This window comes from Cheilinus undulatus, linkage group 4 (assembly GCF_018320785.1).
Source record: "Cheilinus undulatus linkage group 4, ASM1832078v1, whole genome shotgun sequence".
Lineage (NCBI taxonomy): Eukaryota > Metazoa > Chordata > Actinopteri > Labriformes > Labridae > Cheilinus > Cheilinus undulatus.
The window spans coordinates 22,051,078-22,195,256 of NC_054868.1; the positions used below are offsets into that span (position 1 = coordinate 22,051,078).

The following is a 144,179-nucleotide window of genomic DNA, read 5'->3' on the forward strand; positions in this document are numbered from 1 at the left end:
TGTTTAACATTTGCCTCAGGTCCCTCAGTATTGAAATTAGTAACAAATACGAGGGTTTTGTTGAAGTGTGTGGAAAAATGTCAGGTTTGACCATGAATGACCTAACGCACCTGCACAAAGGAAGGACTCACCTGTCTGATCCTCTGTTTAAAGAGTTTAAGTTGTTTCCATCCAGCTGTAGATTCAGCCTGCAAGAATTTCGGTGGAGAAAAAAGGCTCTTACTTTATCAGTGTTTCTGAGATGGAAGAATGGTGTGCTTATGATTTTAAAAAAATGTGGATTATATCTGAATTTATATCTGATTGGTCCCCAACGTCACTTGACCCAGACAAGCAGTGAAAGTCACACAGTCTGGAGGAGAGAGACAGGGAAGCACTTGGGAAGAAATGATGGCAAGACATATTTCATGTTCTCATTCGGTATCAATACTTTGTTATAGTAATCAATGCTAAAAGAGTACTTTGTAAGTCTTGATATATCGATATTTTATTATCAATACTCCCACCATCAGCTTTTGCAATCCTAAGAGAGGGGATTTAGAAGTGGGTATATATACTCTTTGGAGACAGAAAAATAAGTGGTCATAAACCATAAACCAATATACAGCTTTTTTTTGGGGGGGGAATTTATTACAAATTTAAAGCTGAAGTGTCACATGTAAATACATATTCTGACAGCATCATGCTGTGGGGGTGTTTTTCAGCAGCAGGGACTGGGAGACAGGTCAGGGTTGAAAAAAAGCAAGGACAGAAATACCCACAATGAAAACCTGCTTCCCAGCGCTCAGGACCTCAGACTGGGCCGAAGCTTGACAAACACAGGAGTGGCTTTTGGACAACTCCAAATGTCCACAAGTGGCCAAGCAGAGCCGTGACATGAACCCTATTGAATGGCTGTCCACGGTCGCTCCTCATGGAGGATTTTCAAATGAGGGCAGAAAATCCTACAATCTAGGTGTGCAAAGTTTGTTGCATTATGACTTGAGGCTTTAATTGCTGCCAAAGGTGCTTAAACTAAGAACTGACTGACTTGTCATAATGGGGTATTCAATGGGAATGGGACTCATTTTCAGTGTGTCATTGTTTAGACCAGTCCACCTTAGTTTACAACATTTTAGTGGTTATTCAATGGTCGATTTAGTATATTCATCATAATCATCATCATTTCTTTTACATTAATCTCTCAACTTTGTTAAAGCGGGGGAATTAACTGTTTGTAAGGAACCAATGTTAAAAAAAATCATGTTTCCATTTAGACAGACACAGAATGACCTCACAGTCAAGTAAAGCAATTGGCTGTTGTTCAGAGAGGTAGGCAGAGATGTCATGAGATGCAGAATAGTGATGGGAATTCTGGCTCGGCTCACCGAGAAGAGGTGGCCCTTTCAGGTCTCAAACGCTCTTCATTCATAACCGCTTTGGCTTCATTTGACCCAGCAGTTTTAGTAATGTCATGATGTATGATTGATATTTGTGCTGACATTTTACTTCAATTATGTTTAATTTTTTGAATTTCTGAAAATATCATGTAAATATTTTTCAAAACTTAATTGTGTCCTGAAAATACATTGTGGTTCAGATTACGTCTGTTCACTGGTTGGGCTGTACGACACACCTGGTATAGAACAATGTTAAGCTCATGTCCCTAATGTGCGGTGTATCTGTCATGGAGCAGTGTGGGAAAAATATCATCCATACTAATCAGTCAAATTTTCTCCCAGTTCTACTGAGTGTAGATTAGTGAGAGAAAAAATGAATTCAATCAGTAGTAGCAACAGGCTGCAACATAACAAACTTGAAAAAGTGGAGAGGGTCTGAATACTTTATGAATGCACTGTGAACCCTGCACTGCACCACTGGTGTTGGGTGTTTAAAGGAAAACATAAACAAATATCTAATACATTTTTCAGGCTCTAATGGTGGTTTTCATCTTAACTGCCTCTAAATAAACTCAGTGTGCACTGCTATGATAGCCCAATATTGTCCCTGTGATGTGTAGGAAAACTATTTTCTCCCCTCATCCACTGATGGTGTTTTATAGAAATCAGCAGGAGACTAACCTGACTCTTTTTCAGGCTTGTTTTTGGTGTCAACATAACTGTATTTTTAGAGGTTTTCCCTAAAAATACTAAAATACTGATTACAATTTTGTCCACTTGTGTAACTAGGATCCTAATGACCTAATGTAAAGCATTCTGTGCCCAGAACATCAATAATCGGGTTATAGTGATCGTTCTAAAACTTTCTCCCAGAACACATGCTATGATAATTCTCCTTTGATGCATCTACTATCTCTGGTTAAACACAAAAGTACTGTTGCAAAGGCATGGAAACCAAAAATGAGGATTTTAACAATCTTTTATTTAGATGTTTCTTCTTAGTACACCTGACACTTCACAGAATCCCTTGGTGATCCCAAATGACAAAGTTCATAAATGTGTTTCATTCTCCTTCCCCAAAACACAATTTAAAGACACTGTGAGTCACTGTAAACAGACGGATCAATCATCTGGTTTATGATCAAAAAAGCTAAATAAGTCTAAGAGTGCACATCAGGAATGATCCCAATTTCAAAAATACAATGCATGTAGAAAACTTAAAAAAACATTTGTAAATAAGTCTGTGAATATTTCCTCTCAGGGTTTAATCAAGCAAAAGCTTTACAGTACAAAACAAACCCTTAATGGCTTGAGTCTCTCTTGCACCACTTGACCATCTAACAACTGTTTGGTAAACAGGCTTTAAGATCTCACCACTGTGTGATAACATGGATGATACTTACTGAATCACCTCAGTGCACGTCAAAAACTATAGAGCAAATTATGTTCAACAACAGTACAGGACTACCACTGTACCTCATGTAGTAGGATAATAAGGGCAATGAGGGATTAAGGCATCTTAAATTTTAAAATCCACTGGCAAAGGAGAACTAAGGGGCAAATCAGATATTTGAGAAGCTTTGAAAAAAACAAAGAACACCAGCTGCCATTCAGTTAAGCTGTAAAAGATATAAAAGCTCTAATTATTTCATTAAATATCCTATTAAATTAAACACCATTTTACCCGTTACACAACTCTCTGCCTTCTTCAGCATTTAACTTTTTTGCCGTATTCATCTACGGCATCTGGCAGGATGGTCTGGTCCTCCTCCAAGTCCTTCGTCACCGTCTTTCCAACCAGCTCATAGATGTCCTTCCCACTGATACCCATGGGCTCGGCCACCTTCACCGTCAGCATCTCCAGAGTCAGGGTGGTTCCTTTGGGAATACTGACCTTGGCCACCACTGACTTACCCAGCTGGAAGAAGAAAAGACAAACTGTGAAATTGTTGAAAAGTAGAAAAGAATATCCCATACGTCACTTTAAACCCTCTCAACGATAGGTCACTTAAATACACTAACACAGTATTTAAGCTGCATTTTTGTGTATTTTCTTATGTGGAGACGGTACTACACCTTATCATGGCACGACTTCTCACAGGGTAACATCTGCTTCAGGCTGCTCCCCATGGCCCTCTCTATCAGTCGTATGCTACGGATTAACTCTTTAAGCTCAGTGGGCTCCAGAGAGGCTCCGTGATCGCTTCCTTTCCATGTCTTATCCAAGGTTACGTGTCGTTCAAGGACCTTTGCCCCCAGAGCCACTGCTGCAATGGATATACTGATCCCAGTCTCATGGCCAGAATATCCAATGGGAATATCTGGAAATTCCTTCTGGTATTCCTGCAAGTGACAAAAGGCCAGAGTGAGTGTCACTGTTGCAGAAATGTTTGAAGAAATATACCACTTTGCTGTCCTGCTGAAATTTCAGTGGAAAGATGTATGCCTTTGTTATACTACTTTAATTTACAGTTACAGCAGTGTTAGCTTAGTATAAAGACTAAAACACATGGGGATACAGCTGGCTTTACTATATCCAAATGTAACAAAACCATTCAACAAGCACTCTCCTAAATGTCAAGCTATGCTACAAAAACTGCTGTGAAATGTAAAAATTAAAGCTCACAATTTTTTTTCCCAAAATAAAGGATTTTTTGTCTGAATAAAGTTAACATGGTACATTATAATTTCATCTCACTGTTATCACTCTGAGGTTGACGTCTTCAGGATCCAGAGGGTAGGCACTGGTACACTGCAGGAAGGTAAAGTTCGCGTTGTGTTGCTTTAATGTTTTGTAGACCTGACGCATCGTATCCATCGACTGCATCCCACTGGACACCACCATGGGACGTCCTGAAACACACAAGAGGCCAAGAGAATCACTGTCACTGAGAGCACCTAAAAGCACAACTTCGAGATCTCTCTCATTTTCTGATAATGCTACAGGAAAGCTATACATTTGTGAATTTTCACAGTTTTTCACAGTAACTGTCAAAAATATCCAGGCAAACCCAAAATAAACCGAAGCAGTGTTTGTACTATTTGAAGTACAAGGTGTCTTTAACACTTTATGGGACAAGGAACAGTATGGGGTCACTTCAGTCCACCTCCTTCATGGCTCATCCCTCTGAGACACAGTCAAACCAGGGGGATTTTTCTCAGTCAATCAGTGGAGATCAGTCAACATCATGGAAAGTGAATCTTAGATAAAACTTTTCAAAATACAAATGTACCAAAAGATAGAAAAGCCATTCATTTATTGATAAAGGATTGGGTCTGGTTGATGTTTGGAGGCTAGTAAATGCCAGAGAAAAAGTCTATACTTTTTATTCGGATAACCACAAATCACATTCCAGAACTGACTATTTTCTGTTATCAAATGATCTGATAGATGGGGTAATGGACCGCTCAATGGGGCCTATCGCACTAACAGACCATGCTACAGTACACCTAACCATTAAAATTGGGACAGAAGGTGTGAGGACGGGCAGGTGGAGGATGAATGTGTCTTAATTAAAGGACCAAGCATTTACAAAATTATTAGAGGATGATCTTAAATACTTCTTTGAAACTAATATAGGTTCAACTGAGAAACTAGGCATAGTGTGGGAGGCCTCAAAGGCATATGTAAGAGGCAAAATAATAGCCTGCTCTTGTAAAAAGAAAAAAGAAGATAAAGAAAAAATGGTAAGATTAGAGTCCCAAATTAAAGAAGCAGAAAAGGCACTTGCAAAGAACCATACTGACTGTCTTCTGAAGGAAGTCTGTGAACTAAAATTTCAGCTAAATAAAAAATACAAAATAAAAAGGTAGAATATGCAATGTTCAGGCTGAAAAGTAACTTTTATGAAAGTGGGGATAAGGCAAGTAAATTATTGGCTAGACAAGTGAAACAGGAGGATGCTAATTTTATGATACCAGCAATAAAAAAACAGAAATGGGGATATTGTGACGAGCTCTAAGGAGATAAACAAAGTATTTAAAGAATTTTATTCAGAGCTTTACAAATCTGAATACAGCCCATCATCAGAAAAGAGGCCTTCTTCTCACAAACATACCTTCCAAAACTGACAGAGGAACATACAATGCAATTAGATGAAACTATTACAGAACAGGAAGTTAGAAATGCAATTTTATTCCTGAAAGCTGGAAAGTCGCCAGGACTGGATGGGCTTCCTGCGGAATATTATAAAAAATATATTGACATACTAGCACCTTTACTAACTGATGTATACAGAGAAGCATTCAAATTAGGGCAACTGCCAGATTCGTTTGATGAGCACTGATAACACTGATTTTGAAGAGAGACAAGGACCCCACAGACCCCAGTTGCTTCAGAACTGTGAGTTTGGTAGATGTGGATAGAAAAATACTTACTAAAGTACTGGAAACTAGGACAGAAAGGGTTTTACCACATATTATACACACTGATCAGGTGGGCTTTGTTAAAGGGCGCTCGTCATCAGATAATATTCAACGCTTGTTACATCTTCCAATTTAAGCAGATTCCAGTTGGCATGAAATACCTGGGTTTAAAATTGTGTGCAGATTTAGATAAAATCATTGAGCTTAATATGTTACCATTACTACAAGATATGAAAAACAATTTGGAAAGGTGGAAAATATTGAATCTCACCCTCTGGGGCAAAATAAATACTGTTTAAATGGTGATAACACCACAGTTTAGTTATATATCAATGATGTTACCTTTCAATATACCCAATAAGATATTTAAATAGTATAACAAAATTGTCAAAAACTATTTATGGAATGGGAAACGGCAAAGGATTAGCTTTAAAAAACTATGTACTCCCAGGGAAAGTGGCGGCTTGGCACCTCCGAATGTGGAAATCTATCATTTGTCTTTTGAATTGACCAAATTGACCAGACACTGGGTGGAACATGATTCTCACCTTGACTGGATTAAAATTGAGAAGTCTATAACTGCCCCTTTTAAACCCTTACAGGTCCTTTCACAGGTAAATCTTAAAGACAGAGTTGATAACCCCATACTAAAGCACTCAAAGTGGGTATGGTCAGAGGTGCATAAAATGATGGGAAAATCTCAGTATAAACAAGTTTATTCTTCCATATGGAATAATCCTCAAGTCCAAATTGGGAAACATACATTTAACTTGGATAGTTGGCAGAAGAGGGGCATTTGTGTGATTAAAGATTTATATAGAGATGGAAACTTTAGGGCATACCAGGAGCTCATGGACCATTTTAAACTGAGTGGGAAAGGAGAATTTTGGAAGCACCTCCAACTGAGGAGCAGTATAGGGAGTGTTCTCAAAGTAATAGTTTAGAGGAACCTAATTTGATGAAGACGGTTTTTGGTATGCCAGACGTAACATACAGGGGCTCATTGTTTTATAAAAATATCATACATCTAAAGGGGGAAAACTGCGAGAGCCTGAGATTAATTTGGCAAAAAGATGTAGGAAAGGCTATTAGTGAGAATGCGTGGCAAGCAATAATATCCAATATTGGCTGGGCTTCAAGAGATATAAGGAGTAAATTTATTCACTATAAAATTATACATAGGTACTATTATACTCCTTCAAATTTATTTAGGATGGGTCTGATACAAGAGAGAAATGTTGGAAATGTAAGGAGGAACTCGGCACATTCATACACACTATTTGGGAGTGCCCTGTAGTTCTTCCCTTTTGGACGGAGGTGCTGGGAAAACTTGAAAAGATCATGGAAAGCCCCTACCAGTAAACCCTGAACTGTGTCTTCTGGGAGAAGAATCAGTTCTACCACTAGGGGTCACAAAAGCACAGTGTGGGTTACTGTTAAATGGCTTCATGGTTGCAGCAGAATAGTGTTAAAAAACTGGAAAATTTCAAAAACCCCAGAACTTGCAAAATGGATCAACATAATGACAGAAATTGCCTCCTTTGAAAAGCTATTGGCTAGAATTAATGATAAAAAAGGGAAGTTTGATGAAGTTTGGAACAAATTTTTTTTTTCTTCAGGGTCTCAGCCTGTGGGACAGTTACAGTTGAATAGGTAACTGTGATGGGGACGTTAACTGACTGTCTATACATATATTTTTTTCTTTTTTTTCCCCTTTTTTGTGGGTTTCTGTTTTGTTTTATATTTATGTATTTATTTTTGCCTTACTTGATTTCTTATTATTTTAAGCATGTATCAGAAAATTGGAAAAATGTGAGCACTCTGTGTATGTAAATTGAATGGTGGAAAAATTAATAAAAAAATTAAATTAAAAAAAAAAAAAACATAATGGAAAGTGACATCACACGTTTTGACCAATCAGCAGTGGCCTTGGCTGTCTCAAACTTCCTGTTTCCTCTAGAATTTGGAAAGTGCAGTTTTACATCTCTTTTAGAAACTGCAAGCTGTTGCACCTGGAAAATGTTTTCTCATAATGCTACCTTAGCGTGAAAAGCTGATGAAACTCACGCTTATAAAGGTGAATAGTAGTGCTAAATGTCATGGAATTACTACAATTTCAACATGAAAAAAGGAGGGACGCCCAGTGGGTGTAAAGTGGTGTCTATACTAAGGCATATGGCCATTTCTTCTAGCAAGCCATACTAAGAGTACTTTCTTGACAAATAACTTTTTGTAATGTAGGACAACAGTACTTTACAGTGCAGTTGGATGTTGCCATGTGTTTGTAAAAAAATAAAGAGTGATCCAGTGATAAATTTGACTAATCTCTAGAAATTGTTCAAAGGTTTGATTTTTGGTCAGTTTTATAACCTTATAACAATTTCATTATATTTATGTGGTTAATGTCTGTTTTAATTTTTTGCAAAGCCTTATTTCTGCTCAAATTAAATTTAGACACACAACATTTATTATATTTTGTTGTATATTTGTATTGTTGTATTCAAACAAATGTGTACATCGTGGCTGCTGTGGTAGTTTTATCATGGAATGGTTAGCATGGCCAGAATCCTAAGAATTTTTTATGGTGCATGGCCTGTCTTATAGTAGTAGTAGATTACACATTTCTGTGCAATGCATCAGCTTTCCAAAGCTTTATGTAGTCTAGTAGGGAACTAAAATTGATTGGCATTTCTTTGATGCTAGTTTACATAAAATACATCTCGATCACACAGTGCTTCCCAGACTCTGAAGTCCTCACCTTTCTTGGCTGTATTCACCAGATAAGGGAAGTTCCCGGCGTCTGCAGAGGCCACTTTAAAGAAAGGCACATCAAGCTCATGCAGGAAGTCCACTGCCATCTGAAACAGAATAACCGGACTGTGAATCAATACAATAATAATCTGTCTCAAAACGTTTAGTCAAAGTCTTGCTCTTACCCCATCCATCCCTGAGGCCGTCAAGAAGATCCCTAACTCATCTGCATACTTCTTCAGCTCCCTGTACTGATCATGGCTGAACTCTAGGTACTGCTTATGTTCACCATAAGTTTTCCCCCAGGAGTTTTTGGAGGTGTACGGGCGACACAAGGCTTCCTTGTTAAATCGATTCCCTAGTTCACTTTTCTGGAATTTGGCACAATCTGCACCACAGCACTGTGAAGATGAACAGAGAGAGAGATCAAAAATCAAGGCTGGTACAAAATATGAATGGAAATCTAAACAAATGTGTATATGGGCTCCTTTAGACTCCTCCTTCACGAAAAGCAATTATAGCACAACAAACAGCTTTTTTGTAAGTTAATAACAAAACTTGATTCTTGCAGAACAGTTGCTGGAGGGCAGTGTGCAGATTTCCCTAACAAAGTCATAATTGTGAGAAAAAAGATTGAATTATGAGACAAAAAGTCATAATTATGTGTTTAAAAAGTCAATATTATGAAATATAAAGAGAAAGTTGTGAAATAAAAAGTCAAAATTATGAGACTAAAAATAATATTATAACCAACCAAAATAATCAGACAAAAAGTAATAATAGTGAGATAAACATTGAAATTGTGTGAAGAAAACTAAAAACTGTGACAAACAAGACAGAATTAGGGGAAAAAGAGTCAAATTATTTGAGAAAAGCCAAAAAAAATAATAATAAAAAGTGATGATAGTGAGAAAAAAGTTGAAATTATGGGACAAAAACCATAAAAATATGAAATAAAAAGTTCATATTATGAGACAAAAAGTCTAATTAATCTAGAAAAGCCAAAATAATGAGACAAAAAGTCAAATATAGTGAGATAAAAGTTGAATTTATTAGATAAAAACTTGAAATTAGGAAATAAGTCATACTTAGGAGGAAAACAATTCAAATTATTGAAAAAAAAACAGAAAAAAGCCATAATTGCATGATAAAAGCCAATTTTATGGACAAAACTTTTAAATAATTAAGAAAAGCCAAAATTATAAAGAAAATTATGTGATTAAAAATCATAACTAGAAGACAAAAATTAAATAGTGGGAAATAGCCAAAGTAATTAGACAAAAAGTCATAATAGCGCGGTAAAAATTGAAATTATGAGATTAAACAATAACTTGTAATTATTAAATAGACCTTTGAGTCACAATTATGAGATAAAAATATGAAGACATGAAATAAAAAGTCAAAATTATGAACAAAAGTCATTATTACTGGGTGAAAAGTCAAATTATGAGATAAAAAGTCTAAACTATGGCCATGGATGGAGGAAAAAACAATAAAGATGAGAATAGAGGGGAAATAAAATTTGTCGAATAAAGTGGAAATGTTAAGAGTGGTATCATTTCCTGAACAGCCAACTGACAGCAGTGGGATCTGCCAGAGCATTAACAACATAACACTGACAAAACTTCAGACTGATAACACTACACTCTGAGTTAAAAGAGAAAGGACCTCTTTGATGTTAAATCCATCTCTGGGTTTCTAGTCTGTAGAACAGGATTATAATTTATGCATTGGCCTATTGGATTTGCATCCTCACATAAATCACAGCACACAGTGATCTATAAGGCTAACCCTGTCAGCTGCATGGGTATAAAAAAGTTTCCTTATCATGAAAACTGAAAACTAAACTTAGATCATTTTTAAACGAAATATCATCCATTCATTTCAGAGTTGTAACACGCATCTCCCACGAAAGATGACAGGATGAACATGGCGAGTTCTGTTGGGTCGTTTCTGACACATCACTGAGCATGACTGTGTGATATAAAGCACAAGTACAACCTGTTTTGTTGCAAAATATACAAAGCCAAGCCCCATTCAGTAATCTGACACTCGTCTCTGATACTGGTTAGCTTACTGGTTAAAAAAAAAAAAAAGAAAAAAGAAAAAAACGGAGCAACTTCCACAGGCTATAAAACCCTGAAGCATCAGATGAAAGCCATTCTTAGTCATTAAAGAGATGACGTCGACAAACTCTTCTCATTCAGAGTGAGGATTCAAACGAGGATGAAGCCTAACATATAAAACTGCCTTTTTCAAAGAGAGTCCCCTGCCGTTCGATTTAGCTTATAGAAAAATGTGAAAGTCACAAACAGAGATCATTTTGTTTTCTTTTTTTTTTACCTTTGCCATTTTGATCATTTCCTTAGCAATCTCAATGTCTCCCTGGTGGTTTTGTCCGATTTCTGCGATGATGAAGCATGGGTTGTCTCCTCCAACCTTTCTGCCGGGGCACAGCTCTATCTCCAGAGGCATTTTGATCACAACAGTTGGAAAATAACAACCTGAGAAAGTTACTGTTTGGCAGAGAAGATGGCCGTTGGGGGGGGCGGTGAGTTGTGCCTTGGAGAGCCGACCTGAACACCTGGGTGAAGTCAGACAAAATGGGCCAGGCAGACTGTGAGCATCACAGGTCTTAAAATTGGACCCCCAATCATGATGACTGGGCTTAAATTGTTGCGCAACTGTACGATAGTTTTGATTGGTCTAGCTTGCTGAGGTAGGCGGGGCGGAGTTTGCATGAGGTGAAGGAGGGAAGGTGTCAGACAGTGCAAGGCTGCAAAAAAAAGAACGACTGTAATTAAAGTCACCGACCAAGCAAAATGTTTATGGTTGATTAATTAAAAAAAAAAAAAAAACTTTTGTAATTAAAAAGATTAAAATCCGACAGTTAGCTCTGTTTATTCATATATTTCATTTATAATAAATTCATTTTAGACATCTGCCAGTTTTAGCTTCACCAACCAGATAAAGTTGGCCACAGTTATCAGTTAAAATGAGCCTACTCTCTCAAACATACACTTAAACCACACTTCAATCAATCAATTAATCAATCAGTCAATCTTTGTTTGTAAAGCGCCAACTCAAAACCAAAGTTACTCAAGACTCTTAACAAAGAGGGCAGGTCCATACCCACTGTCTGGTGTGGCCTTTTATGATAGACCAGTGTTAAAATTATAATAAAGACTACACTCAATTATAATAATGATCAGTGTTAGTTAATTATTAAGTATAGAAATAAAGTAGTGTTGCTCGTGGATTCAATGAAACGGTTAGTAATGATAACATCTTAATGTGATAATAGCAATGCTATTTGAGTTGTTTTAAAATTTACTTTGAAATATGAGATAATTATAGTAGTACTAACAATCTTTATGATAATAGTGATAACAGTGGTACTAAATTAATCATAGTGATGATGACAATATAATAATAATAATAATAAACAATAATGATAATAATAACAATAATAACAATAATAATCATACAATAATCGACATAGTGGATAATTTGGGGCCCCAGAAAGAATATTACACGGGGCCCCCCTTTCCGAATGTATGAGCAATATTGTACTATGGTTAGATTAAATTTACTTGCAATATTTTGTGGTGCTGGACTACACCATTTGGACATTTTTAAGGGCGGAGCAGGGGCCCCCCAGTATTTTATTTCTCTCTATAAATTTCAGTCTGTTGGTGGATTAATTTAGAGGCTTTCGATTCAATAATGACACTAATTATTGAGAAAAAATAAATAAAAACACATTTTTCATTGATAGGGCCCTTCCCTACTGTGGGCCCAGGTAATCCCTTCTTGCTGCCCTGTGGAAGCAGAAGTCCAGTTGCAGCCTGGCTTCCCCCTTCACTTTTTTTCAATTTTCTTATGTTGCATCCTAAAGATACATTAAAAAAACATTTCTATTCTCATAAATCTACACTCAGTACACCATCAAGTCAAAGTGACAATTGAATTTAAGATGTTTTTGCAAATTAATTAGAAATAAAAAACACTGCAATATCATAGACATAAAATAAAAAACTGAAATATTATAAAGACATAAGTAGACCCTTAAGCTCAGGTTCCTTCCATTTCTCTTGATCATTGCTGAGATGTTTCTGCACTGTGATTGGAGTCAACCTGTGGTAGATTAAGTTGATTACACATGATTTAGAAAGGCACACACCTCTCTTTTGACCTGACATAAACCAAGCCATGAGGCCAAAGGAACTGCCCGCAGAGCTCAGAGATAGGGTTGTTGCAAGGAACAGGGAAGGCTACAAAAAAATCCACTGCACTGAAGGTTCCCTAGAGCATAGTGGCCTCCGTAATTCTCAACTGGAGAATGGCCGGAACAAACTTCCAGAAGGACAAACATCACTGCAGCTTTCCACTGATCCGGGCTTAATGGGACAGTGGCTAGACAGAAGCCTCTCCCTCCTCAGTGAGCCAAGTGGGCTTTCATGCACTGAGGTTATGTTATGCTCTGTTTTTTTTTTTTTTTTTTTGTAACTTCCACCAACCTAAGCCAGGGAAATGACATAGACGCGACAGAGCTTGATTTATTGATTGTTTGTTGATATGGATAAACTTTAAGGCAAGGAAGTACGTAATTTATAGTTAAAGCCAAGGTTTTAAAGCTTTGATTTTTTAAAAATTCAATTCTTTTCAATATGTATTTCAATTGTCATTCATAAGAAATAAAGATTTTAGTATATGCTGTTTTTTTATAAGGTTGTTTTCAATAGACTTCAGAGGCTCTTTTTGTCAGCAGCATTAGGGCTAAATGCCTTGAAGATGTCCCACTGAGGGAAGATGCTGAGGTGGGCCAATGTTTAAAGTTATGCTGTATCAGCACATATTCATGGTTTAAATCTTTGTGTCTGAGAATAGCTTAAAATAGAGTTCTCCTGACTACATTTATGCTGACAATATTATAATCTTTATTTTTCTCATATGGAAATGACATATATGGATGGTTGGGTTCTTTAAGGATGTGACATGTTTTTCTCGGCAGAGGCAGACAGAGCTATGATAGAGACAGTGTGACACTTGTGAAAAATATACAAATCTTTTTTAAAAATGAAAGGGAATAACAGGCAATGAGAGAACAAGAAAAAAAAGTTATATAAGGAGGAGGTCAAACATGTTTTTTAAAGGATAATTATACTCAGAATGATCAGGTCTGACTGGATTATTGGACGTCTTGAATGACGTTGGTTTCAGTCCCCTTGTTCTTTCAGGGTGTGGATATACCTCATGTGGAGACAAACCTGTCGGTTACACCTATGATATAAAAACCATTCTCTGACTTAATATACTCACCTGAGAAGTTGTTTGGACTGGAAATGCCTCTTTCCATTGCTGTCAAACAGGTTTTCAGAATGAAAATGCAAAACGGCCCTGCCATAAAAAGGTTTCCTCTGCTTAGAGCAGTTGTGTCTAATCAGCATCATCTTTCAGATTTCAGAGGACATATGCTGCAAACTCACAGACCTGACAAGAGTGAGTCTAAACCAAACTCTTCAGGGAGACTCTATGCCATCTGAGCTTCAGTGTGAGGAGTGAAGCTCACTCACAAGTCCCTACAGCCCTCTTGAAAAACAGTTATTGTTAGTAACTAGGGACCAGAGACAGACAGGTGGGCCCACTGTCTGCAAAGCAAAATGAACCCCACAGCTGTTTGTCTCCTGTCCTTACACTGCACTCTGTCTTTCTCTTCTGTATGTATCCACTTTGGTAACATAGTGCATGCCCCCACTGGAGGTTTCCCTGCCTTTACACATTATTACACAACATCATGACATACCTGCAACCAGCAACCTGCAATGTATTATTTACACGGTAAGACGACCTCTGACAAAACATTTAAACTTGGCAGCCTAGTTCTTAACAAGTCTGAGGCCTCTGTAAGGATGTAGAGCATGATAAATTACACCATGAAATCCCACCAGTCACATGATCAGCACCATGGACAACACTGCACATTAATCAGCAATAACAACAGTGACAGCACGGAGGGTGCCATGTTAGCCCCCTTATCTCCAGTAAAGGCAATTTTAATGCTTCAGCTCCAGCATGGAACTCTTATTCAATATTCACTGTACACTTACGATTCATATTCACCATGCCATGATTGTTGCATATATAATGTTGGATTATATTATGTTATATTATACTATATTGTAGTATTTTATTATTTTTATATTTTACATTATATTATACTATGCTATATTGTACTATTTTATAATATACTATTTTTTTTCACTATAACTTGATATTAATATTCATACTACAATACCAACTATCCTGTTATCTGTACATCTTGTATTACCTATAATCTTGCTCCTCCATACTGCACATGTGACATACCATTCTACTTGACCTCTTTGCACTACCTCATGTTTATGGCACAACACTTCTCTGTTTATAATTTGCTGCCAACAAGTGTACCATGTCACTTTACACAAAAAACGTCACTTTGATTACTATTGCTTGCAACAAATGGGAATTGTATATATACATTTTGGCCCCTGTTTAATATTTTATTTAGCTTTTATTAAGCTATTTTATTTGTTCAATTCTATTGTATTCTTACTACCTGTGTGTTTCTGCAATGCCATAAAGTCTTATCTTATCTTATCTTATCTTAACTTATTTTACCTTACCAAGACCTTGTGGACAATGCTATGCTACCAGCTTTGAGACAACAAAGCCCTCTTCTATTAGAACATGACTGTTCCCCAGTGCACAAAGCAAGGACTGTAAAGACATGCTTTGATGAGTTTGGTGTCTGCACAGAGCCCTGACCTCAACCCCATCGAACACCTTTGGGATGAACTGGAACAGAGATGGTGAGCCAGGCCTTCTCATCCATCATCAGTGCTTGACCTCATAAATGCTCTACAGAATGAATGGACACAAATTCCCAGAAACACTCAAAATCTTGTGGGTGCCTTCCAAGAGGGTGTTATGGCTGTTAAAGGAATAGCTTTATGATCCAAATGAGGTGCAGTATAATTTCCCCTGGCTGTGGTATAGAGCCTGATTGCATTTATAATAATAATAATAATAATAATAATAATAATAATATCTTGAATTTATATAGCGCCTTTCAAGAAACCCAAGGACGCTTTACAAGATGAATGATCTGCAATAGCACTCCTTCTTGCAGGATGTGTGTAACAGTCTGCTGCTGGAGAAGCTACTCAGGGCCCTCACAGTGTCACACAGAGGGTGAGAGGTGTTGTCCATGATAGGCACAAGCTTGGCTAACATCCTCCTCTCACCAACTTCCTTTGAAAGAGTCTTAGGGACAGTCCAGGACAGAAACTGTTTGCTTGCTATTTGCTTTGATTTGAATGATACGCAGAGTGGATCAAGTCTGAGTGCCACTCCTCTTGAGTTTCAACTTGACATCTGCATTAGAGAACGGCATAAATGATTTTGTGAGAAGTGGTTCAGAAATTACAAGTTAACATACATGGTAAATTTCTTAAAATACTATTTTCCAAACATGAAGCGGGTTTGGTGATAAAAAGGGCCTCTCCATCTCAAAGTCCAAGACCTAATTTCTTAGGACTTGATACCAATCTCAGTACCAATTAAAATAACAAGATGTTTCTCATTTAAGCAGTATCACATAACAACGATAATTAGAGTGCTATGATTATCTTTTTGCGCTTGGCCTGCAGCTTCCCTCTTGTGACAAAACCAAAGCAGTGATATTATTCAGGGCAACATCTCAAGCAGGGGTGCCATTGCTTTTTTTGAATCACACAAGCAGCAAACAGTAGGAAGAAATAAACAACAGTTGATTTTTAACTCCGCCAACTCAAGGTTCAAAACGTAACTGAAATTCAATCATTGCCACCTCCAACCTTCCACTGCTCTCTTTGTACTCTGTGTCTTTGGCATAGTGATGGGTGTGTCTGGGTGTGCTGACATTACCCAAACTGGCAGCTGAGATGAAGCTGTGCTTTTTAAGAGACCTCGTGCTTTTTTATAGTGCTTAAATGATCTGAGAGCAACCCCAACCTTCAACTTTTCTCTTTGTGCTGTCTTTGGCACAGTGACAGGTGTTCTTGGGTGTGCCAATGCCAGCAGAAGTGGATGCCCAGGAATTCACATTTCTTTTGTGCCTGTTCCCCAAACAACAGGATCAACAGGTTTTTGTTTTCCAGTTCTTAACTGTTAAGAGAGTTCAAGTTTGATCTGCAGTTGAACTGAAGTCTGATCCACAACCTGAGAGCCTGTTGAGACCAAAACAAGTCTCGGCCTTCTCATTCTGTGGCATCTGGTAGAATGTATGGAGAAAAATATTTGGCAATATTTGTAATTCCCAGAAACACTCAAAATCTTGTGGGTGCCTTACAAGAAGAATGAAGAGTGTTATGGCTGTTAAAAGAATAGCTTTATGATCCAAATGAGGTGCAGTATAATTTCCCCTGGCTGTGGTATAGAGCCTGATTGCATTAAGATGAATGATCTGCGATAGCACTCCTTGCAGGGTGTGTGTAACAGTCTGCTGCTGGAGAAGCTACTCAGGGCCCTCACAGTGTCACACAGAGGGTGAGAGGTGTTGTCCATGATAGGCACAAGCTTGGCTAACATCCTCCTCTCACCCACTTCCTTTGAAAGAGTCTTAGGGACAGTCCAGGACAGGTTAACAGCTATCCTGGTAACCTGTTTGTCTGCAACGGTAAGAGGGATTTCCAGTCTAATCAACTTCTCAGGTGAATATCTTTTGAATACATATCATGGGGGTCACTATCAGGTTTTTCTCCACACTCCTCTTACTCAGTGTTTTGACAGCACCCAGGATGAGTTTCTGAATTGAGGCGCATCCACACCCTGAAAGAACAATCTGTTATCACATTTCAACCCCCCAGGACAGAAACCAAAGTCTTTAACAATCCAGTCAGACCTGATCACCCTCAACATGTAATCATCCTCTGTAAAGAGGAACTAAACCCCTCTGCTTCAGCTGAGGTGTATCTACCCTGGAATAAAAAAAAATGTCTTTAGAACGTCATGGAGAGGCCTGGGAGGATTGGGGGGGAGGGGGGTTGAGACAGGCCCATTCCCCCCTTCCTGTCTTCTCTTATCAGCTGAAACATCATTCAGTCAATGCTGCTTTTCAGGTTTAAGCATTACACATGCTGTCATTACCATTCAAGGTATACTTATCACAAACTACCTCAGTGTGAAACGATGTTGTATGGTCTTGTAGAGGACATAAGTATATTTATCATCCACTTCATTTTACAACCCCAATTCGAAAAAGTTGGGACACTGTGAACTGTAAATAAAAACAGAATGCAATGATTTGCAAATCTCAATAATCCATGTGTTATCCACACTAGAGCATATCAATAATTGTGATGTTGAAACTGAGAGATTTTACCATTTCATGAAAAATATTAGCTCATTGTGAATTTGATGGCAGAGACACAGCTCAAAAAAGTAAGGACAGGGCAACAAAAGGCTGCAAAGTAAATAAAAAATTTGAATTTATTTTTCACATGATCTTTTTAAAACTGAATAGTTAGTGAGAGCTTTGTTTACTGCAGTAATACCTGGAAAATAAAGCTAGCCTGACATTCAGCTAAACATAAAATAGCATTAAATAGGCTATAGATTTCACCTAAATCAGAGGATTGGCTCGTTAATGCTGCACAGAAAACTTCAAATACCCTACAAGTTGTTTTAATTGATAGGCCTATACTTCTGACAAGAGTAGACCGGGGGGGGGGTATTTGTCTTGTTTTTGCCTGCCAATTGAAGATATGCTGTGTTCATTGACTGGTCTATAATCTGTACAGTGATGCTTCTGGCAAAAGTGCACAATGTCACATGCTGCCACTGTTTTTCTGCTGTTTTCTGTCACAGTATCTTCTTCTTTTCTTAGAGTCCCTGTAAAGTGAAATCTAAAATGCATGTCTTAGCACACTAGGTATGTTGGAATGAGGTTGAATAATTTTGGATTTAAGCCATTGGAAAGTTTTTCACCTCTTTCCTGGCTTGGTTAAATTGGGCAGGCTAAAAGTTAGCACCCCATAATGTCATGGGGTGCTGTGGGAATCACCCACTTTTACTACTTCAAACATTATGCAGCAGGAACAAACATCTTACCTGATGAAGCTGTGTTTTAATCTATATTTCACTTGACTTAAGTGAGTGACTGTCTCTCTCCAAGCAGAGACAGTCCCTCATGTCTGTAAGTGTTGTGATGCTAAAGTTTTGTATCTCATAATAGACATGGTCTGTTCCTGCCAAGTTTGTGGCAATACAGGACTCCAGTGAAAATCATCATGGAAGACTTTTATTTTGAAGAGCAACATTAGATAATATAATGTTTTTAGCAGCAGCTTAACAAAACAAACATCTCAGAAACAAGGGAGGGACACAACTCAGAAAATTAGATGTAAGGAATATCTGAAAAGTTAAATACAGGATGAGAAATACAGATGTGTATTGTTGCACATCTGCTACTGGTAACTTACCTGAGCCATCTCCACTTGACATGTTTTCATTGAGCTGTGAGGTTCTTCTAATTAAAAAAGAAAATATTAAGTTTGGTGCCTTTGGCCACATCAGCCTCTTGAAATTGAAACTGGAATAACTGCCAATCTCTACTTCAGATTTACACTTTGATTTTAGTTATGGTACCTTTGACAACATGCCCTTAAGATAACTATGGTTTCTCCAGTTCTTATTTAAGTTTCATTCTTTCAACTAAAATTTAGTGGAAGCGAGTTTTAAAGCTAGCATAAACCAGTCACAGCACACTTGCTGTGATGTGAACGCACCAGTCACTGTGTTTGAGGAAACCTGATTGGTAGAGAAGACATCTGAGGAGCCTTACGCCTTGTTTCCACGTACATATGGTTATGGAGGTAGGTCAACAGGAGGTCCATTGTGAAAGATATCAGAGAGCTCTTATGGCAGTGTGCTAGCTGACCAAGCAGCTAACTACATAACAGTCTGTAACGACAGTGCCAGTGACAGTGTCAAATATATTCAGACAGTCAAGAGAACAGTTAGAAGGCATGATTAGACATAAAATTATTATTTAATATATAAATGGGCATTTATATCTTGCCCTGCATGGGGCTCTTTTCTTTATAACCTGCCGACTCCCACTGGATTTCTGACCCTCACTGTCCACTCACATAGCATGTGCAATCCACTCCTGCTCCCACCTGCAATAGGTGTGTCAAATTCAACCCTAATCCCACACAGACTCTGATAGTCCATATTAAATATTCAGCATGACAGACAGTGCATTTAATTATAGGCATTATTGATGTGTTCACTTAAGCGCCACCCGCGTGCTTAAGTTTCTTCCCTGATGAAGGATTCCCCAAAGAAAACAACCACATCATTGTCATGCTCAGCACTGCCACACATGGACAAAAAAAGCAGCTGGGGGTCTCAAACAGATTTAACTCCTGCTTATGGCTTAGTAAAAACAATGTCAAACTAATATTTACCAACCTTATTTAAAGCAGTCGTCCTGCTTGAAATTACACTAAGCTTTACAAAAATGGCTGGTAGTTTGACTTTCAAAGCATATAGCATTCAGTAGCATATAGTGAGAGAATGATCCTATATTTCATTCCCAAACAGCTGCTGAATTTGACTTAGGATAACCCTCTGAGACTAACGTTGCCATATGTGACAAGAAGACACACATGTTACACAAAGTGAAATTACTTTTGACTATAATTTGTGGCCAGTAACTTTTCTCCCCTCCGGAAGCCCTCCGTGTGCCTTTCTAATGATGCTATCTATGCCTTTGTAGCCCTAGCAGAAACTTTTCTAGCATGCCTGGAATATGGTTGACTTTCCTGTGCATTTAAGATTAGATCAACTCCAGTAAATCCAATATTGAAAGTCATTTTATCAATTTTTAAATCAATTTTTGTCTTTTCTGTCACTGGCTTAGCATTAGCCACTATATTGTTTCGTGACATGGGCTATGACAATGTTCCATTATTGCATCACACTTTGCCAAACTCTTTATGTCTTAACAGTGGAGCAGCCTGAATAGCATGTAAGGGAGAGGAAGAAATATAGAGAGCCTGTGATGTGGCCCTCTGTGTCTCTGAAGACAGGAGTTGCATCAAATAATGGTCAAAATAGATTCATAGAGGCGCGAGGATGTGGGGGGGGGGGGGGGGGGGGTGTAAATCTGTGAATATTTTAAGGCTTTTTGTCAATATTTTCTCCCTTTCCCAAGAGACGGGGGAACCACAGGGTTAATGCAATACAAGCTCTTGAAGACAATAAGTCCATGCAAGACAAAATGACTGGAAATAGCTCAGGCCTCAATAAGATACTCTTTACCTTACATACTCAGCACTTTAAGTTAATTTTAAATAATTGACTTTGGACTTTTACTTGAGTTGATTTACAGATTAAGATTTTTTTTTTTCTCGCGTTCAGTAGTCTGGTATTTTTCCACCTGTGCATTCACCAATGCAGTCAGACCGGATCATCCTCACAGTAATTATCTCTTTAAAAACACGTTTCACCTCCTCTTTATATAACCAACTTTCTTTCAGGTACAAAATCCTCCCAATATTCCATTTCATTTCATCATTTTTTAGTACTTTTGACAAGAGTGCCACTGCCTCTCTGCCAAGGAAAACTTTTAATGTCCCTTATGTTTTTGGCACATCTTTATTCTAAAGTGTTTTTCAAATAATTGATTGAGTTGATTGCTTTGTTGGTGAACTTACGTGCAGTTGTTGTACACACACATTTTGCCGCTATGCTCACTGTCTGTACACCTTCCCTTTTTTACTTAATGCAAACTCTGCCCTGCAAACTTCAGCAAGAAGACCATTAAAAACTGTTTCGGGATTATGCAACAAAAAGGCTAGGCCTGCCTGCACGCAGCACTGAACGGGCCCTCGCACCTTTGTGCAAGTCAGGGTTTGGTGCACAAAGGGCTCGTGGCATAGCTGCTAAATGCATTGTTTTAGACACATCTTTCAAACACAGAATTCAAAATTCTCTGACCTGTCATATCTGTTACAACCAGCATGAAATTAAGTACGCAGTAGAGCTAACTTAAGCTTGTCATAAAAATATTTCTTTGTCTCCATAAAGGTGACCCATTGAAATATGCTGTATTTCCAGTAATGACAGCACTGAAGTCTGTCACTAAAAAATTCAAAATGCCAGATTTCCTGTTGATTTGGTGACATGGAGCCAGGAGGCTTTGTTGTAGGTCCTGTCATGCTGAATATGTGTACCAAATTTCAAATTTCCAGGTTGTAAGTGGCGTGGGGGCTGATTTTTTGAAATTTTATTAGGGGCGCCACTGAGCCATCAAGCTGCACCCACCACCTTAACGAATATCATCTCCTTCCTAAAATAATGGCCTAAGTCATTTTTTGACAAAACTGATTTGGTTTTGCAAGGACTAGCAAATTTTATGACATGGGTAAACATGCGATTTTGATGAGCTGCCATGGCCCCGCCCGTTAAACTAATACAACATTTTGATGCTTCTTGTTTTACACCAAGGATGAAGTTGATTTAAATAATTCTTTAGAGGAGATAATGCTAAATTTCACGAGCTGCCATTGATGAAGTTGATTGGATCAACACAGTTTGCTATAGGAGCTGCTTTTTTTTAAATAGGTGGGGGGGGGGGGGGGGCACTGAGTCATTTAGCCATTCCCACCATCAAATTTCATATCATTCATGTCAGGCACCAATGGCCATTTAATCTATCAGATTTCATGTCTTTAGTAATATGTTACACCCACGAAAAATCTTCTTCCTGTTTTCTGTTGAACAAAATGTCATCATGGTGTCACAGTTAGACATACACTTTGATACGCTACCACACAGGTGTCAAACTCAAGGTCCATGGTACAGTTGTATCCAGTCCGCACAATCTTTCTATTATAACTGGCCCACTAGTATAAGGGTCTGCAGGTTTCTTCCAGTAAACGTGTAAACTTAACCTTGATGATTTAAAATATCCTTGTTAAATTATAAAAATCTGAAAAGTAAAGAGTTAAAGAAGTTAGATAAAAACTCAGGAAGGTGTTATTGATGTTGTGATTGCATATTTTCAATTTTGCATCACACAATTCTGACTTAAACTTATGATTTTGACTTTTTTCATGTCTTGACCTTCAAGATTCACAGTTCAAAATTCTAAGTCATATTTTACCTCCACCAAGGAGGTTATATGATCGGTTGGGTTTGTTTGTTTGTTTGTTCATTTGTTTGTTTGTTAGCAACATAACTCAAAAAGTCATGGAAGGATTTTCATGAAATTTTCAGGAAATGCCAGAAATGGCATAAGGAAGAACTAGGGCTAATGGCAAAGGTCTGGTTGAACACAGCCATGCATATTTGAGAATAGTCATGTGCAGACAAGACAGTCCATGTGGGGGGTAAAGGGGAGAATTTTCTGGGATCCAGCCAAACCTAAGTTCAGCAAAATCATGGTCAATTGTGAAGTCAATATGTTATAACCATATTTTATATATAACCTGAATAATAACCAATCCTATCAAAGAAACAGATATCTTTTTTATTCATTTGTGCTGTAGTAAATAGCCTACTGTACACTTCTTACAATTGCAACCCCCTTTTCTTAAAAAAGCATATTCTTTGGGGGGAAATGTATTGCTGTTCACTATTATGATGTCCACCCTGTTACATCTTGTCCCCCCTGTTTCTCCTTTGTGTGTTTATGACATTAAATGTAAACAAGTATTATGCTTGTCTTTGTAAATACTGACAGTGAATGAACTAAATTAATCAATCAATTAAAAATGGGGCCAAGTTTCATTGAAATTCCTTTTTATTCTTAAAGAAAGCGTTGAAATCACATTATGTCTTAATACAGAGCATGCAAATCATGTCCAATCAATTTAATTTATCACATGTTGACTCCAATCAAGGAGTAGAAACCTCGCAGCAAAGATCAAGAGAAATGGGAGGAACCTGAGCTAACTTTCAAGTGTTTTGCAAAGGGTCTAAATACTTATGTCAGAGGGATATTTCAGTCTTTTTATTCTTAATAAATTTGTGAAAACTTGTTTTCACTTTGTTGTGAGTGTATCTGACTACACTTTACATAAAAACGCAGCAGCAATACTAGACATTTTTACTCTGAGCATTTTTTTTAATTTCCCCATCATATATTTAACAACATTAAATTATGATACCAATCTTTCACAAGGCACTCTGGGAGGTTTTCCACAGTGCCTGATTTTGAGTGTGCCATTAAAAGTGCTAGGGTTTCATAACTCTACCACTTAACCCCATCCTTAGACTGAATGTGCAAAATGTAAGAATAGGGCCACATGGAGGGGCAGGGGATAATAGAGCTGTGGTACCTGAACAACAAACTACTAGCCAGTTTCATGTTGCTGATGAAAAGCTTGGACCTCCTGTTTTTTTTTTTTATAACACTTCCTTGAAAGTATATTTAAGTCGAACTGCAATTACTGGTTTTAAAAACTAATCAAAAACTACACATATAAAAATAAGAAACATAATTACAGTAACTTGAGTAAATGTGTTCATAATATATCAGAATTAACCAGTAAGTAAACTCCTTTTTTAGATTTGTACAAGCTAAATAAATTTCTATGCCACAACACCCTGCTTGCCATTGTGGTTATACATTCAAGTGTCACATCACAAGATGCGCCACTCTCTTGTTTTGAGCTGTACTCCTGTTTCCTTTTCAAATACCTTCTCAGCAATGCCAAGCATTCGTTTTGGGTTACAGTACAGTATGTACAGTATTTTCTTTAAAAGACTTTGAGTGGACAATCTAACTATAATCATAGGTCCTAACTGTCCCATTTTACCAATACTCACCCCACAGAAAGTGAGGAACAATTTTTGATTTGGTCTTACCAAAACTTCTGTAGGCTTAAATTCAAATGCAGATCAAATTTGGGCTTTCAGACAAGCTCAGCAAGCAAGTCTGTAGTCTCTTTTGTAAGGTACACAACTGTCAGGCATGGCGAGATGAACAGATACATTAAAGCCTTGTTGCAATAATGCATTGTTTAGTGTTCATAAAACCAGTTTGACTGGAAATTTCATCCGACCGTTTGAACTGAGGCGTAGCTCTTCTTCTTTGACCGCATCATATGATTTAAATTATCGCTGTTGTCCATTGGGCTGTCCTCACAGTATGAAAATTAAGAATTTTGTGTTGACTGGTAGTCAGGAAATATTTACATCATGATGCCAAAAGCAACAACCTTTCTTTTCCTTTTTTTTTTTTTTTTTTTTAAAGAGCATTTAAAACATCTACAAAGAAATAATGCTTTACTGATGACATGCTCAAGCCTAATTCGGGTTTTTGGTGATGATATGCTGCAGAGTGAGTTAAGTAATTCAAAGTACTTGTATTATTTTCAGGAAGAACAGTTTCTGTGGATCTTTGACCATTTTAGGAATATTAAATCAAGCTCCATACAGACCTGTTTGATATTAAAATGAATCACAACCACTCATCTTCCTACATTAAGACAAAGCATTTGGCCACACCTGTTGAATATTGAATTCAGGTGTTTCAATTTGACCTGTTGCCGCAGGTGAATAAAGTCAAGCACCCAGCCCTTCAGTCTCCATTTGTAATATTTGGTGACACAAAATGAGTAATTCTGGAGCTCAGTGACTTCAATATTATTAAAAAAGTGGACGTGTTTAAGAACAACAGCAACTCAGCCATAAAGCAAAAAATCACAGAGCAGGGTCAATGACTGCTTAGGTACATGGTCAGTAAAGTCACCAGTGTTCTGCTGATTTCACAGCTGAATGGAAGTTTGTGGAGTAATTAGAAGGTAAGTTAAGCAGACAAACAGTTTTACTGATACCTATCATAATGATCCATATCAAGGACTTCTACAGTAAGACAAACATATCTAAAATATTTCTCTGTAGCTGCTGACAGACCTGAGCAGACACTTGCTCTAAAGTGTTGAGATATAAACATGTGAAATGTCTAGAAAAGGTATGACACCTATGCAGCAAATGTGTCTCTGTAACTACTTGAAAACCAGAAGCAAGTAAAGCTGTATGTCTGCTCTGCTTTCTTAAATTTCTATATTTTAAAGGACTCATTTGCACATTTTTTCAACAGAAATAATACTCGTAAAATATTTTATGATTATTTTCAGTTCTTGTGCACTGAGGACAGAAATAAAATATTTTATAATATTTTTTATATTTCAAAACTGTGTGACTGTGTGAGTCTTTATTCTGACTTAAGTCAAAGAAGTTACTTATACTCAGAAAGATCAATGCAATGCAATGCTTATACTATTTCTTAGGACTGTCCAAAGATCAACAGTTTTAAGTGAGATGAAGCTCAGAAATTATGTTGGTATTTATGGTCTATTGCATCCTTTTAATCGCATTTGTAAAGTATAACGGTATTGCCTTCAAAACTGTTTTTGTGTCATTTTAAATGCTTTTCCACTGTCAGAATAGTAACTTACTTCCTGTCTGGGGGAGGCTGCTGGAAAGACCCTGTAAACCCAAATAAGTAGTGAGAGTGAACTGGGAACATCTGGCAGAGGTCCCTGTCTGTGAGGTCCTCAACTCCCATCTCCAGCATCCTGGGAAAAGTTGGGATGTGGAGTCTGATTGGTCCATGTTCAAAGCCTCCATTGTGAGAGCTGCTGCTAGGAGCTGTGGCCAGAAGACCGTTGATGCCTGTTGTGGCGGCAACCAGTGATGAAGGAAGCCATCAGGCTGAAGACGGAGGCCTTTCAGGCTTGGTTGGCCAAGGGGTCTCAGGAGGTTTGATGGCAGGTACCAGGTAGTTCGGGGACTGCAGCTTCAGCAGTTGTAGAAGCAAAACCCCTGGGGTCTCAGAGAAGTTGAGGAAGGCTGTGGTTGGCCCTAAAGTTGCTCTGAAAAACCATCTGACAACTCAGGAGGGGAACGAAGGGCTTGGCTCAGATTGTTCACAGCAGGGGGGGAGAAATGTTGACTTGGACTTGGGATATCATTGGCTGGTGGAAATTGGCAGATTGGTGTAGTACTGCAAGAAAGCAGTTTCATCTGGTATGACTGAATGTTTTTTGTTCTGACAAATTTCTGACTTAAAAATGTATATATATGAAGATGATATGAGGATTCCTGATTTTTTTTGCATATTTGTCGCACTTTAATGTTTTGAACCATGGAACCAATTTTTATATCTCACAAAGACAACCCAAGTAAATACAAAATGAAGTTTCTAAATGATAATTTAATTTATTAAGGGAATAAAAATCCAAACCTATGTGGCCCTGTGTGAAAAAGTAATTGCCCCCTTGTTGCATAATGAGTTAATTGTGATTACCCATAGGTTTTGGAAAGCTGAGTTCAATTTCACTGGCCACACCCAGGCCTGATAACCGCCAGGTTTGTTTAATCAAGAAATCCCTTAAATACATGCTTTCAGACAAAGTGAAGTATACTTCACTTTTCACTACTTTTCACTTTACTTTTCATAGGCAACAAGGTCTCAAAAGAAATGCATCATTCCATAAGCCAAAGAAATTCAAGAACAAATGGGAAACTAAGTGATTGAAATCATTATCCACAAATGGAGAAAACTGGGAATAGTGGTGAACCTTCTCAGGAGTGGTTGGCCAACTAAAATTACTCCAAGAGTGCAACAACGACTCTCCCAGGAGGTCACCAAAGAACCCAGAACAACATCTAAAGAACTGCAGGCCTCAGTTAAGGTCAGAGTTCATGACTCAACCATAAATGGTTGGTCAAAAATGGCATCCATGGGAGAGTTCCAAGGCCAAAATCACTGATGACAAAAAAGAACACAAATGCTTTTCTCACATTTGCTGAGAACAGAGGTGGGTAGTAACACATTACATTTACTCCATTACATGTACTTGAGTAGTTTTTTTGAAAAATCCTAATTCTGAGAGTAGTTATTGAGCAGATGAAAAAACTATACTTCTACTCTGTTACATTGGGCAATACACTGGTCGCTACTTTTACTTGTCTATAATTTATTTTCATTATTTATTTTCATTTTCATAATTTCATTAAGTATTTTTTTTCACTCAGCTGAGCTCTCACAGCAGCGTGAGGTAAATTCCTTAGCACCACAGAGTAACCGGAGGAGTGACCCCTCCCCCTTAACTATCAACAGCTTGAGATAATGGCTGAAGATGTAATACCTGTGTCCTGCTCCTTCAGAGGAGCAAGTTCATCCCTGGCCCAACATCAAGACTCTTTGCCTTTCAAACAACCAGTGGTGGACAAAGTATTCAACTCCAGTACTTGAGTCAAAGTATTGATACTCGTGGTCAAATCTTACTCAAGTACAAGTAGAAGTTGCATGGTGAAATTTTACTCAGGTTAACGTACTAAAGTACTTACTTTTAAAAATACTTAAGTATTCAAATGTACAAAGTGCATTTTCTAATATCAGTGCATTGCTGTATTGTTTGACTGACTTACATGTAGAACCACTCTGCTACAAAAAGTCTATAAACACACCTGTAAAAACTTCACCATAAAAATGCAATCAAAAACAATCAGGACAACTACTGTCATTTAATTTTTGATGATATGAATCATTCCTCATTTCTGAAATCTCAAACATCGAGCTGAGATATGGCCATTGGTGCGCTGGTTTTTCAGCTTGAGTTTCTCCTGCCATCTCCATTGCCGAGTTTTGTTTGAATGAAGGTGGGAGAGCTTGCTACACAGAGTGAGGATGATGTAGCCCATTTCCAAAATCCATCCCAGGTTTGAGCGGTGACTGTGATTGGTTCCCTTCTGTGAGGAGCACAGCGTGTGGCCAATTGCATTTCAGAAAAGAAAAACACCAACATCTGACTACAAAGCTATGCTGAACCTAAAAGGAACGAGTAACGACAAGCTTCCTAGAAATGTAGTGGAGTCAAAAGTACAATATTTGTCTTTAAAATGTAGTGGAGTGAAAGTCATAAGTTTCCAAAAAAAAAAATACTCAAGTAAAGTACAAATACTGAAAAAAATGTACTTAAGTACAATACTCAAGTAAATGTACTCTGTTACTGTCCACCACTGCAAACAATAAAGAACAACAGCCACATAATGCCCTGCCTAATATGTCTACCTAAAGCTGGGGTAACCCCAAGCTTCAAAAATAGCACATCAATCTAAGAAAGCACGTTGTGATAAGTAAGCTAAACAAGTTAACAACTGCACTGCTAGTTAGCTAAACGTATAAGTTCAAATCTCTGTTTTAACTTGCAAACTGCAAAGACACACTTATGTCAGCGATGAATGATGTCATGTGTCCAACCACAGATGCAACTCTGCCACAAATGTGATTTTACCAGAGGTGTCAAGTAACTAAGTACAAATACTTTGTTACCTTACTTAAATAGAAATTTTGGGTATCTATACTTTACTGGAGTAATTATTTTTCAGCCTACGTTTTACTTCTACTCCTTACATTTTCAAGCAAGTATCTGTACTTTCTACTCCTTACATTTTAAAAATAGCCTTGTTACTCCCATGTCATTTCAGCTTGTTTTCATTCCAGCCTGTCATCGTTCAAAAAAACACAAATGGTTGAATGACAAGTATAAACATAATACCATTCCGACACCCTATTGGTTTGTACGCAAACCATTGCACCTGCGCATGACACAAATCACGTCACACTCCAGCAAGGAAATAGCAGACGTATGTAGCCTAGTATGAAGATGTCCTTGGCAGAGACTCAAGAAAACTGGAGCGAAATGTCCCAACCAAGCACCAGCGAGAAGGTTGGTAGTACACATACTGTATATGGTTCTTGAATGTATTTGCATTGTACTAAAATGCGTTCATTTTCAATGGGCATAAATATGGCTGAAACAGGTGCATCCCAAATTTTTCAACATTAACATTTTAATATAACATTATTGTCAATATGGCCTTTAGAAAAATGTATTTTGGGGAGGTGGGGTAGTACACTACAGGCCCCTGTGGTGCAGCGTAAACTCTTGTCCTTAAGGGCATTTTTTAAAGTTTTTTATTTGTTTTGCTTTTTTGCAAGTTATGCTACTTTATTTATGACAATGTGCAGTTTACATTACTACCTCTAAATAATATGTTGTAATGCAATACGGTTTAAAAAACTAAACAAAATGAAGTTATTCACTACTTGAGTAGTTTTTTAATGAGGTACTGATTTACTCTTACTCAAGAACTTATTCTTACGAGTACTTTTACTTCTACTTGAGTAATTATCATTGTTAAGTAACAGTACTTTTACTTGAGTACTGTAATTGTGTACTCCACCCACCACTGGCCAAGAAACATCTTGATGATCCCCAAGACTTTTGAAAATATTCCGTGGACTGATGAGACAAAAGTTGAACTTTTTGGAAGGTGTGCAGCCCTTTACGCTGTGTGTAAAAATAACACAGCATTTGATAAAAGAATATCATGCCAACAGTCAAACATGGTGGTGGCAGTGTGATGGTCTGGGGCTGCTTTGCTGCTTCAGGACCTGGACCACTTGCTGTGATTGATGGAACAATTAATTCTTCTGTCTACCAGAAAATCCTGAAGGGGAACGTCGACCATCAGTTTGTGCCCTCAAGCTCAAGCGCTCTTAGGTTATGTAGCAGGACAACAACACGAAATATACCAGCGAGTCCACCTCTGAATGGCTCCAAAAAAAAAAACAAAATTAAGGTTTTGGAGTGGCCCAGTCAAAGTCTGGACTTAATTCTAATTGAGATGCTGTGGTGTGACCTTAAATGAGCAGTTCATGCACGAAAACCCTCCAATATGGCTGAGTTAAAACAATTCTGTGAAGACGACTGGGCCAAAATTCTTCCCTGAGCGATACAAAAGACTCATCACCAGTTATCACAAATGCTTGATTTCAGTTTTTAACTGCCAAGGGTGACAAAACCAGTTATTAGGGTCATGGGGCAATTACTTTTTTACATAGGTAAAAAATTCCAGATAGTTTGGGATTTTTTTTCCTTACAAAATAAAATCATCATTTCGAAACTGCATTTTGTATTTATTTGGGTTGTCTCTGTGAGATAAAAAAAAAATGGTTTGATGATCTGAAAGAGTGTGTTACATTTGCAAAAAAAAAAAAACATCAGGAATCAGAAAGGGGAAAAACTTTTTTTTTTTTTTCATGGCACTGTTTTCTGAAAAATGAACAAATCCTTTTTTATTTTGTATTATTTTAGAGTGGCTCTAATACTCTGTCATAAGCAGCACTTGGTTATGATTGAAACGTTTAAGAAAGTTGGGTCATGATTCATAGTTTAGGAGATAGTGGTGTGTGGTGACTCTAGAACAGTGGGAACTACTGCTTTAAAGAGAGGGGTTTGCATCCAGATACAGGCATATGACCCAAACAGGGTTATATTTACTGGCCAGAATGCAGGTTATGTTGAGTATAAGGTTTAAAGTAAAAAGAGATACAGCTCTATCTAGTGGTTAAAGTAAATAACAATATCAAGTTGTGTTTAAATATAAAGGTTAATAGATTATGTAAAATAAAAAAATGGAATAATAAAATGTCACAACTTTTTAAGTTTTCTTACCATGACACTAAACTTACTAGCAAGGAGCTGAAACAAACAGCCTGCTTCTGTCATATTTAGCGAGTTTATTGTTTCATCTTAAGTTTGAAAACCTCCTGTTTTTCAGTCTCATCTCAAACATCAATAGGTGTTTAGAAGAGGGCATGAATAGATATTTAACTAAATCTTCAGGCACTGGTGGTGATCTTCTTGATGTCTTAATATATGTGTACGGCTATGACAGCCCAACATTATCCATGTTACAGTGATATGTAGAATGACTAAAGACCCTTCATACACTGCAGCATGTGTACTGACTAGAACTAGGAAAAGAGACCACATCAGTCCGGGTTTTCTGCACTGGCTCACCATAAATCTTACTTTCATAGCTCTAAATATTCAGGTACTTACCTATCTTAAAGAGCTTGAAGTGCTGCACTATCCCTCTAGGTTTGGGTATACAGTGTTCTTACGTTACTTCTTGCTGACTTTAACAGTAAATAGAAGGAGGAAAAGTGTCTGGTGGGAGCAGTTTCTTTTTTTTGTTTTTTTTTCCTTTTCTTTTTTTTTTTTAAAGAAACATTAGGGCAAGCCCATGCCCACAGGGGGAAATACCTGACGGGAAGAGTGGCTGGGGAGGAAGGAGAATAGCAGCCTATCATTTACTCAAAGAAAAGGAAGGGCAGGGAGAAGACAAGGCGATACAACTCACAGGATAGTGATCTATAGCCAAAAGGTGAAGACAAGCAAGGTGGAGGGGAAGGAAGACGGAATATTTAAAGTGTTACACAAACTGAATAGGGGCAGCAGGTTTCAGAGGTTTTCATTGGCTATGAGCCGTTTTAATAACCAACAAGTAGAACGAGTGGTAAAAGGGTTTTAGTATTTTGTAACACAGAAGTACTCTCACCTGTTTGTTCTCTTTGTAAAATACACAGTAAATTCCTCCTGGTATTCCCAGGGACCTCACTAGGATAAAAAAAAGATGGGGGTCTCAGCCCAAAGGGTCGCAGGTAATGTGCATGCATAGAATGAGACCATTTTTTTTCATACATGAACAGACCTCACTAAGTTATTTATTATTAGTTTTAGAGTATTTATCCGGACCTATCATTTGGCCCACTCTCTGTTTTCCCTGCTTGTTTTGGAAGACACCCTGCCTATCCTTTCCTGTGCTTTCAGGAGATATTCCTTAAAAAATACTGTCCAAGCAAGACTATGAGCTGGTATTTAAAAGTCTGTATGTTGATGTGAGCATATCCATTAATACATTTAGTAAAATTTAAATAGGCTAATTCAGCATCTACATGTATATTTCAATCTGACTCGTGTTTTCCTGAGACCAGCTGGCTTTTTCCTAAGACCTGATGCTTTGTATCTGAAATCTGATACCTAGACCTGAGAATGTCCTAAAATGGACACCGTACACAGGAGAGGGGGGAGTGGAAAGCTATGCAGCTTCAGAGGACATTGGAAAAAAGAAACGTTTTGTCTCCGATGAGGATGCAGTCTGATTAACTTGCAAGGCAGTGTTTCCTCCAGGTTTACGGCTTTATTGATTGCAATTTATCCTTCTTGTCACGCTTAAAAATTCCACTATAGCTATTGCATTTAGATCTGTTTTTGTTTGATTTTAGATTCTGGTTCTGTCAAAACTAAGGGTACTAACTTCCTGTTGGGACGTAGATCTACTTTATTTTGAAAGAAAAACTTAATACATATCAAAGATTATGAAAAGAAGGAATTTGCCATGGATTAAAAAGGACATAGGGGAACAGTGAAAAGGTAAATCTTTCATAACGAGGTGTAAATGATTGTTATCTTGTCCACTGAGCTGTTGTGGGGTTTTTGTAGGAGCAGTGCAGGATTTATTTTAAATCATTGTGGCTGCAGGGAGAAGCAATGACTTAACCAAATGTACTGAAATGGGCAACAAAGCACGCAATTAATGCCATTTTAAGAAATTAATGCGTTACTTATGGACCTTTATCACATTACGATTAGTGCATAAATGGTGACAGCCCTAATTTTTCAACTTGAAACCTGAATGTTTTTTTAAACGTTTCAGTTAACAAATTAAAGCGTCACTTTGTCAAGAGTGCCTTTGACAAATTTTGGTTTAGCTCAATGCATGTTGGAGGATGACTCAAGCATCCTGTGTTACACATTTCTCTCTTGTATCTTACATAGAGTATAGAAGAGATCTTACAATATGTATAACAATATCTTCTGAGTGGTTGTGGCATTCAAATTATTAAACTGGTGCAGAAAGTACTTTTAATCCACCCAGTTAAATGATATTCATTTCAGAGTTTCTAGAAGAACACACATATCACAAACAGCTTCCTTAGTGTAGAACAGCTATTGAGAGATGAATAACCTAACATGTCACTCACTGTATTTTGTTTTTATTTTATCCACAATGGCATTGAATCTGAAATTAGGAAATTATCCTTGACCTTGAAAATCTTTATTTTTCAGGCTCTTAATTGTCAAACTGCACTTTGTTGTGAATCACACTCCAATAATAGACATAACACTTTTAGATTTATTTTCTCTTTCATTTTATGTGGACAAAATCTGGGCTCTCCCAGTGAGAACACATTGTAGCATTAGCACTCTGTCTGAATCTGGCCAATTTTTATCATCTGCAACATGTTCAAAAAGAGAGAAAAAAGGAATCAGGGTCACGTTATTAAACTTGGGTACTAAACGCAAGTGAGCAACAACATCAATTCCCCCTGATGTACTGCCACTGGAGGCACCAGAGCTCTCAGGAAACAGCTTGCTCTCTCTAATTAACTGCAACCTGAACTGTTCAACCTCTAACTTCATCTTCTCAGTGTGTTGCTTCATCCTCTCTAACTCCAGTCTCTCTTCTTTTCAAAGCTTCTCCTGCTCAAACTGCAAAAGTAACAACACCTTCTGTTGCTCAAAAGTTAAATTTGTAGTCTGAACAATTGCTGATGCAGACACTGATACAGGAACTGGCTCTGCCTCAACCTCCTCTTCAGGTAACATGCCCTGATCAAATAAAGACAACAAAACTGTTTTTCGAATCTCATCTTTACAACTCTTACCAGCAATGACAATGCTATAGTGGTCAGCTATTTCCAATAACTCTTCCTTTTTGCATGTATTCACAAATCCCACCGTGGGCATCTTAAAAAACTCTGATAAGGAAGCCATAATCAAATTACCAAAACCACCTTAGAAAATAACCTTACTGCTTTAAATGCACTTGGGCATTTCCCGTGACAGAGAGCTTCCCCCTGACTGCCTAACTGAGAGCTAGCTAACTCAACCCTCTCTTTGTGTGGCCTGCGGTGGGTACCTACACACTGCATTAATTGTGACACAAAATGACTAGCCATTATATGGCGACCCCCGATGCAGAAGCGGATGTTCTACCTAAAGAGCGATTGCTCTCCTCATAAGCCACCCCTTTAAGACAAAAAACCAAACGGACACCGTCCCTATTGGAAAATGCCCCTTCAGCCTGACGGCAAAACCTGTCAGTGTGCCAGCAGTAACAGTTACTCTGAGTGGTACCAACAAACCAGCATTAACCAACAAACAAAAGGCTTCCCAGAAAGCACATGGTAAGTCTCCCAACAAACCAAAACCTGAGTACTATCAGCACTACACACAAGACAAACTACTCAGGCAACATAGCTTAGCAAAATAGCCTATAGCTGACCAACCAATCAAATCTCTAATACCAAACCACCAGACCAAAAAACTGCTGTTAGATGCAAAACAGTTTTACTAAACAAAGCTAAATGGACGAGCCCCCACTTGTCATTACCTAGCTCAGGTGGTCACAACAAAGAAGGGAGACAACACCATGGCAAAGTTTTTAAACAAGTCTTTATTTTTCAAGTCAAGCCAAATTAAACCAAATTAAGCATTTAAATCAAACAGTTCTCTAATTAAACCAAATAAGGCAGAACTAAACCAAATTAGACCAAGTCAAATAATCATATTAGGCAGTTTACTGTCAAACTGAATTCAACCAAACTAAAGACTCTGAAAAGCCAAATTAGACCAAATTACTTAAAGTTACTTCAAATTAGAAAAAACTAAATATTTACAGCATGATGTAAGTCAGTAGAGTCAGTAGTGTGGGATGTGCATGAGTGAAGACAATGTGTGTAAATGTAAAATGCAAACTTAACTAGAAAAGCACTCGGAGAGCGCAGACTTCTGCCATTAGCCCTATCTCCCAATTAGTGAAGAATCCTTAAGAACATTCCTGGATCCAGACGGTGATCCAGATTACTTCCAAAATCTAATTCGCCGATTACTCCCTCCCTGGTGGGGTGGAGACACAGTGAGGCAAAGCACTGGCTTCGCTATGTGTGGAAGTCATGGCAGAGGGTGAATATTCCTCTATTCCTCCCAGCATTGTGAATATTCTCGCTACAATTCGCTGTCTTTCTCTCTGTTACACTCCAACTCGTCTCCTCGACCTGACGCGCGTCTTTCAAATGCTATAAACTCCAAAACTTTGAATAGAAACACACCCAAAAATGCTGCTGGGATTGGAGTTACTTATGTCTACCATCTCCTGGTGTAAAATGGTAACAGCACAGACCACCACCATTAGCCCTATCGCCCAATAGTACAGAATCCTTTAAAAAATTCCTGGATCCAGATGGTGATCTGGATGACAGTGATCCTAAAATCTAATCAGTTCTTCCTTATGCCATTTCTGACATTTCCTGAAAATTTCATGAAAATCCATCCATGACTTGAGCAAACAAACAAACAAACAAACAAAAGAACAAACCCACCCGATCACATTACCTCCTTGGCGGAGGTAACTAAAACTCAGTCTAATCTAACATAACAAACCAAAGTGTGGTATACCTGTGGAGGCCAGGTCAGAGAGGGAGTGAGTGTGTGACTGCAGGAGCTTAAAGGGATACTTCAACATTTTGGCAAATTCATCCATTGCCATAATTCCTATAGTATTAGTAATAGGTTCGTTTCCTTTAGTTGTCCGTGCAAGCTGTTTCTAGATCCGGGGGGACCGTTAAACCAGCTGCACTGCAAATGTTATTTTAGCAGACGGAGTTTTTTGCTTTCCCTCATCAAACTCATCAAATACACAATCCAACAACTCCAAAACGCTTTCATGGACAAGTCGTGACCTGTACATTCACCACGCTATGCCTGGAGTCTGAGGGTTCTGCGCAGGATCTTAGCTGTTCCTAGGAGTGCACACTTCTGGATGGAGATCTGATGGAGATATATGTTGTTCCTGGTATCTGCTAGAGCCATCCACCCAGCTTGGGGGTTACAGCCCCCAGTGTCCCAATCACTACAGGCATCACTGTTGCTGTCACACCCCACATCTTCTCTTGCTCTTCCTTCAGCCCTTGGTGTTTCTTCTCGTGTTCTTCTCCTTCTTCCTGATGTTGCTATTGCTCGGTACTGCTACATCTATCACTACCGCTGTCTTCTGATGTTAATCGGCCAGCACTATGTCAGGCTGATTAGCCATCACCATCTTATGCTGTTCCATGTATGCCTTGCCTGGTAACATCTTACACCCTGCTGTGATGTGCTGCACTGTCACAGGGGCCTCTTTGCACAGTCTGCATCTGGGATCCTGCCTGGTGTAGCATAGGTGAAATACAGGTTGACCCTTATTGGGCAAGGTTGTTAATGCTATATGCCATACCTCAGGATGAGTGAGTCAACTAATGATAGAGCCATACCAGCTCAGTAGTCACCCAGGACAACAAGGTCCGCATCAGGTGTTAAAGAACCAGGGCACTCTGATGAAAAGTGAGCTATATGTAGAAGCTCTTTAACCCAAATGATATTTTTAATGCTAAAATATAATTATTATTGTTATCCAAGTCTTTGTTTTCAAATTTACTGATTTACAAAAAAACTGAAAAAATAGTAAAGCACATTATTATTTCTTGATTAATATGTCAAATTATAGTTATTTAGTTGCATTCCTGAACAGAAAAAATGAGTTTTAGTGGTTGAATGTTATGCTTGATTAATTTCTGACTTCTCAGAGAAGCCCAGTGAGCCAGCTCAAATTTGGTATAAAAAGGTGAATTCAGTTTGAAATTCCTTATTCCTGTTCAAAATGGTAAAATGTGGAGAGCTCACTGAAAATGAAAGAGTCCACATTAAAGCACTTCATGATGCTGGAAGGTCTCTGAGACAAATATATATATATATAGTTTTTACTGTAATTGTTGTTGGGGGAATTTTTGGATCCCTAATCCGAAAAAATGTCATGCACTCGAACATTGCACACTGAGTCTGTCATGTTCTATTTGCATTTAGACCCCCACACTGAGGTCTCAGAAATCCTTCCCTCACCACTTTTCTGTATAAACAGCAGAGTGTGCTGTTGCTTCACTGGACACAGTGAGAGCTGTTCAATTTGACTTTCTGACACCTCTGATCTGCTATCACTGTTTACTGTGATGCAGTTCAGCAAGTGAAAGTTGAAAGAAGTCTAAGTAGAAAACAAGCATTTATAATAGCTGAGTTTTGGTGTTGCTGTTTCTTAGAGGAGTTATACATATTTTTGTCATGATTGTTGTGTGATTTACTCACTAACATTCAAATGTCACCTTGTCACCAAATCTCACCTGCATTCAGGTAAGAAATATCCAATAAAAACTATTATTACATGCAAAACTAAATATGTTGTCTATCTTTTAAAATGTCCATACGGTTTATGTTATGTTGGAAAAACTACTAGAGAACTTAAAGTCTGCATCTCTGAACATAAAAGCACTATCCGAAATAAAGACGAAAAATCTTCAGTAGCTAGCATGTAGCATTTTAATGAAATGGGACATGAAGTATGCACGTTAAGATTCCAAGGTATTGAGGAGGTAAAGATCCCGAAGAGAGGGGGGAACCGAGATAAATTATTGCTTCAAAGGGAGGCTTTTTGGATACACACACTTCAAACTGAAGATCCAAAAGGTATAAATAAGGAGCTTTTACTAGGATGTTTTTTGTGATGTTGTTACTTGTTTTTGTGTCTTTTGCACTGCTTCAGCACATTATGTCAAGGCGAAGCAGCAGGTCGTTTTATGCTCTTTTTATGTGTCCTCTTTGCAATTAGGCAAAGTTAGATCTTGACAGTGGATTTCTTTTTGTTACTGTTTAGGTCTACTAAACTTAAACTAAGAAGAATTTGCACTCACCTTTTCTTTCAGTTTATTGTTATTTATCATTTACATTTTCCCTTATTTTAAGTGTCTTCATCCCTATTCATTTATTTGTGTGCCTAAAAAAATTATTCTGTATAAAAAAAACTCCTGTGTAACTTATTGCAGGTACTTCTTTGAGACTCACTTCTTGAGCGACACTGTTTTTGTAAAGTGTTACAGTATTTATAATGTTTTAATAACACACTGTCTGGCACATGACTCTCCAGTTAAGGATGGATACCTGATATGTTTTTCTGGCTTCTACTGATCCTTTTGTATATCATCATATCAGACTTTTGGCCACTAGGTGGAGCTTGACTTATTCAAGGCTTAAATTGTAACGGTTCTTCTCTTGGATTACTAGCTCCTTCCTGGAGCTACTAAGTAATTTGATGTATTAGCTTTAATGTGTTTCTATTGAACTTATAGTATTTTGTATGAGATAGAAATACAAAAAAGTTATTTGGATTTCAGATGTTTAAAACGATACCTTGTTTCTGGAGAGTCATGCCTTGAGCCCTTTGACATTGATCATTTTGTGATGTATTTTATACTTGATTAACTTGTTTTCTTATGTACATTGATGTCTTTGTGCTAGGTTTCAATGAGAGGTTGCGTCTTACCCAGCTAAAACTAAGAGTCTTATTTTGAAGGATGTACCTGTACTGTTAGAGTCACTTCCTGTATATAAGGTGACTTTCCGCCCTTTGTCTACAACGCTGAAGAAGACCTACGTGTCGAAACACGTCCGCTGTGGCCTGTTATGCCTGAATAAATGTTAAAAAAGACATTTTGAGTGCTGACCTTCCTGCTTCTACTTTGTGTCTTATGTACCTACAACACTCTAAGACTATGCTGCTGGGTTATTTGAGTAATTCTGAGTACCAGTACTTTTAAACGACAAACATGTCTCAAAGTTTTGTGACCATTTATAGAATATCTTGGAAGATAAAATTTTCCTTAATCAAAAATGTAGATGAAAAAATGTAAAGATACAGCCTTTCATCTTTTCTTCCTTGTTGTCAGCATTCTGCACAGAACAAACATGGGTAGACTTGTATTGACACTGACTCAGACATGGAAATTTTGCTCCCTATGATAAACTGCCCATAGTGTCTCAATGTCATTCATTCACTTAATCAGTCCACACCAAGACAGCCCTCATGTTATCAAAACACACCCCCTGTATCTTTGTGCCAACTCTACCTCCTCTCCTCTTTTATTTCCTTAACTCTTGCTCCAAGCTGTTGCAAGCTCTCCGTCTATTCCTGAAAGAAGCGAAGAAAGATTAAATAAAGGGAAGTTTCTGCATAGAATCATTCCAAGGTGAGTCACAGGCTTTTTGTCTCTTCACTTGCACTCTTGCATCTTAACTCTTCAAGCCCTATGTTATTTTAAAGCCATTTGTCTCACCTGGACTTACTGCCTTTAAAACTTGTTAAACATCAACCCTATAATGCCAAGTCAAGATCTGGACATCTTTTTTCAGGTCAACATGGGCTTTATGAATATGTGTGCTGCAGTAATGCCCCTTATATTGTTTTAAAGTTATGGAACTATAAGGACCCCCAAAAGAGAAAGAATATGGAAATTAAAACTTGTAGAATTTTATGTGTGAAAGACAGTAAACGATAATGACTAAGACCTTTTTGCACAAATTTGTTCTCCCATCTCTTGGGAACCAAAAGGTGAAAAAAATAATCATTCTGTAACAAAAATTTTTTTAAATATCCACATATTTATATAAAAAAAGTGTTTTTTGTGTGTGCTTTACTTGTTCCACCATTTAAAGCATCTCCAGTCTGCAGAGACACAGAGGGCCACATCACAGGCTCTATGTCTCTCTTTACATTACGAGCTATTCAGGCCATCTCCCCCAGGATCTGCGCAGTCCTAGATGTTCAGCTGGACAAAGCATGACATGACAACAGAACAGCATGTCTTTGGTTGTCGAAGCCCTTCAAAACGCATTTTGGGATACAATATAGCAGTTAGCATTTAAAGCTAGTGGCACAAAAGATCAAAAATGGATTTAAGAAATGGACTAAAAGATGTTCAGTATCACACACACTGGCGTGGATTTAATCTTTACATGCCCAAAAAAGTCACTCAAGTTCCTGACTGGCTAGAAAAGCTTCCGTTAGGGCTACAAAGACATGGATTGCATCATTAGTACAGCACAGTGGTTAGCTTCTAGAGCACAGGTGTCAAACTCAAGGTCCGGGGGCCAAATCCGGCCCTCGGAACAGTTAAATCCGGCCTGCAAGATGATCTCATATGTCTGTTATGACCAGCCCATCAGTCTGAGGTCTGCAGATTTCCTCAAGTATAAAAATGTGAACTTATCCTGATGATTTAAGATATCCTTGTTAAGTTACAAAATCTGAAAAAGCAAGGATTAAAAATATTTAGATAAGAAGTCAGGAATGTGGGAAAAGAAATTCATTTGTGTTTTAATTTCATATTTTCAATTTAGCATTTCACAGTTAGGACTCATACTTACGATTCTGACTTTTAATTTCATACTTTGAGCATATCAACTCAAATTTTGACTTCTAATATAATATCAGAGCTTTAAGATTCAAAATTCTATTTTCCAAGTGTTATTTTAACCCTTTTAACTTTTTTGTATTTTATCTCATATTTTCAACTCCAAAATTTGACTTAATAATCCCATAGTTTGACTTTTAGACTCACAAATTAAAAATTTGAATCATATGTTGACTTTTAATTTTATGATTACAAATTTTATTTCATATTTTGACCTTTAAACTCATAATTTTGTCTTTCTTTCTAATATATTTGCCTTTAAAAAACATTGTTTTCAATTTCATGTTTTATGATTTTTGAAACAAGGTTAACAGTTCATGGTTAAAACGGTGAGCCCGTTAGGCCCTCGGGTTAGTCCCGAACCCAGAATCCGGCCCCTGCTGCGATTAAGTTTGACATTCCTGTTCTAGAGGATAAAAAGTTAGAGGCTAGGATCAATGGTTCAGAAGTTATTTAACTTTTAAAAGCCTCTGTCACTTCTTGTTGTATGCAACAATGCAAGTCTGAACAGGTTTTTAACAATAGGCTCCATACAAAGAATAATGATTCATGCAGCCTCTAAACTTTGCTGCCACAGTGGGTCTTTTTATTCCCTTTTGTTTGGTTCTTCTCTGAGTAACCAATGTGTGTGGTCTTTTTGAGCAGTGAAGAAGAACTTAGCCATGCCAGCATATAGCATGGCTAAATGAATGAAAATATAAAGGCATTGGATCAGTGCATAAACATGTGTGCTATATTTTGCATAGAATTTTTTTTAGGTTAAAAAAAAAGTCTTTAGAGTATTTGTAGATTTTATACTAAGTTATAAAATTGGTCAAAAACACTTATCCAGGAATATCCAAATTAAACTGAAGGCTGTGTTTAAACCTTTGGAGTACAAGCGAAGACAAGATGTTTTTAGAAAGCTAACACAGAAGTTTCTTTCCAAACTGTCAGACTCAGTGCTGCTATTGGTGTTAAGTAGGCTAATACTTCCAAAAACAAAATATTTTTTTCTATCTGAATTTTTACTGTGAAACAGATGCCTGTAGAGGTCTGTAGCTGGGAGGTATTAACTGGAAAACTAAACTGGAGGTTCAAAGTTGATAAAAACAGCACAAAGAACAAGGGGTTTTTTTTGTTTTGTTTTTATCCTGTAAAGTCCAGGCATTTTCAAACAAGACTCCAAAAAGGACCTTTATGGTCATATACCAACAATAAAGACTGCTACTCCTAAATGCTTCAACATACAGGCATCATATAGGTCTCGATGTAGAGTGGGCAGTTACAGAAATCCTGTCCATAGTCCAGAATCACAATCATTGTTACTGGCACAGAAATATGGGAATGAAAACAATAAAGTACATTTCTGACACTTTTTTACATGATCAGTGGGCTTGAAAAAAATAAAAGTAACTGTTGTGGAAAAATAGAAATATGAATTTTACATTAACATATAATTTTGTACATATATTCGCATTACTGTAGACATAGTTTACTAATTTTACAATTTTCTTGTAACTGGCAGCATGCCGGTCCTTATATGGCTGGGGCTGGTGACATCACAAGAGAGGTGGACACTTCCCTTCAACCTAGACCCTCATTGGCTACTGAAGGGAGTCTGAGAGGAAGGACTCAAATGGTCAAATCAGGTGTCAATCCAAAGATCAGAGGTTACCTGACATTTTTCCATATTGCATTGCGAATAATTGCCTTGAAAAAAGTCAGACTGTTACAGCAAATACAGTTGACTATTGAGAATGACAAAAGCAAATTTGAAATGATACAACACCAGTCCATGGTTCTTGATGGATGTAATCTTGTTTTTGGCTGACTGCTGAGGTCAGCCCTACAGATGGCTCTGTCTGTGTCTGTCTGACTGATGCTACTTTCACTTTAAGAGTCATACCATACAGAGTTGAGTTTGCTAGTACTGAAAGGCGTCAGTAATGGCTGCCTCCACTGTGGTAAATAGAGCCATACATGCAGAGTTGCACTATGGGAGGGGTTTAGTTGGACTGAAAGCCCTCTAATAGCTGCCTCAACTGCGGTACATACCTCAGATACAGCTTAATCACTGTCTACTTTTTACTAGACCTGGACCACATCTCTGTATGCAATACAGAATAAAAACAACCCTTAAAGCTTTTCCTGTTGGGACAGATGATTTCATTCTGCTGACCTGCTTCAGCATGAGTATGTGATGGGGGGAAGGGTTACTTGTTTTTGAATGCTTGTATACAATGGCTGCTAGTGGAGTGATTAGCTTGGACCTAGCTGCAGCAGTGTTTTTTTCTGAAGTGGACAACGTGTCTTTACGTGTCAACGTGTCTATGCTGCTATTCCTCTGTCTGTACACAAAGTATTAAAAAGGATTGATAATATGCTGTTTAATTTTTTGTGGAAGAACAAAATACATTATGTAAAAAAATATGTTATGATGAATAGAAGTCAAATGGGGGGACTTAAATTTTTGGATTTTACAACACAGAACAATACACTCAAAATTAATTAGCTGAGACAGTTTCTTAATAACCCAGCATCCCTCTGGAATATAATCCCAAATCATGTGTTTTCTAAAGTTAGTGGCTTAGACTTCTTCTTATTATGCATCTTTCATATCAATAAAATTCCAATCGAACTTTCATAAACAGATGCTCTTAGCCTGGTCTCTCATTTTCAAACACAACTTTTCAGCCCATAGATACTTTATTTGGAATAACAAAGACATTCGCTACAAAAATAAGTCATTGTTCTTTGAAAACTGAGTCAACAATAATATTATGCTTGTCAGCCAATTACTAAATCAAAATGGTAAGTTATATGGATACACTGAATTCTTGGAAAAATACCAAATTCCGGTGACTGTAAAAGAATATGCAATTTTTTTGAAGCCATCCCCCTGGAGCTTCAATTACCAACAAAGTCAGAGAAATCTCATAAGTTCCCTCTTAACCACAAAAATGTGATTAATCATTGCATGCATTGATTTGTATGTGTGTGGATACATTATCCACACAGTGTGGTAGGAATACATGAAGTAGGGACTTGATCTGATATGAAACAAAATTGTTAGTATTAGCACATATCACTCATCCAAGACAGTAGAAAACAGAAACATTTGCCTACAGGATTATTGCGTTATACTTCAGAATTCTGTGAACATGTAAGGGTTGTGACAGTAATCAGATTTGTATGACTTGTATCACAAGTTGCTGTAACCAAACATACAATAGCCAACATCAGTCCCAATATGAACAGAGCGTTAAATAAGATGTTAAGTTTTAATTGTAAATTGCACATACATTCGACCATATACACCGCATTCCACATTATTATGCAAACAACATTTTTCTCTGATTTTCTAAATATCAATGCAAATGTCAGTCATAATATTTTTCAAGTCATTAACAGTTAGAGTATAATTCAAATGTTTTTGAACAAACTTCATAATGATGACTATTATTTTTTTTTTTTTTTTAAATAAAAACCTCAAAATGCACTTTTCCACATGTTCCACATTATTAAGCAGGCCACAGGTTTCAGCAATATGGGAAAGAAAAAGGATCTCTCTGCTGCTGAAAAGTGTCAAACAGTGTAATGAAGGAATGAAAACGTTCGACATTTCAGGAGAAATTAAGCATGATCATCATACTGTGAAGAAATTTGTGGCTTATTCAGAGCTCAGACGGGTTTGTGCAGATAAAGACATAATGAGGAAGGTTTCTGATAGACAAATACATCAGATTAAGAGAGCAGCTGCTAAAATGCCATTACAAAGCAGCAAACAAGTATTTGAAGCTGCTGGTGCCTCTGGAGTCCCACCAACCTCAAGGTGTATGATCCTCCAGAGGCTTGCAGTCGTGTATAAACCTACTATTCAGCCACCCCTAACCAATGCTCACAAGCAGAAATGGTTGCAGTGGGCCCAGAAATACATGAAGACTCATTTTCAAACAGTCTTGTTGACTGATGAGTGCCATGCAACCCTGGATGGTCAAGATGAAAGAGTAGTGGATGGTTGGTGAATGGCCACCATGTCCCAATGAGGCCAGGACGTCAACAAGGAGGGGGCGGAGTCATGTTTGGGCCAGAATCATGAGTAGAGAGCTGATAGGCCCCTTTAGGGTCCCTGAAGGTGTGAAAATGACCTTGGCAAAGTATATAGAGTTTCTGACTGACCACTTTCTTCCATGGTACAAAAAGAGCATCGTGCCTTCTGTAGCAAAATTTTCTTCAAGCATGACAATGCTCCATTTCATGCTGCAAAGAATACCTCTGTGTCATTGGCTGCTATGGGCATAAAAAGAGAGAAACTCATGGTGTGGCCCCCATCCTCCACTGACCTCAACCCTACTGAGAACCTTTGGAGCATCCTCAAGCTAAAGATCTATGAGGGTGGGAGGCAGTTCACATCAAAACAGCAGCTCTGGGAGGATATTCTGACATCCTGCAAAAAAAAAAAATTCTAGCAGAAACTCTCCAAAAACTCACAAGTTCAGTGGATGCGAGAATAGTGAAGGTGATATCAAAGAAGGGCTCCTATGTTAACATGTAACTTGTCCTGTTAAGATGTTATTGATTAAAATAGCTTTGATTTCAGTAAATATGACCCCCTGATGCTGCAATTTCTACAAATGACCATTTTCAGTTCTTTACAACCTATAAAATGTTTTAAAAAGCTGTTGTGCTTAATAATGTGGAACAGTGCATTTTGAGGTTTTTATTTTAAAAAAAATAATTTTTGTCATTATGAAGTTTGTTCAAAAACATTTGAATTATGCTCTAATGGCTGATGACTTGAAAAATATTCTGACTGTCATTTGCATTAATATTTAGGAAAAACAGAGAAAATTATCATTTGCATAACAATGTGGAACGCGGTGTATATTTTCTTTCCAGGTATCTAAGTCTTTAACCGTACTTTTTGACGCCCCAAACATTTATCACGTGAGATTAATATCCTCCAAGCGGCAACCTCCGGTCCTGAAAAATGAAGCCAATGCGGAAGTGCAAAAAAATAGCTATACTGCAAGTGTCTCATTAGCTAGTGTCATATTGTGCTCCCACTGTACAGGGGGGTGAATTTTTTTGTACCACGATCATTTGGATTATATTTAGGATAAACCTCACTTCACGGTGATTGGCGTGTCTCATTTGATTGACAGATAGCTCGGCAGGCAGAGGCTCATTTCTGTCAAGTGGAATGCTTGCTAGCAGGCTGACAGGAAGTCGCGCTTAGTGGGCGGGCCTTTAGGTTGAGACTGCGATTTCAATATGGAAGCATCCACGAATGGGCTTCAAAAGCCGTTTGAGTCTGCCTATTGTAAGCAGACGACTGATGTCACACCGGGTTGTCCAATTCTTTCCCCACAAGCACCAATAAATTGTTATAATAGAAAAAACAGGCGATGTTACTGCATTTTCAGCGCTATTTGGAAGGTAAACACAAACTGTCGAAAGCCACATCCCCTTAACATCTGCCTCACTATCACCAGTTAATCTGGGACACCGACTACATACAAAGGTACTTCCGTGAAGAACATTGAAGTTCGGACCTTCATCATGGCGAATTACCTGAATTCACTTTCTTCTCTCAGCTAAATAACTGGGGAAGCCGTGCAAACTTAAATAAAGCTGGCGCTGTTTGTTAGATGTGCAGAAATGCACCCTGCAGTGACACTTTGACTTAGCTTCAGCCATTGTTCGTTCATTAGATTGCTAGCCAGAAGTCTTCCAACACAACGTGGACTGCTTCCGGTTATCAAACCCGTCTATGCTCTCAGCAGAGACAGCAACACTGCCGCCCAGCAGATGGAGGGGCAGCGCTTTCCACTCGTGAATATTCTACACTTGTGTGTGTGTGAATCTCTTCGAAACTGTGTGACGTTTGTCTCAGAAATAAATGCGCGTGCTGGTTGATCCACAAACACACTTTCAACAATTTACAAGCAGAACTGAAGATACACAAAATTAAAAAACACGTGTAAATCGTGGACATATTTGTGCATAATTTTGAGACAAATCTCTCCCCATACTCAATTATGTCAAACATTCTGTCTGTCACATCTTTACGAGCCAATCAGAGCAACAAAACACATTACGTAGCCACTAACGAGCTGTGCCTGCCCCCCAACTGAAGGAGTAAACTCCAGAAAGAACTTCATAACGCACACCATGGCGACTGTAGACATGTCAGTGCACAACTTTTGTCGTTTGCTGTTTTTTTCTTCTTTTAACGAAGAAATGTCATCAAGTTCTGATAAAACTGATGCTTTAGCAGCATCCACGCTAATGTCTTCCGCCATAACTGCCTCTTGTTGCTGCTTGTTTATGTCACGACTCCACCGCGCCAGAAAGTACCGCCCCTCAATGCTGATTGGTGCTGTCACTTTTTAATCGGGCCCAAACGGTTCAGATGGGAGCTTTGCAAGATGGATTCGCCAGTGAGAAACACAGAAATGGGCGTATCCATCTGCTTTGCAAGGTTAGCCATGCAGTGTTAGAGTTTAATTATATATGCAACATCCATTGCTTAAAGAGGGGGTATTATACTTTTCTGATTTTTAAAACATAAATATAAAGTCACAATGTTGGGTGTCCATACTTCACGTATGCAAATTTTCAAACCGCAAGATAAACAGATGTGGCAGTAATCTTGGAATTACAGTGTAAACTGATGAAAACGGTTCATTGGGAACCTCTCCGAAATCTTCCCGAGAGGAGATTTCGATGGAGCAAACTGATGAGGTCATCGCAATAGGATCTCCTGACTGGTTCGTCCGTGCTGCCGGCAAAGCAGAACAGGCCGCCCCCACAAGATGAACAGAGATGAATAAATACACCGCTAAATGTGGCGAGGGATAAGTCCATCATCGTCAAAGCCATTTAGTAACTCAGTAATTAAACACTTACCAAACAGATACATCCTGCTCTATCCTTCACTGCTGCTGGTTTTCTTCCCCCTCTCTCTCCAAACTATCAAGGTCAGACTCCGGGTCTAACACGTACGGACGTATATCAAAATTCGCCATATTTTACTCAGTCTACAGTTTACAAGTACTAGCATAGCATCAAAGCCACATTGGAGGGGGCAGGCACAAAACATTTGAGTCCTGCCACCGGCCAGCCTCCGGAAAATTGGCCAATTGGAGGAAAGCAGGTCAGTGGAGGGGGGTGGGGTGTTAAAGAGACAGCAGCAAAAACGAAGCGTTTCGGACAGAGGTTTTTCAGGACGCCAGTGTGAGAAACATGAGGAGTTTTTTGAGCTGTAAACCGTGTGAAGCTACTACATGGGTATCAAGGAGAGGCATAATACCCCCTCTTTAACGCTATTATTTAATCTTCAAGCCGCTTCTGAGTGCTTGTTTCTGTTTGAATTCTTCAGGGTTATTTTCCCTGCAGGAAGTGACTCATGCCCCAAGATTCTCATCCCTAAAAAAATTCCATAAAATGTGAGGCCTTGTTTTATAAAGACATCCTTTTTCCATGCTCAAGACAATAAAACACAATCCAATATATTTCATTTAACTGCAAAATCTGAGTTCAGCCACTAGACCAGATATGGCTTCTTTGTGAGTGGAGAAAAGAGGTGTCAATGAAAAGTGGAGTATGCTCTACCCAGCTAATTTTGTCCTGCTGTGTGACTAGAGTGAGTGACTTGCCTTGTCATGCAAAGCACTGCAGCATGTTTTTCCACCCATGGAAGACTATGTGAGCATGTGATGATGAATTACAATACAAACCATTTTTAGTGTACCTTTGTTGTGCAACAGAACCTGAATGTTTGAAAGGCCCAAGTGTAACCTGTGGATGGATTAATACTGTATCTAACTCTTTTTTCTTTTTTTTAGGAGCTCTACTGTTGGAGAATACAGAGAAGCAGAGACAATATGGAGAGGAAAAACATGGATGAGCAGAATAAGGTATAAATTTGTGTCTTAAACACTTAAATCAAATCACAGGGTTATTTAGAGATGGTTATTTTTCTAGAAGACTTTTCTATGTGTTAGCTAAAAAAATCAAGCCAGCTAATGATCTCTTTGTGTTTGTGATGCCTGTCTTTGTTAAAGTGTCAAAGAAAGTTGAGAGTTTGTGTGGCAACATGCAACAGAGCAGACTACTCCAAGCTGGCCCCCATAATGTTTGGAATTAAATCGCACCCTGATGAGTTTGACCTGAATGTTGTGGTGCTCGGCTCTCATCTCATTGATGATTACGGGTAAGACCAGCTGAAACAACAGAAACCTTCAAGAAGCTTTAGCAACACAGTGAAGCTGAGATTTTGTCAAATATCTCGTCTTTCTCTTATTTACTTTCTGCAGAAACACTTTTCGTATGATCGAGCAGGATGACTTTGACATCAGCTCCAAGCTTCACACCATTGTAAGAGGAGAAGATGAGGCAGCCATGGTGGAGAGTGTTGGTCTGGCTCTCGTAAAGCTTCCTGATGTCCTACAGAGGTTGCACCCTGACATCCTGGTTGTCCACGGTGACCGTTTTGATGCACTGGCTCTAGCCACTGCTGCAGCACTGATGAACATCAGAATAGTTCACCTGGAGGGAGGCGAGGTAAGGAGGCACCACTAATAAAGATACTGTGAAATGATACTGTGGCTCCTTTTTTGGAGTCAGAAAATACGGAGTAGAACCCACCTTGCTGTGTCTGAAGTTCTGCTTCTTCAATGGCCCTCTTCCCCTAGAGGTTGGCTATTTCCTTCACCAGGCTATGAAATAATCATGTAACATTACTAGATGGAGATGTTTTAAGGCTAAATGCAAAGCTGGAACTACATTCCAGGCATGGCTGCTGCACTGTGTTTACTCAAGAAATAGTTCTGAGTATCTGCCTCATGCGTCGTAATGTTACATAATTATATGTTATTATTTCATAGCATGGTGAACGTGCAGGTCACAACTTGTCCACGAGAGCGTTTTAGAGTTGTTGGATTGTGTATTTGATGAGTTTGATGAGGGAAAGCCGGAATACCGTCTGCTTACATTGAGTTGGCACAGCAGGTCCGAACTCGGCAGCGGCCGATCTAAAAACAGCTTGCACCGACAACTGAAGGTAACGAACGTATTACTAAGACTATAGGGATTATGGCAATGGACAAATTTGCCAAAATGTTGAAGTATCCCTTTAAAACTGGGGGCTGTTGTTGGAACTGAAGATTGTACTCTTGGAAAAGTGTGGCCATGATCCACGGATCCAGCTGAGGTTCTGCTAGGAGAAGAGTCAGATAGCCAGTCCCAGGGCTTCAGGGCCTACCCCCCTGGCCCTTTGAGCAAAACCCCAGCCCTCTACCCTTCTGGGTCTGGACTGCAGACCTTGGTGAGGCTCGGCAGTGCTGTTCATGTCACCCAAGGGATTTCATGACCTGTTGGTTGCCACTAGGGTGAACAGGCAGCTGAGGATGACCAGTGCCATGACCCTGGTGGAGGCCACTGTCTCAATACAGGCACAGATCCTTGAAGGCTAACAAACAGCTGGTTTGGCTGGATCCCATTTTCCAAGGCCTGTGGTGCTGCCGGCCCACACAACTCCCCTAGCACTACAGGGAGAGTGCAAAGAGCCCTCTGGCCTGGCTCTAGAAGGGAATTGAGCCAACTATACCTGCCAACAAGTCAGGGTTAATGTGGACATTAACCTTCTAAGCTCTCTTGGTATCACGGCAAACACTTGCAAAGATGCATCACTCAGACTCTGGATAGCTTCATCCATGCTAGAGGACTACAGGGACTGGGACAAGGCCCTGGTGGGAAAGTGAGTTACCAATTCGCCCCATGCAGCCTGCATGGGGTGTATTGTTAACTTACAACATTTCACCAGGAAATCATTGGTATTGTGGCACTGCAGTCTCTGGCAGGAAGTGTTAATTCTTTGCCAGTAACTATGAAGATCCTCAATGTAAGGCTGGGAAGGTGGAACAGAGAAGCTATCCTGTGGAGGTGCCGATCAGAGGAATGCATTGGCTAACACGCTTGTGATGGGGCTCATCCAAGCCCAAGTGCACCAATGCAATATGCATCACTGGCTTAACTGAGGCTGGGGCAGCCTCGGAGCCAGCACCAGGTTCACTTGCCATCCGCTAGGAACAGGGTTCAGAGGTGTTAATGGAGGCTTCTACGCCCCCTTAAACAGGCCTGTCCTCACAAAACTGGCTACGGGAAGCCTTGGTAGACAAGGCATCCTCATCCCTGTGTTGTTTCGGAGGGGTCCTAGCTGATTGCCTCCCGCCTGAATCGCCTCCTGCATACAACATTAAAAACCACACATACAGTCAAAACACAGAAATTACAATATGTAGAGCAGACTGATGCAAATAGTACGGATTTCTACTTTAATTCTTCTTAAATGTAACTGATCACTTGTACAGTCATTTTAGTCAGAGTCATGTGGGTTAGACTTTCTGGTGTGCAAAAAATTTGACTTGTTGGAAAATAAGAGGAAACAATGAAGGGCTTTTTTTCCTTGCACGTTTTCTTCCAGGTGAGTGGTACAATTGACGACTCGATCCGCCACGCCATCAGTAAACTGGCCCATTACCATGTCTGCTGCACACGCACTGCAGAGCAGCACCTTATCGCCATGTGTGAGGACCACTCTCGCATCCTGTTGGCTGGCTGCCCTTCATATGACAAGCTGCTGTCCACTTTTCATCGTGATGAATACATGGATGTGATCAACACCTGGCTGCGTACGTGTGGACAGAGTCATTGGACACAAATATAATGTGAGACATCATAGTCAGAGGTTAGTTGACTGTGGGACATTCATTCATGTTGCAGGTGGCGGTGCGCAGGATCATGACTACATAGTGGCTCTGCAGCACCCAGTTACCACTGACATCCAGAGATCCATCAAGATCTATGGTCTGATGCTGGACGCTGTGATCTCCTTCAACAAAAAGACCCTCATCCTTTTCCCCAACATAGATGCTGGTTAGTCCTACTGTCTTTTAGTTAATGTTTATTCCTTTGAACCACAAGTAGGATATTTTTAAAAAAGTAGATGGTTGTTTTTTTTGCATTGTCATTAATGCACCTGTGTTGTACCCCTTCTTACTAAACAGGAAGTAAGGAGATGGTGCGTGTGATGCGAAAGAAGGGCATCGAGCAGCACCCCAATTTTCGAGCAGTGAAGCACATTCCCTTTGAACAGTTCATGCAGCTGGTGTGCCACGCTGGCTGCATGATCGGAAACAGCAGCTGTGGGGTACGAGAGGCCGGGGCCTTTGGCACACCTGTCATCAACCTGGGATCAAGACAAACTGGCAGAGAAACAGGTAGGCGGGACAGAAAACTGAATTATAGTTTTGGAAGCGCCATTAAGATCAATATCAATCACGTGCTGAGGCTTGGTGGAGTACTGCAAATTTGTTTACACATCTGGTTACAGAACATTGTAAGCATTATAAAGACTGGGACAGGTTCTGAAACAATTTTGAAGAGTTGCTAACATTTTCTGACATGATCAGCTTTCTGACAATGACTCTGTATAAAAGAAATAAACTGGATAAACAGAAAGGTCATGCTGATCAAAATGTGGGAGTATGAGTATGTATTAGAGTGAGAGTGCAGAAGAGGAATTGGGGTCAATCTTGGACTGGGCCTAAGATGTTTTTGCACTTGCAGGGCCATTTCCAAACAGTAATCAATCAAGGTTATTTTAAATAGCATAGTAATCTATCATTTACCCATCAGCTGTAATCTGTATAAAAAAGTTGTATTTGTCCTTGTTGAGAATGCTCAGACTACACAGTTTTTTTCATTCACGATGGCACCATGTCAGACTATGCAAAGAAAATCTTGTCCTGTCTTGGCTGACAGACTAGGCACTGCCAATGTGATCATGACCAGTCATTGTATGCCATCGTCACCACTATCTTCACGACTTGGAGGTCGGTCAAAGAGTGTCAATCTTAGCTATAACAGTAGAGCTCTATCTGATGCCAGCAGTATTTTACTCTGAAATGAAGAAAACAACAAATAAGAGCCAGTGTTAATTTTGTCGACTAAAACTATGACTAAAAATGTTTGCTGACAGCTTTTTTTTTCCATGACAAAGACTAGACTAAAACTAACAAAAATAGATCTGTGATGACTAAAACTGACAAAAACTAAAATAAGTTTTCATCAAGATGACTAAAACTAGACTAAAATGTAATGTAATTTTCTTTACACATTCAAGATCCGTGATATTTCTCCACTGTGGGTAAATCTGTCAAAAAACAATGCATCTGTAGCTATTCTGCTTCTCAGCTGTAGAAAGCAGGGACCCCCAGGTTTGGCTGGGTGCCGAGAACACAATACCATGATTTAGTACCAGATTTAGGCAAGAGAATAAATGCTTGGACTAAAAGTAAAGACTAAAACATGAGGACTTTTTATGGACTAAAACTAGACTAAAATGTTAAGAGTTTTCGTCAAGTAAAACTAGACTAAAACTAAAAAGGATAGAAATGACTAAAATGTGACTAAAACTAAAATGCATTTCATTTAAAGACTAAAACTAAGACTAAAATTAAAAATAGCTGCCAAAATTAACCCTGACAAGAGCCAGTCTCAGTTATGGGCTTGTGTACCCAATTTATCAACTAATGATGCAAAGAATATTCTAACAAATTAGTCTTGTTGAATCATGGGGTGTCGATGAGTTGTGACAATGCAGTGAGGTCAAAATCTGGCTGAATGTGTATATTCTGAGCCCTTTAGGTGATCACAGAAGAATACATTCTTGCTGTGACCTTACTGGGCTTGACCACACCCAGAAACATGACTGTAAACAAATACGCTTTATTTTCTATATTGTACATTTTTTTCTATCCAAGCATTATGATTAAGGATTCACTACTGTGTCTATAAAAAGGATTGATGTTTAACACTTGAGTTGATTTTATAAATTGTTCACTACTGTTGTAGACTACAGTAGAGATGGCAGCATTCGATGACTGACCCGACCTTACAACAGTCTACGTGATCTGAAACAGCGTATTTTTGGGCCAACATGTCCTAAACCCCTTTGACTGTTGCATTGGGCTGTAAATGTGCTAAAATTGTGAAGTCTGAGACAGGCTTTATAGCAAAGTGAAGGCCAGAGATGGATGCAACATGGTTCAGAGAAACACAAAAACATACCACATAACAGCCCTTGGGAGTAACCTGTATAGGAAATCAGTATCATACAAATTTTTCATGTGTCATCTAGAAGGACAGCTTTTGGATAGTGAATTGAGCTTGCCAAAATGTTTGTAGCTCAAATATGTCTAGCAAACTCAAGGGTCGTTGAGATATCAGACCAAACACCAAGGACAAAATGGAGATATTTTGGGCAGGCCATCCTTGGCAGGGTGATAAGGCATGATTCGGGCATCATGACCAGGCAGGGGTTCAGTGGGTGAAGTAGAAAAATGTGAATAATAGGGCCAAGTACAGGGAAAGAAAGTATACAAAACAAATCCAGTGTAGTGGTGCTAGTCATCGCTGCTTCTTGTTTCTTTCCTGGTCTGTTTGCTTTTGCTCAGTTTTTTATGGGGCCTTTGTTTTGGTTAACAAAAGTCCTCAGTAAAAGCAAAGTCATGTTTTTAACTTGAAAACTGTAAAAGAAAAAAAAGTGGAGAAGAGAGTGAGAGAGACAGAATAGAATCCTCCTGTTTTATCCTGAGTATAGAGTCTCTAAGAGAATCCTGCTGAAGAGCAAACACAGTTGATGAAATTAAGGTTAATTCATTTGCAAAGTTTTAACCCTTAATGTGACTCTTGCAGTCAATCTACTTTGACTGGATTTGAAACAATTTATAAAACAAAATCTGTGTTAATGCTGAACATTACTTCTCAAAATGATCTATAATTTTATAATTCATTGCATTTAGCTGAAATCTTGAAATGAGTAAGAAAACATCGATGCCAAAGTGTCAAGTTAATTTGCTTAAAAAAAAATAAACATAGACTTTTAACAACAAGGCAGACATTATTCTATTTAGTGAAGAACCCTCAAGTCATACTTATTAACAACTTTATGATGTTTTTCCCTCTCCGTCAGGTGAAAATGTTCTTCATGTCAGAGATGCCGACACTCAGGATAAAATCTACCACGCTCTGAAGCTGCAGTTTGGAAAGAGATACCCTTGGTAAGACCTGCATGCTATCTGCCTGTCTCTCATACAGTGCTGTATGGTGCCCAAACAGGTTTGATCCCCCAGAGTCCAGTTTGGTTGTGTTCATTACACGTTGCACACGTCCTTTGCCCTGGCATGGGTGGAAGAGGTGGGCATTGGTATGGTTGCTAATGCACAGGGGTGCAACATGGATAAAAGTATGATTGATGCGACTGTTCTTCTCGACAATCACCAAAGAGTGTAAGAGCTCTGCATCTGATCGAAACAACTCAAAAATAAACCAGAGTCTGTAAAGCTGCAGTCATGTCATTTGTGTTGTTCTACAATGTGCTGATTTTGTGACCAGGCTTCATGTAAGCTAATACTTTGTCCTAAAAGCATGCAAATGTCAGACATCCCATTGAATTGTACAGCATTGCAGGCTTGCTATCCACACCGGATCCATTAAATATTTAATTCTCTGCCCTATTAATTTAAGTTTTAAAATGATCACATTTAGTGCTTTTATTTTGAAAGTGGAGAAACAGACATTTGGACATATATTGAGGAGCATTTGCTGGTTTTGAGCCAAATGGTTTGTCCTCAGGGTTGATACAAGTGAGAAGACAAAACATTTTACATATGGATATAATTAATGCACAGCTATCTCCACTTTGTACAACAAGCTAACAAGCGCTACAGAGGGAGGGAAGTTAAAAAAAAAAACACAAATAAAAAAACCCAAAAACCTATCTAGATAAATCGTGCCATCCGGATAGAGTGAATTTGATTGTGGTTGGATGAGAAGTATAAACACAATACCATTCCGACACAATATTGGTTTGTATGTGATCCATCGCACCTGTGCACAACACAAATCACGTCACACTCCAACAAGGAAATAGCAGACGTATGTAGCCTAGTACAAAGATGTCCGTGGCAGAGACTCAAGAGAACTCAAGCGAAATGTCCCAACCAAGCACCAGTGAGGAGGTTGGTAGCCAGGAAGACCAATACTTATAGGCAACTAATCATGTCTTCCACTCCATGAAACACGTTAATGCTCAGTAGTACACATATATGGTTCTTGAACGTATTTGCATTGTACTGAAATGCGTTCATTTTCTTCAATTGGCATAAATGCGTCTGAAACAGGTGCATCCCAAATTGTTCAACATTAACGTTTTAATATAACATTACAGTCATTATGGCCTTTAGAAAAATGTTTTTTTGGGGAGGTGGGGTAGTGCACTATAGGCCCCATGTGGCGCTAACTAAGCTTTTGTCCTTAATGGCATTTTTCCCCCTTACATTACTTTCACTTTTATACTTTAAGTAGTTTTGGAACCTGCACTTTTACACTTTTACTTGAGTAAAAAGCTTGAGTTGATACTTCAACTTCTACAGAAGTCTTTTTTTTAGCCTGACCTGACAGATAGCCTATTTCTCAGATCCATTGCACAGGATATGTCTCACATCCATCTGGACAACCAGCTCGAAAAATTTTGGAGGGTGATTGTAGGAATGCTCTGTCCTGTTCACTAAGGCCCGTTTCAGACTGGGAACGTAGCGCGCGCGTCTCGACCGCGACACGCTTGGATTTTCAGTTTGATTGTGTAACAAGTGGGCCGCAATGGATAACATTCTCAGTTAGGTTCGCTACTGGAGCTCGTGAGAGTGCCAAAAACATAAACAGACACCATGTTATATTTCACACTTGCTGCCGGCTTTAGTTAATAACACAAACAACAACAAACAAATTCAAACATTCAAATATCTTGGTTGGTAAAGGTGCACCTTTTTTTTTTTATATCAATTTACAACCTTTCATAATCAAGTTGAATTCAAATCTGCTTCACAAATAATCTTTTGTGATATTTTCATCACATAGCACCGGTTTCCAGTGTAAAGAAAGGAGTAATCATGTCCATCATATATGAATATTAAATGAAAATCAAAAAATAAATAAATAAATAAATAAATATTTGAGTCTCTATCTCTCTTAAAGTTCAAGCTCCAAAACACGATGTATGGACGGCTTAGGTGCGCAAAGAGGAAAAGCAGTGATTCAGATTCTGGCCTACCACACTGTCCAGTGAAATAGGTGATGAGGTCCAGGTTCCAAATCCTTCAGGAAGCTTGCCATCAAAGTAGATCCAATGTAGAATAACTCAAACCACATCAATAAAAAACCTGACCGATCTCTGCGAGTGGGTTAGGGTCATTAATTAGGATGGTGCCTACCATCTGTGGGGTTCCTTTATTCTGCATGCGTCGGAAGCAAGGTATGTTCTTGGAATGTCGTCGCCTTTCTTTTGGCACTCTTTCTATCGGTACTTATCTACTTTATTTACTTTGTTTTCCACACACACACATGCTCAGGTACTCTGCCGTGTCTCTGTCCGTCTCCGCTCTCGTTCAGAAAAGGACTTCCGTTAGGGCAGGCCTTCCTAATAATACAAGAAACGTTCTGATTGGTTTAGAGGCGGAATCACTCAAAATCTTGCCTAAACCCGATTGGAGGACAACTCTTTTATGAGAACTAAGGCAGAGCGAGCATTAGTGAGAAATTAGGTTACAAAATAAATATCTGATGCTTTTCCACAGGAAAATAAGGCTAAATAAAGTAAATAAATAACATAGAATTAATTAATCTTCCATTCCTAGAATGGGTTTTGCTTTACTCTCTGTAAGCTATATTTTATGTGCGTTACAATTGCATGTTAACAAGTCAGGGCTTTCAAACTGCCTGCATGTGCACCGCATCTCGCGTGGCTGGTACACCCGGCTCAGGCATGGAAACATAGTTTACAATGTGTTTCTTGATAACCCTGAGGAAGGCTACAAGCTTAAATGTGCCTGTTTTATAAAGTTGTTCCCTAAAGTGCAACTATTAGTGAAGCTTTATGTCCCCACGCTGGTTGAATATGCCACAGGAAAGATAAACACCTATGAATGCTTTTCTGGTTTGTGCTTTTCAAATTAAAAGCCTGGTTTAGTATTTCTGTAGATTAACTCCATTCACTTGTACAGAATGCTTTTATTTTGAATAGTTCCCGACAAACTTCCTCAATACACTGAATCAATAAGCTTGTAGGGGGGTTTATTCAGGTAAAACTCGTGAAGAAGGACAGGGCTTTGAGAGCAGGAAAATGCGGCTGACACACAGCAAACTCGCGCCCTGTGTGAAAGCCGCACCGGCAGGAGCTGGAGCTGACATGCGCGACACACGCAAGCAGGAAAACGCGCTCCCAGTCTGAAACGGGCGTAAGAGCAGCGAAGTGTATGACATAGTGGGCATAGGCAGCTTCAGAGTGTTTTGTTTCTTTACTATTATGGGAGCCAGTCAGTGAAACCAACTCATGCCATAGCTCAGTGGTCCTCAAATGGCAGCCCGCGGGCCACTTCCAGCCTGCCAGCAGGTGTCATCTGGCCCGCGAAACATTTAAGATAAAAAGATGGAAATTTAAAAAAAAATGTTAATTGTGATTTTTTTTACCCTCTTTGGTGTTTAAAATACAAATTTTCATTCTTTTATCATTATTTTTCTATAGTTATAGCAAGGAAAGGTCATACTACTATGCAATAAATGAGTTAGATATGGTACATTAAGCTCTCTTTAGAGCAGGGAGGAGCATCTTAAAAAGACGCACCGTGCGTCACAGCAGACTGCTTCATCACCTCAACTCTGCAAACATGCTGCCCAAAAAGAGGCTGATACAGACTGCATGACTTTTAAGATTGAAGGAGAGGGATTTATTGTCTAATTTAATACTGATTATTTTGTTGAAGATGAAGAATTTAACCACCGTGCGCAGCTGCACGGACTCGCATTGAGTCCAGCCCTTCCTGCACTTCTGACAAGTTTTCTGCATCTCAGGCCTTAACAAATGTCAGAGGTTTTTGCCTTGTAAAACAAAACTTATATCCCTGGGGGGGAGGGGGTAAAAACAGCTGCTCTCAGGATAGCAAACACTTTCCCTGCATAATTGTCCGTCGGCTCCAAACACAGACATTGTATCTCGCTTTGGTGATTCAGTTCAATGTCAGCCTGATTTAATCCCTCATTATAAAGAATCTGTAATGCCAAACTACTATCAACTACATTATTTAAATGTACATTTATTTATTTAATTTTATGTCAACAAGATGTGCAATTATGGTCTTGATCATTAACGTTTAAACGGGACATAGTTTATAAATCCTATGTGTATTTGACTCCAGGTCTTGTCAAAAATGGTAAAAAATTACTCTCATAATAAAACAAATTGTTTATAACTGAAAATGTATTCCTAACTTGGACACAGGCTGTCCTATGACATGAGAGATCTGCATTTTTGGTCTTGGTGCAGCGCTCACAGACATATTTACGCACGGAGATGCGCCACTTCATGACGCGTGCAGGGATGTCAGGGGGATTCAGAGAGATCGGACATGCATAAGAATGTCTGCTGTGGCTCAGGCATGTGCTTATAAGTCAAGTTTTCACTCAGTAGGTGAGGTGAGGACTCTCCTTCTGGACTCTGCACTCATCCTAGGTCGGGTGAAATAATCTGAGGGTCTAATCAGATATTGTGGACAACAGGTTGCCATTTAAAAGCCATAAACAGTCATGCTGCATGAATGTTTCTAATGAATATTCCAGTCTAGTAAATTTTGCATCAGTGGGTCTTAAAAATGTTAAAAATGCAAAAAAAAAAATGCCACCTGATACAAGGACAGCATGGCTGACCTGTATAGATTACTTGCAAATAAATCCTTTGTCTAAAGTGTAGCTAATTAAGCCATACTCTGTGTGAGGGTGTGTATATATATACAGTGCTTAACAAATTTATTAGACCACCCTAACCCTAACCAATGTAAGGTTTTTGCTACAGCTGCCCTAAATTAACAGCATTGGTAATTACCAAAATCAGTTTTTATGTTTCTGCAATGGTTAATACACCAATATGTAGAAGCTTTTTAACCCAAATGATATTTTTAATGCTAAAATATAATTATTATTGTTATCCATGAATTTTCAAATTTACTGATTTAAAAAAATTGAAAAATATTAAAGCACATTGTTATTTCTTGATTAATATATCAAATGATAGTTATTTACTTGCATTCCTGAACAGAAAAATGAGTTTCAGTGGTTGAATGTTATGCTTGATTTATTTCTGACTTCACAGAGAAGCCCAGTGAGCCGGCTCAAATTTGGATGAATTCACTTTAAAATCCCTCATTCCTGTTCAAATTGGTAAAACGTGGAGAGCTCACTGAAAATGAAAGAGTCCGCATTATATATATATATATATGAACATCCAAGAAATCATGTCTGGCCCTCGGCTTTCTGTCCTAAAAAAATATTGGCCCCCAGGAAAAACCAGTTGAGGACCCCTGCCATAGCTGTTGTGAGAAGAGCAAGAACAGCTTGTCTACTGTGAAAAGCTTTCAGTGCAGTTATTTAATCTTGTCATAAAGAACTATGGTCCAGTTCTGATTCCGCTATACTCTACAGTGAGCTGACCGCTTTAGCAGTGATTGTGTACTGGCTTGCAGTAGAACTGAACCCCAACATTGCATCCCTGGTCTGTGGTCTGGTCCATTCTGGGTACAGATTTTTTCTGGATGGATCTGCTTGATGGCTGACATAGACTCTGGCCAATCCATAGGCTTCACAAATTCAGTGTTGCCTTGACCGGATTTGAGATATATGTGATACATCAGACTAAGGAGGAGGGCGATCACGCTTCAGCACAATATGGAGTTTTGGGCCGATAGTGTGAATGTGCCCTCAGTCTTTATCCTTCAGTGTTTCCTCTCTACTTCTTCTGTATTTTTATATCGAGACATAACAGATTGAGACTTTAATGAGTAACAGATAAATATTGGTAGAAATTAAGGTTAAATACAATTAACTACTGTGACTAGATTATGCAAAAAGTCATAGACAATATTCCTGGTCAGCTGGTTTATCAAGGTATGATGCAGGTAGGGATGAAATGGTTACCGGTTCTAATAAAATCCCCCATGGTTATCATACCGTATATGAACTTTATCATTAAAACAGTTATCGCTAACAGTCATGTAATATCACAGTAAATAATGTCCAGACAGCATGTAACATAGGTTTGTTTACTGAGGTGAATAGGGGAAAAATCCCTCAGGTTGACTTAGATTTAAAGAAAAACTTTTAAAGACAGAAGACATCGCTGTCTCTTTTTTCCACTCTTTCTTCCATAACATAGTACCAAAGTTGCTAAGCAGAAAGCTAGCAGTTGGCATAATCTCAAACCACATGAGTGAATCCAGCATTTATGACTGTCACCTTAAGGAAGGACAAAACTCAGACTGTGGGAGTAGTATGCACTCACTGGCTTTAGCTGCTCCTCATCTCCTTAGAAAGGCTATGAAACTCTGGAGGAAGGTCTGTTAGTTAAAAATATTAATCCAGTGATGAATTTTGTGTTAAAATCAGCAGAATAGACATTAACTAGGAGATTTAATGATCTGACCAGCGTTGGGTTGAAAGTATGGCTTGTTTTCTCTGGTAACTTGGGTACTTTATTGTCCTATTAACATTTTCCCACATTTCCCGACCTATTTACTTCTCTGGGTGCAGAGAAAGGGGAATAATTTCCTTTTGTATTGCTTATTTAAAGTTGTAACATAATCCACAGATCAAATTCACCAACTGTTGACACAAGAAAGAATGTTGACGACCTTATGTTTGGCACGTTTACTTTTGCTGAAATATGATAGGAGCAGCATAAATGATTTTAACAAGGGTGTTTTTGTGTTTGTCATCAGCTCTAACGTTTATGGTGATGGCAGCGCGGTGCCTCGTATTCTAAAGTTTTTGCGAACCATTGACCTGGATGAGCCCCTCCAGAAGACTTTCTGTTTCCCCCCAGTGAAAGAATCCATCTCTCAGGACATCGATCACATCCTGGAAACACAGACGGCTCTGGCTGTTGACCTGGGAGGAACCAACCTCAGAGTGGCTATCATCTGCCAGATGGTAATCTCAACAGACTGAAATCATTTATCATCAAACTTTTTCTCTATTTTTATGAGCAAGTATTTTTCTGCATGCTGGCTGCCCTGATAGCAATGACATTACATTTTGAAGCTGGTGTCAATAAAGCTGTGAGCACATTCATCTTAACATATGTCATTATCAATTAATTTAGTCTATAATGCCTTTCGAATGACAGTTCTCTTGCTTCCTTGTTAATAATTTTTTTTTCTTGGAAATATGAGAATGAAATATCAAAGCTGCTCTTCTTCTTCATCCCTCCACTTCTGGGTCTCTTTTTCCCATCACTTCCTCCATCTCTGTTCAGGGAAAGATCATAAAGAAGTACACTCAACCCAATCCAAAGACATGCAAGGCCAGGATGGAGCTCTTAATAAAGCTTTGTCAGGATGCATTACAAGATGCTGCCCACCTCAACTGTCGGTTACTTGGTGTTGGTATGAATGAACACACTCTCCCACTGACACTCTCAAACACATCATGAACTATTTTTCTAAAGATTCATCTTGTACTTCTCAGGAGTGTCCACAGGTGGGCGTGTGAACCCACAGAAGGGTGTTGTCCTTCACTCCACAAAGCTGATTGAGGAGTGGTTCTCGGTGGACCTGAGAACACCTATCTCTGAAGCTCTGTGCCTTCCCGTTTGGGTCGAAAACGACGGCAACTGTGCTGCTCTGGCTGAGAAGAAATTTGGTCATGGCAAGGGAGTGGAGAACTTTGTGACTGTCATCACAGGAACAGGTGAGGACTTCAACCTTCCACTCATAGAGTCAGTCATTATCAACTTAAAGTTAAAATGTCTTAACCCAAACATCAACAGTATCTTTTAGTGATGTCCTCTCTTTGTCGTCTGATGTTGTCATTTACCCTGGACTTGTTTTAATGACTGTAACAGCTGTAAAAGTTAAAGGGTATGAGATCAAGTTTGCGACAAACTTTGCGTCTTGTGTCCTGAAACTGTGATCATAATTTTAACTTAACTGGAAGTCATTGATTGTCATGACTTGAAGATTATCTAAGTCAGTGATTCTCAGTGGTGGGTTAGGACCCCCTTCGGGGTTGCGAGACACTGAGAGGGGGTCCCCAGATGCCTTAAAAAAATCCAAATATTTAAAAATTATTCCAGTTGTATATTTGAACCATGTTATACTGTAATATGCACAAGATAAATTAATTTGGAATCATTTATCCACCAGTTGCCACTGAAAACCAATTTTGCCTTATTTTAACCCATTTTTATCACTTTTCTGACCCACCTTTAGCCCCTTTGAACCCATTTTTATCCCCATCCCACTCTCTTTTAAACCCAGTTCTTCCATCTTTAAGCCACCTGTGTCACCTTTAAACCCTTTCCACCACTTTTCAGCCTGTTTTTGCCACTTTCCATTTGTCGTTGCCTCTGTTGACCTGATATTGCCACAATTAAAATTTTTCACCACTTGGACATCTTGCCCATTATAACTGCATTTCACTAATTCTTATGGCCATTTTTTTCCAATTTAACCCATATTCAACCTATTTTTCAGCCTCTTTTAATCCACTTTTTAATCCTATTTCACCACCTTTTCCACCCACTTTGCCACTTTTAATCCCATTTCAACTCCTTTTCTGACCATTTCTGCCGATTTCAAACCATTATTGCCAGTGGCAACCCTTTCTACCACTTCTTAAGCAAGTTTTTGCCACTTCTACCCCATTTATGCTACTTTTAAAGTCCAAATTCACCATCTTTTCCACCAATATTTTCCATTTTAAACCCATTTTAATGCTGTTTCTAAAATAAGTGATTTAAGTTTTTAAGAAGGCTATATACAACAGCAAATTGAATAAAAAAATATTTGTCGCTTTGATAAGAGTGGTTATTAATGGGTAAAAGTTAAATATTTTTACAGCTTAATTTTACAATGGACCATGACTTTTCTTACCTCCATGGGACCCCACTTTGGCTTTGCCTCAGAAAGCTCTCCGCTTTATGTCCCCTTATGGACGACCCTGTCTGCACATGACTATTGTTGAATGTTCATGGCTGTGTTCATCCACCTTCAGGTACAGTTGGTGCCCCAGTCACTGGCCCCTTTTTTTCTGTGTGGGGCTTTCATGGGCTGTAAAAGTTAAGAATCCCTGATCTAAGTAACTGTACATCATGTTTTTGTGTTTGCAGGTATTGGAGGAGGGATCATCCATCAGAGTGAGCTGGTCCATGGCAGTACCTTCTGTGCTGCAGAGCTGGGTCACATTGTGGTTTCAATGGATGGCCCAGAGTGTTCATGTGGCAGCAGGGGGTGTGTAGAAGCCTACGCATCTGGCATGGCTTTGCAGAGAGAGGCCAAAAAGCTGCACGATGGTGAAATATTTTTTTTCTTGTCAGAGCTGTTTTTGACTAAACATTTTAACAGAGTAGTAGAAAAAATCTAGTCATTATCTACAGTAGTGTGATGTTGCTGCTATAACTAGATATACAGTATAACTGCTTACAGTGAGGAAAGATATAGGCATATTATAAAATGTAAATCATTTATAACTGAGGTGTTGTTTGAAATGTCTGTCTTTTATCTTTGTCTCTCAGAGGAGCTGCTGAAGGTTGAGGGACTAGATATGCAGCTGGCTGAGCCAATCACTGCTGCACACCTCTTCGCTGCCGCTAAGCAGGGGAACTCTAGTGCCGTGGCTGTTATCAACAAAGGTAAGAGCATCACAAACATAAACATGGTACATATTTACACATGAAAAATGTCTAAAGTTTGATCCACATAAAGTGTTTAAGTAAGTCACTTTAAAAGAATGATTTTAGCCTGTATGAGTGGGACAATCAATATGCATGAGTCGTTTGGTATCCCAATTTAATGTGGTGCATCTCATCATCAGTAGCTGATGTCACTACTGTTATTGATCCTCCTCTGTCTTCATGTCCTTTGCTCACTTCTCCCTTTTAATTCCTTGCTGGGAGGAGTTAAGATGGACATGACACAAAGGAGGGATGCGAGGAAATACAAAAATGAACTGAAAAAGAACTTTTGTTTTTCCTTCTGCAGCCTCTACAGCACTTGGAACAGGTATGGTGAACCTCCTCCATTTACTGAACCCCTCTCTGCTGATTCTTTCCGGGGTGTTGGCCTCTTACTACCAGTCTCCAGTGCAGAAAATTATCTCAAAAAAAGCCCTCGCCTCTGCCCAGAACATCAAAGTTGTTGCATCACACTTGGAGGAGCCGGCTTTACTTGGAGCAGCAAGCATGGTGTTAGATTATGCAACAAGGAGGATATACTGAAGGATGTGATGAAGTTCAAGCAGGAGGACTGTTGTATTTTCATACATATTTAACCAGCCATATCTAGACAAAACCTCTATGAAACAGTCATCTTCCTTCTGCCAATTTTTAAACTGGCTCTCCTCTCTGTGGTGGTCAGTTCAGCATGGATCTGTGTGACACACCTCCACCAACATACAATGCTGCAAAGGCACAAACCCTGCTGCCAGTGGCTCAGGACCACTTCAAGAAAATCATCATCTGTTAACACAGTTTGCAGAAGTTGCTGCAAAAAATTAGGATATTGCATAAGATCATTAAAAAAGGACATTTCGGTTTAAAATATCCTTTTTTAAATGATCTTATGTAGCCTAATATTCTAATTTTTTGAGACACTGAATTTTGGGTTTTCCTTTCTGTAAGCCATAATCATCAAAATTTCAAGAAATAAAGGCTTGAAATATATCACTCTATGTGTAACAAGTCTATATATGGGGTTCACTTTCAGAAAAGAATGACAAAAAATATTGAACTTTTTCATAATATTCTAATTTTTTGAGATGTCTCTGTATATGCAAAAGAAGTCGATGAAATGCTGCACTGAGAAAGATCTGGATAATCTGAGGAGAACAAATCATGACTACAGTTGCATAAAGTACATAATACCATAACTGGAGAATACAGAGAAACTGCTTTTAGCTGAAAATACCCTTAAATGTTGCAGCACTGATGATAAAGAATGTGAGTATTGTCAGTTTCAGTTTAAATGAAATGAAACAATCTGTGAGAATAAAAAGAAATGGCGGATTTTGATCTTGATAGAGATTTTGAGATTGTGAGGATAATCACTTATTGGTCCAGGGCTGTACTTTATTAGCAAGACTTGACTCACTCACATTTCCTCCGCCTTTCACGGCGTGAAATAGTGCTGTTCCATTATATTACAATAATGTGGGAATGTAATGTAACTAGTAGTGTAAGTAGTTACTTTTAGCTGTAAGTAGCTGTAATGTAATGCATTAGTTTTTAATAAAATTATGTGTAATGGAGTACTTTAAGTAACTACAACCCCAATTCCAAAAAATGTGGGGCACTGTGTAAAATGTAAATAAAACAATGCAATGACTGTCAAATCTCATAACTCATGTTATTCCCAATAGATCATAAACAACAATTCAGATGTTGAAACTGAGACATTTTATCATATTATGAAAAATATTAGCTCATTTTGAATTTGATCATAGTAACACATCTCAGAAAAGTAGGGACGGGGCAACAAAAGGCTGGAAAAGGGGAAGTAATGAAAAAGGAGCATTTTAGAGGCAGCGTCTCTCAGAAGTAAAGATGGGCAGAAGTTCACCAATCTGCAAACAAACTGTCTAAAAATTGTTGAACAACTTCAGAAAATGTTCCTCAAGGTAAAAATTGTGAAGACTTTGATATCCCACAATCTATAGTACATACAGTCATCCAACGATTAAGAGAATCTGGAGAAATTTCTGTGAGCAAAGGACAAGGCTGAAGGTCAATATTGGATACTTGTGATTTTCAGTCTTTCAGGCAGCACTGCATTAAAAGCAGGAATGATTCTGTACTGGAAATTATTGCATGGGCTCAGGAACACTTCCAGAAATCCCCGTGTTAACACAGTTCCCCGTGACACCTACAAATGAAAGTTTAAGCCTGATCGTGCAAAGAAGAAGCCATATGTGAACACGATCCAGAAACATATTCTGCTTAATTCTTTTAACAGACCAGAGTGTTTTCTTTTTTGCCTGACAGTTTCGACTGCTCACTTGCAGTCTTCCTCAGAGTGGTCACGTGATGTTGCTGTGACGTGTCTCGTCAGCTGATTTATACAGGTTTTGGCGCTGTCTTCCTACCAGTAGGGGCAGGATGACAGCGCCATCTGCAGTCTGACCTCTTCAGGACCGCATCCCAAGTGTGTGAGAGCAAAAAAGCCCCCCTACTGGTAGGAAGACAGCGCCAAAACCTGTATAAATCAGCTGACGAGACACGTCACAGCAACATCACGTGACCACTCTGAGGAAGACCGCAAGTGAACAGTCGTAACTGTCAGGTAAAAAAAACTCTCTGGTCTATTAAAAGAATTAAGCAGAATAAGTTACTGGTGGACCAAATGAACCTCATTGGACGATCCAGAAACAATACCACAAAAAACACTCAAGTCGCCCCAGTCAAAATCAACTGATGTTAACTTAAAAAAAGGAAACATTCTACATCCATATGACTGCTGGGGGATTCATGTTGTAATAGAAACGACATGGTAAACCTCTAAAGCAGTGAGTCTCAACTGATGGGTTGGAACCTAAAAGTGGGTCGCAAAGCTATTTTCACTGTTTTCAGCTGTTTCAACTTTGTACCTAAAAAAAAAAAAGGCAGCAAAAGTATTTGAAGTACTGAGGACAAACTTCTATACATTACTTCTTTCTGAAGCAGAGGCAAATCTGACTGCTTTCTCAGTATTTCAACTCATTTATCTCATTTTCTCAGGATCACAAAGTTGCTTTTCCGTTATAATGAGGTTACTCCACAAGATCTCTCTTACATGCTATCATGGGAAAACGGAGTGTAAAATGTACTCGTTTTGTGCTGACTTTTTTCCAGTCATATATTTGGATCCATCCAAGATTGGAACTGCAACATTTTTCATTAAATAAATATACATTGTTGATTTGATTTTAAATTTAGGTCACAATTTGTCATCAAAGAGACTGTGGTGGGTCCTAAGGCTAAACCCCCCCCCCCCCCCACCACTGATCTAAAGCCCTTTCTTTTAACAATTAAAAAGTCCTATATTTTGTGGAATGGGCATGTAGACCTTAAAAACTCATTTTATTGCATGTTGGCCAACCTGAAATTGAACTGAAAATAAAAGTGTGATTCTTGCTGTGCTTCATAACCTATGCCCGTTCATTTGCTGACACAAAGACAATTTTGATAATTAATGTCAGATAGCTAATGATCTGCAGAGTCATGGTAATTCTTGAAAGCATTTTGAAGGCAACTCAAGAAAGGCTGGTCCAGACCTTTCACCAATACAAAACATTTAGCACATCATAAAACAAAAAATCAGGCATAAAAGACCAAGGACTGTTGAGCAGCTGGAATCATACATCGGGCAAGAACGGGACAACATTCCTCTCCCAAAATTCCAGCAACTGGTCACCTCACTTCCCAGTCCTTTTACAGACTGTTGTCAGAAGAAGAAGATGGATGATTCCTGGTCTGGGCATTTCTCTCTTCAGCTATCCTATCATAATGAAAGCAAAAAATGGGGAATGTGACCAATGGTAAACATGGCACTGTCACTACTTTTTTGAGATGTGTTGGTGCCATCAAATTTGATTTGAGCTTATATTTGTCATAAATGGGTAAAATGTCTCAGTTTCAACGACTGATATATTGTTTACGTTCTATTGGGAATAAAACATGAGTTTGAGATTTGCACATAATGGCATTGTTTTGGGTCCGTCTGTTATTATTTTACATTTTACACAGTGCCCATACTTTTTGGAAATTGGGGTTGCATCCAAATACTGATAATAACCTGAATGAATGTTAAAAATGATCTGATTAAAGAATGACAGGACATCAACATTGATCAAGATTTTACTGATACTGAAATCAAATGGACAATGAACACAGATGGTCAAGCAACAGCTGGCTAATATCTATTTCTCTTTAAAACCACAAGTGTATTTTTTCAGTGACATGAACATTTTATATACTGTATATATATTGCCTTCTGTATATGTACATAGGTACACGCATAGAGTACATACACACAGCTGAGGTTTAACACAGAGACGAGTCACATTTATTGTAATTACTGGACTTTTTTCAGTTCCTGACTGGAGAAGAGAGAGGCTTTTCAAAAGGAAATGCATAGATTGGAAAATTGTACACAATATTCCACACGAGGGATCTACACACAGTTCAAAGTACACACACTGAATTTGGAGTTCTGTCTTGAGTTTGGTCCTTTAAAAAAACAACAAAGAAAAGCTCTAGAGATCACTGATCATTCGTTTTATGAGGACATACCATGAGGTGATGTGCTGGAGGAAAAATACGAACAGTTACACATCAATCATACCTCACTGGAAGTGGGGGGTGCTAGATTTACAGGTAGGAGAGTTAGAGTACAGCATTGTGGGAGTGATATTGTTTGGGGGGGCCATGTTTTCAGGTTGTAGTGTAGCTGGAGGCCCAAACAATCAGCCCTTCCCTTTTAGTGTCCCAGCTCACCATAATCGCACAAGTGTTACACAACTCTACAGACCATGAGACCTGTTTGTTGGTTTAATGGGGATAATCTGATGGGAGGGGGATTTAAGCGCTCTTAATTGGTCTGTGAAGGAGGTGCACACAGGTGAAAACTTTCATGTGGGGAAATGATGAGCTGGTTCTTCTTGGATAATCTCTACAGCCCTGTGAGCAGGAGATAGTCCAGGACAAGACTACTGACCATGTCCTTCCACAGGGCTGTGCATGGCAAACTGATATGAACAGAGGGGGTTGTAGTCCCCCTAATCTTCAGAAAACAAATGCTGGGATATCAGTACTTGGTTTGATGTTTGATGAGAATGATATGGAATGACACCCTGAGCCACTTTGGCTTTCTAGCGGACTAGTGGGGACTGCTTCAGGGAGATGAGGACGGAGCGCATGCGGGACACATCTTTAGCCTGCTTGCTTGACTTGGGGTTGAAGTCACACAGTCGAGCCACCCGCTCCCACTCTGTGCCAGGGTTGTTCTCATCCAGATCTGAAATCATGGCCTCCTCAGCTGCCCTGCAGGCAACAAGGAAGAGGAGAGAGCAAGGAGATGGAATAGAAAACAATCAGTGGATGAAGAGGAACAATGGCACCAAATGCATAAACAGCCATGAAGAAGTCCTCTGCTGATCACCAACAACCGCCAAGGTTCATCAGGTTCTTACAGGGCTCTGTTGCTCCTTTTGGTTTCACAATGCTGACTTTAACATGACTGATACAATAGCCTGGTCAAATCTAGGCTTATGATTAGACTAAGAAAATCTCTAAAACAGACCATATTCTCCTGATAATACATGCACATTGTTATCGTGTTCTACTGTTAAGCCCAGTTTAGACCTATGATTTGCAACAAGCTGAAACTTGCAACCGCTTGCATTGGGGCCTAAAAGAGACTATGTATAGTTTTCTTAGCAACAATTCTCATGGTCCAAATTAAATTGATTTCCTTCAGAAGTTACCGCACAATAAATGTGTCTCTACAAATGAGAACAGTACTGCACATTCACCATCTTCTTCTTGGTTTTTGTCGTCATAATGGGGACTTAATATGTAAGAGGGTTCACAAGGATCAATCATCTCTATTCCTCCTTGCCATCACCATCAAAGAGAGGCAGCACAATTTCACTGCACATATAAACACAAGAATGCTTTGCTAGCTCAGTCTTGTTACAGTGAAGATATCTGCTGAGAATAATTTATTTCCATGGACAAATTTAGCCTCTTCAGCCTTTAATTTATCATGTATTAGCTAATATATCGCTGCATATCCTGCTTTGTAAAAGGTAAAATAAAATGAAACAAAAAAAAAAACACAATGCATTCAGAAAGTATATACAGAACCCCTGCACTTAACCTATCAAGATAAGATTTCTTGTCCCCATTTCCTATTTATCTGCTTGTGACATCCAAAAATCGGCTGTTCGAAATATGCTGGACTAAATTGTAGGCATCGTCATCAGTCTTTGCTCTGAACTAGGCTTTTTTACTCGAGGTTGTTAGTCTTTCAGGTGCTTGAATTCTGATGTTTAAAAAAAAAAAAAAAAAAAAAAAAAAAACATTCTATTAGAAAAGCAACAAAAAACAGAGTCTTTTGATAGTCTGATAATCTGGAATGAGATCTGACCTTAATTCATCTTATGCTTGAATATAAACCTAGATGGTCAATATTAGCTGTGAGTTAAAGTCAAGTGAGTTGTACCTCAGGGTTAAAGAAAAATGTTCAAAATGAACATAAGTCTCTGAATGATAATGTTAGCCTCTTTTTTTTTTTTTTTTTTTTTTTTTACATGAACATGGTTCAATCACAGAGTTTTCAGATTCTGGTCTTTCGGTTGCTTTTCTAACAGAAGGAATGAAATAAAATCAGTTGTTAGGACCATGATGTTTGTATGACTACAGAATCTGAAAAATTCGAAGTACAACATGATAACATTTAAGTTTCCCACCCTTAGCTTGATGTCACAGGAGCATGGCTCCTGTAGGAACATGTTTTTTTAAGTGATTACTGATGATTCCTTTTTAATCCTAGTACGACTTTGTTGGTTCAGCAGAGTCAGCCTCAGGCTTAGTCCAGTAACAACACAGAACATCAATCTGTCAACACGTCCACAAAGAGAAAATGCACTACAACAGTAGTTACCTGTGGCATGCCCCCAACTCTGTTTTTACACAATACAGTTCAGTACACCTGTATGTCAACCTTCTTCAACAATAACGGGTGGGACATATAGATGAGAAATACAAACAAAACGAAGCTTAAACGAAAAACTGGACAACCTAGTAAGCCTTTTGGTTGGTTAAAAATGAAAAAAGTGTACAGGAATGGGGAGGAAAGCTTGCCCACACCCTTACCCTTTGTCTTCTCCTGAGGCTGCATATGTACAATGTAATATATAAGCCAAGACCCAAGCATAGGGATGATGAAATCATCTTTATACTTGTCCTTGATTAAAAGGAAGAAAATTGGCATGTTCTTTGTTTTTTAACCAAGCCCAAAAGAACCAGAAGAACTGGAAGCACTGCTGGGCCTTAGCCATGCATTGTGCTGCAGCTGAAAGCAGACTGGAGGTGTTGGACAAAGAAAAGGAGTTTAACTTGATTTAACATGTACTAATTAGTTAAAGATCAATTAATGTCCTGCTGGGTTTTTTGTGTTTGTTTTTAGAAATAAATGACTCTTATCACTCTCAAATTTTAAAACTACAGGGTCTGAAGTTAAATCTACCCTTGCTGACCCCTAAAAATACTTAAAAATTAAGAAAACCCAAAACTGAACATAAAAAAATGATGACTGCAACTACCATGAGACATTATTGAGATGCAAGCCAAAGATTATGGCGAAATCACATCCCTCCCACAAACTTAGCCATAGTTCCACTGCCAGGATACTCCCCTTTCGTGATATTTTCCTATTCCTCACCCAACCTGCAAGCACAAACTCAGCTACAAACTACAACAAAGTACAGAGAGCAAAATGGGGATGAGGAGCAAATGAACATTCACTGTCACAATCAATTACAATATCACACAAGGGACTAAAAGGACCACAACATCACAGGAGGGACACTGTCACAAGCCTCTAAGTAGGCACTGCTGAGAGAGCATACTGGGTATCTGTGCAAGGTTTTGACATTGAACACACACTCAAACATTCACACACCCATTTAGACACACACACAAAACTGAATATATCCCCTGTCAGAAATAGAAAAATATTTGGGGGTTCTGGGATTTTGTATTTTTACTTAACTGGTCTAGGCGGTAGCAAGGATGGTTAATGTGTGTGCTTTAAGGTGCATAGGAAAAGAAAACAGGGAGAAACAGTTTCACAAGTCAGAATTCAGAAGAGAGAGAGAAAGGGGAAGGGTACAAAATAAAAGACAAAAAATGAGATCAATGCAGATGTTGAAAGCCAGCATGCAAAAGCCAAGTTTTTCCCTGAAGTGGTCTACAAAAAGAGTGTGCAGCCTTTGATTTGAAGATAAGTTTCCATGGTAATGCCAACATAGCATACTTAAATCTGTGATAAATGGGATAAGTCATGGTAGAGTCTGATTTATAAAACTGGTACTTTTGTTTTCAATAAAGTTAATTATTTCCTGTGCTGCCAAATGATAGAACCAGCTCCTGCTTTTCCTGATCTTTCCAGACATTGCTGAAAGATGAGTTCAGCCTTTTATCACATTTTGCCAGCCTGTGTGTGGGAAGCGTTGTTCACAATCATTACGTTGGAGTGTTTATAAATGAGACCCCCGCAGTTCTTGTAACAGATTTGTACCTGCAAGATGAGGGAGGAGGACATGCTTTTTGTTCTGCTCTACTTCTTCTACTACACAGGCTGAAAATCAATTATTACTACAGAATTTTCTCAATCTACAACTAAAACAGGTGCTTCTTTAGCTGCACTGAGGTAAGCACTGGCCAAAATCTAACTAAAAAACCTCTGCTCAGGCAAGATATATGAATTTATAATTTAAGTACTGAAGTTTGAGGTTTGAACTATACTTATACATAATACAAATATCCAATATTGTGCAGATCTAAATGCATTCCAAAATGCATAGAAAACATGAAAAATATTAAATTTCTTTTATATATCACATTCCTACATGCTGGTCTAACCTCTTGTCTAATCTTGAAAAACAAAACTCATAAAAATTGAAGGAGCCTGTGTTTACACCACAACGCAAAGTCAAAGCAAAGGCTGCACATGTATGGCTATTGGATAGCTGGCTGAGCAGATAAGCATGCTAGCTACTATGCAGCTGATATTTCACTAAAGCATGAAACCGTTTGAAGCAGTTGTGTTAACATAATATGACCAGAGACTTTATTGATATATCAGTAATTATCTGGACATTTGAGCTTGAGCACCTGTGTATCAACTTCACATTATGAAGCTACAACACCATATTAATGGTTATAGATGACCTCACAAACACAGTTTGACTTTCAAAGATCGTACTTTAAGCAACTCCTAGCTCAGTTGTATGTTTAGTTTTACTCTGCCCTACTCCTTACAGCATAAGCAGCATGCTAGCATTGCAAATTTAGGAAGTTAGGGGCACTACTTAGGAAGTCTGACTTGTAGAGATTCAGAAGAGGGAACCACTACCAAGCCAAAGCCGCCTCTGCAGACTGTACTGTAAAATCATGTGTTATTTCAGAGGCATTTAAGAATTCAAGAGAAAGATAATTTAGATGATATTTATATAAATTCCAGCCCAACAATAAAAACACAAATGCTTCAAACAAATCTAAAAGCATCCTACTCATGGTTCATGTTCAACAGGTTAAAAATCACTTGTTAAATTCAAACTAGACAATTTCTTTGAGAGTTCGTACAATTAATATCAGCAAGGGTTAACTCTTAGAAACATTTGTCATATATTTGCAAAGTGTTTTGCTGAGATGAAATGAGAGAGAACAGTATGAAGTGATTAATAGGGGGAAAAAAATCAACACAGGCATAGCCATGGAAGAGTTCACTAGGATGTGAGATGGTAATTTGTGTGTGGAGGCATGCAGTCATTCTGTTAACTGAAACATCCTGACAGGCACCAACCCACAAACACATGCAAACGTATGTGTTGAAAAATATCACAGTTCTGTTTAAAGAAAGGAAAGAGGAAAAAAAGCTTGATGACCAGTGCAACAACAGATATCCATGTTTAAAAGGAACAACTGAGGTTGAAAATATATCGCGATTTCTAGTGGCTTTATCGATGAGATGAAAATGATGTCAATGACTGGATGTTGGGAAGTGGATGATGATGGAAAAAAGAAATGAAAGAAAAATGACAAGGGAGGATGTTAGTTGGAGCAACATACACATAACCAATGAGCTCAGAGAAGGGCTGCTTGTAGAAGTCTTCATCCAGCACCCTGGACAAACGTCCACCCAAACGACAGAACAGCGAGAAGGCAGGAGACAAGAGAGAGAGAGAGAGAGCGATAAAAGGAAGGAGAGGATGGAAAACACAAGTATTATATGTTACCACACAATAACAATCTAGGACAGATAATCAAAGGTTTAAAGTTGTTAGAAAGACTTGTAAATGCAGTGACGTTGTGTTTCAAAAGGCTTGTGTTGGCTTTCTGCTCATTGTTTAGAAGAAATCCTTAATTATACGGGTATGGTGATCTGCCAAAAAGCATGTGAACTTCACAATAGTAACTGAGTATATAGGAGAGAGAGAATAATTTAAAACAAGATCAAATTTGGGTTTACTTAGCATAAGCTAACAACTTATCTGGGGTATAATAAGAGCATATTAATAAAGGTAAGCCATAAAGGAGGCAGATTTTTGCTTGCTTGTAACAGCATCTCCAATGTGAGAAACAGCTTGCCAACCATTGGTTTATGTCATTTATAAGTGTTTTGCAGATGAAGTCACGTCTCAGAGAAGGACTCCAGATGGTGGGCAGGAAGTGATTTCTGCATATAGAAGTGCTATTACAATGTTGAAGTTTTGTACCATTTACAGCTGTGGCAACTGTTCAAACTGAGGAAATAAAAAAAACATTGAATTATGTGACTGCAAACAACCTATTCATAATGGTATTCAAATAAAACATCCAATTTGATCCCTGGAAGATTTGAGGAAACATATCAGCTTTATTAATAGAAAATGAATTTTATGTTATAAATGATGGTGATTAATTGATTAGTTTAGAAAAGAAGACATTGATTAATATTGAAAATTAATGGTTTGATGAAGCACAAACTCTAAGTGTAAAATCAGTTATTTGTCCTTATCAGGAAAAAAGAGCCTTACATATGAAAGATGTTAAAACTTTCCCACCTAGTACAGGGCTGTTAGAAGAGTGGAAAGTCACAGGCACAGGTAGTTTATTATTGATAGGGCTGAGGGGCCACATTACAGAGCAGGAGAAGCTCAGAAATGTAACCACGCAACTATGCAAAATTAAGAGTTACAAATAACAGAAGTATGCTGGAAAATAGGGCAGGAAGCAGCAGTTGAAATCATGTAGACCTACAGTTACTAAATTATATAAAAACATATTTAATTGGCAATATGAGACTTAAACCACAGCAGTGTTGTGTATGTTGCAGGCCTATTTGGTCAAAGCATGGGATACCATGACACTTGCATGTTTGCTATTCTGTCTTTTGGTCTTTTACTTCAGTACCTTGCCTCCTCAAGGAAAGACTTAATCTCCCATTGGGGTTGATCTACGAAGTGGAGAATTTGGTTTAATGTGTGACAGCACAGTTGTCCTCTTAAACCTGAAGGTTAAGACAGATCCATTTTTCCCTGGCACACTAGGCCAAACCTCAGTATTTTGTTAGCTGCCTGAAGGCTGAGTCTGGGGCAGCTGTATTTATTTATTTTTGACCAGTTGAAATCTTATCAGGATTTTTTTTTTTTTTTCATAATAATACACTGCCCTCCTCCATCTTCATTGTCCTCCTCCATCATGTGTTCTCCCTCTACCCCTCTGTAGGACAAGTACCTGTTGTTGGTTTTGGTTTTCTCCAGCTGCTCGTTTTGCCTAGCGTGCCACTCCTCAAGCTCAACCTTGGCTTTCTCCTTCCATTCAGATTCCTGCTTGCGAGAGTTATCATCTGGAGATGGATGAGCAATAAAAGAATGAAGTGTAAGGCTGAAAGGAAAACAACATGGAACCATCTTATTAATTACAGGGTAGTTCGTATTATGGAGGTATGTGCTTACCTAGCATCTCCAGCCTCTCTCTTTGCTCCTCCCTCCACTTGCGTAGGCTTTCAGGTTCAGCCTGCAGCCGGTCTGCATTGGAAATAGCTGCATAGGCGTCTGATGGACCGTTGCTTTCCTGGAGGAAACAAGGAGGGGATAACTGTATTTCTTCTTTCACTACCCTTTCATGAGTGTCATGTAATGATGTTGCATGTAATGGTAAGATATTACAGTCACTTAAGTGACATGAAATCTGGAATCAGCTTGTATACCCAATGTTTTGAACAAGGTTATAATAGTTTTGGATTTTTCATTAGTTTTAATTTCTATTTAGTTTTTACCATTTGTTTTAAATTTCTGTTTAGTTTTATTAGTTCTTACTGCTGGTTTATTAGTTCAGTTTAGTTTTTATTTTGCAAAAATGCTTCGTTTTAGTTTAGTTTTTATTAGTTTTAGTGTTAGTTTTAGTTTCTTCTGCAATGTGGGATACCTGTCTGGGGCAAAACCTAAAAAGGCTTTTTACTTTTCACTGTACTTATTCAACTTTAATGTTTGTATACCACTCAAGACCTAAAATTACCATTGTGTGAAGTTATCTTCAACTAATTCAGATGATTTTACACTCTCCAGGCTTGGGTGTTAATGTCAGTCACTATGCTAGTGTCTAAGACTAAAACTAAGGAGATTTTGCCCCTAATTATATTTCATTTTAGTTAGTTTTGTAAGCAGACAACACAGTTTTAGTTAGTTTTTGTTTTATTTATAAAGCTTAGTTTTTATTTAGTTTCAGTTTACTAAAAGGAATTTTAAATGTTAGTTTCAGTTATTTAGTTAGTTTTAGTTAACTATAAAAACCTTGGTTTTGAACCCAACTGCAATATACATATTGTAAATCTGTTTTATAATTTTAGTTAAATGCTATTTGAAAGACTTTTTAAAATCAAGTTTGGCCCATTCTAAGTTTTACCAGCTGAGCCTCTCTAACTGACAAGAAGAAGTCCTGACTGTGCAAAAGGCAGCAATGTTGCAATGACAGCACAGGAAAAGGAAGTTAGAGGAAATCTAACAATCAGATATTAAAACCACTGCAGTTAGCACTGTGCCATTACTATGCAGAGAGCTGCCTGTGCATTTACACACATCTGACTTCTTTTAGGAGACTTGTGTCATTCCTTCATCTGAGAAGTAAGGACTGTAATTTTGAATTTGCTTACAATATCTGAATAGGAACGGTGACAAGGTTTTAGCAACTTCTTTGGAGAAAAAAATGTTAATACAAATGTGAGAAATATTGGCAACTGATGGACACAATACACGGATAATGAGCATTACCAATTCCTACAAGCTGAAAAGCAAGAACCTTTTCACATATCAATGTTATCATTTTCTTCACTACAAAATCACTTTAGCAGCAGGCTGTGGCCGTTTACCAAAACAATAACATCAGCATCCTGAAAATAAGCCTCTGCAGGTGCAGAGTCAGCAGACACTAAATCACATATCTTTAGAGCCTGTATAAAAAGGCTTTTCATCTAAAAATCAAATGATGAATTGTTTTTTGTTTATGATACACAGCCGTAAAAAAGAAGCCAACAGCAAAAATGTCTCTATCACTGACTTTACTATGTATAGGTTTTTGTTTAGAGTGAATGCACTTTTTTGTTATATTGCACACATTTTTCTACCAACTTCCAATACAGTATTCTTATTTATTTAATTATGGAAAATGACAACTGCCAAAGTTGGAAAAATGATGCCGTAATAGTCAGACTAAAATAATGTCACACAAGAAGTCCCTATTATTTTTTTAACATATCACAAATCAGCCAAAACCAAACCATGGAAAATTGTCAACATGACTTTTTGCATAAAGAATGGTGCAACCTCACCGATCAGGAATGGAAAGAACTGTTGGTAAGTATGCCATGAGGCATGAAGGTTCTAACTGAAAATCAGGACTACTCAAAAACTTTTATTTACAAACTCTCTAGCCATTCAGTCTTTAGTTTTGTTGTTTAAAATGGATATGGCGCTTCACTTGATTGTCTTTTTCTCACCATTCACATTCTGGCAAGTAGTGCTTATTTTCATAATAAATGTATATTTTTTTTCCAGAGAAAAAGAAAATGTGTGTAAGTAAAGGTGTAAGGGTCACCTCAGTTGTTAAAAATTGAACATTTTTAAAAAACTGTACAACTCATCATATTTTCAGAAAGTTGAATAAAATTTAGTAACCAAAAAAATTAATTTCCCTGTCTTTAAAAATGCTAGGAAATATACTAGGTAATGCAAGACATCGTCAACAGAAATGGTCACTTTTTAAATTCCAATGCAATAATTCCACATTTTATATCTTTGAAATAGTAGAACCAGAGACAAACATATTTTGCTCTGGTCTCTTAATTTTTTTTTTTTTTTTTTTTTAATGTATTAAATCACCAAAAAGTGCAAAGACATTTCAACAGTCAATGCAGTGCTAATAAGAGAAATAGGTGAAAAAGAATTACCCCATGAAGCTCTCCGTTGACAGTGCCATCTACAGAAAAAAGAAAGAGAATGACAATATTTAGATGTCAAAAAAAGCTATTTAATTCACGAAATATGATTTATCAAGTCTAAGGAAAACACTTGGCTATAAAGACAGGATATTGGCTATTACGAAATCGTTATATCCTTACGATTTCACACGCAGATTTCATAATATGACAATTACGCAGAGTCAGCACTTTGACTAAACGCCAAATCAAAATGAATCTCCAGCTTCCAGTGAACAAAGGTCATGAAGCTTCATCAGTTTTTCCTGGCGACTTTAGTTCAGCTAGTAAATAACATTTATTGCTGCCAACAAGTAGCATATCAGCAGCAGAGAACGGAAGCAATGAATGACACGTCTGATACTGTATAGCTAATGTTGTCAGACATAAATCCAATTAAGAAACACGACCAGCGGGTTGTCATTACGTTTTCATCATAATTCCGGTTGCTTTGTTTTACTTGTGTGTGCGTGTCATTTTTAGTTACGCTAGGCAATGGTTAATGTTTAGGTTAGCTAAACTTTGCTAATGTGCTAGCCGAGCTAACGTTAGCAGGCTGTCTGAATGAGCATCTATTACAACGTCCGTGTGGGACCAAAAAAGGTTCTTCAATGAGAAGTTTCCATTGAGACAGCTATCCCCTCGCCCATTTTAAAGCTTCGTAACCAGACAGGCCAAAATTAATCTTGGAGGTAGGAAACCCGTCTCCGCTTAACAGTCGTTTCTTACCGTTAGAGTCCCCTAGCGAAGATGGTACCTCTCCGCCGTCCAGGATGCTGAAGCCTTCGTCGTTTTCAATCCCCGCGATTTCGCTCTCCTGTTGGGCCAAGAAAGCGGCAGCGGGGTCCTCCTCCGAACCCACACCGTTTCCAGCGGAGGGTGCGTTGAGCATGTCAAAGTCATCCATGTTGTGTTAATTTGTGGGTGGACAAATATTAGGAACGGTTAGCAGGTGTCGTGGTCGACCGAAACCCACTGCCTCAACGGGAAGAAGGACGATCGAAAAAAAAAGAAACCTGAAAAGCTAGCGAGGCGGAAATGGGGGAGCAACCAATCACAAACAAGGATCGTCGATTGACAGTTCAGCGCTCCAATATCTGAATGGCTTATTGAAAATTGAACCAATCAAATTTGTGAACCCTCCCGCATACGAGTCCCATGACCCGTTTCGTGCTGTCAGGAGCTATGAGACAAGTCCGCAGTCTGAGATCAGGAGAAATTAAACGCCCGTATGTTTTTAACGTTACACTTGCAAGGAAAGAATTCTACAATTAACACATAGGATAAGACTACACTCAGAGGGTCTGTTATCAGTCATTTAAATGAAAAAATGTTTTTCCATATGCGTTCATGTACTTGCAAATATTGTCAGAGGGATAATGACTATAAATTAAATCAAAAGAAACTGGAACATAAAAGGGAATCCTGACTATCTTTACTTTTTCTAAAGTCGCATTAAACATTTATGCGCAGGCGAAACTGAGAGAGCCATGCATCTTGTGACGTCACAAGTTACCCCATAATATCCTTTATTTTGGAAAATACGTGGCTTTGTGTTTTGCATTGTACCAAAGATTAAATGTTTGTTGTCTGTAATGAAAAATGGTAGCCAGATGTTGGGATATTCTTCTACATTTCTAAGCCTTTGGATCCATTCTGAAATTAAATAATTAATGTAAATGGTGCCCTCAGATATTTGATTCGTGGTGTTGAACACTGGAAAGAAAGATGTACATCTCCAGTCATTTAACAGATTTTGCCAATTAGAAATCTCTACTTTGGGTTCAGTACATCTCTCTGCAGGAGATATATTTGTTTCCACGTCAGGTCTTAGAACCTGATTTACCATCTGTCAAACATCAACTGAGTATTTGGTCTTCTCTTTCATAATCGGTTAGTGAAGCTCCGGGGTAGGGTTTTCTCCGTCCAGCCCAAGTATACTGCCCTAGTAGTTAATTATTAACAAAGGGCTCAGGTGACAAGAAAGGAATCATTTGACTTGAGGTTTCTGCATGGAGTAAATAAGAGTATAGCCCATATTGATGTAAATCACCGTCAAGCACTTTCAAGGATTTCAGAGCTACTGTATTTCCTTTTTTTTGCTAAACTTATCATTAAATTACTACAAACTCTTTGCTCTTTAACTCCAATAAAACATAAACTCATTTATAAATGATGAACTTAATATCATCTCATGCTTGACTCAGTGAAAGAAACAACCATTACGAAGTGCAGGAACTAAGCTATTTCAACTACAAAATCTGAGTTTTCAATTATGCTAATATCGTCAAAGTTTTGACTTCAACACACAAAATGAAGACATTAAACGACAAAATGTTTAATAATTTATTTGGACAGAAACCAAACCAAATTACAAAGTAGTTCTTCAAAATCACAATAAGCCTGTAACATAAACTACAGTATAGGATAATACATACAAATAAACTATAACTTTTTAGATAAATTATATCTAAACAATGCATTAAAAACTTTAGAAATTACTTTCAATGTTTGTAAGGTCTGTGGCAACGTGTAAAAAAGAAACTTAATCCGACTCGGGCAAATAATTCAGCTTCAGGCCCTCATCGTACTGTAGCAGCCATAAACATTTCATTAACATAATCCAATAAAGTTTTTAAACCAAATTTACAAGAAATCCTTTGAAATACAAAGACCCTCTTAACCTCACCACAAATGATTCACTTCCCCCTCCCACACCTCGAATAATTTAATTAATAATAAGACATGGAAATGTAACATATTAAAGGAATCTCTTGTCCAAAAATGAGAATGGAAATTTAAACAAAATATGTAGAAAAGTGGGTCAAAGAGTGATGCAGAAGAACTGTAAGGAAGCTACAGGAGAATGATTCAGAACTCTTTTGGTCACAAATGAAACCAATTTTTCCCTTCAGCACTATAAGGCATCTCAGATTGAGTAAATTCTTCTCTGGACTGATTATTTTGGCCTGAAGTGGATTTTTACTCAAAAGCAGATGCTTATCTACTCAATGATAATCCTAAGGTGTGATTTCACTTTGACAAAGTAGAAAAAAGAGTGACAGGATATCTGGTCCCTGCACTGGACCCACTTTACATTTTTCACAGGCTGTGTACCTGCAATTATCTGGAGCAGCAGTACATTTTAAAAATGCATTTGACTCGTGGCAATGACATTATAGTTTAAACGCACTGAAGCTTTCAAAAGTATCCTTTAGAAATGCTTGCATATCTACCTTGGCCCTACAGGTATGAGCTTCAGACAGAGTCATATCGCAAGTAGCTGTGTGTTTTAAATAAGAGCGTTACATCCTTCAGTATATCCTCCTTGTTGCATAATCTAACACCATGCTAGCTGCTCCGAGTAAAGCTGGCTCCTCCAAGTGTGATACGACAACTTTGATGTTCTGAGCAGAGACCAGGGCTTTCTCTGAGATGATGTTCTGCACTGGAGCCTGGTAGTAAGAGGCCAGCACCCCCGAAAGAATCACCAGAGAGGGGTTCATCATGTGGAGGATGTTCACGATACCCATACCCAGAGCTGTGGAGGCTATTGAGCGGAAGAGAAAGACGGGTAGAAATTAGTTTCTTTTACTCCTATGGGAAACTTCATTATCTCCAAGTGACTTAATGTGACAAAAGTGACTTAATGTCATATACTGTATCTGTTGGCTCTTTGAAATGTTTTAGTGCAGAAAAAGGCAAAAGTTGTCATGTTCTCTAATAAGTTTATCCAAATTAGCATGTTTGTTTTTTATGCTGTTACCTTTGTTGATAACAGCCTCAGCTCTGGAATTCCCCAGTTTTGCAGCACTGATGAGGTGTGCGGCAGTAATTGGCTCTGCCTGCTGCATATCCATTCCCTCCACCTTCAGCAGCTCCTCTGAGAGAGACACAGATGAAAAGATGTACATTTTAAATGTGGACAGCGAGCGTCCAGTGCTGTGCAACATCTAATGCACAAGTGCTGTTAGCGCACAGTGCAATTTGAATATAATAAATGGCCAAAGAAATTTCACAAATTTCCTTCAACCAACCAATTCAACCAACCCAGGTTCAATTCACTGCTCAGTAAGAGTCTAATGTTTTAAGAATATTCAAACAAATATGCTCACAACTTCCTTCAGCATTATGGGAAATTATTTTTTTGGTATGTTTAATTCCTTTAACTGAGACTAGGTACATCCTCTGAAGCTTTACACACAAAAACAAATGTCTCACCATCATGTAGCCTTTTGGCCTCTTTCTGCAGAGCCATGCCAGATGCGTAGGCCTCTATACATCCTCTGCTGCCACATGAACACTCGGGGCCATCAAGTGAAACCACAATGTGACCCAGCTCTGCAGCGCAGAAGGTACTGCCATGGACCAGTTCATTCTGATGGATAATTCCTCCTCCAACACCTGCACAGAGAATCAGATTTTTTCAGACTGATAGAACAATCTAGTTATTGGTCTATGAGTTAATCAGAGATGTGCATGCAATCAGCTATTTAGTGTCTTCTCACCTAGACAGTATAAACATGAAGCCCTGTGAAGCCCAAAAGTGGCAGACACCATACTGAAAGTCTTGACTCTAGTTAACTTCAAGACAATTGAGAAGTAGGTAGGAAAAGAGACAGAGAGCTGAGGCATGCTGAATGAAATTTTTGTTGCTGAAACATGCATAGCTCCTTGTCCATCCTGTGATCCAGACAACCTTTAAAAATATTGTGAAAATGGCCAACACACTGAGGTCTGTTATGGGATTTAGATACAGTGGAGCTGTCAGCCTACAATGTGTCTGCCTGTCAGTCAAATTATCCATGCCCCTTAGCCTGAGTATGATTGAACGGGTGAGTAATGAATATTCTTATCAAATTTAAAAAAGCTATTGAAATCCAAACTATTTTTTACCAGAACGTGGTGCTAATAGGTAGGTGTTAATAGGGGTGTAAAAACACTTCTAAGTCATTGCAGTCATGGTTATCCAAAGCTTGATTCAACAGGGGCAACTGGATTTGGTTCAGGTTCTTGAAGGTGAAAAAGCTTGTTCAAATCTAAAATGGACTGAGGCCGGAGCTAGAAATATAAGCGTAAACCCTTACAATTTATTTACGCCATCAACATGAACAATTAGTTCTGCTGTAACTTGCTTGCTTCTTCGGCTGACAAACAAAGGTGAGACTCTACCACTAACGAGGCTCTTTCCTCCCCAACAACACTTTTTTTAAACTTATAACAGACAAAACACTAAATGACTCACTCAGTGAAATCTCCCACCTGTTCCTGTGATGACAGTCACAAAGTTCTCCACTCCCTTGCCATGACCAAATTTCTTCTCAGCCAGAGCAGCACAGTTGCCGTCATTGTCGACCCAAACGGGAAGGCGCAGAGCTTCAGAGATAGGTGTTCTCAGGTCCACCGAGGACCACTCCTGAATTAGCTTAGTGGAGTGAAGGACTACACCTTCCTGTGGATTCACACGCCCACCTGTGGACACTCCTGACGAGTAGAGAGGGAGCTTTAAGAAAATAATTTCATGAGTTTGAGAATTGATGAAAATGTGAGTGGGAGAGTGTGTTCATTCATACCGACACCAAGTAATCTACAGTTGAGGCAGACAGCATCTCGTGATGCATCCATACAAAGCTTTATTAAGAGCTGCATCCTGGCCTCGTAGGTCTTTGGATTCGGTTGAATGTACTTCTTTATGATCTTACCCTGAAAAGAGAGGGGAGAGGTGAGGAGAGGAAGGGACAAACAGATGGAGGGAAGAATTAAAAGTAAGGAAAATCACTTTTTTATAGTTAAGGCCCTTTCTGAAATCTTGGCTGTGGGCAATATTTAACCATTTAAATGCCTACGGAGTAATTGCTAAGATTTTCCTGTTTGATAGCTAGTTCTGAAGCTTTTATTTGTTATATAAAGTGAAGGAACTTGCTGCTAATTCAACCTGGCAGAGCTTAACACCCACACCAAAACAGAACACCAGCCCACACACCAACCAAACATACAGTATGCAGTCAAACAGATAACTGCCATCAACACTTGTTATGTGAAGCCATCGATAGTCACTCTCAGATTAGGCTTTTGCTTAGTTAAATGATGATGTGTTACTGTTATTTTCATTGGTCCACAGACTTAATGCAACTTCCAGTTTTTTCTCAAATAATCAAAAGTTAACCTTGCAAAGCAGATGGATACATCCATTTCCTTGTTTCTCACTGGCTAATCCATCTTGCAAAGTTCCTGTCTGAACCGTTTGGGCCCGGTTAGAAAGTGACAGGACCAATCAGCGATGAGGGGCAGTACATTCAGGCGCGGCGGAATCGTGACGCAAGCAAGCAGCAACAAGAGGCCAGCGCAGTTATGGTGGAAGAACTTAGGATGGATGCTGCTAAAGCACCAGTTCTATCAGAACTTGACATTTCTTTGTTAAAAGAAGAACAAAGAACAGCATTGAGCTGTTTTCTTTTCAAAAATGACAAAAGTCATGTACTGACATGTCTATAGTCGCCATGGTTCGCGTTTTTTCCTTGGTAGCTGCACACATGCACCTCGGTTGCAGCTATGTCACGTGTTTTGTTGCTCTGATTGGCCCGTAAAGATGTGACAGACAGAACGTTCATCCTATCACACTGAGTTAGTTTCAAATCTTCTGCCCTTTCCCAAAAGCTTAGTATTGAAGGTTTTCCAGATGGATGCGTGAAACAAATCCATCTGACGTGTCAGGTTAATCAAAATTAACAATGATGATAATTTGGAAAAGTAATTTAAACAAAAATGGCAATATTCAAGATCTGGATTTAAATCCACTTCAAATATTTTTGGCTTCTTACTACTATGTACATAAGAGCCTGAATTACATTGTTTTCGAGTTTCCAGTACTTAAAAAAGGCTGATGTAACACTGAATCGCTCCTTAAGTTATATTAACAACACACCTTCTGTTAGACCCCCTTTGTCTAAAACTAAAATTTTGCCTTCATAATTTTAGTTGGGATTAAGGCTAATGAAGAAACATAGAAACATTATATTATTAATGACATCAGTTACCCTCTGGCAGACGATAGCCACTCTGAGGTTGGTTCCTCCCAGGTCAACAGCCAGAGCCGTCTGTGTCTCCAGGATGTGATCGATGTCCTGGGAGATGGAGTCTTTCACTGGGGGGAAACAGAAAGTCTTCTGGAGGGGCTCATCCAGGTCAATGGTTCGCAGAAACTTCAGAATACGAGGAACTGCATTGCCGTCACCATAGATTTTAGAGCTGATGGGGGAGGGAAAATACGTCTACTTTGAAAATATTTACCATTGAACCATTCTCTTCAGATACAATGAAGGTTTATGTTATCAAACATCTTTTCTTCAATCAGTCTTACAGGAAATGATTCGGGTGTATTTTTTTTTTCATCCTGAACCAGTTAAGTACACACAGTCACAAGATGAATATGTCTGGAGATACATAGGACAGTATTTACCCAGCAATCTAGGTGGCAGTGATGCTAGTAAGTGTTTGCTAACCATTAATGAAAAAACAAAAAAGAAGAGGAAGAAGCAGACGCATCAAAAAACACGGAGAAAAGTTAGCTTCAGTCGCAATAGCAGCTGAGCAACGAGAGCAGAGAGGGTCAAGGACATTACTGTTGTTGATTCATTTTGGAGTCTAGATGAAGAGATGGAGCAGTACAGAACACAAGCTACAAGTATGTATTATTGTGCTCTGCTCAGACTCTGTTCCAATGTCCTATCCAGTGCTTACATTAGCCAGTATGAGGTCCTTCATTGATGTGCACAAGTCATGGTTTTGCATAAGTAGCCACTGCAGCAGCTACTCACTAAAAACTATGTGATGCCACGGTACACTTCATGAATCATAAAAATTATATATTTCTCTGAAATGCGCACATTTTATTCAGTATTTTTAATGTTGTACGTATATCAGATTTTCAAATAAGTGTGAACTGTTAGAAAATAATAAAGGGAAACTTGATTTAAAAAATCTCATCATCAAAGCTAGTTGAGGCAGTTCCAATAATATATCTGTATTTTCTCATTGAGCCATAACTACTGTGCATGCTACCCTCACTGACTCATCATATGGGAGCTTTGATGCCAACACTGGTTACTGATATAAGTTGACAAAATTCCCGAGTTCATCAACACCAACAAACTGACTGTGTTGTTATTCTTTTACCTTAAAATGTTCAGACATTGATATCAAGATTAATGTATAAAGTCATTTTTCACTTGAAAGAACAGATGGAAACATGGTCTACAGAGAAAACCACACAAAACGAGGTCCCTAAACGGCTTGAAACTAACGTGAAACACAAACAAGGATTTACTGCTGTCAAAAACACACATCGATTTGAAATGTTTTTATCATTTAGAGCCAAACAAAATTGCTCAAAACACAAGTGACCTTACCAAAACTATTCTCAAGTGTAGTATCATGCTCTTTCATAGTTACGAGTGAACCTAATTTTAACAGCCTCAGACCCCCCGAAATCTCTGGCAATCCCCCAAGGGGTCCCAGACCTCAGGTTGGGAACCACTGCTCTAGAGACTGAGACAGACAGCACTCAGATCGTACCAGGGATATCTCTTTCCAAACTGCAGCTCCAGAGCATGGAAGATCTTATTCTGTGAGTCGGCATCTCTGACATGAAGGACATTTTCACCTGGCAGTGAGATAACATGAACACAGTTGTTAACATAAAGAACTTTAAATGGATCCATAAAACTGCTTTCATATAAATGAGTACTAATGTTCAGCAGAGAAATATAAAGACACTATTATAACTTTAAGATTTTCCCTAATACTTGTAATATTTGTTATGAAAGGATTTGCCATTTTAACTTGATGTCTACTATTATTTACACCTATTTTTCATTAAAATTCACTTATATGCATGTAAGAGGCTCATTGTTTCAGCACCCTTTCTCAGTTACATACTTGGTTTAATGTCTCTGGTAGAGAGTCACCCATATCTTGCAAATAAGTTGACTAATTAGGTGTCTTTTAGACTTTGATGGACATCAACATCTTCTAAAGGCTTGTCTGGTTGACAAAGTAGAACTTGTAATACACAAATTCACCAACCAGATTCTACTCTTTAATATCAACAATACTTCCTGGACTACATTATTCATTTTTTTTCACCAGTTTAACTCAAAACAACCATTGAATTATCACATTCATGCTGTGAATCCATAGTAATTCCACCCAGTGACTCAAAAAATTTACTTTCTGATGTGTGCATGGGTAGGCCATCTACAATTAGTGATGGGTGTCGAAATCCAGCACTAACATGGCACAATTACCAATACATTCAATACAAACCACTAATGAAAGCCAAGAAAATTGTTATGGAATTTGTGTGATTTATGTGTCAGGTTACACTAGTGTCTTTTTCTTATCCCATATTCGACTGGCATCTTATAAAGATAATTCTGTGACTTATTTACAATACCCAGACAGATACCAATACTTATTTACTAGACAAATATCAGCTTCATAACATAACTTCTGAAACAAATCTGTAACCAATTTTTACAGTGCTTTACCTAACACCTGCACATCTGATGTTGAACCGTCCTCCTGTTGAGGAGACGTCAGAAATACAAATAAGGCAGAGGCAGCTGGTTACCACAGTTTAATTTTCTGTCGAACTGACCTGTTTCTCTGCCAGTTTGTCTTGATCCCAGGTTGATGACAGGTGTGCCAAAGGCCCCGGCCTCTCGTACCCCACAGCTGCTGTTTCCGATCATGCAGCCAGCGTGGCACACCAGCTGGATGAACTGTTCAAAGGGAATGTGCTTCACTGCTCGAAAATTGGGGTGCTGCTCGATGCCCTTCTTTCGCATCACACGCACCATCTCCTTACTTCCTGTTCAGTAAGAAGGGGCACAACACAGGTGCATTAATGACAATGCAAGAAACAACCATCTACTTTTTAAAAATACCCAAATACTTGTGGTTCTAAGCAATACAAATGAACTCAAGACAGTAAGACAAACCAGCATCTATGTTGGGGAAGAGGATGAGGGTCTTTTTGTTGAAGGAGATCAGAGCGTCCAGCATCAGATCGTAGATCTTGATGGATCTCTGGATGTCGGTGGTAACTGGGTGCTGCAAAGCCACTATGTAGTCATGATCCTGCACATTGTCACCTGCAATAATGAGTCTCCCACAGTCAATAACCTCTAACTGTGACATCTCACATTATATTTGTGTCCCATGACTACCCAGCATACCCAGCCAGCTCTTGATCACATCATGGTAGTCATCTCGGCGATGAGTGGACAGCAGCTTGTCATATGAAGGGCAGCCAGCCAGCAGGATGCGAGAGTGGTCCTCACACATGGCGATGAGGTGCTGCTCTGCAGTGCGTGTGCAGCAGGCGTGGTAATGGGCCAGTTTACTGATGGCATGGCGGATCGAGTCATCAATTGTACCACTCACCTGGAAGACAAAAGGCAACAGAGAAAATCCGTTCAATGTTTCCTGTTATTTTCTGACAAGTATGCATCATGTGTTATGCACTTTGTTTGCACCAATTATTTTCTTCTATTTAAAAGTACAAAGAGGTATAACTTAATACACTGCAGAAGGTGAACTACTATATTTCCTGCATAGTCTGGAAATATATGAAGTATAACTTTGATCAGGGGTTCTCAAAATTCTCAGCCTGCAACCCCCAAAAATAAAGGTGCAAGAGACCCCACTGTACCTGAAGGTGTTTGAGGCATAGTTGAATGCAGCAATGAAAAGTCAAGAATAATCATGTGCTGACTTAGATTTGAAAGTTTTTTTCAAACATTATTTTGATTTTAGTATATATCTCACCAAAAAACCATGCCTTTACATTATACCTAATTTCATGCATACATTTTTATTAAAAATGGGTAAAATAAACAATTTGATGAATTGAATTTTTGAAATAATTTTGAAATATTCTCTGGGGTTTTTTTTGGAGGCATCTGGGGACCCCCTCTCAGTGTCTCAAAATCCAAACCCCCATGTTAAGATCCACTGACTCTGATCATAGTATCTCTCTCTGACCTCTCCTCCCTCCAGATGAAGTATTCTGATGTTCATCAGTGCTGCAGCGGTGGCTAGAGCCAGTGCGTCAAAACGGTCACCGTGGACAACCAGGATGTCAGGTTGCAACCTCTGCAGGACATCAGGGAGCTTTACGAGAGCCAGACCAACACTCTCCACCATGGCTGCCTCATCTTCTCCTCTCACAATGGTGTGAAGCTTGGAGCTGATGTCAAAGTCATCCTGCTCGATCATACGAAAAGTGTTTCTGCAGAAAGTAAATAAGAGAAAGATGAGATATTTGACAAAATCTCAGCTGCACTGTTGCTGAGGCTTCTTTAAGGTTTCTGTTGTTTCAGCTGGTCTTACCCGTAATCATCAATGAGATGAGAGCCGAGCACCACAACTTCCAGGTCAAACTCATCGGGGTGCGATTTGATCCCAAACATTATGGGGGCCAGCTTGGAGTAGTCTGCTCTGTTGCATGTTGCCACACAAACTCTCAACTTTCTTTGACACTTCAACAAAGACAGACAAAACACATTATCACAAACACACACACAGATCATTAGCTGACTTGATTTTTTTTTTTAGCTAACACAGAGAAAAAGTTTTCTTCTGCAAACTCAAGACCTACCTTTTTACTCTGGCTTTTAAGTAAAATTTCCAATAGGTTTCATTTAATATTTTAATTTTTAGGACTGCCTACCGTCACTTTGTTATAGGATTTTAGCCTAACCTCTAGTGTTTCCTCATTCTTAACTTTAAGATAGTGTTTCCTCAGTGTGCACGCTCCTGCATGCTCCTGTGTGTAAGGGATCCATTATGTACATGACACATCTGCCAAGGTATGGACTACTGAGTGGGGAAGAGGATGGGGTTACTGGGTGGGCGGGCTTGAAATAATGTATTTTCTTTAAATTGGATGTTGTGTGTAAAGCACTTTGTGCTACATTGCACTGTATAAAAAGCGCTATATAAATAAAGATTGATTGGAACAACCATCTTTGATTGAAAGATGGTTGCAAAAATTGATTGAAACAAACAAGATTGATTGAAACAAAGACTGATTGAAACAACCATCAGGCTCCGCTCCCACCGGGAGCCTGGTAGCTGGAGAGGTTCCATCATGTCCTGAGCACTGCTGAAGTGTCCTTGAGCAAGGCACTGAATCCCCCAACAGCTCACGGCAGCGCTTAGCAAGGCCATCACTGTATATGTGTGTAATATGTAAAAGCAACTAAACAGTGTAAACTGTGTATTTCCCTTCGGGGATGAATGAAGTACGACTTTACTTTATCTTCATATAACTCTGTGAATTAATGACAGACTTCATTTAAGAAAAACAAATCCATACCTGATTCTGTCCATCCATGTTTTTCCTCTCCATCTTGTCTCTGCTTCTCTGCATTCTCAGATAGTAGAGCTCCTAAAAAAGGGAGAAAAAACAGAGTGAGATATTGTATTAGTTTTTAAAACATTTTATTAACCATAGATTTCAATACAAATCCACCCACATGTCATACTCACTTGGGCCTTCCAAACATTCAGATGCTGTTGCATGAAGACACAACAAGGCTACACTAAAAAGGGTTTTAATTAACATTTTACAATACATGCTCACATATTCTTCTATAGGTGGAAAACATGCTGCAGTGCTTTGCATGACAAAGCAAAGGTCATGCTCACACCTGGTACACTCTGGTCACATGACAGAAGGAAACTGCTCTGGAGCGTGGATCATTTACTTAACATTTATTGTTCTATTAATCTGACAGAAGAGCCACCCAATCAGCGAAAACGGTATTAAAATAAACTGGAAGCGATGCTGCCAGCTTTGTCAGTCCATTCAAATTAAATTCTACCATTTCACATCAGTTTTATCTTAATGCAACTCAAAAAAACAAAACAAAATAACTTTCCTGTCTGTGTTCAAAAAGTGTGACATGTCCACATCTCTGATCTTTCTCCTTCAGCCATTTGACCTCTGATGTTGTGTTGAAACTTGTCCCATGGGAAGCAGCTTTGCTTTCTGTTTATTGGCTGTTCAGCTGCATGGCGGCAGAATAATGAAATGGTGACAGGGTACATCGCTAGGTGCTATTTCTCCTAACCAGACAGCTTTCAAACCTATATATCAGTCCCTATAGCTTAAAATCAGAGGTGGGTAGTAACGCGTTACATTTACTCCGTCACATGTACTTGAGTAGTTTTTTTGAAAAATCCTTCTTCTGGGAGTAGTTATTGAGAAGAGTACTTTTTACTTCTACTCCGTTACACTGTGCATGCACTGGTCGCTACTTTTACTTGTCTATAATGCATTTTCATTGAGTATTTTTTACACTCCGTTAAGCTCTCACAGCAGCATGAGGTAAAATCTTCAGCACCGCAGAGTAAACAGAGGAGTGACCCCTCCCCCTTAACTATCAACAGTAATACCTGTGTCTCCTTCAAAGGAGCATGTTCATCCCTGGTCCAACATCAAGACTCCTTGCTTTTCAAACGACGAGGAACAACAGCCACATAATGCGCTGCCTACTGTGTCTACCTAAAACGATGGAAATGTCAAGCTTCAAAAATAGCACATCAAATCTAAGAAAGCACGTTATGGTAAGTGAGCTTAACAAGCTAACGACTGCACTGCTGGTTAGCTAAATGTGTAAGTTCAAATCTCTATTTTAACTTGCAGACTGCAAAGACACAGTTGTGTCAGTGATAAATTATGTCATGTGTCCAACCACCTATGCAACAATGCCATGATACTATTATCATGTGCATGTAGCATATCTCTCATATCAGTGATTATACCTAAAATGGTTATAACGTGGGGCTAGTGGGCCAGTTCTCTTTGGCTTTAAGAAGTGTCAGTTTGGCTTGCCAAATTTGTTGAGTGAAAATCAGGAAAAAAATTTACAAGTTGGAGGTAAAAAGTAAAAAATAAATTTAAAAAAGGGCCAAAAGTCAGAAATGAGGACATTTATAAGATAGATTTTATAAATATGAGTCAAAAATCATTAATACATGATAAAATTTAATGATTAAAAAAGTAAGAAATGCAAGGTACAAATGTATGTATGGATTTTCTCATTATATTGAATTTTTCATCTCATAATTGTGATTAACAAACATAACTTGACAGCTGCTTTGGGTATTAATTTGCATTTTTTTATTTCTTGTAACTATTTCGGCAAGTTCTGTCACTTTATTTATGACAATGTGCAGTTTACATTACTACCCCTGAATACGTTTTAATAAATTACACAAAATGAAGTTACTCACTATTTGACTAGTTTTTTAATGAGGGACTTATTTACTCTTACTCAAGTACTTATTTTTATGAGTACTGTTGGATATTAGCCTATATCCTGAAACTGGTGTGTGGGATTATTGACCCCGGCAGGGGTTCTGGTCAGAGACCACAGGGTCATCAGATGGATTTCATCTTTTACTGAAACAATCGGGTTTGTACAGATCAGTGCTTTCCTTTAATGACTGAAATAAATATAAGGCACAAATAAATATGTCTGATTAGGTTCTTCACTTATAATAACATTAACTTAAGCATTAAATGCTTTCTAAAGAAATATTAAGACATAAACAGTTGTAACTTGTCAATGAACTCACATCTGTATGGATTCACACGGCCAGTGATTAGCAAAGAGAAGTTAGGAAGCTAGTTAGTTAGCTTAGCACTCAGAAGCTACTTACTTAATATATTCTGCAAATAACATCAGAATATAAATCTTTAATAGTTAAGAAAACATCATACAAACAGAGTATGAACTTATATTTCTTGTGTTAATCTTAAAGTACAACATAACTCACATCATCAGTGACTTCTGCACCGATGGAGACTGCATGAAGAATAGTTAACAGCGCAAAATTACGTTAAAACAGGAAGCAGAAATAGCTGTTCTTTCAAAGTAAAATTTAAAAATAAAAGCCTCTAAACCAAATGTCTCTAAACATGAAGAATTCTTAACAAGTACATTTAATTCTACTTGAGTAATTATTAGGGGTGGGCATCACTAGTTGCCCGCGATACGATATTATCACGATACTTGGATCCCAAGTCAATATTATTGCAATTTTTAACATTTTGCAATACAGTGAGTATTGCGATACCATATATTGCGATGTATTGCGATCTAGACAATTTTTTTAACTGCTTAGCTAATTTAGCATTAGCCTTCCCCTCATGTTTGTTGCATTTCCACAGTGTTTTATTTTCATGTAGCACTTCTTGCAAACCTCATGTGTCATGTCCATCTCATTTGTGCCCTGCTTGCATTCCTATTGTCCTTTCCCTGGTGCTGCTATGTTTGTTGTACTAACTTTCTCCTGCTCTATGACCATCACTTCTGCCGACATCACTGGACAAACAATTGTCCAACGATTGATTCTATTTTTCCATTGTCATAGACTTTGGTTTATATTAGCAATTAATTTGAAAAAATCGATACTTGGTGTAAGAGACGATATATCACCAGACAAAATATCCCGATACTATGCTGTATCGATTTTTTCTCCCACCCCTAGTAAATATTATTGTTAAGTAACAGCACTTTTACTTGAGTACTGTAACTGTTTACTCTCCCCACCACTGCTTAAAATACACCTATGTCTACACCTTTACATTGTTCCCTTTGTATTTTAGACACTGGAGCCTACTAGTGACGTCTGAAATCTTTTGGTACAGGTTTGGCATGCTGACAACCAGCAAAGAATGTTTCATACATGACACAAAAATGCAAAAACATAACCCTGGAAGTCTGATTTCAGAGCAGTATTTCTGGGCACTTCTGAGAAAGCAGGCTTGTCTTGTAATAACATTAATAATGGCTCTGTTCCTATCTGGACTCCCTGAAGACAATACCAGAGGCCCTAAGTCAAAGGATAGTCCAGTCCAAGCACATTAGAAATGTTTGCTGCCATCTGCTGCTATTAATGCAACAGGACATCTTCCGATTGGAGTCCTCAAAGTCCAGCTTCAAAATATTACAGCCCGTTATTTTTAGCTGTAATTTCCAGGGGAAATGCAGTGTGTTCTTTGCATGTTTGAGACAATGTGGGAAGTCAAGGGAATGTCAGATTCCAGGGCGGATTGGGCGTTTGGAATTTATTACTCTCCCTCAAGGTTAGATTAGTTCATTGACTCAGCTCTCCCTATCCCCCTCCTTTTCCTTCCAGGAAAGGAATGAAGGGTCACTGACATCAGAATAAACAGCACAGATAGAAAATGTGGCAGCCATTTAAATGAAGTGTTTAAATCAAACATGATCAAGTACCTGCTGATTCACCATGAGAATGTGGTGTATGCCAATGCAAAAGGTCCCAAAAGTAACCAAGCAAACAGAAGAGAAAGAAAATCATGGATCCTGCTCCCTCCCTTGAGCTAGGAAAAAAACACTGGCCCATCCAGGTGCATGCTGGTCTTCTACCTACCTACCAACCAACCTATGTACACCTCACGTGGCCGTAAAAACTGTTTAAACTCAATGCTTTAAGTTTTACACTGCTTTACATTAAATATCAAAGTTCATGCTCCATACACTTGACAGTTAATGATCAATTTGACTGCCTCATTGTGCTGCCCTGTTATAATAAAACGGACCCACCCTTAACAAAAATCAAGGCATTAGTTACTACTGTGAAACAAAGAGGGGAAATAATGAACTTTTTATCAAAAGGCAACAAAAATCTCAGTCCTCCAAATAACATGTTTTTCAGAGGACTGTGATTTGTCATGTGAGTACAGCTGCTTAAAGAATGTGGCCTTACACACAAGATCAGGATGCAGCCTCACTTTACTCATAATCCAACTTTGTACTCCAATCTGCATTCAACACAAAATTCCCTCTAAACAGCGATGCCCACATCAAACTTTGTCCTAAAATAATCTATTGTCCATGTTATGTGAGTGCAAGGTTTTACACCCATAAACAGGTTATACCAGATCCCTGAGGCCAAGGAAACTGTAGTAAGATGGGAAATCTGTGCCTGACAAATATGTTGTCAACGACCATTGTAATGCATGAAAGAAAGTTGTTGACACTTTTAACATTGTTAGACGATTGCATTGCACAACAAAAACCCCAAGCAGTCTTTCAGGATGAGAGAGCTGAAGGGAGGGCAGGGCCTTAAACAGTCTTAACAGATCTTGATAAAATTTAAGTTGATGATGATAGTGGAAAACAAATGGACATTTTAACTTGATATTGACGGATCAAGCAGCCTCTCACACAGCGCACTGTTTGTGACGCACATTCTGGAGGACATGCCCATTTTCCACAGACAAGCATTGTTACAGGCTAAGGATAAAGAAAAACTGAGGGGAAATGAGCATCAAGCAACAAAAAAAAAACTTTTAAAGGGAGTTCTAGGTAACCTCCTAAGATGAAGAAAAAACTGACAAAAATGGTAAGATGACGTCAATAATATGAAAGTTAGTGACAGCTTGACATGCAGCCTCAAAACCACACATCCTGCATCTGCTGAAAGCATTTATGACATGCAGATTTGTAACCAGGGGTTGACTGATTTTGGTTTTTCAGGGCAGATACCAATTGTTAGAAGTTTATAAGGGCAATAACCGATAGTTGAAATTGTTATGCATTTGTGATGCAAACATTTTCCTCATGTGACAAAAGTAAATTTACATGATCCTACATAAAAAATAAAGGGAATTAAATAATTTTGCTACCTTTGAGATGCAGATGGAAGGGCCAGATTCCAAATTTGTCATCGGGCAAATCCATCTTGCAAAGCACTGATTTGAAGGGAATATGCCATGTCTGAAAACTGGCCTGTCCAATAAGAGTCATATGAGGAGAATGAGGGGGTAGGAATGGGCTGGATTGAGACAAACTGTAAGACAATAGCAATCAATGCAGCTGGTGTGGAATTTAGCAGTGGTGTAGCCATGGTACAGTGACAGTTTTTATTAGAGCTGGACAACATTTCTTTATCAAATAAAGAGAAAAGAACAGCACAGAAAATATGGAGGTTCTAGTTCTCTGTCAACAAGTTAAAACCGCAGAGTTATTATCCCGCCTATAGGTACCACCTTATTCTCCTCAAATGACTCTGATTGGTCTGGTCCATTCTCAGATGGGGCACAATCATTTCAGACTGGAGCTTGGTAAGATGGATCTGACTCAAGACTGACATGGAATTTGGACAATCCATCTGCTTTGCAAGATTGCAAAACAACCACTCAATGACATATATCATAATTAAATATTGTAAATTGTTTAAAAGTTGGTGTTCCCTCTGTATGTAATACTAGCTTGTCATGCTTCTGTGTTTAACAGCACTTTTGATGGCAATTTTAAAGTCTCCCTCAGGAACTGCTCTAAAGAAGTCATCCTGTTTTTTACCCAACTAATAGTGAAGTGGGTAATCCACCCTAGGTACATATGTCATGTCTGTTGTTGAAAGGCGTGTTTGGTAAGACTCCCTTTATAAACACAGCTGGGTTACTACACCATAAATCAGAGACATACAGCTTGTGGAAAATTAGGGCCCATGTCAATGTATAAAATAACAACTTAGCTAGATGGAGCTGTAGATGATACCAGCGTTTTCTTAAAATCACCTTTTTTTGGTATAACGCCAACATTTTCTCTCATGCTTGACCATAGAAACAGATTTGGCCAATATGTGACTTCTTCTGCCCAGTCATTGATTGGACACAACATTGGCTACTGATATCTGTTCATGTCATATTAAAAGCTGATGGCCCATATTAGTCAAAAGGGCCTTTATCATCTGACACTGATGTAAAATCAATGCACTGGCGCATCGCTACTGTAAATGCCTTTTAGTAAGGATGCACAGTATTATCGCCATGATACCAGTATCGACCCACGGACTGGCTGTCAATATCAGCCTATGACAGCTGTAAGTATCTGCAGTATGTGTGACTAAGTTTATGGAGTTTTAACTAGGGCAGAGTATCGCCACTGACTGCCTTAACTGATTTGGGCAGGTCCTGTTTTGATTTGATTCACAATTGCATTCAATTAAATTCGATACTGATTCGTGCAGGGATATTTTAGTTAGAAAACCTATTTTGTTTAAAAGAAACAAGAAACCCTCCAACCAGGAATATTATTAATAATAATTAGGTTTGCATAAAAAATGACCCAAAACTGATATGTCGACAATATTCTACCTCCATGTAGCACATCTTACATACTGGCTTGTAGTCCAGCTCACCTCTGTCTTTTGTTTTTAAATCCCAATGCAACCTGGTATCCTCTTTTAAGTTTGATGGTGCTGGCAATGGAATAGAGCTGCCATGTGGCACAGAGAGAGTCACTATTGCAAGTCTCAGTTAGATCTCTTATGGCTAAATGAATAAAAACAAAAGTAACTAAGACACATGAACTATTGTTACTTAGTTTGAGAACACTGGTATTAATATTGGTAATGGCTAAGATAAATCTCTAAATATCAGCATACCGATCATCAACAAAATTCAAACATTGTGCATCCAAACCTTTTAAGGTTTTTGGTCCAAGTGAGTTCCTGACTTACACTAGCTTTGCTTGTAGACATCCTAGAAATAACATTTCAGTTACACAGAAAGAAACAGAAAGCTGTTGCTGAAATATTAGATACCAAAGTTTTAACAGACTACCAGATGTTACAGAGAAACCATGCTGCATGGGCTGTTACTTCCTCAATGAAACAAGTGCAGTTTCATAGTTAAATGAGTTTTTAAGAATCACATATATCGAAAACACATTTTCCCAAGATATTACAGGTGTTGGACTCAAAATAACACTGGGTCAATGAAATATTTTCCCATAAAACCACAGCAAACTTTAAAAGTATATATGTATTCACAATTTTGTCTTGACAGCAGAATATTTCAAAAGATATAAAAGAGACCAAGCTGTATCTCACACACTACAATAAAACTGAAACTATCATCAATAAACTAAAATGGCTGCACTGTTTATCTACAGAGATAATCTAGTGATCTCATCAGTCAGAGATGCTGGTTTCTTAAGTATCTGAATCCTCTGGTTATTGTATTCATATTGGTTTTGAAAATAGATTTCTTGGAATGTTAAACTTTGTGAGCAGCACCCAGCTGTTCTTGGTTGAGTTTCAGTTTGTTCCATGCAAAAGTGCAATTGGAAATACATTTAGAATGAACCAACCATTAGAAATTGTACAAGTAGATTAATGTTTGACCACACTCTCAGTTATCTGCTGACCTGACTTATAATCTTTTACAAGCAGTAAGTGTAGTTACAATAAAGATATCTAAAGCCATTTTTACACAGAGATTCTGCAATAAAGGTGAAAAAGAAAGCCCGTCTCCGTTCTGCAACGCGCAATTCACACAAAGGTGTAACAGAGCCGTGCAAGCATGAGATTACACACACACACACACCGGCATCCTGTAATCTAAGGGTGGGTAAAAATATTGATTAATGGATGCATTGCAATATTTCCCCCCTCAATTCAATATCAATTCAGCAAATCCTCTGAATTGATTCACCTCCTGGCCAGTGGGGGTCACTGTGTGTGTGATTTGTGTTCTATGGACGGAGGCCGCACTCGACCAAACAACCAACCATAATCAAGTTATGTGAGGTTAATCACAATTTCCAAGAGGAAAGAAATGTTATTAAAGTTTACATACACGTTACTTTTTCAGTGTTTACACAGGACTGGCATGTTTTTTACTTTTGTACTCCTTATGCACAAATAAGTTATTATTGTGCAAATTTTTATTTTCAGATGTTTTATTGCTAAAAAAAGTGAGGTGACCTACCACATGTGTTCACATGAGAATGAAAATAATTATTAAAAATTGTCAGCAGGTCATCTGTGTATTTCTACTTCTTACTGAATCAACATCAAAGCATTTAAATCAATATCAAATTGACATCGAACTGAATCGCAAGATGGCAGCCTCGAAACTCTGGATTTCTTGGTTCAAAACTTTGTATTTTCTAAATGAAATACAGGGAAAATAACATGAACATTCATTTTGATCGATTAAATCTAACACTTTTTTCCTCCATTTTTCTGAGTTGGAGGTCCGACTTTAAACAGTGTCACTGCGCACTATTCACATTGGAGGTCGGAAACTTCAGAGTACCGAGCTCACCTGAACACATCATGCAACTTTTAAGACGCTGCTGTGAGCAGAGATGTGTCCGCTCTCTCCTCTCCCGTACAGAGTGTGATCTACCTCATGATGGCAAAGCATTTTGAAAGATATATGCATCTGAACAAACTACAAGATAATTGTGTCCTTGCTCAAATACACATATGGAACTGAAACCAGCATCTGCTTTCTGTCTTGTGCTTCTCTTTGGTTTGGGACAAACAAGAATCCACAACATTAAGGGTGCACAGCTCACGTCATTTTACACTTTTTGTTTGTTACTTATTGGCTGCTCAGCTGCAGTGTGAGTTTTAACATATCTTTTCAATGTAGTCTTTAGGTTAAAATTTTAATCATTTTAGTCAGATTTTAGTCATTTTTTACCTTTATAGTTTTCTTGTAGTTTTACTTGGATAAAATTCAGAAACTTTTTTTTTTCAGTTTTAGTTCCTCAATAATAGTCCTTACATAATTGGCCAAAAGTAAACCTTTATTTTTCTTTAAGTGACTTCAAAAATCCTATAGTGAAACTTTTTTGTTTGAAGAACACATTTTTCCTTGTGTTTTGATAAATAATATGCACAGTGGAGAAATATCATAGATTTTGAATGTCTGACAGTCCAGCAGTAAAATTTTAGTCTAATTTAGTCTCCTTATTGAAAAATACGCATACTTTTCATCAGTTCTTCTTATCAAAACTCTTTTGGACTTTTTTTTCTATTCTTAGTTTTTCTTCCTCGACAAACATTTTTAGTGATGTTTAGTCAATGAAATTATCTCTGTGACTCACTGGATTGCATGCAGAAAAGTACTTTTTTATTTAATGAAATGATCATTAGGTTTAGAATAACTTTTTTTTTTGGGGGGTGTTGCAAAAAAGCTTCCAAACAGCAAGCTGAGCTATGTATATAAAAACAACTAGTCTCCCACATGAAAGGTCCTGATAAAATCAATACTGTACCTAAATAATCAGGTTAAAACCAAACTACGTGCTATTCCAACCAACTACAGTACTGGTTTTTATGACACCAGAATAAAAAGTTGCTCTAGGGCCCTGTCAGATGGTGCTTATTAACAGTTGGACTGTTTGTAAAAATCATGTGGTCAAAATTGTAAAAAATTATCTACAGGCTGTTATGTGTTTTGTGCTCTTGTCAAAAACCTACTCCCACAAATCACAACAGTTTAACAGACTATACGAGCACAAATTTTAAATTGATCATGTTTATCCTCATGGAAAATACAAATCCGAGTGATTTTTTTATGGCAATCTAGAAAAAAGAAAATAACTGTCACTTGCAATAAGGGGTGTGATGAGATCTCGTGCAACAAGATTGACTAAAAATGTCTCACAAGATAAACAGACTGCATAGACGCAGTGCAGCATCTGCCACGAATCAGTCCAATTTTAGTGGAACGTGCCCTGCTAATGTTTCAGGCACTGGCAGCTAGTAAAGAAACAATGCACAGCTGATCCCATGTGACCTGTTTGAATCCCCCCAACAACTCCTCACGTATCTGAGCCGCATCTTCCCAGCAGACTAAATTTAACAAATCCTCAGCCTGTGTAATGAATCTTTTGCTGCTAAATACCCATGTGGAGTCACACTGAGAAGAATACAGTGCATAATACTTGCAGATTCTTGAATAGAGACAGCTTGTAAAGTGATGATGTTTTTTAATTTTTTTTCCTCAACATTTACTCCTCTTCTTCATCTCGCTGCATCAGTCACACATCAATCAGCTGTTGGCTACATGTTCAATCAGAAACTTGACATGAACAACATAACAGTCCACTAGATACTAGGGGTAAATTTAGTAAAAAAAAAAAAAACTCCAACATAGAGCACTTTGCATGCTCCAAAAACCAGATATAGTTGCTATTAAGCGTGCTTTGTTGTTTGTTGTCTAATACACACACTCACTGGTAAGTGAATGAGAAGTATGTTTGAGTTGTGTGTCAAAGCCAATGTAAAAAAAACAGACCACAAAATGATGAGAAAAAAAAAAATATCCTGCAGATTACAGCAAGTGTGTCATTGACAAGCAAATTTCTGAAGTGTTTACTTGTGATTATTCCTTATAGAGGATGAGAAATAGTTTGAGTGAAGCAACTTTTACATTTAAGTCTGTTGTACTCACATTCAAAAAATGTTTTTCAAAATGTAAAGATAGCTCAGTGATATTCAGTGCAACAAGATTAATAGTTCAAACTTTTCAAAACGGACCTGCAATCTTACATTCTATTCTTCCCTCACTTAAAAAAAGAATCCAGTCATCATCTGTTATCCATTTTTTTTTAATTTCAAAATTTCGTTTTGTCTTGTGAGCCAAGTGTCTCATCACACCCCTATTTGAAACTTTGACGTTTAGCGGCGACATTGTTGGCCATTGATTTGCAAACTGAACGTGAAACGTATTAATTTGTTGCATGTATGCATAAGAAAAAATGTAATAGGAAACAAAAAAGGACACTATAAGAGGAAGGAATTTCAACGACTGATGTGTATAACAAGCTCAGCTTTGGGATCGCTGTTTTCAGTTATGTATGACTTTAAACTTCTATCACATTGACTTCTTGCTCTTCTTAACAGCATCAATTTAATCGACTAAAAATATGACTAAAAATGTTCATCTGCTTCCTTCAAACTGCAGATAGTGCAATATTTCCTGAACCTGAAATGTGTCTAAACACCAGTTTAATACTTTTTTTTTTTTTTGGCAGCAGAGATTTGTTGTTCTACACATTATGCACACATTCAAGTGTCTTTTCATAGAATCGTTTACACATTACTACTTTTCCAGTTCATTTATATGATTTTCTTAATCAGAACAAGAATATCATAAAAAAAATCATCCCTTCACTAGAGCAACTGATACCAAATTTTCTATATGAACCAAAATCCCAATTAGATTTTTTTTCAAATCTTTTATCCCTAGTTTACTTTATCTAATATTGTTCTGATTATAATATAGATGTATAATTTAATGCTTGTGTTTGTTGAAAAATACATAAGATGTGGAACCTTAAAATAGTTGCATATTAAATTGCAATCGCAATATTGAGAGAAAAAAAATGCTACTAGATTGTCTTCACAAATCACTGAGCCCTAGTTCACAGTCACACCATGTATTGTATATTAAAGGTTGAGTATTCAGGCACAACTGCAGTAAGTTTCCAATAAGTGACATCTTTAGATTACTGACAGCTACTGATTGAAGTGTATGTGATTTTACTAAGGCATAAGAAATTAATTAGCTTAAAAGTTAAGCAGCAGATTAACTTGAAATTGAGAGGATGTCAAAGACGGTGGATGTTCTAGACCCCCATGCACATCAAAAAGTTCTGAAAACCTTCAACACATTGAACAAATTATTAGAAATGATCGACGACTCAGTATAGGAATGATAGCAGAAGTAGTCATCATTGACAGAGGCAGTTCAACAAATTTGGCAAAAGAATTTGAACTGACAAAAGTTTGTGCTGTAAGTTGTCCCAAAATTTTAGACTACTGATCAAAGGGAAAAACACGAGCCAATTTGTGGAGAAATTTTGAAACAAACTGAAAGAAACCCAAATAATGTTAGACGGAGTGATTGCATGTGATGAAACTTGGATCTTCCAGTACGATCCTGAGATAAAACGGCAGTCAGTGCATTGAGAAACAATGGAAAAATGGTTTGAAATCTGTGCTCAAAGAAACATGCTGAGTCTGTGCCAGAAGTTAAGAAAAGAACAACAGGGGTTCTGAGACAACTGTCCCAAGAAGAACTACTGCACTGCTTTGATCAGTGGAAGACCTGAATGCAGCAGTGTGTTGATGCAGATGAGGAATATATTGAAGGACACTGAAAAATGTTTATGTTCAATAAAATTGCATTACACTATTAGTCTTGTTTTTTAACAGCCATACCTTGTATAAAAATAAGTCTGGGCAATCAATCTAGGTTTAGATTGAATACAGCCTACTGCAATGTTCAAATCACAGAAGTGCAACCAAGAAGACTTACTGCTTAGAATAGGGCTGGGTGATATATCAAGTATACTTGATGTATCGCAGCTTTTGCCGCGTATGATGTACAAAATGACTATATCGCAAATATCGAGTATAAATTATGTGGAAGTTTTGAGCCATCAGCATGAGTTTCGCTTCTCCCATTGTCCTTGAATGCATCTCTCACAGCAGAGAGCTCTCTCTCTCCCTCACCCATCCAGAAAACTCCTCCGCACATGTGATTTTGTTTCAGTGGTGAGAGAAGCAAGGGAGAGAAAGGCAAACAGAGCAGCTAGTGGGGAGTTAGCAGAGAGTTAGCTGCGTTCAGGGACGGACAATGAGAAACAGTGCTGGATCTGCAGCGTTGAGCAGTCGTTCAACTTTGAAAAGGAAGAGGTCGAACTCAGGTGGTATTTCTTAAAATACGCTGTAAGATGACTCAGAGATAACGGCAGCAGTAACACAACACATTGCTCAAGACATGAGCCCAGTGTAGTTGAAAAGCCAGGATTTAAAAATCTCATAAAGACACTTAACCCAGAATACGTGATTTGCCTGAGCGCAAACATTTTGCTGAAAACTCCCTGCAAGAGTCGTACATTTTAGAGAGAAGATGGCCCAGCAACGGACAAATGTGATCCACTTCTCCACAACTACGGAGCCTTATCTCAGTCTAACAGTTCAAAACACTGACAACGTGGTGTTAAAATGTTCCTCCAGACAAGCTTGTTTTCCTCCATGATCACACAGGACAGTTTCTTGAATAAGGTCTAAAGACGCTCTCATGTTATGAACTTGTCAGAAACTGGTCAAACGTTCATCAGCACAGATAATGGACTAATATAATCACAGCTGTGAGCCTGATTGGTGGACTAGACTGCAGGCCATTGGCTGAATGCAGCATTGGTGAGTTTTGTGGAGGTTTGCTTCAACCTTAATGAGGAAAACAATCATTTTATAATCAGCAAGAGTAAACATACCACAGAAAACATTTCAGGACTTTCCATACACTGTAAAATACAGAGTATTTCATTATTTATGAATTTTTGATTTATCAGTAAAAGATTGAGTGAAGTCCTTTTAAAATAAAACTGCTAAATTTGACTTTATATTGATTTTTGCCCTTCTGCATACAATTTTATGTAAAATCTAATAGAACAGTCTATTTTAATCAACAAACTAGTGCTATTTGTGGCTGAATTTAACATAGTACAGCTCCTGAGAGGACATTTCAAAATATCGCGATATATATTGTGTATTGGGATATAGCAAAAATATATCAGGATATCAATTTTAGGCCATATCGCCCAGCTCTAGCTTAGTATAAATATGTAGAAAACAAGAAAGAAGTTTTACATTGCCCCTCACAGCGTCTTTTCCTTTAGGCTGATAGAATTGGCTTTAAACACCTGCATGTAACTGCTAACTAGTTAGCCAGCTAGCTAAGTAGCTATTTCACAGTTGCTGCTAACCTTAGGTTTTTTGGAGACTGCACTTACCACTATAAAAAAAAACACAGGGAGGAGATGCACTTCTCATCACAAATCTGCCAGACTAAATATGCAACAGTGCCAAGGCCACCTGTCTCCAATGCAGCAGACAGGGTCAACAGACTACACAACGTTGGCTTCTTCATGGTTTTGTTTTTCTATGACCCCCTGACCAATGACAGCAGCTCACTTTTAGGGGCAGCCCAAACTGGCCAAAATACCATTTTCTTCCATTCAACGAGATAAAAAAGGAACCTTTTCAAAAAGGCTTTGTTTTCTGTGATTTGAATATGTCTTTCTCCTCACTGATATCAGTGTTAAAATCACACACTTTTGAGGCAATGTACTGAAGTATTTTGTTAGTAGTTGTAGCATTGTTGGGTTTGATAACGGAGAAGTTTCCTTGTCTGTCTGAATGCCCTGAAGAAGCATTGCTTTAACTTTTTAACTCATTGCTCTTGTTAGGCGTTTTTGCTCAATGCTAATCATTCCAGGTAAATCAAAACATATGGACAAGCTTCAGTGAAATTATGACAATGGGCTAGTGGTGCCTTTGTCCCACTCTCATGTGTCAGGTCAAACAAAAACGCCTTCAGGGACTAGATCCTGTGGTTTAACCCGATTCTCATTCAGCACACTGTGACTTCAACTCAAGCATCACAAGACAGCATCAGCGGCCAGAGCTATGTATGGGGGGTGGGACGCATGCAGAAGGCAAAGGTAGGGATGACACAGCAACGGACGAGGACAGGGCTACTGTAAAGACAGACTCAAACAGAAGTAGTGATAGGCAGTGAGAGAGGGAGGAAGGAAGGACATGACGATTAAGATGGCAAAAAAAAACATCAGAGTGAATAAAGACAGAGAGAAGCCATCTGACTCACATGAGGGTTTACGAACAAAGAGCCCGGATGCTTTTCCATCCCACGTCTCCACAGATTCTCAGCTAAAATGGCTCTCTGTTGATTTTTTCCCCACCCCAGTCCTTTTCTCTTTTTACTGCTCTCTTTTGCTCAGCTGCATTAGGCAATGGAGGGCAGGCATGCACGAGCCAGCAAGCAGCGAGAGGAGAGAAAGGAAGAGGGGGAGGAAGGGTGACATACACATACAGCTGGGGGAGGGGCTGCATGAGAGAGGGGGCTGGATTGGTTTTTATTCAAGCCTGTGATTGGCTGAATGTTTGTTGTGAAAAAAGAAATCCAAGGGGCTATTTCGTCATCAGAGTACAAACTTAAAGGGTCACTTCATCCCCAGGATGCGGTCCAGCTTCACCTTCAACATGATTCTAAATGTTAAATGGAAGAGAGCTGAAAGGGGATGAGAAAAGCGAATTTTGTGCTATTCTGTGACAAATTCAAGCCTCGAAGATCTTAAATTGCTCCTTGAATTTCATGACAAAGCAATTCAATGTCAGCATCAGACTTTGGAGATTCTTAGCTGGTTTACCAATGTAAATGACCTAAAGAGTAAACACAGAACGTGGCAGGTAAAGCCATTTTCCATCTACTAAACACAGTTGTGTGTTTTTATAAACTTGATAAGAAATGTAAATATTTAAACAGACATGGACATGATCTATCAAAGCACAGACCTATCATTTACTCAGTTGTCCTGAAAACGCTGCTAAAGTTCTGCCTTAATTACATTTTGCTTGGTTTTTACATGTTTTTCCCTTTATATCACCTTTAGTCTTTATCTGCCCCAAACAATATCAATATTTATGTGATTGTCATTTTTACTCTCTGGCTTGTTTTATTTTTTTGCCCAGTGTGAAGGTTTTTAAATGGCTCTCCACATCTCTTTCATATAAGATAACTAAAAGTTATAGAGTTGTTTCCAAGGCTGAAGATAGGGTTTGAGAAATACCAAGGTCTAAAAACAGAGCTTACATGGGAGGTTAGGGGACATGCTACTTCCAAAAACAGTTTTAATTTCCCTAAACTACTGTGAATATGTGAATCTTTACCTTTTTGAGCAATAAAATCTCCTGATTTTTGGAGAAAAAAAGGTAAACTATAAATTCTAAACATCAGATCTGGGGTTAAAGCAAGAAACTGATGCGTATTTTCTTGTTTCAAGACATGTAAGATTTATTTTTAATTACAGTAATTATCGTTACATGTACAAAAAATATACAGGTGCATCTCAGAAAATTAGAGTACCATGTTAAAGTTCAGTTTTCCAATGATTTACTTTAAAAAGGTAACTTCTTTATTTTCTAAATTCATCTCATACAAAGGTAAATATGTCAAGATTTCTTTGTTTTAATGTTCATGATAACCGATTACAGAATCCACTGTCTCAAAATATAAAAATATTGTGGAAAGTCCAGTTTACAAAGGTTTCCTGAGCCTTAATCAGTACACACAACTGCAATCATGGGGAAGACTGCTAACCTGACTATTGTCCAGAAGTCATACAGTCATTGACACCCTCCAAGAGGACAGTAAGCCACATAAGGCCACTACTGAAATTTAACTCCTACGTTAATAAAACTCATGAAAAAGTATTATAACAGACTTGAAACCGACAGACACAAGCTCTCCTCTATTCCTACCATTATCTCTCTTCTTAACTCCAGTAGGAAGAGGTAGCTTATTGTATTTAGTGATAGCCCAATGTGATAATTAACCAATTCCTTGTTGCTATTTTATTTGTTTATAAGTGTTTTATGTAGTTTGTGGCCTTAAATGCATATGTATTATGCTCTTATATGTTTTATGTACTCCCTTCAAGTTTTTATGTGGCCTCTATATTTCTAATACTTCCCACATCTGTATGATAAATTGCCCAATTAAGGACAAATAAAGTACTTGAAGTTGAAAGTAAAGTTTATAAAGGCCAAAAATAATGTATTAACTTATCCCTTGATCCCTGGAAAGTGTGCTATGTGATCACATAAATACTAATGGACATCCCACCTGCTCTCATCATCATTTTTACTCAGCAGGAGGCTGTCACTCTTTTTGTACCTTAGGTAAGCTGCATATAAAAACAGCATTATTTCACAGACATAGCTAAGTAATGGCTCAGCCTCTATACGCTGACAATTCTTTACGGCACACAGAATTCCAAAGCAACAAATTTACAAGCTAACGTATTAGGTGTCTCATTCAGGTGCTTCTAAAAACACTGAATAGCTAAACAGCTTACAGTAAGGCTACTAATTTATGGTATGTTTTATTATAGAGGCTCTATAGCGTGGGATTAAATGGTCAGTTAAAAAGATAAAAAGTCATGCTCCCTCTGTGAACCTATCAGTGTCTAGAATGAACAATGATTATACATAAATAAAATACCATTAGGTCTCTGGAGCAACATTTAAGTGTAAAAGCTTGCTCATAAATTTATGGAATCTGTTTTTGTTTTTATAGAATAGTATGAGCATCGTGCAGGGCAGGCTTAGAATGCATATAATTTTATGTATTACATTTTATAATATCAGATTTCATTTGACTCAAAGGAGATTCTATATATACATTTACCAGCAGATTAGCTACTAGTCTTGATGTACATGGTATTATGTATTAAACATGTCTCTAAAAAGGAACTATGTAAAATCAGTGAGTCTCATAGTTTTGCAAAAGCATACAATATGAGAAAAGAGCCCCTAATAAATAAAGGAGTTAATATCAAATAACTAACTTTATTTTGATGTTTTTTTTTTTTACTCCTTGGGTTGTTTATTAATAAACTATCATTTCCAAATTGTGATCATTCCTTTTAAACATCCTGCTTCTGATCTATTAGGTATCAAGTATTGAAGCAGTATCATTACAAGTATTATTTTAGTATGATGAGCCCTCATTCGACCTAGATCCTGCCGGTCGGGCAATGGCAGGTTGGGGGTGGGGTTGCGGTACTGGGGAGTGCCGCAGATGTACAGTCCAGATAGAAAGAAGCATGCATACACAGCAAAGAAAGGACATTGACTGCCCATTTCACATCAGCTTTGTTCTAAAGAACTTTGAAAAAAAAAACATCTTCAACTTTCAACAAAGATTCATGATTTTGTTTGGATAAAAGTGGCACTGGGAGTGCCCCTGCTCCTCTCTCTGTCACAGCTTTTTTTTCCACAGCTTGTTTCATTCAAATAGGTTGTATGAAGTCACAGCACGGCAGCACGGTTCGTTTACAGATTTATCAACAAAAAGTCACGCTGATGTGAGAGACAGACAGTCATTTGTGTTCAAACCATATATCTGGAAGTTTGATCTGGCAGTCAGCAGATAAAAAGTTTGATTGAAGCAGACAAGCTCTGCTTGAATAAACAGAATAATACCTCCTTATTACGTCATGTGCCAGGTAGTAACAAGGAGCTGTGCACACTGCAGGTGCTGACTCTCTAAGAGCAAGCACCAACTTTTTAAAACTTTTCTCTCTCAGTAGGTCAGGACCAACCACTGAAAGAAAGCAGTGATAGTATAAGGAAATAAACGTGTAGGTGCTAATTTGATCAGAAAAACTCCTAACTTCAAGACACCGCATTGGGCATTTTAACACGGTATCAAACAACATCATGAAGGGCCACAAGAAGGGTTCTTTGGCTCTACAACAAAATAATGATCTCTTTCCTTTAAGTTTATATTATTCAAATTTCCTGTCAATAGTTTGAAAGAAGTTAGAACAAGAGGGAAGATTGTTACTTAACAAAGCTAGCATCTCGGCAAAGTTCACATGACGAGATGAGACTGAGACTAATGTCGTTTGATGACAAATAGACCAACATAATTTACAGGAGTTCTGTCATCCCTTTAAAGCATCTTCACACACAGGTAGTGTGCTGCTGCTAGAAACAGACATGCATCCTCAAGGCATTATTTAAGCACTGTCTTCATAACGTTTAAAGCAATACCGGGGCAATTTTCAAATACCTGGGATCTGATTTTACTGTATTGACGCCCATTCCCATCCCCTGATATTAGTTGTCACTGTGCAGAGCCGGCCGTTGCCATTTTGTTGCTTTTGCAAAATTATGATTTGGCACCTCCAGCATCTTGAAGAAAAGTTGTATTATAAGAATGCACAATATTATATTGTCATGACATCGGTATCCACAGATTTGAACCTTTCTGTTGTTATAGACAGCTGATGTATTGGCCTTTAAAAGTAAAATATACAACTCTCTGATCAGGAATAGGTGGTTGCATAGAGCGCTCCAAACTCAAGGGGTCCTTGTGTGGGACCTAAAAATTTTGAACGAGGCCCCCAATGCCCCTCGCTCCTTTCTCAACCAGGAAGTAGACAGTGACACAACAGAGCTCTCTATTGATGTTTTCTTATCTTTATGAGCCTGACCTCCAATTTCCATATACAGCGAACACGCCGTGAACCGCCAGCGAATCATACTGCGGAGCAAATCACTCCCTCTCCAGTCTATCAGAGCATTTCCACAGCCAGCGCTCCAGACCGGCAGCAGCGTGTGCCTGGACCGACACTTCGCTCCGCTTCGTTCGAGATACACTGCAGGTCTATTTTCATCGCCAGCCGCTGCCAAACCGGGTCAATACCTGTCGATCAGAAAGGTCCAGAAGAGGAAGTCCCAAGCATAGAATATCCGGTTCTTTCAAAATAAAACACAATGCACGGACTCCCAATCGTAATTCATCACTATATCAACGCTGCGTCTCATCCTGCAGCAAGAGCAAAGGGTCATAGAGAGGTCAGTGGGTCACAGAGCTACAACGGTGCCATTGACAAGGAAAAGTTAACTTTTGGGGATATTTTGCCAAAGAATTTTGTATAAAACCACAGATCCTTTGATCAAACATTAACCTTTTAACTCCCTAATGTACTCACCCAATGATGGAACCAATAATATCATGGACTTATACCGGAATGGATGATAAATTAAGCCCCAAAAGTAAAGTAGTCCGCTGTTGACATACTATTCCTGCCTGAACTCGCAGTTCTCCTATGATCTCTGCCTGCTAATCAGGGCTGCATGCTGTGGCGCAGCACTCTAGACTGGCTCGCCTTCGGTCAGACCAAACATGCAGCGCTTCGATGCGCGGTGCTTCGATGCATGGTGCCTCGGTGTGCGGTGCAATCATCCTTTGTGGACGATTGTGGGTGAGAAAGCACAAGTTAAAAGGAGTTTATTGCGGAAATGCTTAAAGGAAATAATTCTTGACAACATACTCCTGTGACCCGAGTGGGTGGTTGTTACTTTCATTCTCCTGCACTTTGTTAATCATCACAGTAACAATCAGCCACTGTCCAGGCCTGTACACTCCCACAAACCAACACAGATAAGCACAAACACAGTAACAGATGAACATTGGCCTCAACTCCTCAAACAGACAGCACCATCTGCATCCCTTCATCTTATTGGTCAGAACTGTTTGAGTCCCTTGTAGCCCTAAAAATACCAATCTTGATCAGACACAGCTGCGGTCGGAGGTGAAATGAGAACACGGCAATAAAATCGATGCAGCCTACTACAGTGTGCCACGTCTCTAAACGGTTGTGTTTATTGAGGAAGTTCAGGGACCTGGAGGCTTCAAGCTTCCTCAATTTATCAAAATGGTTCAAGGTAAAAGTTTCAAAAGTCAAAAAGTACCAGTAAATGATTTAATAATAATGCTAAATAATAAAAAAAATCATGCCCTAAAGGCCTTAAAAATTAAGACTCGCTTTGTTAAGAATGCAGACTGTCCTGTTGGTCTCTTTTTAAAAAGCAAGGCGATTTCTTGTGATTAATTTCACTACAGTCAGTACAATTTTGTTAAAAAACTGGCAAAAATCCTTCCTTCCTTCTTAATAATTAACAGAACCATGATTATTATTCATTTAAATGTTCTCTCACAGGCTAAAGAAAAATATCTATATTACACCATAAAGTTGAAAGGAATCTAACTCATCCTAGACTAAAGCTCTGTTAGTAGAACAAAACACCTAATCTGACAACTCTGGAGATATTATGATGGGAATTTCAATACATTTCTGATATTCTAATAGAGTCTGAGCAAAAAAAGATACTACATTTCTATAACCTTAAATGTGTGTCATAATACCAGTTCAAATACATCTTACATTTAACTGGTATACATTATTGTGATCATTCCTTTAAATACCACAATTCATTTAGAGTTTGCCATACGAGTCAAAATAATCACAATTAGCCTTAGTTCACACCTAGTTTAATCTATCTTTATTTTGTCAGTTATAATATTAAACAATTTATTGCTTGTGCTTAACACAGAAGAAAAATATCTTAAAAATAATTGCATATTAAATTGCAATATAGAAAAAATGAAGCAATATTATTTTTTTTCTCGAGTCATTCAGCCCAGTTGTAAAAGTAAAACAATTTATCATGGGTTAGAATAGGATTATTTAACCTTTTTTCAGTTGTAGCATTAGCAGTTTGATGCAAAGTTTTCCACAATATATTCAGCATATTTCAGCGATTACTTCTATAATTCCTTCTCTTAGATGCAGCATTAGCAGTCTAGTGTCAGCCTTTCTACAATATATCTTATACAGCTTTCTTAGATGCAACATTAGAGGTAAAGCTTCAGCCCTTTTAGCACGCAGCATTTACAGCACAATTTCTTCAAATACTGCATTGTCTAGTTCATAAAGTTATTCACCGTGATGAAACAAATAGCATGCAGAGCTATGGGCCATTACTGTGCGATCACGCCAACTTAATATGTGACAACCAACCAAGAAAATTACAGCCACAATTTATTCATTAAAATGTCAAGAAGGTAGTATTTCTAGTCTACTTAGTCTCATTAGTTCTCCTCCTCTCTTGAAAAAGATGCCCTCCAAGGCTGGTTTCTGCTGAACTGAGGACAACATTCCTAACCATGATCTTCCATCAGGGTTAGAATATAGAGTCTCAGTAAAGCAACTTTTGAAAATGTGATACTGCCATCTGCTGTCCATTGCTACTCTCTGTCATACTCACAGAACAAGAAACAATGTGCAGTGGCTCTATTAAGTCTACACAACACCGTTAAATGACACATTTTGTGATGTTAGATTGATCATTTCAGAACTTTTACTACCTTTAATGTAACCTGTGACATATACAATTCACCTGAAAAACAACCAGAATCTTTTAGGAGCACCATGTTTTGGGGATCTTTTTCTACAGCTCAAGCAGAGGTTTTAGTAAGGGGGGGGTGAACTGGAAACAGTTTCCAACACCAGTCATTTTTTTACACAAAACCTTCACAGATCTGAAAGAATTTTTAGCTTTCAGCATGATATTGACCTAAAGTATACATCTAAATCTACCAAATAATGCCAGAGGAAGAAAAAAGTTTGGAATGACCCATCCAACGCCCGGACCTGAATCCTGCTGAAAATCTGTGGGATGACCTGAAGAGGGCTTTGTCAGCGAAATGCCCTTAAAATAAGAAGGGCTAAACGCTTTTGAAAGGAAGAGAAAAAAACAAAACATTTTTTTCAAGCCTGGATAGGTAACTGAGAGAATCTAAACACAAAAGACTGAATGCTGTCATGAAATCAAAAGGTGCTTGTACTATGGGTCTCAGGGTGTGTATAGTTTTATAACCAGTTCTAACCACCTATGTTATGAGTTATATCAAAGTTGAAAAAAGTTCTGAAATGATGCCTTGGTCTTTTTATAACATCACAAAAATGTGGCAGTTTAACAGGGGTGTGTACAGACTTTTTAGAGTCACCTTCCACCTATGTCAAATTATAGCAACACAAGCTACAGTGGGGCAAACAGGATAATATCAAGGATGGAAAGTAATTACTTTTACTCACTTTACTGATTGATTAGCTTTTTATTGTATTTGTACTTTTTCTGTCATTTCTTAAATCTGTAGTTTTACTTTAAATTATGTATACTTTAAGTGAAGTATTGTAAATAGCACCGGTTAGTGTGTCAAAGGGTACCACATGATGTTCAGAGGCACATAGCAAGAGACACGCTTATACCCTTGCCCCTGCCACTTTCCTCAACCTTGATGTTTTGCACATTCACAACTAGGAGTTTCCCGATTGATGTTGAAATTCAGGGGTAGGTTTAAGTGCTAGGGATTCAAGGCCCTTCAGACAGAGATTTTCCAGAAGCATACAGAGTGTAATGGGATAACTCTCAGAACGTGATGAAAATCATCAGCAAGATCTGAAAATAAAACACCAACCTTACATTCTAATGTAATGTTTCAGCCCTTTATGGTTCTTAGATTTCAAACATGCATTTACCTAAATACTGTCGATGACTACTGATGACATGTAAGGAGTTTGATACTACCACCCCTTATAACATTGTCTCTTGGGCAGTGGTTCTAAAATAGTTGAGGCAACACTTGGAGTACTATGGGAATGTGTACAACCATGTTATTACTACAACTATACAACAACTTAGAATACTGCAACATTTTTAAAGAGGCTATTTTATATGGATATGGTGTGCCTTGAACTTAGATGAGCCTTGTACACAAAAAAGGTTGAAAAACCCACTGTTCTAGGGGCTAAAGAAGCACATTAATTTTTTTTAAACATGTGCCTTGATTGGACAACATGTGTGTTTGCTTTAAGTATTTATACTCATAAAACATTGCAGATCAGTTCCATTTTAATGCATGAAGTTAGCCTCTCATCTTGTGAGCATGTAGTCAAAGTTGGAACCTTGTCTGCAGTTTGGTGATATTTCAACATAAATGAAAATGACAAAACTAGAGAATGAAAACTATGCACTGATAAATTGTCAGGAGGATAGATGAAGAACAGCAGATGAAAAAAAAAACATTGATTTTTATAAACAGTTATGGTATTGTTAAGTACTTATATTTGTACTCGGTATCAGTGAGTACCCAAATGTAAGTAGGCTACTGGACTTAGTCGGAAAATTTGTGATACCAGTGCGTCCCCACATACTAGAATAGATTTACAGACCAGTAATCTTACTTTTACTTAAGTGAATGTGGATCAAAGTTACCGTACCTTTACTACACTAAAAGATTCAAGTGTTCTCTCCACCCCTGGATATATGTTTTACACTCCGTTTGGTGTATAAAAATAAAGATATAAGCACAGGAGCTCCGCATGCAGCGGCGTCCACCATTTCGGTGACGTAACACCGCATTGTTAGTTAGCAACTTATCCAGTAGACAGAGGCCAATCTGAAGATGATTTATGTTAGTATTCCCGTTATTAGTGCCCCGAATTCAACTCGCTTGCAGCGGACCAGTTTCAGAGCTCTACACCAACCACCCCTCGTTGTAGTCTTGCAAGCTATCGAAGGGTGGGACAGAAAAGCAAACCGGACTTTCTCAAACAATGTGTGTGATTTTGACCAAGTTTTTCGAGTATATCATAGGGAGAGTCCGTTCAGTCAGAAACACATTCAGACACACATTCACTGCAGTTAAAATACACCCCCCATCCTACAACAGCGTCAGTTGTTATCGGCTTTTGGTCAGAAACAAACAAACAAAAAAAACAGACAAGCACCTCCCAGGTTAAATCAGCATTTCAGTGAACTATGAAGAGACTCTACCATTTAAGACATGGACGGTATAAGGATGTCTAAGTGGACAAGTGTCCTATCGTGCCTTAAGAACAATGTCATGCCCCACGAAAATGAATGGAGGCGAACTTCGTCTGTGGGGTACAACTTAACAGCTTTAGCAACAAAGTTTTGCTAGCAGCAGCTAGCCGGGGCTGCTAAGCTGGGAGAGGAGTACCTCTTCTGACATCATTTCAGCAACGTCAACGCAGGGTCTGGGTAGTCGTGGAGCTTAGAGTACTTAACCCAGGCTGTCTTCATTTACTGACGGTACTTTTATGGTAAAGTTAATTTTTCAAAGTAAGACAACGTTAGCTTAAAAGCTCACCCCCATTTTCGCTCAAGTTTGACACCCTATCGTTTATTTTCGTCGAGCTGACTTCTAACTGAATGAAGATTACCTTGAATTATCCAGTGACACGGTCTTCTTTTCATGCCAAAAACATCAGTGGGGTACTTATTTCTTTCTCTCGTGGGTCACATACATGCAGTTAAGCAGTTGCCAGCAACGTTTTTGGGGCATCAGGGCACTCGTACGAGGAGAGTTCGTGTTGTCGAGATACCGCAGACCGCTAGAACCAGACCGGAAGTGTGCGGTTCCGGCCTTCACAATAATCACCTGCCCCTAATGTAATGGTAAACATTACAAATACATAGCAGAGTACGAGCAAGTTATTCTTTTATATAATTTATTTAGTTAGGCATTAAGTTTAATTCCATTAGTTGGTCAATTCTGCTGATAGATGAAAATTAACTTCTAGAGTATGTAAAAGGAGGGCAGAATGGGCATACAAAAATAGTAATTGTACACAAAATAGAGCAGTGGTTCTCAAACTAGGTTGTGGGGACCCCTGGGGGTCCGTGGGCCACAGCTTGGGGGTCCGTGAAATAATTCAAAATAAATTATCAAAGTAATGTCATGTCATTAAAAAGCATACAAATACACATAGGGACCACAGCACCATAAAACAACCATACTAAACCAGTGGCTCCCATGTAAGTCAGCTTTGGGCCAATAAAAACTCAGATATGACTGTGACAAATCACGTAAATCTATCACTTTTCCCACATCAGTCACTTTGCTCGGGACGGTGTGCAGGTCCAGCTAGCAACAATGGATAAATATTTAAGCGCATCTACTTCATCAAGTAAATCTAGGCCCAAACCAGCTTAAATGAGAAAATATGACAGCTATCTCCAGTTTGGTTTTATTGATAACAGCAACAGAAGACCAGCCTATATGTTTAATCAGTGTGAGGGTTATTTGGGGGTCCTTGGAAAATTTTCTGCCCTGTAATGGGTCCCTAGCCCCGTTTGAGAATCCCTGAAATAGAAACTACAATGCAATACAAGTGTCACTTGCAACAATTTACATGTTTGAATTTTAAAAGGGAGTGGTAGGGAGTGCCCCCACTCCTTCTCCATAATTCATTGGCCATTAATTATGTAGCTTCCATAGATCTAAAACAAAGTAATGTATACATATTTTGCACATTATCTAAACATAGAACAACATCGGTTAAATATATAATTGTACTGTTACATATGGATTTGTTCACCTTTTCTAAAATATAACCCCTGATTAATATATTCTATTAACCAAAAATATAAGTTCATGGCAGAATTATGTGCCTTAACATGCATCATGCATCCCAACATGCATTCTGGAAAAAATGGAAGATGAGAGAAAAATAATGATCAACAAGGTGAATATTTAACACCCACTGATAGTTTAACAGCCTTTCCCTGCACCTTGTGAAAATCATCTCTTTGTCCCTTAAAAAAAAAACAACTGGATTATGCTTGGAAACTGCTTGTGCTCCAAATTCAGACTATTCCACAATTTCAACCCACAAACAGAAACACAAAACGTTTCCTCACTGTGTGCACACAAACAGTTTTGGATGTGTATGGACCCCTTGATTTATAGTTACATTCCAGTGACCAGCCAATGCAAGAAGTGATTGGGATAATGATGATTTTGAGCAGAATTAAGACTTAGTTAAGAGGTTTTGTGAACATGGCTTGAAAAGTGGAGTTTGTGTGCAATGCTTGGAGACAAGAGAAGAGGATTTTGAGACATGTGTCTTAGTAATTGGGAAAACGTTAATATATTTCTACTCCTTAGCTTAGTAACAGTTCAAAAACCGGACTTCTTTTAGGGTTTGTATACAGCATACTAAACCCATACTCACTATGCAAAGTTTGACCATTAGAATCAGAACAAGCTTTGTTGGCCATGTTTGCTTAGTTTGCAGTTGAAAGGGTGAAAGGATGCTCAGTTGATGTGATCAGAAAGTATAAGGTATGCAATGATGGGGTAGATTTACATGAGCTAGGTAAGATAGTTTACATTAGTGCCTTCAGGTGAATAAAAAATAATAACCTTTAAGCTGATATATGGAGTTATACACTTGAGGTGAGCTTAAAAACGTTCAATATGCCATATTTAAGTTTAAATTTGATACTTTATATGAGTTTTTAAGAATGTTTCATTGCATCACAAGCAATAGGAGAAAATGAGTAGCAAACAAAAACTTGATGTAACTAATCTAAGAGTCAGTCTTCAAAATTGAGTAAATGAAAAAGTCTAAAGTTAGCTTAATGCTTTTCTCCTAGGAAGCAGTTGGGCTGTTGCCTTGAAACCAAGACGGAAGTCGAGAAGCTTTATTTTGAAAAACCGTATGCTATTACATCACGGTAAGCTTATTTATTAGCAAATCTTAACATAACGTCCACCAGGTTTGCGACGTCAACACCTGAATATGTTCGCGCACAGCAACAACAGGGAAACGTACATGTCATATACAAACATATCAGAAGCAGTCAGTTCAGGGTGGATTTACAGATTCTGTGAGCTGAGTCTGAAACATGTGGTTGTCTATTTGGCAGGTCATGAAAATATGTCGCGAAATTAGGAGGTATAACTGTCCCATATTTGTTTTTTAGTGCCATGAGATAATCGTTGTTCAAAGAACCATGTGATCAGCACTGTTTATGAAAAAACAACCGCCAGGTTACACTAAATTCACTTCAGCCTTCAGGTCAGCCTGCCACATGGCAACATATGGGTCTAAACTGGTGTCTCACAGCAGCATCGTGCACAGCAACCACACAGCCATGGAAGTGGCAGCCTTTTGTCTCAGCTGCAGCCCCCATAATGTCAGCTGCTATTTTATAACTGTGCTGCATTGCAGGGCTACTTCCCCCCACAACCATGGCTGTGGTTGCATAAGAACTAACGGCATGATGGTGGTTTGGAGGGAACCCTCAGAGGGAGAGATGGGTGGAGGAGGAGGAGGCCTCAGTGGGATTTGCCACAAGAGAAAAAGAAAAGTTAGTTAGAAAAAAGTTAGTGTAAGGACAGAGGGCTTAGGTGGAGAGTGAAGCAGAAGGAAAGCAAGAGTGGGGCTGATAGCAGAGCGCGGACAGATTGATTGTTGGGAGGCTGAGCAGCTGAGTTTGGGGGGGTGGGAGGTGGGGTGAGTCACAGAGAAGGAAAAAGTGTGTGTATGTGTGTGTGACGCAGTAGGACGTGCACAGAGACTGAAATGCACTTACTTTATCTCCCCCTCTGCTCTCCTCCTTCCACTCAGTTCTGAGATTTCAAAAGCACTTCTATATACCACTGTGTGTTTGTATGTGTCTGTGAGAATCAAGAGGGAGAGTTTTGGGGTGAAGCAGCTTTTAACAGTGATGTTAGACTGCAGGGCCGGCTGCTGTCTCAGCAGCACAAAGCACCTGCAATCATCCAGCTAAATTAGAGTTTTCTTAAAGAACAGACAATAGGTACCAGATATGGCAGAAGTTATTTCGTTCATATCCATTTTAGTAAGGCTCCATAACTAATCGCATCAAAACCTTGTAAATGTCCTTTTTAAAAAAGAAATAAACAATTTTATGTCAACATAGTGATCTGGGCATAGTTGCCATGCTTTAACACCATGTAGTTGCAGTCAGATAAAGCTTAGCTGTTCATCTTTTACACTCAGATTAATAGATGAACAGGAAGCCCACTTTTAAAGCCTGGGTGAAGCGATTGGGCCCAGGTGCTCCACATCAGGTAGCTTAAGATAGAAAGACACTCATGAGCAATCCACACAAAACAGTCCTGCTGCATCAGACAGAGTCCCCACAATCTAAATGCAGTCCAATATGCTAAAATATGTTAAACTGGCCAGGTTAAGAGACAGTTGGAAAGACTCCACCTCAGCAAGGCTCCAGGCTCCTGACGACATCAGCTCCAGGGTTCTGAAGACCTGTTCCAGCCAGCTGTCTCCTGTTCTTCAACATCTCTTCAACCTGAGCCTGAGCTAGGAGAGGATACCGGTGCTGTGGAAGACATCCTGCCTGGTACCTGTACCTAAGCAGACGACTCCATCCAACCTCAGGGACTATCAGCTGGTCATTGCAAGTGATGAAGGTGCTGGAGAGGCTGGACTTGTCCTGCAACAGGCTGCTGGTGAGATCATCCATGGACCCTCTACAGTTCGCCTACCAGTCGCAACGGGGGGTGGACGATGCCATCATCTACCTGCTGCAGCGTGCTCACTCACACCAGGAGGGCAACAGATGCACTGTGAGAATCACTTTCTTTGATTTCTCCAGTGCATTCAACACCATCCAGCCTTACCTGCTGGGAGAGGAGCTGCAGACGATGGGTGTGGACTCATCCATCACCTCCTGGATTACTGACTACCTGGCAGACAGACCACAGTTTGTCCAACACAGCTTGGTCTGGTGTGGTGGAGAGTAGTACAGGAGCTCCTCAGGGGACTGTGCTATCTCCTTTCCTTTTCACCTTGTACACCTTGGATGTCTAGAACAACTCTGGGTCATGCCATTTGCAGAAGTTTTCAGACGACTCTGCAGTGGTGGGGTGTATAAGGGATAGGAGAGTGGAGGAGTACAGACCGCTGGTGGACAGCTTTGTGGAGTGGACAGGGAGAAAACACCTGCTACTGAACGTGGCCAAGACCAGAGAGATGGTGATCAGCTTCAGGAGGAAGAGGACAGCTTCACCACCGCTGTGCATCCTGGGGGAGGACGTCGGCATGGTGGAGGAGTACAAGTACGCAGGCGTCCACATCGACAGCAGACTGAACTGGAAGGCCGAGGCTGTGTACAAGAAGGGGATGAGCAGACTGTATTTCCTGACGAAGCTGAGATCCTTCAATGTGTGGAGCAAGATGTTCGAGATCTTCTACCAGTCTATTGTTACCAGTGCTTTGTACTTCACAGTGGTCTTCTTGGGGAGCAGCATCGGAGCAGGGGATATCAACAGACTGGACAAGCTGATTAAGAAGGCCAGCTCAGTGACTGGCTGCAAACTGGACACTCCTGTAGCAGTGTGAGAGAGCAGAACTCTGAGCAAACTGTTATCCATCATGGATAACCCTGACCACCCTCTACACCACCTGCTGGACAGACAGCAGAGTACTTTCTCCAACAGTACTTTCTCCGCTGTCACAAGGACAGATACAGGAAATCCTTCTTGCCCCAAGCAATAACTCTCTTTAACAGGTCACCTCTGTCAAGCAGAGAACTGCCATTCTGACTGTCCGCTTCCATTTAATGCCACCATCTCCTTGCTCTTTTTTAGTTGCACATTTTCATCTTGCATGTTCTTTTCATTTGTTAGTCAGTACTCTTAATTGGTTCAGCAAAATGACTGCCAACCTGTCAATAGCCTTACAATAGCCAATGAGGGCCTGGGCTGGAGGAGAGTGCCCACCGCTGTTTTATTCTAGCTGTCATAGATGGCAAAATAAGATATGTGAAAAGGTTATTAAGTTATTTCATTTTTTCTTAGCTAGTCCTTAAAAAGAAAAGTGTTCAGCTATCCTTTATTCCTTTTTCATAGTGTCTGAATGCACCCCCCCCCCCCCCCCAGTGAAACACAAAGCTCTCCCTCTTTGGTGCTTATTGAAAACTGCACAATTTTATCCAATCTGGCCTTCTAATGGAATCAGTTTTTCTGCTGCTGTGGAGAGAAAGTGACAGAGCTGACTTATTTTGATTTAAGCCTCACATACTGTTCATATTCTTTCCCTTCACATTATTGTTTGGATCGATGTGAGCTGAGCTAGGAAATCCTTTATAATAGGAATATAAACCAAATTTTTGAACTACAGATCCTTGTTTGAATTTAGAATATAAAAATAGACATTATTAAATGTATGATTGACTATTATTCCTTATTCAAAGTTTAAAAGAGCAGGGAGAATGCATTTTTTCTTAGGTTTTATACCACTAGTCTATAGCATGATATCATTTTCTATTTTATATTTACTTTGGGGTTTTGTTATTCTTATTGTTATTTGTTATTGTTTATCAATTCGATTATTATTTTTATTTTGTAAAGATTTATTTTTTGGGGATTTTTGTGCCTTTATTTGATAGTTGAGGACAGTGGAAGGAGTTGGAAACAGGGACGGGGGGGGGGCTAAGGCCGGATTGGAACCTGGGCCGTCCGCATACATGGGGCATGCCTTAACCACTAGGCCACCTGCACCCCATTCTTTTTTTTTTTTTTTAAACTGGAATTGATGTGGATTAAACTTTACCCAGCCAGAACAGACTCCATGTACAAGAGTGTATCCCATCTGTACTAAAGTTTAACATCTCAAGAATATTTCATCTGTGGTCACAATATGAAAAGGCATCAAGTTCTTGGCCAAAACAATTACATTATGCATTTTCTCTGCTGCCAAATATCAAAATGGGCCAAATTTGACCCACACAGTATGTTTGGGTAACAGAAAACTTATGCAGAGGGCTTGGCTCCACTGAATGGGCTGAACCCCCACTGCAGTCACTGTGTCTGATTTGTAGTTGCTGCTCAGTGCATACCTAACTTGTGGTAAAAGTCGCATTGAATAAATTAAAAGTTGATGTGAAAGCAGTTTGAAAACTGTTCAGCTGTGGCTACAAATTACTACAAATCCATGATTTACAATGTTTCAGACAAGCATTGGACATTGAGCAATACATTGTGTTGTGAAAGTGGGGAGAGTTAGAGGAGTAAAAATGCCATCTCAAAATCTGTCACACAACTATACAACTTTAACCACCACTAATGGGCAAATACCTTGTCAGTAACACTGAAATCACAGGCAGTAAGATTGCTCATATTCTTCTCATTTTCAGTGCAAGATTTATGTACAATGGCTCAAGTTAATCCAGAGAATTTAACCCATTATGAGATACTAAAAATGTCAGTGTTCAAAGACATTTCTTTCCTGAGGCTTGTCTTTCCTCCACTAAGCAAAGAGGCAGTATTCGTGAGTTTGAAGCGACTAGCAAACACATGAAGAATGTGGACATGTAGGATGTGGTGTCACTAACCTTAGATGACTTAAATTCTAAAAAATAACCTTAGATAAGGGAATAATGTGGTAGATGGACATAACTACTAGCTTGCTAGCAATTTTTTAGAACTGTTGTGGCTTTATACCTCGATTCTTCTTTGAGTTGTCCACACAACATTTTTTGTGAATTTAAGGTACTAAAATATAGACAATAATGTACAGTACTGTGCAGAAGTTTTAGGCATGTTTGGGCCGAAATTTGAGGCTGAAGTAAGGCATGTAATGGCGAGTGCGCCCACCTGAGGGCCCTATCGGGCGGGAAGGAGGATTGACACAACCCAGGTCATGCTCTGGATGTCTTTGTACATTACCAAGGGCATGAGAAAATAATCTGATGAAAACAAAACAACAACCACAGCTTTAGGGCGGAGTTATGGGTAGATGTGGTGCTTAAACATAGCCTAGGGTACTGTTAGGGTGGGTAGGAGGGTTGCCACAACCCCCTGGTTGTCGTGTGTATATTCTAAGCACCCGAAAACTGTTGGTGGTTGCTGGGCATATTGGTGCAAAGGCCCGGACAAAAGAAATGCTGTTAAGCTCGACCTTGGCTGCTGAGCGACACAGGTACGTGTCAAATGCGTCGACACTGACTCTGGCCGCCTTCCCTCCTCCCTTCAGCCCAGGGTTGTGGAATATCAGGACCTGTGAAGAATTGTTAGCGCTCTAAAACTTCTGCAGAGTACTGTATTTACATACCATATGGCACTTAATTATAACCTGTTACCTGCTATAACCTGATTTCTCTGTAACAATCTTAACCATTACAGTTGTGCCACAATTTGAGAAAACACTCATTAATCAGACTTTTTTTTTTTTAGATAAAATTGTTGCCAAAAACCAAAAGAGCTCAATTCAACACACTAAAATTATATCTATTTTAAGAGTTTAGGTAACATTATTTTTTAGAGATCTAAAAAATTTAACTCCAATTTAAAATGTATTTTAAGCCCCACTGAAAATCATTTAAAAACTAATTAATTTTCTTCAAGTTTGTTTTACTAAAACGATTTCACAACTACAGATAATAGACTAGAGGTCACACATTTGGTGAAAAACGGCATTTTTTTTCTCACATATGCTGTGTTGTAAGCTCTTTTGAAACAGTACACGTTATTTTTTGTACTCTTATTCACATTTTGCCATGATAGTGGTGGGCAAAGAATGTGCCCACCAGCAACAATAGCTGCCACTCATGCAAATAAGGTTTTCTAAACATGAGAGCACAAAATGTAGAAAATAACTGCAGAACATGTTCACATGGGACCCAGTAAACATAATTATGTGCATAAGTAATGTTGTCCAGCTCTGATAAAACTGCCACTATACTATTGCTACATGTGAGCTAATCCCTCCTCCAGTGGCAGCTATTGCTACCAGCTTAAAACTAATCCCCATCACTAGCTACTGCCTCCTCCAATGACACTGATTGGTCTGGTTTGTTCTCAGATGTGCCAGGTCAGAGAACAATTTAAACCTTCTGGTTGAGAGTCAGCATACTCTACTCAGTGAGAAAACATAAGGAAAAACCAACAGTACAGTCACTGAAATTTCCATAACCAAAAAAATTTTGTTTCATCTGCATTAAATGTGCATTTCATCAGCTGCAGTGGTGTGGCCTCAATACCTCAGCCCTTTCTAGTTGATCCTGACTGAACACACTCTGGCATATTTGGAATATGCAGCCCCTGTCACATAGGTATTTTGGTTTCATCTTTGAACAACAGTGGGATGGTTAGACACATTGTCCATCAGTCTATGTATGGGATGAAATGAGTAAAGCAGAAATTATTGCTTAAGATGAAAAGGTGGTCTGTTTTCAGATTCAGAGATTTAAAAAAAGACCTAATATGAAAAAGAAGCCAATGTGAAAATAGAGTACATTATATACATTCACAGTGAAAATGTGCTGCAACAGCACCCTGCCCCCTCTCTACTGTACATCTGTGCTCAGTGGTTGCACAACACCTACAAGGCATCTCTCCCTCTCTCTCTTCCATCCACACATATAGACACACCTGAATGTTGCAGCAGCATGAAGAATCCCCCCAGTCGTGACTTTATTTTTCATTTTTACAGGCCAGGTTTGAGTGCTGAGAGCAGCTTATCTTAGCAGCTGTGTGAGATAACAGCCAGCAGAGAGCACAGGATTTCCCTGCCTGAACAAATACACAATGACAACAACAGCAAACAAATGCAGCAGATAAACAATTTTCCATCCGGAAACAGAGATTATCAATTGTTAGTGCTCTGCAGTGCTTTTATCTGCTTCCCCTTAAATGTTCTGCCCTTTTCTCTTTTCTTTGCTCACCCCTCTCTAAGAGTGGTCCTGCTGCATTATTGATAAGGAGATAATAAGAGCAAGACTCACTGCTAGGAAATGCCAATGCAAGGAAACTCTGCAGTCTCTTTTACTGCTTTTTAAAGTAGGATTCGTGATTTTGTATCTTTCTGGGCATTTTCGGTCCAGATTGAGGTTCACTTTTTACAGCCAACATCTGTAAATGAAGCTTATAAAAATGGGAAGGATTTCAGCAAACATAAAAAAGACAAGTACTCTTTGGCTGGTTTTATTACTGCTTATGATCTCAAATGGGTCATCACATCTCATCAGTTTTTGATCCTCTCAGATAATATTAGAGGTGAAAAGCAGCTCCAAGTTGAGATGCTGGCGTAGAATGGGCTGTGACATAGTATCGGATTAAAAGTGAAACTTTAATGATCCCTCAGGGGGATAATTTTTAATCTTGCACCATGCAAAGAAGACCGTCTTTAAAGAAATCTTCTTTGCTGCTCTAGGCTGCAGTGTTTGGGAGGGGGCTACGCCATTTGCTGTTATGAGGATTGTTTTTTTAAGGTTTTCAGTGGCCTGTTTTTATCTGGTAGTTTTGCAGTTTGGATGTTTACGAACAACACTCCATACAATGCATTTACTAAAACAGTAAATTAGGGGGTCTTTAAATACACTTGTACATGACCAGCTGTTAGGACAGATGCTTTTAGAGCCAGACGTTTAAGAAATGAAATATTTTGGTCTAATTAACATATTTTTCTTAACATTTGTTTGTTTAATTAGTTATCTATTTGAGATTACATATACTGCAGCCAGCCACAAGGGGGCGATTGAGATATTGTAGCCAAATATTTCTGGGGCTGCTGTGTTGCTCGTCACTAAGTTTGATACAAACATGCTGCACTGTGATTGGTAAAAAAAAAAAATCTGTGCAGGAAACAGGTTTTTGGTTTTGATTCTTTGGCAGGGACAGTACGCCCTCAAAGATCTCCAGGTGGAAAGTTTATACAGAAAGCAGCATCTTTAATCAAGCATGGACTGATTAGTATGTGTTACTCATACATCATATTTGCTAACAATGGCTGATTGGTGGATTTCTTTAAAATGGATCAAATATGAAGTCATTCTCAATCAAAACAATCAATCTTGGCTGTTTAAATATATATATATATATATATATATATTTTTTTTTTTTTTGATAGCTGTAGGGATTAAAAATGATCCCCTACATACCACAACACATGGGGCTAGAATGGAAGCTGTACACAACCAGTTGAAGGTCACTGCTGTAAACCAATATATGATTTCACCAATGAATTTCACATAATGGGGGAGAAAAGCCATAAATAGTGCCCTTCTCGGTTTGTGATTGTACTCGCAAAGCATGCTGGGATCCTTTGCAGCGGGAACCCCAAAGGCCCCATTGCTTTAAAATTTAGTAAATACACTGTTCCATCCTCTCCACTCCCAAATTCTGGAGGTAGTCTCTGATAAACCCCGCTGTGGAGGCAAGTGTTGTCATCATGGAGGATAGAGTTCAGTCCCAGACTGCAGAGGTATGGGATTGCCACTGATTGCAAAATCTCATCTCGATATCTCTCTGCAACAAGATTGCCTCCAGTGATGACAAGCCTCATTTTTCCAGTGAGGAAGAGGCTTGTAGTCAGTTCTGGATGGTTTGGGCAGCATCAGCATCCTTAAAACCTTGACTGCAAATCTGAAGAAGACAGTCTACAGTTCAGAAGTGCTGACAGGTTGAGGAAACAGTCTTCATGGGTATTGTCTTCTTAGAATGTCTGTCTCTGTCATCCCCCATTATTTGGAACTTGGCCTTCAGTGTGGAGATGGTTCTAGGGCTCACTCCAATAATGCCACAACTTACTTTTTTGTAACACCAGTGTGAAGTTGCCCTATTGCACATGGCTCTATCCAAATCACTCAAACATGGCATGCCAATTCTTGGAGCAGGCACCTACTGACTTCTGTAGCAGAGCCCATGCTCACAGTGGCTGCCAATCAGGCACCTAATTGGCAGCACCTGGGGGTACCAGAAGCTTTAAACAAAAGTCAACAGCAGAATAAGCTGTTTGGCATTGGCAGAGAAAATTCACAAATTTTTCATCGGCACAACCCACATACTCAGCTCTGCTGCTCATCCCACAAAAGAATGTTCCTCACAAATTTGGCACCATTTAAAAGGGAAATAAAAAGGCTCTCCAAAAATAATCCAGCAAACACACAGTTCCTTACTCTTTGTGGTAAGCTAAAGGGAATAGTCAATTTTAAATAAATATTGACATTTCAATGCAAAAATTCCACATATTGGAGCTATAAAAACAAATAGCAATTAAAATTTCTAAGATTTTTCAGGCATAGCTATGGCTGTCAAAAGATACATTTGAATTGCAATTAATCTCAGAATTTACCACATCCTTTAAATCGTATTTTTAATTCCAATATTTTGCAGTCAAAACTGTCATTGTGTCATTTTGGATTTATCTGCCGCCTTAAACTAAATCTTATTGAGTTCCTGTTCGGATATAGACCTGATATTTTGGGTAGATCTAACATTATACATAAACCTAACCACATAAAATTAAATATTTATGGATCTTAAAGGAAATAAGGTAACAGTAAAAAGTTAAATGTTTGATAACGCTATGTGCAGATGATTTCTGACTTGTCCTCTGAGCTGAGTTTAAAGTGAAATAAGACATTAGGGAGCAGTGGTGGGCTTATTTTCCACCACTGTGTCTGCAGGGAGACCTTTTTGTGGTTTAACCAAAGTGTGTCAAAGGGGACAATGAAGCACAGATGAACTGTGATAAATAAAAATTAATGCACTAATTGTAAGCCTTCATTAATCACATTTAATACAATTCATTTTGACAGCCCTGATCATAGTCAGATGTTTTTAATGAAAATGAGGCAGTTTGGACTTCAGATGGAGCAAAAAATGAGTTGGAACAAAGAGATGGACACTTTCCTTCAAAATAAAAGCCCCTCATTGACTTTGCCACATATTTCTTCCAGGCACACATCAGCAACCCACTAAAAATCACTTCACAACCCATTTTTGGGTCCTGACCCATCAGTTGAGAACCAAAAGTCTAAACTATCCAGTAGGTATGTAATAATGCTTTTAGTTAGGATGTGCAAATCTAATTCTGACAACCTCAGAGTGGTCTAGATCCCAGGCTAGGAACTATTTATCTACATGTATCAAACTAGGCCAGTTTCAAAAACATAAACCTATTCTATAAAATTATTATTATCAATACTATCACATTTGGTTTCCCTTCTTTGTTATTTTTTTTAACACAAAGTTAATCTGTATTTTTGTGTATCAGTTTCTCATTCACCTCTACATCTTACATTTCAGAGTGGAGATTACTACTTTACCACCATACTTATAGTAAATCTGAATGATTTATAACTTGTTGTAAGACCATTAAGCATCCTCATTCAGAAATTCCCCCTCCCATTTGAGCAGACTGTACTCTTAGCATGCTGTATGCAAAGGTGTGTTTAAACAGGATGACAGTCTCCTCGTTGTCCACAGAGGGGCAGCAGTGTAAGCAAGCAACTGCTCTCGTTGCCATCACTGCAATGCAAGCCAAGGTCTCTTTCAAGGGCAAGCATCATATCTGCAAAGTCACATGTAAAGCAGGGAGAGGCTGCATGGGCGTTTTCAGCTGGGCCAAACACAGTGACAAAGGAGGAAAAAAAAAAATTTAGTCTAGACATCCAGTGCATTACTCCCACTCTGACACTTTCACAGCACTTTACAACCTGCTGTAGCTGCAAGTTCATGGAGTTAAAACTTTAAATGAGTGGAAAAATTTAGAAGGCAAGTCAAGCCAAAGACTTCTGATGCAAGAGACCTTCTCTTTGCGGAAAAATGATCAGCAAAATGGCAATTTTCTCACCAAAATATGGCTACAATAAGGCTATTTGTACAAAGATTCATAGTTTCCAACGTATATATTGTGTTGTACTGAGTGAGTAGAAGCCCCATCATAACTCTCCTTCAGTCTTACCTTTTTAAAGCCATCAAATATGCATGGACCCTCTGAGCAAACGTATAATGTATTCACTGATTTCCGCTGCACCAGAAAGCTCGCTATCAGCAGTTTGAGTGTGTGTGTGGTTGTGTGTACTTCTCCAGGACAAGACACAAAACTCAATCAATAAACACTGGTTCAGAGTCTGCTGAAAGAAAACTGGCACATTTAAGAGAAGGATAAGTTTGAATGTTTTGTATCTGTCAGAAAATTGCATTCATTTGACTAATTTAATAAAAAACAATATTAAATGTCATAAAGGTTTAATTCTACACTGTATATTGCTTTACCTGAAAAGTTTAGATTAGTAAAAGAACAAATGGAGAATAAATAGCATTGCTGGTTGATTTTGGTAAAAGTAAAAACCCTTTTTCCTCCTTTTTCTCTTTATTTAAATGTGGAACTGGGTATTTGCTGTCTTGTGGAAAGACTCAAGGATGTGCTTCACCACTTTATTCAACCTCCTGTTATCCCAGGTAGAGGAAATTTAGTGTTCCCTAAAGTAGACCCCAAGTTAGAAATAATTCATTTCAAGCAAGAGAGTTTCAGTCACAACTTTACCTGAAATAGCAGTGTTTTCATACTCTACAAAAAATAAAACTATTTTAGGTGACATGGAGAAATAACAATAAATAAATGAATAAATAAGTGAATAAATGGAGAGAGCACACACAGAATTATAGCCTTAGTCTGCAGCAGTCTCTCTGCTGTTTTGGAGCTTTGTATGAGGTTTATGGGCAATTTCCGTTATAGAAATGACGCTGGCGGAGACCAAAATCAAACCCAAAATAAATTTTTTTTTTGTTCCACACTGAATTCAATTGGGAAACACTCATTTTGATTTACAGAATCTAAAAATTGTAGAAATTGTGCTCAGGAGTCTGGATTTTTGTCATAAGGAGTATTCTTACTACTACTTGTATCAAATTTTTAGCACTTTGACATACCAGCTCCTATCTACAGTATTTTGATAATGATTTATTTATCTCTGTAAAAATATACCTGAATAAAAGTGCCACTATCAGATGTTTCATATCGGTTTCAGAAATCCTCAAATTGCACATTTGTCAGACTTCTCTCAATTCTGTTGTGGAGATTCCAACATTATGTCAAGAAATCAGTGTGGGTCCCATAAACAGATAAAAGCTGAGGTGAAATTTGTGAGTTAATGGTGGATTTTTTTATTTTTTTATTTTTTATTTTTTTGGCACTATAAGAGAAGTGTTAACGCAGCAGGAATGTGGTGTCAATCCGTTTTTTTTTCTTTAGTTTGTGACCATTCATGCTGTAGCAAATTAACAATAAGTGTTGTCTCTGAATCAGAATCAAAATCAGTTTTATTGGGAAAGTATTCTTACGCAACAAAGAATTTAACTCAACGAACAGGAATTAAACATTAAATACAAAAATAGTTAAAACTGAAAAAGTCTAAAAATTAAGATTTAAAAATTTACACGCTCTTGTAGGAATTATTTCTAGTATATACACGTCTGTGAGCATTGATAGTATGGTTGCAACTGTGCAAAGGGTGCAAGAATGTTGACTACATGTGATCAGAGTATAACATATGCAAGGATGTGGGCAGATTTACATGTGGTAGATAAGATCATTTAAGATAGCTGATTAGTACAAATGTGCACGAGGTAAGGCGTTTCAGCACAGAGAGCCCTCCTACAGCATGTGAGTAAGGTGAATAGATTATAGTTAGTTCTTAGTACAGTTAAAAGATGAATTGGTGTGAATGAGTTGAGGCATTTTACCACAGTGAATTGCCTTACAGTATTTGAGCTATAGTACAAGAGACAGTGAACAATATTTTACATTAACCCTCTGAGTCCTTTACAATTTTTTTAACCATTTAACCCTGTCAAGCTCTAGCGTTTTTTTTTTTTTAGGACAATCTGGGCTTTAAGAATTTCCATGCTGGAGCAGAGGTTCTCAAACTTTTAAGGAGCTAGGGGCCTAGTATGGATTCTATGCACAGTTCTATAAATAAGACCCCTGATATGTATTGATTTAGTAACACATAAGTGGCTTTAATCCGATATGAAACGATCAACTCAATGTGACTTGTGCTGTCTGAAAAAAAAAAAAAAAATAATATTTGACTTCTGACTGCAGTGTGCCTTTAAGAGAAGTACTTAACCCTTAATCACACACTTTTTCTCAGTTAAATCATAGAACTTATTTCCTGATTTTTTTACATTTCCTGCTAATGGCAGGATGAACATCCATAGTACAGCTTTGACTCACATCTGCTACATTAAATCAGCTGTCCCCAACCATTGGGCTATGGACCGATACTGGTCCGTGGGTCATTTGGTACCGGGCCACACAGAAAGAACTGTTTTTTTATTTTATACCCATTTTAATTGACTATCAGAATCTGAAAGATTTTAATTTTGAAAATGACCAGAATGTCTTCTGTCATGTCATCCATCTGTGCCGTTTGTCAAGAAGCTTGTCTCGGCCACATGATACACAAAAATTAAGCCTACAAGCTAGATGAAATGGGTCCAAAACAAAGAGCAAAGAGAAAAGGGGAAAAGTCTCGGAGAGGAGTCAGAATTAGAGCTCCTGCCTGCCATTTAAATGTTCTTTCATGAAATCGGTCTGTGGAGCAAAAAGGTTGGGGACTACTGCAAGTTTAGTTTCCTTAAGAGGGCGCATTGTTTTAGACGTTTAAAAGATGTATTCATCCCACACTCTTGTCATTTGGGACTGGAGTTGGTTGTCTCACAATCTGAAGGTTGTTGGTTCGATTCCCAGGTCCAGCAGTCACACATGACAATGGGTCCTTGGACAAGACTCCAATTTGCTTCCACTGCTTCATCAGTGGTGTGTAAATGGGTATGGAAGTGTAAACATGGGATTAGCTAACACTGATGTCCAACTCTCTACAGCAACCTCTGCCATCAGTGAATGAGTGTGAGTGGTTTACCATTTCACCAGTCACAACAATAAAGCAGGCTAAAATCATAATGAGGAAAAATAGGAGTTTATTCATTTTTTGTGCTTCTGTAATTTTTTTACTAGAGGAATAAGCACATTGTTTTGGACATTAAAGAGTGTTTTCAGCGGGGAGAAACCTCTAATGCATCTTGCTCACTCTCCTTCTCCCTCTCCAGTCCTAAAGTGATCGACATATGGGGGAAATGCACTCAAACGCACACACATTGACACACCCTTTCTCATTGGACAGGAGCCATGGGTGGTTACTGTAAGACTGCTCTGTCAGCACAATCTTTATCACTGAAGGGATGGATGGATTGTGTGTGTGCATGTTTGTATGTGTGTGAGTGTGAGTATTAGAAAGAGAAGGATTTGGGTAACTGACCAATAGAATAAAAGGCAGGAGGGCGGCTGCTGCTCATAAAGCTGCTAACTATGACCTATGGAGTATTGATTCCTGCACCCAGCCCTTCTTTAATCAACTTTAACACCACACAAAATGCACACAGACGCACACACAATTACAGATAAACACTCTTATAATCCCCAGGTCCCATTCCCAGTTTTATAGATGCAGATTATCTTTAACACTAGAAAGGCCAGTATCCCAAACCTACTAAAGAGGTCATTATGACTGCTGGATTAAAAAGTCTGTGGTCTCTGTCATACTAGATACCCTGTACAAACAGAAATGCATTGAGTGTGTTGTGCCATTAAAAAAATGAACAAGTCTATCTAGACATTTTCCAATATAATTTAATCATCATATGCAGCAGGTCACAATAAATCCATATAAAACCACCAGCATTTTTAAATAGTTAATTCATCCATCATAATTCAGAACAAGAATCTATTTGATTGTGGAACTTTTAATTTTAATAACTATGTGCCAGGTCTGAGAACAGATCTGACCAATCAGCATCATTTGAGGAGAATAAGGCTGTAGCTATGGGCGGGATTTAGTCATACTGCAAGCAGGTAGCGATGGCCAGTGTAGCTCTTAGCTCAGATGTAGCTATAGTATATCTATAGTTTTATCAAAACTGGATGACATTTCTTTATTGAAAGATGAGCAAAAACCACATCGGGGGAAAAGATGTTTTCACTCTTCTTCTGACCATCTTCGGCATGATTTTGTGATAGTTACGGGCGAGGTTTGGATGTACAGTTAGCTAGTATATACAGTATGATAGCTTCTGGTGAAGTGATTAGCTTGGATGTAGCTAAAGTGGAACTGGGCGTCATTTCCTTATCAAAAGAAGACCAAAGACCCACACTTTAAGCTTTTCTTGATGGAAGAGGTGCTTTTGCGCTTCCCTTAACTAGCCTCGGCATGTGTTTGCAATAGCTACATTAGTTTACTCTTGTTGGAAGCCAGAAGCAATGACTCCTACCGGTGAAGAGATTACCTTGGATTTAGATTTGGATGGCAATTATTTTTTTTATCAGATCTTGAAACTTTCCATTGGACATATTTTGATCAATGTTATTATTCTAAAGAATAAAAAGGATTGCCCACAGGACTGACTCTTGAGACACTTCTTATGCTATGTTTAGTAAAGGGCAGAAGTGTAACCTTCAGTCTGAACACAATGTGTTGTTTGTAAGGTCATTGTCAAACCAGGGAACAGTTTGTGGAGACAGGCTTTATTAAGCAGTGTGTGGTCCACTGTATCAAACACCACAGAAAGATTGATAAAAAAAAAGGCTGCACAATGCTTTTTGTGGTCAATAATATCAATAAATAAAAATACAGACACTTCCAGGTAAAGTCAGAGACCAGTAGCTTTGTTACTTTAATGAAAAGTCATATATAATATAATGTGAAAACAGTCAAAATGACGGCCATGGTCTTTCTAGTGTTAAATAAGGTTGGTGTTCTTTAATATTCAAAATCCTGCAGAGACTACAGCAATGACGGCCCTCAAACATATATTTTCTGTACACCTCATTCTTTACAATAGCTGCCTCAAATTTGTAGTGTTTTGTTTAGAAAATGGCTTTGCAAAAATATTTAACATATCATTAATATGAGTCTCAGGAACACTGGTGCTAACACGGCGAGTTTATCCCGCCAAGTCAGACAACAGAGGGTTTTCTAATTTAAGGAAGGCTGCTTTCAGCCAAACACTAGCGGCTATTAATTAGGACAACTTCACAGAACACACTCTTCCCTCTGTCTCTTTTACGCTCTCTTCCTCACTTGTTGGCTCTCACGTTGATGCTGCAACGCTCACAAGAAGGCACACACATATACTCATAAATTCAAAATCATGCAGAAACATACACACACCCACATAAACCAGGAGGCACTCTAAAAGCTGCATGGGGGTGGTGAGGCTCATATCTCATGCATCACTCTCCACGCTGGCTCCTCTCCGTCCCCTCGTGCTCTCTACTCACCTGAAGCAGAAGTCTGTTCAGCTCTGCAGTCACTCCAATACCAGCTCAAATGAGTGCCAGGCTGGACACTTTAGATGTTTTAGGACAAAGAACAAAATATTTTTTCTGTATAAATTCCTGCCTGATTTGAGATGAAAAGAAAAGTAATTTTGTCTTCTCCTGCCAAGTGTAGTTACTCGACAGACGAACAGAAAACCACACCTATCCTCATACTACACAGTTTATTTGCTAAAATATCACAAGATGCGTCTTTTACATGTTCACTATTTGTACAATAATGTTTTCTCTCCTTTGAAATAAAAGAACAGACAGCCTTTATCTGTTTACCACCCTGTGTTTAAATGATTGCAGTGCAGTCACCTCCTCATGTCCGTCTCAAAGGAGCATCTGTTTAGGCTGAGATGACCTGTCAGAGGTGTTCTGCAGGAAACTGCCTCCGGTGCACTTTGTCAACACAGGTGAACACAACACTTTGGTCCTCATCCAACTCTCCATGCTTCCTTTCATTCTCTTTGGAGGGAGTTGGGATGAGAGAGCCGCGCCACTTTATGATGAAGAACGAATTAAAGAGAGCAGATTAGTCTTCAAGAATGCTTTAAACTTGGAGCTCGGTCACACTTGGTGAAAAAAAAAATATATATATATTTTTCAGCATGTTTTTACAGAGTCTGAACCATTGATTGTATTTAAAGATGGATCACATATCTGCATCTCCTCTGATGATAAGTTGAATAAAAAGAGGCCAAGATACCCCTCATAACAGGTGCTAACATCTGCATTTGAAGACTACAGTATGTAGTAGAGACTGATGCTGGTGCCAGGGATATCTTATCCCTTCTGCAAACCAAATCACACATTTAATTTTCCAACCAGGCAACAATTCTTTATGCCTGTAAGGCTGGCCACACACAATAGTTAGCAGTGTTAATTTTGTCAACTAAAACAATGACTAAAAATGTTAGTCGTATACCTTGTATCTATGAGGAAGGCTAGACTAAAGATCTTTGCACACTGAGTCTGTTTTTTCATCCAAATTTTTTGCACATTACAAAAGAAAATAAAACTCATATTGTTTCAATCATATTTCCATACCAACGCAGGAACTTTATTCTGTCATTTTTTTTTTCCCAGAACAGGTTCAACTGTATGTGAATTGTTGCATCAGTCCATGTCATTTTAATGGATTCACCTGCTACCTCCTTTCTCACTTGCCCCCCTCATGCTCTCGCTCTTTCACACTGAATGCTCAATTTGATTTGGCCTTGTATTATATGGATATCACCCATGGAAATATAACATATAAAGGTATATGTTTGTAGCCTACTCACTGGTCATAACAGAGACTGAATTAAAAGTTGTTCCCCATCTCTCCAAATTGACTGAAAACTACAACTGATGCATGGGCAGGTGCTGTTTGAAGCTCTCTGTCAGGATGAATTGATCCGGTCTGGTTTAAAGGAGTTACAGAGTCACAAGCTCGCAGTACAAAACAGGTAGCCATATTTTTTGAAGTAAAGGCAAATAAAAACACAACGGACTCAGTGTGCAAAGTTTGAGGGCGGGACATTTTTTTTTTAATTACGGACCCGAAAATAACAGACCCAGTGTGTGAAGACCTTTAGACTTACCAAAAATATATCTTTGCTAATGAAATCTCCATTCAGAGTCCATCATCTTTCTCCACTGTGCATTAAAGGTCTGGTATTTGCCATGTATTATCATCAATGTATTTTAAATCAATTCAAGTGTTGATAGTGCATTCGCATGAGTGTTTTACATTTACATGAGGTTTTTGGCTGATTTAATTAGATCAAGATTAACACGAATAAAAGTAGAGACTGAAATACAAGGACTTTTATTGACTCAGACAAGACTAAAACTACAAAAGTTGACATAAGAAACTACAAACATTTTGATATAGAGACAAGACAAAAGACTATTTTAAAAAGCTGCCAAAGTTAACACTGCTAGATAGATTTTCAAATCTTAAATGGTTTTAAAAGCATGAGAGACGACAAACTGTAGGGTTGTTTTAAACAATTTGCCATCGTGTAATACTCCGAGTGACACACAAAATTCCTCAGTCTGTGTTCAATGAAAAATATTGCCGTTTGGGCCAAAATGGGACAAATATAACTGCAAAAGAGATGGGACAAAACAAATATATATTTAAGGAGTGCATCATTTAAGAGGGAAATGCAAAAACACTTTTTATTCTGCTCCATCTCCTGTTATAACATGTACATCAAAGGTCATCTGAAATCATGGCTCAGAACAAACCAGAATTGTGACAGTGTTTAACCAATTTTATCATCTCACATACTTGTATAGAACTATTTATGTTTCTTCTGCTATATGCACTTTTAATAAACAGGCCAAGGGCAAATGTGCAATTTCCTTTAGCACATTCATGATCATGTGCAATACATCAGCACTTTATTACCATAGTACTATGCCATGTGCGTTATGCACTTTAAGTGCACTGGTCCCGGTCAGTCTTAAGCAAAGTCATATAGCCACCTTCTGCCAGCATCCCGCATGACTCCCTGCAATCCAACCTAAATATCAGCATAACTGAGTGTTTAATTAAAAACAATACTGATATGTTCACTTAAGCACCACACTGATTAAGTTTCCTCTCTAAAAGAAGGAAACCCTGAGGAAAAGACCACATCCTTGTCATGCGTAACAGTGCCACACATTGATTATAAAAAGAGCATCTGGGAGTCTCAAACAGATTTAACTTCTGATTATGATTTGTTAAAAGCAATGTCAAAGTAATATTTACGGACCTTTTTACACATAATTTATCATCATTTATTTGTAAGTCATACAGCAGTGGAATTGGTTCCTGATCACTGGAAAGTCTGTCATAAAAAAAACGATTCCATCAACTCTCGCAGGCATTAGGAGAATCTTTTCTGTATTTATGCCATGCTGTTACCATCCTGGGCTGCACGGCGGGGCAGAGGTTAGCGGTGTTACCTCACAGCAAAGACATGCTCATTAGATTAATGAGTGACTCTAAATCTGTCGCGTGCCTGTTTGTCTGTGTATGTCAGCACTGCGATTGACTGGTGACTAGTCCGAGGTGTACCCCGCCTCTCTCCCAATGACAGCTGGGATAGGCTTCAGCCCCCCACAACCCCCAACCTGTTAGGCAGTGTAGAAAATGGATGAATTGATGCTACCTTCCTCATCATTAGATGCTTAACACAATAAGGCCAGTTTGAATGGAAAGCATCTCTGCGCGGTGCGTATGTGCGGTGAGAGGCAATCAACCCCTTAAAAGGAGCACTGCAAACCAGTTGAGAACCACTGCTCCATATTATTCTGTCTTCTCTGTGCTGTTCTTCTGTCCTATTAATCTTGACAACTGCTTTGTTTCTTAAGCTTTTGTTCTTTATGCACTGTGCAGCACTTTATTTAGTTGCTGCTGTGCATTAGGGAGATCTAATCACATTTGATCACTGCAGACATGTAGAGATGTATTTTATGTGAGGCATAACCAAGGTCTTAGTCTACCTAGCACTCTCCCCACAATGTCATTTTAAATTGGTGTTGCATTCTCTGATGTGATTATCTAAGTAATGGATAAAACACATCAAACAGCCATCCACTGATGAGGTCATGCAGTCTGATGTGTTTTTCTCTTCATCTTTGTTTCTATTTTTGAGTCCTAGAAAAGATATCGTCAGTCTTTTTATCTATATTTGGGGAAAAATGAGTCTCCACTGGCTTGGTTTGAGCTCAGCACTCAGAAGTTTACTGTGTTTGTGATAGTCATTAAGATTACCATGGTCAGGGTACTCCAATTTACATAACTCTTATTCAAAGCAAAGTAATCTTTGAACATATTTGTGGAATAACTACACATAACGATAAATACAAATCTCTGCTCCTGCTGTCCACTTCACTACCTTTGTGCTCATATCTGGTTGTGTTGTGGGCGTAAATCCAGCTCCCGCTGTCCTGTCACGTTCTCCTCTTCCCTGCATTGCTCCGTGACAGCTCTACTGCACAAGCTTTCTAGGGCACGACGCGCTCCGCTCTGGATGCTTTCCAAGTGTTTTTGTAGAGGAGAGTGGGGGGCCCAGCCTCCTGCAGTATTTTATTCCTATTTCAGACAGGTACAGGGATAGATACAGAGGAGAGTGAAGGCAGTAAGAGATTTTCAGTGTTCACATCCTGCAGTCAGAGTGAGTGGGAGATACAGCAGAGTGACCGGACCAACAGGGCACAGGGAGGACACGAAGTCCTCACTAAGTCCAGGGGACTTGTCATGTTTTTCCATCGACAGACGGCACAGTGTTTGTTACCTGCTGCACTGTGACGAAGCTATGACTCACTCCCTAAGCTGCATCCTTCCTTTCTCTTTTGTCCCACATCTATAGAAATCGACCACTTTGAAACTTGTTTATGTTTCAGACACAAGCTAACTCTGGAGCGTTTCCAGTCACACTGAGCTGCTTCCTCCTCCTCCTCTTCAGGCCTGCTGTTGGACCTCAGGGAGTGAATGATCTCTGACACCACAATATGGCAAGTTCGGTAATAAGCTGAGAGAAAACGATGTAACTCCTGGTCAGGTGGTTTTACTGTTACTGTTATGATTGCTAATGTACTATGTAGAGACCTGGACATGATACTGACAATCTCAGTTATCATTCAAAATACTAGATTTAGAGATGGGTGGTGCAACTAAACTGAACTTGTACTGGATTTTTCCTTGTTTTTTCTCTTATACTTGTCCTGTATTTAGCTGATAATGTCTCTCAATACAAAAAAACTCAGTGCACACATAGCTGCTATAAAAATCCCATAACCAGTATCAAACAGGACCACTGTGAAAAACAAACAATCTGACACATCATTATTAAATGTATGCCTTAAAGAGAGACTTATGGGCTGGTATCTGTGTCAACAGAAACTGAATTTGAATGTCTTTTATTTGTATGAGTTGCTCTGCTTGATTAAATTAAATAAATATTTTAAATTAAATTACTTAATTTGAATTTGTATCTTCTAAACTGAATCTGACGTACAATATTTGAAAGTTACGTTTCTATGTCAGGTATGATGACACCTATTTACGCAATCAAGACAAAGGCGTTGATTGGCAATGATTTGCAGTTGTTTGCTCTTCCTTATCAGCTGGATGTGCAAAAAAAAAAAAAACATCTGAAATTGAATTTGACCGTTTTAATCTGTATAGAGAAGTAAACATAAGGACTTGAATTTTTTAGGAAGGAAAAATATACTTTAAAGTTTATTTAAACTCTGTTTCAACCTCAAACATTGTATTTCAGATTTGCTTAAATAATACAAATTCCAATTAACTGATTACATTTCAAATATTTATTTACAATGTTACAGTGCCATTTAGCATGCGGTTTTATCCAGAGTGACATACATTCAAGAGCAAGAACAACACATGCAAAGATCTGGACAAGAAGAAACAACATTAGTAAGTGCAACAAAGTGCTTCAAGTCCAATTGGACATAGATTCTGCCATGCAGTGTTAAAGGCAAAGCACATAATGTATACATGTTTTTTTTTTAAATAAACATCAAAAATGAAACAACCAAAATGCTAGATCTCTCATCATCACCATCCCTGAAATTGTCCTCACAACAACTAATGACCAAAATACCGGGTGCCGGGTCACTCACACTGTGTGAGCTGTGTAAAAAAATCCCAGAAGTAGAGAATGACAGTGCGAGCCAGCTGTAGTTGGGATACTCATTCTACCACTGGGGACAACAGTGGAGAATAGTCTAGCTAAGTGCATAGTGTTCCCTGAAGAGCTAACCTGACACGCCAGATGGATTTGTTTCACACATTCATCTGGGAAAGCTTCAACAGGAAATGTTTGAGAGAAGGCAGAGGCTTTGAAAACAACTCGGAGTGTGATTGAATAAACGTTCTGTCTGTCACATCTCTACCGGCCAATAAGAGCAACAAAACACGTGACATTGCAGCTATCAAGCTGCGCATGCGCAGCTATGGGGAATAACGCGAACCATGGTGACTATAAACATGTAAGTACTTGACATTTGTCATTTTCAAAAAGAAAACAACTCACTGCTGTTCTTTGTTCTTCTTTTAACGAAGAATTTTTGTCAAGTTCTGATAAAACTTACGCTTTAGCAGCATCCACGCTAAGCTCTTCTGTTCGTAATTGTTCCCCCTCTTGCTGCTGCTTGTTTACGTCATGACTCTGCCGTGCCTGAAAGTACTGCCCCTCGTCGCCGATTGGTCCTGTCACTTTCTGACCGGGCCCAAACGGTTCAGACGGAAGCTTTGCAAGATGGATTCGCCAGTGAGAAACAAGGAAATGGGTGTATCCATCTGCTTTGCAAGGTTACAAAAGATCTGGGTTTTTCCACTTTCTCTTGAGAGCAGACTCTGTGGATTAATTGGAGTTGGGTGATTCATTCCACCATCAAGGAACAACAGAAAAGAAGAGTCGAGCTAGTGACTTAGGAGCCTGATGTGCTGGAAATACCAGGCGCCTTTCACTGGCTGACCATAGTGGGCGAGAAGGAGTGTAGACCAGGATGAGGGACTTCAGGTAAACAGGAGCAGTTTTGGTTACTGCTTTGTAAGCAATGATTAGAGTTTTGAATTTAACATGAGCTGCAACTGGAAGCCAGTGTAAAGAGAAGAACAGAGGAGGGACATGAGCTCACCAGACGTGCTGCCACTTTCTGGATCATCTGCAGAGGTATAACTGTGCATGCAGGAAGGCCTGCCAGTGATTAGTTGCAGTAGTCAGTGCATGACATTACAAGAGCCTGTACCAGGAGCTGTGCTCTGTCAGGTAGGATCTGATCTTCTTGATGTTATAGAGGGCAAATCGGCAGGACCGAGCATTCAAGGTGACATGAACCTTGAAGGTTAGCTGGTCATCAATCATGACACCCAGATTTCGGGCAGACTTAGTGAGCATGAGATTATTTGACCCAAGCTGGATTCTGATGTGTGGTTCCAGTGGGATTGGTTGGGATGATAATAAGCTCAGTCTTGGACAGGTTGAGTTGAAAGTGACGCTCCCTCATCCATTTAGAAATTATATTTGAATCATTGAAGTTGAGCAACTCAAATACAAATAAGAGAAATTCAAATTCAGTTTCTGCTGACGTACACTGCCGCTCAAACGTTTGGGATCACTGGCAAATTTCTTTGTTTTCCAAAGAAACACATTTTCATGCAGTTCACAAACAGTCATCAGCAACTGTCAGTCCTCTGCATCAATCTCCTAGTATGGCTGCTAACTCAAGATAATCATGTTGCACAGCTAAAAACCATTTCACTAATAAGGGAACAAAAAGACTGGACACTGGAAGACCAGACGAGGATGTTTTGCATGGATGAGTTCAAGTTTGAGGTCTTTTGATCAAACAGAAGAACATTTCTGAGATGCAGATTGAATGAGACAGTTTTTAAAACCATCGGTGAAGTGAGGTGGAGGTAGCGTGATGGTCTGTGGTGCTTTGGAGGAGGTAAAATAGGAGATTTGTAAAGAGTGAAAGGGACCTTGGGGAAGGAAAGCTATCCCAAGATCTTGCAGTGACATGCTATACCCTGTGGACATCACATGCTTGTGGCCAATTTCCTACAACAAAATAGTGACGCAAAACACACCTCCAAAATGTCTATGAATGTTACAAGAATAGGCAGCTAGCCAGAATGACTGTTATGGAGTGGCCTGCACAGTCTTCATATCTGCACCCTATTGAGCTGTTGTGGGAGGACCTTAACCATGTGGTACGAAGGAAGACTCCATCAAGCCAATCAATCTTGTGGGAGATGCTCTTGGAAGCATGGGGTGAAATCTCATCAGATTACCTGTAAAAACTGACCGCTAGGATGCCTAAGGCCTGCATGGCTGTAATTGCTGCAAAAGGTGTTTTTTTTTCTATGAAGGTAAAGTTTAAAGAACATTACTCATTAGAATCATTGATTCTAACCCTGACAATGTCAGCATGTCCAGTTCATTTTCCATATTTCCTATTTAGTCTAATTTCATGAGCTTTTCCATGGAAAACAAGAAAAATTCAAAGTGATCCCAAACTTTTGAGCGGTAGTGTATTTCTGCCCATGGAGAGTAATTTGTTTTAAGATATGGTTTAGGACAAAAAGTCCCAGGAGGTTAAATATGAACAATTTTGTCTTTTATTTTTGTTTTTTGAACTTCAATGTATGCTGTTATACAGTTTAGTTTAAACTGCAGTGCAGAACTTGTAAAAAGGTACTTCTAGATCGTGGCATAGCTACTTTCTGTCACTGAGGTTAAAATTCAGACTTCCTTCAGTACTTGATGGAATCAAACAGAGTTTTCCCCTCATGGTCTAATCTCAAAATGAAACCAGCTCAAAACATACCTGGATCTGTGTTACTAATCAGAAATTAAAGATGCAACAGAGTCTTTGAGTGTTAATGGCAGATTTTCTGTATTTATTTATTATTTCATCATTTATTGTGTATAACAGTTGGGTGGCTTTCTTGCCTCCCAGGGTTAATTCCATGACTGTGTGAGGTCACCTTTGAATTCAAGAAGACTCAAACAATCTTACTGTGGAGGCCAGTAATTTACATATTGTTTTTATATAGATCCAATCTGCCTTGAATTCTTTAAGCACAGTGGAGTCCTCTGTGATGGTTAGGAGATGTGTGACTTAGCTGCAAGCCAGCGAGGTGATCAATTATTCTGAGAGATGCTCGGTTCACACGGCCAGTTTACAGCCAACTGTAAATCCCAGAGGCAGGCGGTCAAACAGTCAGTCAGTCATTCAGCCTTTCAGT

At 38.6% G+C, this 144,179-nt stretch overlaps 4 protein-coding genes across 6 annotated transcripts; 1 reads left to right on the forward strand and 3 right to left on the reverse strand.

The window, feature by feature from the left end:
* Window positions 1–2,409: 2,409 nt before the first annotated feature.
* On the reverse strand, window positions 2,410–11,065 carry LOC121508709 (sialic acid synthase-like). The gene is made up of 6 exons (XM_041785734.1): window positions 10,839–11,065; window positions 8,681–8,896; window positions 8,503–8,602; window positions 4,078–4,232; window positions 3,456–3,722; window positions 2,410–3,297 (listed from the first exon to the last, which is right to left on the reverse strand). The coding sequence occupies exons 1-6, from the start codon at window positions 10,968–10,970 to the stop codon at window positions 3,088–3,090; spliced, it is 1,080 nt and encodes a 359-aa protein (XP_041641668.1). The 5' UTR covers window positions 10,971–11,065; the 3' UTR covers window positions 2,410–3,087.
* A 37,561-nt stretch (window positions 11,066–48,626) lies between these two features.
* Window positions 48,627–65,544, forward strand: LOC121508704 (bifunctional UDP-N-acetylglucosamine 2-epimerase/N-acetylmannosamine kinase-like). Its single transcript, XM_041785729.1, has 13 exons — window positions 48,627–48,692; window positions 48,840–48,988; window positions 49,092–49,338; window positions 51,260–51,467; window positions 51,559–51,711; window positions 51,843–52,055; window positions 54,812–54,899; window positions 61,662–61,872; window positions 62,198–62,327; window positions 62,410–62,631; window positions 64,052–64,234; window positions 64,457–64,573; window positions 64,923–65,544. Exons 1-13 carry the CDS (start codon window positions 48,660–48,662, stop codon window positions 65,156–65,158), a joined length of 2,190 nt encoding a protein of 729 aa, XP_041641663.1. The 5' UTR covers window positions 48,627–48,659; the 3' UTR covers window positions 65,159–65,544.
* A 3,213-nt stretch (window positions 65,545–68,757) lies between these two features.
* On the reverse strand, window positions 68,758–80,159 carry clta (clathrin, light chain A). 2 transcript variants are annotated; one of them, XM_041785015.1, is made up of 7 exons: window positions 79,884–80,159; window positions 79,128–79,156; window positions 76,639–76,756; window positions 76,418–76,529; window positions 74,771–74,824; window positions 72,690–72,725; window positions 68,758–69,955 (listed from the first exon to the last, which is right to left on the reverse strand). In XM_041785015.1, the coding sequence occupies exons 1-7, from the start codon at window positions 80,059–80,061 to the stop codon at window positions 69,784–69,786; spliced, it is 699 nt and encodes a 232-aa protein (XP_041640949.1). In that variant the 5' UTR covers window positions 80,062–80,159; the 3' UTR covers window positions 68,758–69,783. The 2 variants fall into 2 exon arrangements, with proteins under 2 accessions (XP_041640949.1, XP_041640948.1); XM_041785014.1 differs by lacking the exons at window positions 72,690–72,725; window positions 74,771–74,824.
* Window positions 80,160–81,486: 1,327 nt separating this feature from the next.
* On the reverse strand, window positions 81,487–116,863 carry gne (glucosamine (UDP-N-acetyl)-2-epimerase/N-acetylmannosamine kinase). Of its 2 annotated transcripts, none has more exons than XM_041784842.1 (14): window positions 116,696–116,863; window positions 91,537–91,608; window positions 90,549–90,697; window positions 90,201–90,447; window positions 89,393–89,600; window positions 89,156–89,308; window positions 88,813–89,025; window positions 87,729–87,816; window positions 86,192–86,402; window positions 84,728–84,857; window positions 84,417–84,638; window positions 83,376–83,558; window positions 82,921–83,037; window positions 81,487–82,704 (listed from the first exon to the last, which is right to left on the reverse strand). In XM_041784842.1, the coding sequence occupies exons 2-14, from the start codon at window positions 91,588–91,590 to the stop codon at window positions 82,469–82,471; spliced, it is 2,211 nt and encodes a 736-aa protein (XP_041640776.1). In that variant the 5' UTR covers window positions 91,591–91,608; window positions 116,696–116,863; the 3' UTR covers window positions 81,487–82,468. The 2 variants fall into 2 exon arrangements, with proteins under 2 accessions (XP_041640776.1, XP_041640775.1); XM_041784841.1 differs by lacking the exon at window positions 116,696–116,863 and adding an exon at window positions 106,681–106,856.
* Between the last annotated feature and the right edge of the window lie 27,316 nt (window positions 116,864–144,179).

What these genes read in the sequence shown, in the direction of transcription:
- LOC121508704 (XM_041785729.1), top strand. Translation starts at nt 48,660, where the DNA reads ATGGAGAGGAAAAACATGGATGAGCAGAATAAG. An exon ending in TTTCCCCAACATAGATGCTG is followed by an intron (nt 51,712 to 51,842) that starts GTTAGTCCTACT and finishes CTTACTAAACAG; the next exon opens with GAAGTAAGGAGATGGTGCGT. An exon ending in GGCCAAAAAGCTGCACGATG is followed by an intron (nt 64,235 to 64,456) that starts GTGAAATATTTT and finishes TTTGTCTCTCAG; the next exon opens with AGGAGCTGCTGAAGGTTGAG.
- gne (XM_041784841.1), bottom strand. Translation starts at nt 106,719, where the DNA reads ATGGAAAAGCATCCGGGCTCTTTGTTCGTAAACCCTCAT. An exon ending in ACAAACTGGCAGAGAAACAG is followed by an intron (nt 87,817 to 88,812) that starts GTCAGTTCGACA and finishes TCTCACTGCCAG; the next exon opens with GTGAAAATGTCCTTCATGTC. An exon ending in CTGTAGATTACTTGGTGTCG is followed by an intron (nt 84,639 to 84,727) that starts GTATGAATGAAC and finishes TCTACTCGTCAG; the next exon opens with GAGTGTCCACAGGTGGGCGT.
- LOC121508709 (XM_041785734.1), bottom strand. Translation starts at nt 10,970, where the DNA reads ATGCCTCTGGAGATAGAGCTGTGCCCCGGCAGAAAGGTTGGAGGAGAC. An exon ending in CGGCCTCAGGGATGGATGGG is followed by an intron (nt 8,603 to 8,680) that starts GTAAGAGCAAGA and finishes ATTCTGTTTCAG; the next exon opens with ATGGCAGTGGACTTCCTGCA. An exon ending in AGAAGTCGTGCCATGATAAG is followed by an intron (nt 3,298 to 3,455) that starts GTGTAGTACCGT and finishes TTCTTCTTCCAG; the next exon opens with CTGGGTAAGTCAGTGGTGGC.
- clta (XM_041785015.1), bottom strand. Translation starts at nt 80,061, where the DNA reads ATGGATGACTTTGACATGCTCAACGCACCCTCCGCTGGAAACGGTGTG. An exon ending in AGAGAGGCTGGAGATGCTAG is followed by an intron (nt 76,530 to 76,638) that starts GTAAGCACATAC and finishes ATCCATCTCCAG; the next exon opens with ATGATAACTCTCGCAAGCAG. An exon ending in CCTTGCTACCGCCTAGACCA is followed by an intron (nt 69,956 to 72,689) that starts GTTAAGTAAAAA and finishes TGTTGCCTGCAG; the next exon opens with GGCAGCTGAGGAGGCCATGA.